A 144,179-nucleotide genomic window follows, 5' to 3' on the forward strand; every position below is an offset into this window, starting at 1 on the left:
AATCTGTGCTTTTTAAGACAGACAAAAAAAGAAAAAATGGCGTTTAACTATCTTGTTTGTTAACGACCTAATCTGTAACTCATAAAACTCCTACCAGAAAGAATACTTATGAAGTCACATCTTAAAGAATGAAACAAGATATATTTAATAAGAGCTACTTTGTAGTCAATATCTGAGAGCCATTACTGAAAAAACATCATCACTGTGACACTAATACATTCTGTCTTAAAAAAATCCAGTTTTAGAAACATGTAGCTGTTCACTGCAAGACACAACAGGAATGTGTTAAGCGCACAAGTACAAGAGTTTTACTCTGCCCTTCCTCTTAAAAGATTACAACGAATTGTATATCTGACTGAACCAAAGATTATTTATTGGATATGGATACTTGGAGACAGCATTGCACGGATATCAGAATCACAGATTAGGTCAGGATGATAATCTTCACAGCTCTATGAAGACAACTATTGACTTTGAAATATATCCAGCTATACAGTTTCTTATCAGTAGATATGAGGACTTTGAATTCAATAAGTGCATGTAAATGATCACTTGGGCACTGAATTGAACTTCAAAACCACATTTTGTATGAACTGCTTAAAATATGTGCTCAAACAATTTAAAACATTATCTATTTTGTAGAATCACAGAATCATTTAGGTTGGAAAAGACCCTTAAGATCATCAAGTCCAACTGTTAACCTAACACTGCCAAGTCCACCACTAAACCATGCCCCTAAGCACCACATCTACACATCTTAAATACTTCTAAGGACTGCGACTCAACCACTTTCCTGGGCAGCCTATTCCAAGGCTTGACAACCCTTTTGGTGAAGAATTTTCCTAATATCCAATCTAAACCTCCCCTGGCACAACTTGTCCTCTTGTCCTGTCACTTGTTACTTGGGAGAGGAGACCAACACCCACCTCGCTACAACCTTCTTTCAGGTAGTTGTAGAGCGCGATGAGTTCTCCCCTCAGCCTCCTCTTCTCCAGACTAAACAACCCCAGTTCCCTCAGCTGCTCCTCATAAGACTTATTCTCTAGACCCTTCACCAACTTCGTTGTCCTCCTCTGGACATGCTCCAGCACCTCAACGTCCTTCTTGTAGTGAGGGGCGCAAAACTGAACACAGGATTCAAGGTGCGGCCTCACCAGTGCCGAATATAGGGTGACGATCACTTCCCTAGTCCTGCTGTCCACGCTACCTAGTGCAATCTACTGTTTAATATTCTTAAAACTATGTCCTATGTGCATTTCTATTTAAAGGACACATGCTGAAGAACTGCCCCACAGGCTGCATGTGCCAGTCCTAGAGGAGTGAGCCTCAGAAGGTGGACAGATTTTTCTATAACACAAGTGTCCTGGTTTCAGCTGGGATGGAGTTGATTTTCTTCCTATTAACTGGTATAGTGCTGTGTTTTGGATGTAGTGTGAGAATAATGTTGATGACACGCTGATGTTTTGGTTGTTGCTAGGTATTGTTTACGCTAGTCAAGGACTTTTCATCTTCCCATGCCCTGGAGAAACAGTTGATTCCCATTTTCTAATACTAAAGAACTCTTTGTGCAAGAAGTCTCTTACACAGCTTTAACATTACTGAAAGTTTAAGCTCTCAAGACTTGCATGATGTTTTCAAGTTATATCCCTTCAAGATATAACTGCATGATGCACTTACTCCTTCCTCCTTCCTAGAGGAAAGAGGCTAGGAAAAAAAATCATTAAAAGAACTGCCAAATTGAGCATTAAGTGAATCAACAAAGCAGGAGAAACTGTATAGAACTACATCTCTCTCAGCTTTCCTAGACTCCTCCCCATGTAAAGCAATTTGCCACACACAAATAGAAGCTGGACAGTGAGTGGAAAGAGAGGAGCACAGCTTCTAAAAATACCCAGTGGTCAATTATTGAAACCATCTTCTCCCACTACCAAGCTACTGTTAGGCAGAAATATATATGTACATATGTATACAGAGCCCACTGTTTTAGTTGCACAGCTGAATTTCAGACCACATTATGTCTGATCGTCGGAAAGTTCTTGCGCTCTGGTACCACTTTCCTGTTTGTTCACATCAATTTAGTGAGCAGTGCTCCTTGAACCTATTCTTACTTCCACTTCCCTGTTATTTGCACTCAAGTTGGAAATGGAGTCATCTAGACAGTCTTTATTTAGGGTAAAACCAGAAATAAAAGCAATGCCAAAAACTCCTAAAAATAATTTCAAAATATAGGCACAAAACCAATATTGACTTAGGAAATACTGTACTAACACCAGCTAATAGTCATGTTACAAGCCTTTTTCAATATATACTTCCTCTCACAGTGTCTGTATTTCAGTGGTGAACTGCACTAGCTGGAAATGCTTAGGTAGAGAGCATTAGATAAGAGAAAAAACAAAGGCTATCAGTTTGTTTCAGGGGGCGGGGGGAAAAAAAATCAGAGAATTAAACACCATCCTTTTCAGACATGTGAATTACAGATATTGCAAACATGAAATAAGAAACAAGACAGCAAGAGCTTAAGTTAGGAGGTAGATTGATTTGAGAATTAATACAATGAAATAAGCAAGCAGAGAAATAGTAGCAGTGTGGGAAGTCCAATAGTCACCTGTGTCTTTTTCATACTAGTAGTCAGCTAAATCTTGCCAGCACAGCCTTCTCTCCCCTTAGTACTGCCTCTTTGCCTCTGCACCATAAGCTCCACACTGAAAACGGGAATAGAAAGATGACAGGAAAGCAGAGACTTTCTCCAAACTCTTCACACTCAGGAAATAGACAGCTGCAGCTGTAAAACAGTTGAACGAGTTCCCTAGCCTCCAAAACCAGAATGGGATTTTTGAAGATTTCAAGGCATCCCTAGAATTTGTCAGAAAAGCACATTACAAGAAGACAGCAAGGCATCAACTGTATTAAGCTTCCCTACCTTAAAAATCATTACTACATGTAGTGGGTCCCTGTACTCAAAAAATACTCATAGGACAAAACCAAAACATACAAAACAAGCTACCTCATCCTAAGGCTAAGAAAAAAAAAAAACATATTCTCAAGGAACAAATAGCAGTCCAGCAACACAAAACATTTCATGAAAAAAAAAACCATAAAAAAAAAAAATCTTAAAAAAACTCATAAAACCATCTGTTAATTACCTTCCTGAGTAGCTGTATCTCTTCAGCAGCTTGGGGCACTAGAAGAGCATATCTGATCTGTTCTTCCCAATGTAAAGAAAGGAGCAGTAGCTGGGTCCAGGTTTTTTTAGTTACCTTGTAAAGATCTTAATTTAATTCACCTGCTGAATATCTGATTCTCCCTGTAGTTGCACTGTAGTCTCCATCTGGAGTGTGAATTAGAGCAGAGTGGTGGGGGCTGTGGTTTGGAAAAAATAATCTGAAGACACTTTCCCCTGGCGCAAAGTGGTTTTTCTTGCAATATTTTATTATCAGAAGTATTTCTCAAAACTCTTCTTTTATAGGAGACAAATAAGTTTTTGCTTTAGGATTTTTATTAATTTTGAACATATTTTGTAGAAACATCTTAGATTTTGTCTATACTTTGACATGATTTTTATTGAAGCTTAAAAAAGTAGTATCCATCATTAATAGATTGTGCTTGTGTATGTGCCTGTATGAACATCATATCAGCATTAAAAATAGAAGAATAATGTACATAAACTCACATATTTTTGTACTACACATTTCTGCGTTAATAAATATGTATTACTACTGAGAAAAAGAATTAAATTCAGTCAGGTGTATCAAGTTGTCTAATACTTCTAGGTTGAAAACTAGACACGAATCTATACCATTGAAGCTGACATGAGAAGAATAAGCCAATGGAGAATATATTCTCTGAGAGCTGCCATCACTAGCATTTTTTTTTAAATCATCAAAGCATGGATATGGGTACAATGAGCTGTATACAACTTTGCTGAGTTTTCACAGGCTGGCCTTTTGTAGGATCAAAGTAGGTGTAAAGTACTACCATGTGAGAACAGAAGCTTTTCATACCCACTTTTCAATACATTTTCATGGAGACTTTTCTTTTTCATAGAAACTTACAGGTTTCCAGCAACATGTACAGCAAGGTGTCAGGGAGCTGCAAGAGCTGGCTGACCCTGGAGGGAAGGCGAGCCAGGGGCCAAGGGCACACCCACTGCAAGCCATGCCCTCTCTGATGGGGGGTAGTCCACATCCAAACAGGGTGGGCACAGTCACATGCTAGTAACATCCACCAACAGCACCAGACATGGCAAGGAGTGATCCAGGTCCAGGAGGGAGATCCATCAAGAGGCAGCAGGAGATGGGCCAAAGAGGGGACTGAAGGAAAGGCACAACACAGGTCCAGCCAGGAGCAGCAAGAGACATGACTGGAGACTGGCACACCTACAATGTAGCTCAGGCTGGGACTGAAGGCTCAGTCTTGAGCTTAAATGGGGCTCCTGGCCCCACGTGCAGGCTTGTTCTGCATCAAGGATGTACTGGTTCTTTTGGGATCTCAGTAAGAAAGGCTGGGGGGGGGAAAAAAGTGGAAAAAACAGAAAAAGTGATAGCAATCTTACATCCCTCCTGCTGCTGAGTGTGGCTGGAGGCCCCAGATGAGGCTTTGTCAGGGTCATTAATCCCATTAGTGCACTTAGGACCCTGACATGAGTGTACAAGATCACACCATTCAGGGCATTCGTTGAAAGGCTTGAAATTTTACTCCTTGCCTACTCAGAATTCCCTGTCATTTGAAATACATCAAATAAATTAAAATCAGTTAATGAATCTTTAAGTACTAGGAACACTATGGTTTGAAGGCTGTTACACAGCTGAACTGCCCTTGCTGCAATTTGGAATATCCATTGAAAGAAACAGACTCCATCTTTCTTGCATGCTGACCCCCTTTTCAGTCTGCTGTCAACCTTATCAAACTGTAGCAGCATCTGTGTATCTACTCACGCTTGGGCTGATGTTTTCAATAGGCCAGAAAAGCAACTAATGACTCAAGCAATGAAAGAGTGTGTCTCCCAGTTCTGCACATTAGGCATGTTTGTCCTGACATGACTGCAGGTAGAGCAGGGGCAGACAAGAGAGCCTTGGCTGCTTTGATCTGCCACCTGGAAACTCAATATAGAGTTATATGGACACTAAAGCTGGCATCAAACTGAATAGAATAGCTACACCACACCAAAAAATCTAGCCCTAGAGCTTTATACGTAGACTTAAGTCATCATCAGTTGATGATCACTACAGAACATTTCAGAATGTGATGAAATTATTGATAAATTGTTTTAGCTTAAAAGCCATTGAATCCAGCAGATTTCATGAGCTCTGAAGAACATAAATGAAGGACCAAGACACCTAAAATAAAATCTAACAAGATGGTGCAAAACCTATGAACAAGGATATTTATTAAATTTTCTTTTATTTGGTTCCAAATGAATACTGCATATGTCCAGATAATTGGAAAAGTTATTTTTTTAGGAAAGTGTTAGGACCATTCTATAAAGTCCTGAACTGACCTTAGGCAGAATATTGCATTTTATTCTCATCATTTGAGATGATGAGAATAACCAATCAAACAGAAAACTGTATGAGAATTTAAACCTGCCAAGAATAAATCAGGGTTTGAAATTAGAAAAAAGTCTCTAATCGTCAAAGCAGTGAGATACTACCCCTCTAGGAGCAGCAGCAGAAAAAGGGTTAGATATTTTTACAATGTAACTCAGATTTGTCAAACTCTGGATGACTTTACATGGTGCAATTATCCAAAATAGCTGTGGACTAAACCTAAGGCCTCAGAAGTTAACTTCCAGACCTATGTTCAGCTTCACAGTAGACACAGAAATACCACTACACTGAAGAAACAAAGGATCTCATTAAGTAGAGGAATTAATGCTATGCAAGCAGGTGTATATCCTGCTCACTTCCCATCACCTTAGGCCAAGGCACAGCACCACAATAGCATGGTTATTGGTGTTGCCAAATTATTTCAAGCTGGCTTGAGTATCTTTATAGATTACTACACTGAGTCAGGTAGAATCATAAGTAATATCAAACACTTCTTTCAGTATATTGCTGCTCATATCGTTTTGACAGCAGACTTCATAGGGCAGAGTCCTCCTCTCTGTCCCAGACAGTGGTTTCCCATTCATAGTCAAGCCTACTGAAAGCACTCTGTGTGAAAATAGTTAAGTGGAAGCTAAGATAAACATAAAGTGAAAATAAGACAAAATAACCATAACCATGATTAATCATTGACATTTGAATGCTGTGTTACTTTTCTTGGTTTTAATGCATTGATCACATTTAGCAATTAATAGTAAAATTACTATATTATAATAATAATAATTAATCATAATAAATTCCACCAGTAAACTATGCCACTGTAAGACTATACTGAAATCAATGCTAAAAGGAAAGTTGCTAAACATAGAACATTTACTTTGTAATGGAAAATTTTCAGTCTTTTACTAATACTGTTGCAATCGTTTGTCTTCAAGACCTGATGCCAATGATGAAAATGATTTATGTGAAGTTGGTTGCTATTACATACATAATTTTGAAGTATCATGCACAACTGACTTTGATGTTTTAAATCCTTCTTCCCTGACAACTACGGATTCAGATCAAGAACAACTGTTGCCTTTTTATAGAAACTAAAATTTTAAAGTCCTGTTGACTTCAGCAAAAAGAAAAGGAAGAAATTAACAAGCATCACTAAACTGTAAGTATTTGTCTCTGACTTAGAACATGAACATATTCAAAATCTTGTCAGCTATGAGGTATTTTGTGGTCTATCCAGATTTAATGAATTATGAGATTAAGGGCTGGGCTTACAAGGGTTGAGGAGCATTATCCTGGTTTTGGCTGGGTTAGAGTTAATTTTCTTCCTAGTAGCTGATATAGTGCTGTGTTTTGGATTTAGGAAGAGAATAATGTTGATAACACACTGACGTTTTAGTTGTTGCTGAGCAGTGTTTACACTAAGTCAAGGACTTTTCAGCTTCTCATACTGCCCTGCCAGCAGGGAAGCTGGAGGTGCACAGGAAGCTGGGTGGGGACACAGCTGGGACAGCTGACCCAAACTAGCCAAAGGGATATTCCATACCATATGACATCATGCTGAACATGGCAGGTGTTGGTCGGGGGGGGTGCAACCGCTGCTCAGGAACTGGCTAGGCATCAGGTAGTGAGTGGTGAGCAATTGCATTGTGCATCACTTGTTTTGTATATATTTTTATCATTATTATTATTTTCCCTTCCTTTTCTGTCCTATTAAATTGTCTTTATCTCAATCCACAAGTTTTACCTTTTTTCCTATTCTCTCCCCCATCCCACTGGGGGACAGTGAGCGAACGGCTGTGTGGTGTTTAGCTGCCTGCCGGATTAAACCACAACAAACATTCAAGCTGGAACTGGATCTTAGCCCAAGTTTGACTTGTTATTCTTTCGAGCTCTTTTCTCTAAACTCATTCTGCAACAAGTCTGAGGGAGATGCATTCACCTTCCCTTGAGGAAGTTCTCACTGGTACTACCAAGTTCCTTTGTGAAAACATGTCAGCACTTTTAATGAAGATACAGTTCACAAATTACCTCAGCAGGATTGCTCACATGAACACATTTTCAAAAATCCTAAGATATTAAGTCACTTGCTGTAAAAGGAATGTACAGTAGGATGTGTTATAGCAATAATTTCTGCTGATAAAGTATCACATTACATACTACATCCATTGTTCCAAATTATTTTTCCTTACATTCTGCCCAAACAGAAATGTCTAATAGGTCAGTTGCTGTAGAGAATAATAAGGGATGAACTCACATTGATTTGTTGTTCAGTTTCAGGGATAATGTTCATTTGCTATATGTCTTGAAAGAGCTTCCAAGTACAGGATTCTTGAGCAGGCTGGTGAAGAGGGAAGGTCAAAGAGATGCATAATTACACCTCAATATAAATGATCCAGTTGTCCAAGCCCTTATAAACAAGTCAACGTATGTTGTCAACCACTCATTCTATATAAAAAGTAATATATATATAAAAAATTTTATGTAATTATCACAAAAAACTCCAACACTTTCCAGCAAATTAGTTAGCTGAAATAGATCAATAGATGTCAAAATGTGTTTAAGAAGAGCTACTCAGGAAAAAGTGGACAAAAATAGTTTGGTTTTCAGTCACAACTCTGAAAACCAGTTTTGCGTAACAGTGTTTATAAAGTAACAACCAGCTACCAAACTAAGCTACCCCAGGTCTTACATTTTAGAATCGCTTTCCGGATCGTTATGAAAGATCCCCTGCAAGTTACTGAAGTCATACAGGAATTCAGAGAGTCATTAACAGTTTATATAGCTCATAATCTTCTTATTAGATTTATGTCCTCTCTCTGTCATTATGCTAGATGTAGCGTGTACAGTCAGTACAAACATTGGAGCTAGCACAGACCACAGCAAGAGAGAGAAAACAGTTATTGGGAAATTTTCCACTTTGGTCTATATCTTTAGGATTCACTCTCTCCCTAAATTCATACCTGTGTTTGTTAGCTTTCAGAACATGTTGCAAAATCTGTATACTCTCCAAGATGAATGAAAAAAAATGATGTAAATTATGGCAGGATGAGAAAATCTGGGCTCCCAGGTTTGATTCCTTCCATTTCACATACACCTGCTGCCACTATGACTTTGCTGCATCTATTTGTGGGCACTGAGAGGTTTTTGGGTTTGGGTTTTTTTAATTTTAATGTGAAATACTCCAGTAGAAACAAAGTAGTCCAACACCAGCAGATTTCAAAAATGTCATATCTAAACCCCTGCCTCTAAGCACAAACATCAATACAGCCTAAAATATAAAACACTGAGGTGTCCTCGTAATAATTCCACTCATTACAAGACCCACACATTTTCAGCCGTATCATTAAAATGGTCTCAACCCATGTTTTACACATGCAAGCAATCATATTTCTAGCATCAAAGTCCATGGGAGTTAATTTATACAGGTACAATTTGCTTCTGAAAGTTAATTTTTTGTATGCAAAAAAAAAAAAGTAACACCCAAAAAGTGGAAGAAACTTAAAGTTTCACACTGGGAAAATGGCAGGCTACTCTGGATATTTAAGCCTTGTTCTGCTATGATTACAAGGAGTAATTAAATAAAAAAAGAGAAGCACTCACTAATTAGGAACTGTCTCTCTTGGGGCTTGAGCCAGCAAAACATTCACAGGGCTGCTGACTCCAGCAGAACAGCTCACTTGCTTTGAGCTAAACAGTGTTTAACGAATTGAAGCCTTGATTAATAAATGGAGCTAACAACAAAGTATGAAATTAGCTTGAAAATCTTTCTGCTTTTGACTGGACTCTGTGCACAATGGCTCATAGACATTTCTGCCCCTTTTTTAGACCACTATTTGTTCTGTTCTTTTTTGTAAAACATAGAGAAAATATTGACATCCCATTGACTCTCATTATCTAACAGAAATTCTGTTTATAAGCACATAAAAAAAAGACAAGATTTTGCTCCAAGGCAGTCAAGACACTATAGTGAATATAAACATATCAGCTACACCTCAGCATTTCTTTTCCTTGATGATTGCTTATGGAGTACAAATTTACACTGTATTTATATCATTGCTTAGTTGTCTTCATATAAAGTGAATACATACGCACACATTTTGTAAACATAATTACTAATATTTAATAATAATTTTATATTTAGGTATTAGACAATTTCAGGGTGGTATTTTTATGTATATACCTGTTATTTACAAGACTGTGGGGTTTTTCATTGAGGTTTCCAATCTCTTCTACCTGTATCAATATATTTTCCAAATTCTGCTGCATATACACTTGATAGGTACATGTGTTATGTTATTACTCTGAAATATACCACTTTTATTAACATCGGATGAACTCTAGCACTGAGAGTAAAGTATAGACCATGTATCTGCATTTTAATTTCTGCTACTACTATAACCCACCCCTCAGAGATTAGCTTCTCGTATAGTTTAGCACAAATCCAAAGAACATGACGGATAGAAGAACATCAGTTGCCACTGGAACTGGGGAACTCCATCTGAATTAAGAGAAGTAAGGCTTAAGATAGAAAGATGAAGAATTATCTGAAGAAAAACACATGCAATCTGTTGGTCACGTCTCAGTTTGTTAAAAGACTGATAATTTAATTAACCATGAATAGGAGTAGATACAATTTCTTTGTATGCATCTAGAAATTAAATGCAACAGCCAACGGTTAAGCAAACCAGATTAAAAAGTCTATTTATTTTAGTTACTCCAAGGCTTGCTTTTGAAGTAATACGTTTTGAAGAATGTTATGTTACAGCCTTGTGGTAAGCATCTATATTTCTTATAGAGAAAACTGGTAAATGCCAGACTCCCCACTTTATTTTCAGAGACAGAAATATGTTGCTAAGCCTTTTGTTGCTTATTGACACATACAGAACAACTACATTTTTGTTTTTAGTGACTTTACTCCCATATTTTAAAGCTGGCCTTTCTATTTTAGGATTGTGTTATAAAAAAAAATCTATTCTATTTGTAGTTTTGCATTTAGTAATAGGTCAAAGCCTCTGGGGTTTCACACTTGAATGAATTACATCCTGGGAAATCCTGTGTACTGAGAAAGCCAGATTAATTAACATAATCAAACATGTCTCAGTAAAAGCAGGATCTAAAACTACAGTGATGTCATATCCCATCACAACACCCTCTTAAAATGCTGGAATGTTCAAACTGGCAATACAAGTGTGGTAAAGACTACATACCATGAGATCTTTATTCCTTACCATTATGATATATGTGGTTTTCAACTCTGTCAGCTGGGAAGCCAATCTAATGTTTGTAAGGTCAATTTATTGCTATTCTAAGAAAGTAAATAACTTTAACTTTGTAGCTGAATATATCATGACAAAACATTGTGGGTTTATAAATTCACATGTTTTAACACTGGAACGATCGTTGATTTGAACTTCTTGAATCTCAAGGCTCATCAAATTTTACCCAGCGGCTTCTGGATCACACCCAGAACATACAGCTGACCCAGATTTAGAGACTGTAAATGGTGATCAGTTCTGCTCCCTTTTTAGTTGTTTCAATCTTTTAATTGCTTCAAAGTAGGATTTTTTTTTTCCATTCTGAATTGATCTTTTATCAGGTTCCAGTCTTATTAATTTACTTCTTCTACTTATATAAAAAATTACCTTCATTTTACAACCTTTTTTCCATCATGCAGGTTTCTAAAGCACCTCTAAGCATTTCTGGCTTTTTACAAGCTAAACTGCTTTAATCTTATGTTAGAAAAGTATTCCAAACTGTAATGTTCTTGTAGTTCTTTTCAGAAACCTTTCAAATTTGTCAGCAGCCTTCTTACAGAATGATTCTTTAAACATATTGAACCATAACATATTCCAGGATTGGGCACACTAAAATGATAATAACAACTTCTCACGACTACCACTATGATTAGTTTGTCTTAATATTCCACCAGGACTCTGTCACACCAAAAAGTACATTCAGTAATCCTTCAATCCATATCTGCACATTGGCTTCTCTGTATGAATACTGTTAAGTAGCTGCATGATCTTGCATTCAGTTGTATACATTGTGTGTTATTAAAGTGAGCTACTCTATAAAACTGACCTATGCTTAGCTCTTGTTGAGTGCAAATACACAAAGTTTTTCAAGTATCCCCATTTTTGGGACAAAAAAAAAAAGTAATCTGCTGTTATGATCCACATTAGGATCATCTCCTTTCAGTAACCTTAAAGCATTTTTGACTCACAGGCTACTCCCAGTGAACATCTCTCAAGCTCATAAATACAAGTGATTTACTTTCAAATATACCTAGATAATGGTTGGACCAGAGAAAGAGTAGCTATACAGCCTGCTGGTTATGAGGAGAATTAGAGATCGACATCAACATATTTTGGTGAAAAAATTTCTTTTCTAGATACTAATGTTTTCCATTTGTAAAGAATATGCTTCAATTAACCTCCAATACTACTGAAAGTAAATTATACAGCTCAGCTTTGTACACATACGGTATACATGTACCAGCTATCATGTTTTGAACGATGAGCAATATTTTATGATGTTGTTATCCAGGTAGATGAGGCATACATAAATGAACAATATTAATATTTGAGACAGATTCATACCATGGTGACACTCTGTGGATTTCATTTTTAAAATGGACGTTCAAACAAGTCTCACCTTTCAATTTACTGTATCTACCAGAAGTATCAAGAGATACCATAAAGATCTTCTAAAGATTGGACATAGCCATGTGTTCAGTTTTGTATAATAACAGGTAAGTCTACTAGTAGTGATATGGAAAGAATAAAAAGATGGTAATTAAAAAAATAGTGCATTAAAACACTTAAAACAATTAGGGAATATTTTATCAAAGCTTGTGATTAAAAACTAAGTATGCTTCTATGCTTCTAATCCCATTTAAGTCAACAGTATGTACTTGTGTGCTTTGTTGAACTGGAACTTTTCATGAATCAAGGCGAGTTGTTCAAATCCACTCAGAAGAGACTATTTTAATATTCAACACTATCCATATGAAAATTTTCAAAAGCTTGAAAACAACATTCGTATTTAGCAGAACAAAATCATGCAACAGCAGAGTTGCTACTTAAAGCATAAGGAAGTGTATGTTTTTCCCACAGGGATTTTGAGAAGTTTGAACTCTGCATATCTAAAGTATAGCCTATATTTATAATTAATAGAACTGTTCCTATTGGAGAACTGGAGAGTTCATGCTGGTAGTTTTAACTAATAGCATCATAAAAAAATGCACTTGCCTCAGTGCAAATAAATGAAATGTTAGACCAATTAACTGTTGAAGTACATAATGCACAAAGATAAACAGCTCCTGGAGAAGCAGCCTCACTAAATACTTATTTTAAGAGGAAAGATAAGAATTAACTGATTGGAATATATAAAGGAAGTACTCTACACTGATTCTGTAGAGCACCTGCATTGACAGACTGTCCTTGAGCAAATAGAGGGATTCTTTAGTTTGTTTGTTATTATATTTTCAGTTAAGGGTTTAAACAGGCTCTTTTCATGATCGTTGTTGCCACCCAGGGCAATGGGGAGAACAAGAGCAAAAGGATAAACTTTTTGCAAAGTGGACCTAGAAACTTAGAGTACTGAATACAAAGAGTCCTTGAATTTATGTAACCACTACTACTGAAAAAAAAAGTTCAGTGAAGAGAGGAAATAAGTTAGCGATATTCTAGTACATTCTTCAGCCATACACTGCATAGGTGTCAAAAAAGAAATCTAAACTGGATCTAAAATGTGTGGTAGGCGTTATTATTCAGTGATACCTGCTGAAACAACTTTGAAGAAGAGCTAAAAAAAGAGTAAGGATACGGCGAAAATGGAAAGCAGAAGTTAAGAACTGAGGTCAAAGCCACATGTGGGATATTTTTGAAACAAAAAAGACAATATACCTAGAAGTGGAACATGTGATTGCTTTCAAAGATTTGTAGTGAAATACCCTATTTCTAACACACACCCTATCCTTGGATATAAAGAATGCATAAAATCCCTGTTTCTTATTTCTTTTCTGCATGTCCTCTACTCAATGATCTTTTAATCTCTTTTTTTTTTATTCTGTGTAAAAAGTTGTTCTATATTTCACTCACTCTCTGTCTTTCCATCTCCCTTTTTCTGTAATGGGTTTATTATACTTCCCTCAAATTTCAGTTTCTTTTACTCTGCTTCATGTGCCTAATCTTGCTGAACCTTTGCCTTTTTCCACATCTGCTTCCTTCTTCAGCACTTGAGCTTTCTATAGCTTTTTAATAGTCTGAATAAAACTCTGGCCTGAGATAATCATGTGGGCTGTGCAACTTGCGGAGCTGCACAAGTAGTGGGGCTGCTGTCTAACACAAATTAGTGGCTGTAAGAAAAAGTAAGCCAGCAGATTATACTGGGGGATATGCCCAGCCAGATACATTGGTTCTCCCAGACATGATGTAGGTTTTCAAAGGCCATTGCCTTTTAGGCTCACAGAGAGTATCCCTACTCTACAATCTCAGTCATATTTTCCTCTTCTGTCCCTCTCCAGGTATAGTCCTTCCTCACATAACTTTCATTTTACTTCATGCACAAGCCATACAGATTCCCACAAGAATTCTGAAACAGTATTTCTCAATGTCAACCCATAAATCCTCACCCTTTTCTAATGCAAGCAGCTCCTGGCTTGCATGAAATGTTGTTTGGTTTCTCTAACAGTAACTGTAATCATCTCACTGTCCTACTGTCACCTGTACTTGCAAACTCATTCTCTGTTCCTCCCTCTTCTCATGAATAACTTCCCTGTTTCCCTCTTACAACGTTTTTTCCCTTGTTCCTTCCCATAATCCCTTCCACTCGCTTCCCCAGACAAACTTTCAAACTCTTTGGATTTCGTTATTAGTCCGCCTTATGGCACTAGATCTCTCTTTTCTAAAAAGTGGAATAGAACAGGATACATATTTCCTGTGTCCACCAGAAGAGGCTGAAATACAGAGGTGGGTTTTTTTTCCCCCATTCGCTAAGAAAAAGCATGCCACCAGCCCTACAGGCAACGCAGAATAACTCCCACCCTCTTTCCCCAATCCTTTCCGAGACCCAAGGTTCAGTGACTTCACCCCAGCTCTTGAACGACAGCTGCCCTGTGCAGGCGTCACCCCCGCTACCCCTCTTCCCGCAGGAGGGAAGGCACTCAGGCAGGGGCTATTCCGAGCTCAAACATCCACCACGGGCCCCAGCTAAGCCCTCCCCCGCGCCTCCGGCGGGGCCATCTCCCCTTCCAGGGGCAGCCCCTCCAGGGCGCCCCCTCACCGCCGCCGTCCCCGCTCCCGCCCCGCCGGCCTCCGCGGCGGCAGCGCGCTCCGGGGGGGCCGTCGGGGCCGGCCCCCGCCCTGCCTCCCCGCCCGCCCCGCCGCCGCCGGGGCCGCGGCGCCTCCCGCGCCCAGGATGCGGCCGGCGGCGGGGTGCCGGCTGCTGGCAGAAGCCGGGGGCAGGCGGGCGGGGACGTGGGCTCCCGCCGCCGCCGCGGCTCGGCGCCGCCGCTGCGGCTGGGATTAGGCTCCCGCTGGGCTGCGATGCGGAGCGGCGTGGCGGGGCCCGGCGGGAGGGCGCGGGAGGCCGCCCGGCACTAGGCGGGCGGCGGGCGCGGAGCCGCCGGAGCTCTCCAGGGTTCTGGGGCACCGCCCGCCCGCGGGAAGCCGCGCCGCCGCCCTAGCCCGCCGCGCCGCGCCGCGCCGTGCAGCTCCGCCGATGCCTCGGACACGACCGCTCCAGGGCTCCGCGGCGGCTCCCAACAGCATGGCCCGGATTAGGTACCTCCGCGCGGCTGTCTCGGGATTTTATCTGTGGGAAGCCGCGGTGCTGCTCAGGTGAGTTGTTTTCTTTGGGGAAGCAAAGGTCCCCCCCGCCGATTTTCTCGGGCAGCCGAAATGCCTGGGACTTGCGCGAAGCGTGGCCGCGGCCACTGCCCTGCCTCACCGCTAACGCCCGGCTACCTTCGGCAGCCAGACTGTGGGCACGGAAACTAAATGCGTGGGGTCCATGCTTCGCGAATGACTTTGTAACATTGCAGTGCCTCGAATTTGATTTTGTGTTTTGCAAGCTGAAGGCTGTGCATTTCCTTCACCTGTTCACAGTTAGGGTTTCCCTATTTGATCTGTGAAATTTATCACTGTTTTTAGCAGGAAATGTAACATTAAAGATCTTGAAAACTCTTCAGGTGCAAAGTGTCTATACGTAAAAGTTACAGAAGATAATCTGAGTGGGGAAGATATAGACTTATTTATTACTATCAGTTCTTTCCAGTAAAAGGAAAATCAGGGATTGCATTAGGTCAGAGAAGTCTTATACAGAAACAGAAAAAATGACAGCTGAGTGAACAGAGGATATGGTCTACAGAATTTCCCTCAAGAGGAAAAGCTTTTGCTGTACCACTGGCAGTCTAGGATTTGTATTATGAAAGATAGCAACATATCCATAAATTACAACCTGGGTAGAAGTCTGAGGTTCACATGGCTTTTTCTACTTTCTGCCCAGCACACTTTTTCTAGCTAAAGTAATATTATGATATCAATGCAAGCATTCTTTTAATACATAGCTCTCGAAAGCTAAAATAAACTTGAATAACTTGAATCCTCTGTTTAAAGGTGAGGGGAAAACTTAAACAGAAAAATCAGACATGTAAAGATGCAGACTTCAATGTCATCAGATATTCACTGCTTATGCAGAGTTAACCATGTTTGTTATCAACAAACATTCTAGCTTTGTATCACAATAAACAGATTATGGCATATAACATGACAATGCCAGACTATTTTAAGAATCTCATTATTGCTTGACAAAGATAAAAAAGGAACCTTAAATCTGAAAAGTGGTTCTCCAAAGAGAGTTTGGGGATTATACATGTAAGGGATTTATAACCACAAAGTTAAAACAGTAGCGTGTAGTGCCCACACACAAGTGATGGCACACTTCACAGGTGCTCACAGGTCCATAGCAAATTTTTCCTTTTTGAAGTTAGTTTCATGACCGGTTTTGTAGCAACATATGTAATATAAATAGTTTATAATGTGATTTTGTTGCAATTGTGCCAAAAGAAAGAGATTTTAAGAAACTGGATCATATGGTATGGGATTAATTCACACTGGAAGGAAAGAGTAAATGCATGTATATTACAGTTTAAATTTTCCAGTCGCATTGAGTATTTAATGTTCAGAGTAGATGACCAAACCCATTTGTAGTGTAGGCAATACAAGCAGTACTGTGCTATTATTATTCTATTTCAATGTACTTATAGAACTTACTTTTCCTCTGTGTATTATTTAAATGTCATACTACTGTTGAATGATTCATCCTTTATTTTAATGATATAAAAACACATACTATATTCCAGGGGGGAAAAAAGTGAAAAAGTCAGTTTTGGAAAGCATATGTGTATTTTGCATCACATAATACTGGGCTAACATTTAATTGTTTCAAAATGTATAGAGGCATCTTATTTTACATAAATTCAAATTATTCTGTTCAACGTCCAAATAACTGTTGTATTGCAATAGCCTTCTGCTCTTAAATTATCATTTTATCACAATGAACATGGTTACTGTGCACAAGGACTATTTAGTCTGAGAAAGACTTCAGAAAGCTGCTCAGAATCTATGTATATCTTTGATATATATCTCAATATAGAGACTGCTGGTGACTTTAGGTCTAGCAATAATACTTGAGTAACCTGAGTCAGTTCGAGACACACAGAAGTCCTCTCCATGCTTTAAAATGGAAAAAGTGTGAAAAAAAAAATACTAAAACCTGTAAAATTCCCAAACTTCCTAGAGATATTAATTCTAGTTCTCTTCCAGCTTAAGCCTTGTGAAATGATTTACATTAGAGCAAAGGGAACAGGGAACAGTAGGATGCTGCTTGCACTTTCTGTAAGACACACAGACTCCAGCCTTAGCAGCTATATAGCACCCTCAGTGAGAAGATGGATGTGCTATGAATTTCTAGGAACAACCAAACCTTACATGTTTCACTTGCTCAAACATTATGGAAAAAATCACGTATCTTCTCTTACATCACACAACATTAAAACTTTTCTGCTCTTCGTTAACAAGCACTCAAGGCTGTGTGAGAAGACTGAAGGACCCCAGCAGAAAGAACCTTCAATTCTTGTCCAACAGCCCTGAGGCTGTTTAAAGTGATTGTTTAAATTATATGCCTGTGAAGATAGACATTTAGTTTTATTTTCAGTACAGGTCAAACGAAAACAAAAAGGATTTTTTTCAGTATAAAGTTACAGGCTTGTGACTTTAACGAGCAAAGTCTCTGGATTGGCATGCTTCACAAGAGGAAACTGCACCTGATTTTTTTTTTTTAAGTAATAATTTTTTACCCCACATCTAAAGGCTCTTCAAATTGAAATGACTGAAACAAGATGTATATTGGTCATAGTAGGATCTAATTATTAATTTGATTTCTGAAAGACATTGTAGAGAGAACAAAACTTTGTCAATGGTCTTTCATAATATTGTGCATGGTTGTACTACTATGTCTTAGATTAATAACATACTTATTGGTAATATATTAATAGATTTTACACATGAAAAACAAGGGTTTAAACACATAGCACTCTATTATGTTTTCAGTGATATGTTTGAGGACTGAGAGAAAAGCTATAATCAGACCCAAAATAAAAAATTATTATTTATTAATGACTACCAGGACAAGCCCCAGTGTGATATTAAGAAGAGGGTAGAGATGTAAGAATGAGGGTAAAAGCTAGGGAAAATAATTTCATGAAGCCTAAAAAAACTGTAATTCACTACCAAAAAAGGAAAAAAACATTTCTAAGCTATGGTTTGAAGTTATAATAATCTCTAAGACTGAGCATTCCTCTGTTTTCATTAAAGTAATACCGTTAACAAAAATTCCTCTGGATTTGCCTGGATTCCAAAAGGTCACGCTGAAAGCAAGATCATATTTGTAGAGTCAATACGAAGATCATATTTGTGAGTCAAACAGTTTTATGACATTTCTCAAACTTGCAAGGGCACCAGCACAGCTCTATTAGAACTACACTGTCAGGGACTTGCCAGGGACTCTGCTTTCTCCTTAAAGAGTATAGTCTGGGTGTTTTATATGTAGACCTGTGTATGGGGAAAGCACAGGATGAAAAGTAGGCGGCACTGTGGAAATGCAAAATAGATTCTCCCTATATGATATTTCTTTAGGTATCCCTATTAGCATAGATCAAGAATCGTGCTACAATTAGGTTATTACCTCTTTCCTTATTCTTTTCACTGCCCCATTGGCCTTATATTGGAGGAAACAGTATCACAGAGACAGCTAAATGTACTTAGAGACCAGATTGTTGTGGAAGAAATCTCCATGCAATGTAACTCTGGGGTATGTCTGAGCTCACAGTTAACTGATTTTGAAATTATTCTTGCATTGCATTGCAAATTGATTTCAGATGAATAGCTTTAAGAAGCAGAAGTCAATATCCTTTAAGCCAGCATTAGTTCCTCTAAATAATGGAGAAAAAAAAACAACAGCCAAAAAATATTAAATCTGACATATCATCACAAACATCTTTGAAAATAAAGATTTTCAGAGGTACTGATGAAACTAAAGTAGCTTATTAATATGTTAAGAATTATACCTACAAAACTATTCAAGAAATAAAAGTGGCTGCTAAAATCAGGATGTGAATAAAATAGTGTGTGAAAGAAAATGTAGTAACTCAAGATGAGAGCACTGAGGTACAGTACCTTTCCCCAGCAGCCCAAACTCAATTTGAAAAGACAGTTTCTGTGAGATAAATCGGTCGACAGACTCCAGATCCTAGTGAAAAGGACTTGATATTTCTCAGGGAGCAGCAAGGGAAGGGAAGGTGAGCTGGGAGTCCAGACTCACAGCAAAGCAGGCAGGAGAAGGGTCCTAACAACAAAGTTTGCAGTCCCACAGAACCTGTGCAGGAACAGAGCAGATCCAGTCCAAACAACAGTTCAGATTGCCAGGCAAAGTTGGTAGTGATGAGGCAGGTCCAAGGTCAAGGCAAAAGTCAGGTCAGCAGATCAGGCTCAGAATCAGAATTAGGAAGGTACAAGGCTGGGTGAAGGTGTACTTGCACAGAAGCTCACATGCACACCAAGAGCATCTCCCCAGCACTCCTGAAGGAGGGGAAGGAAAAAAAAAAAAAACAAAAAAAAAGAGAAGCAAACAAAGAACAAAGGAAAAAACAGCTCCTGAGAGAAGAGGTCTGAACGCCTGCTGAGGCTTCTGCAGCTTTTTATCAAACAACTCTGCTTCAAAGCTGGGCTGCTGCATTATCAAAGCTGGCACTGAGTCCGGGTAGCCAAACCCCTGGGATAAAGGAAATGTGCTCAGGGTCCTTGTAAAATGTCGGGTGGAGAGCATCGGGGTTCCCTTGCACAATGTACCCATAGGCAGGCATTGTACCTTCCAAAACTCAGACAAAAAGGAAGTGGGTTTTTTTTTGTAACCAAGAATACGTAATTCAAATTCTCTCATATTTCAATTATACCAGTGAAAACACTGAAATCTCTTTGAACCAAATATGAATTTTGTCATGGGTATGAATTTGATCAGAACTTTTACTATCCATTCTTTATTTCTATAAAAAATGATTATTTTTCTAAGTGACTACCATGTTTATAATTTTGAGAAAGAATTATGTGTAGATTTTTGAGTTTATAACGTTATAAATGGTAAGAAAATTAAATAACAAAGAAATTTCAATTAAAAACATGAATCTTTCAATTCTTACTGTGCTAGTGACATTTGCTTGTTTTTCAACCTCTCCTAATTCATTTCTAGCCAATTGATGCTAACAACAACTGAAAGCGAGTAATATTGTGAGATAAGTGCTGTGCTCCTGTATGATGAAAAATGTAATAGCTCCTCTATCAGACTAGCCTTGTCCAGACATCCTAGGAATCATGACAATTAGAGAAAATGAAAATTTTTATAAGATTAGAGCTTCTTATTTTAACAGATTTAGAATACAAGCTTCAAATGACCTTACTGAGTATTATGTAATAATACCTATAGGGAATGATTCCCGCAAATCAGCTTTTCTCAAGTAATGAACAATGAAGAGCCCTTCTGTGTGGTGCTGCATCTTCTCCTTTTTATTGCTTTTCCTACTGATCTTCCTGATGTTTATTGGAAGAATCAGTAAAAGGAGATAGGAACTAGAAAGGAATAGTTTTTCTTTCACTAATAGGTAGGTATTGTGAACAGACCGAGTAAAAGGTACCGTTTTGAGGATGAGTATCAACTACCAGCAGAAAGGGAACATCTCAGAGAGCAGGAAAAGACACAGCTAGAAACTATGTGTAACAAGAATGCAGGACGAAAGCAAGAGAATGAGAAAAGCATCAGGACAAAGTCAAGAGAAAAGGCGAGAATCTTTGAGACTATACTTTTTTCTAGCACAGACTATAATCCATTATTTTTTATGGCTTCTGAAGCAATATGATCCTTCCTGACTGATATCTTTAGATGTTATGTCAATACAAATGCGAAGTAGTGTGAGTAAAAAGAAAGAATGAAGGAAAAAAAGTACAAAAATAGACAGCATGTGGTTATAAAAGTATAAAAGAATGCATTTTCTTATTACTCTTCCAGTCAGCTGTCTAATGAATTGCTCCAATGTTATTCAACAGCAAACAGGGTAATAATACTTGATGTACATTGCAGTGGACTTTCTACACAACGAACACTTCCTATATAATTTTTCTATACGACATACCATCCTGTTATTCCTCTAGCCCTACCACAGATGTACAAAATTAGCGGGGACGGGGGGAGAGTCAGGGTATTTCCGGGTAGGAACTTCCCTAAGGAAGCTCAGTCCTCTTCAATATTGTTATTACTAAAGTTTCTGTTTGGTGACATGAAATATTAGTGAAATGCAGTTTCCAAGGGAAACAGTGTGAGACCACAGAATATGTAGAAAAGTTCAAGACTCTGGCCTGAGATAATCATGTAGTCATCAATGGGGCTGTTGAAAGACTGCGGCTGCACAAATAGTGGGGCTGCTGCCTAATACAAATCAATGGTTATAGGAAAAAGCAAGCCAGCAGATTATCCTGAGACTGTTTCAGTGAAATAATAAAGTGAGTAGAAAGCAGACACAGGAGTACTAAATTATCTCAAACTGTGAGGTTGAGTTAATTGCTATTAACCTGTATGTGATTCTTACAGCTAAAACTAATTTACGAAGGGTATCATAAGCAAAATCAGCTATGACATTTTAAAAAAGCAAACTAGTTTTTTTCCTCTTCCTGATTAAAATTCAGGCTGCAGTTATAGCTACATAACCTACTATCTTAAGATTTTACCCTTTGTTGCATTCCATCTTTGATATAAAATATATATAAAAATAGGTTTGATACTAAAAAAAAATATTGGAATATGCTACCCATCTCACCATTGCCCAAAGTTTTACCTACTATGCACAGTTTGCATAAGACTCCACTATATCTAGAACTTATCTCCAGTTTCTTATAAAATAAATTTTTCTCCCTTTCAGAATTTTGAAAGGGTAAAATATTAGCCTAATGTAACCCTAAATAACATCTCTGAGGATTCACAGGTACCAGAATATATCATTTCCAAGATGACTTTCTATAATATTGTCTGTTTACAAAACTATATAATTCTTACCAACAATTAACTTTAATTAATTTTAATTTCACAACTAACCACTCAGCAGAAATGCCTAGTAAATACAGCACGGTTCTTCAGAAGGTTGGGGTTTTTTAAAAATTATTATTGCTTTACACCTTAGTGGGTGACTGCAGAGTTTAGGGACTTTTTTGTGAAAAGTTGGTTTATAATGGTCTGGGATACAGTAGGGCTTGATTATTAAAAAGGTCCTAAGATTTTGTCCTGCTAAGGGTTTTAATTTCATAAAGTTTTCAAAACTGCACTGTCATCTGTTAGATTCAGTAATGCAGAGGAGCGTCGATGCTCTGGGCACATGTAAGCTAAGACATATTCATCTGCAGGGACCAACTAAACTTCCAGTTTTGTGAGCAACATATCTGCTGGCTAGGGGTGCTCTACTAGCTAAATAAAATAAGTGTCACAAAGTGGTAATTTGCTGGCAAAAGTATGATAAAACTTTTCATTTTTTGAAGGGAAAAATAAAAATTTTGAAATTAGTCATGACTAAAGCACTGACTTCACACAGCTAAATTATGTCTAACTACAGTACTCTAAGGTAAATGTTAATTCTGTGTCTAAGTACCTATATAATGCCTCCATGAAGGGATGCACATCTAAGCGATGTTTTCCCTGATGCCATCGAGTCAGATCCATTACCTCTGATTCAGCAGTATTAGAACTAAAATGAAAGCGGGCAGATTTCAGCATCACATCTGGACTACATCCCATAAAACACTTCTTTTTAAATACATAGTGGGATATTTCATTGCTTTATTCTATCAGAAAAAAATGCTTTATGCAAATTTTCTTTTTTTTTTTTTGCAAAAAAAAGGAAGCAGATTTATGAGTTTTCAAGACTTACCAGTTTGCTTTACTTGCACACTGAAGACTGGATACTCAATTGTTTTGAACATGATATGGCAATTTTTTACTATACAAAGTGACTATGAAATGCACCCACTTGAGACAGTAATCCATGATTACAAAAAGTACAATACAGTAGAGAACTGGAATTAAAAATGCTACTTGCAAGCAGTTTCTCCATATATACATTAAAATTTTACCTCCAAAACTTATCCCAAAATCCTAACACTGTGCAAATGAATTCTAAGAACATATCTATGTCTTTAATTCTTTCTGTTGCTCCTGTACACAGACCTTTGGATGTAAGAGTACTCAAATTTTCACCTGTAATCAAAATGTGAGCACAAATGCACTTGTTCAGATTCCCTAAGTAATGGTTAATAGAATGGCTTTTTTCATCCTTTTTAACAGTGATGACTCCTTCAGGAGATGAAGTGTCTTGCACATAATAAAGACCAGAACGCATTCGGTCATGGTCTTTCCTTCCCAGCATATTGCCGTTTGTTTGTACGAAGCTTTTAAGACTCAGATGATAATTAAGGGGGTGCTGGATACATGGCATAAGCAAGACTACTATAGCAAAGACAAAGCATATCTGAAGAGAAGTTTAAACACCACTTTCTGTGTGTGTGAAAGAGCAGGCATGTACGTGTAGTGGACCAGGATAATTTTGGTGGAAACATGAAAAGCTAGCAGCACTGGTTTTTAACCTTCACATTATTTTCTGTGACTTATTCGGTAAGGAATATACTTCAGCACATGCATTAGGAATACTGGGTTCTGTCATTATGTGGCATGAATCCTACCACTCTCGTTGTCACCCTGAAGCTCAACCCTGTTGTTCCTTAAAGAAAGTCTTATACTGAATTATTATAGTGTTGATTCTGGATAGAATTAATAAAAAGGAAAAAAATTACTTAATCCATGTATCTCATGTAAATTAACACAGCTGGTTGAACATCACCATTCCTGTCCCACAGAAAATTCCAAAGCTCTGAAAAGATTTTATTGCTTTTTTCAATGCATAAAAGGAATTTCAAGTTGCAGAAAGCAGGAAAAAAATCTCTGTCAATTCTGTGGGGGAGATGTTCAGAGAAGTTTTTGAAAATTAGAACCCGAGACCCCACCTTCAGTTCCCATTGACATTAGAAAACTGATTGTGGCTGACAGAACAGAAAGGACACTGGACAATATTCCACTCAAGCCTGCCAGTATTTCATTAAAACAACATTGAAACACATATGTTTCTGTAAAACTCTATTTCAAGAAATCAGTATTTTTCCAACTGGAAATATTTTGTCTTAATTGAAAATTCTTAATCAATAGTAATAACACAGTATCTACACTATAATTAACTGACTAATCAAAATAAACAATTTCACGATAAGTGTTTTGGGAAAGAACTTTATATAGCACTGAATTCTATTTACTGATAAGTTTTTACTTGTCTGGGCTGTAGTCCTGCTTGCTGAAATACTTTATTTTAAGGTGAGTGACTCTTCAGGCTATATTCAGCTTTTCGCTAACTGAACTTATATCTTATCAAACTTATTTTGGAGAAAAAGTCTCGTCTTCTAAACAGCCATCCAACATGCCCACTGAAGGTACAGGACAACATGGTTGTACTGATACAAGCAGAGCTTCCCTAAGGCAAATGGAATAGTGTTTAATTGAATTGTGCTTCAGTCTTCACAAACACTGTTGTTTTAATTCAAAATCAAATTTTTATCTTGTTTTTATAAACCGCAACCATTTTATTCTATTATAAGATTTTCTGTGAAGACTTTTACGAAGAGTAAAATAATTGTTTGAGAAGAAACATATCAAAGAACCCCAGTTTTCAGATTCAGTTATGGTTTTCAACTCATAAAAGTGGATTTTTAGAGCAAAACAAGGCAAAGGAGGAACAGAAGACTTATGACATTCTAAATGGTCATTAATTATGATTACAATAAATACCGTTTTTTCTACAGATGCACACTTTAATGGACACTGTTCCTGTTTATATTGAGTGAGAGTACAGCAATCTAGTGGATGCAAAGTAAGCTGATGGGGCAATGCCACAACAATAGTAAAATATCTAGGCAGTGAATTAGAACTAGAAAACACAGTAACATGCAGCTCTACAATTTAAAAGACATTTTGGGATGCATTCAAAATACAGGATCAACAAAGCAACTATAATCTGTAGAATTCTGTTTTCAGTATTCACAGGTTTCTCCTAGATTTGGGAAGAGTTTGCCTTGGGAAACAATATTTTGCAGTTTTTAGCCAGGCAAAAGTCTCATTTTAATTAATTCTCCTTTCAATCTAGTGTTGCCTCATTGACATCAGTTGAATTACTATTCATTATGGTGGTGAAAGACACCAGTCGGTTCCTGCACAAGTTCAATTTGTTAGAGGAATCATTCATTAACCACAAAAATAAATGTAATTGTTCAGCTCTGATATACTTTTATAGAAGGATATCTGGTGTTATAAAAGATAATATTCTGAAATTATTTTACTTGGTCATTTTGCAATCTATCCATTACTCCAATAACTTTTCTCCATTTTTCAGTTAATACGCAAATTAGTCTTTATAGTGAGATAGTAATGCAAGTTCAGAATACTATAAATTAGTGATATACAGTTTCTATTTTTAAAAATATTCTGTTTATTTTAGCCAAGTATTATCTGTCTAAAAAAAACCCCAAAAACAGTTAATTGAATTTTGGGAAGGTCTGAGTATCTTTAATTCAAACTTAAAGTTGTAAAAAACTTAACCCATGCAGTAGGTCTTTGGAAGAGTGAGAGATTTGTCAGAATTTGAATACTTGAAACATTCTCTGCTGCTTGTATAGCTGATTGAGTCAGCTTTTTCCCCAAAAATGTAGACTGAATAAATTAAGAGATAGCAAGAAACTAAGACCTGAGTTTAGAATATTTATAAAAATAAGGTATACAACAGGTACAAAAGACTACTAAGGAAGTATGTGCTTCTGGGAAAACAATGAACAAATACTCAGATTAGTCATAATTCATAAAATGTCTTAAGAAAATTCACATGCTGCATAGCTGAAATTGACAACAATAAACTTGTCTTAAACAAGAAAGAATAATTAGAGGGACAACATGTAGTTTACTGAACCCATATCTTAATTAAGCTAGAAAGCCATGCCCATAGGATTATGAAGAATGCTGACAAGTTAGTTTTCTTTCTTTACCCTAAGAGAGATATTTTTTTCCCCAAGGGGGGGTAGTAAAGCATTGTGCTTATATATATGTACCGAGTCACAAACAAAAACAAGTATATACAAATTTAGCCTCATCTAGAATATAAAACCCTTTGACCTGTAGAATGGTGATCAGGTCATAGTGACTTAAACAGAAGACTTAAAACCCCATTATTCTCTGTTTTTCTCTCTTTATTAGGAAAAGCTGAAAAACTCCACAGCAATCCAAAGTTGTTTTAAACTATAGTATATAAAGTAAATAAGCTGTAAACATTATACCATTCTACTTCCATGACAAACAGGACTGAAAGAAAAATGCAGGGCTGGAGGAATTCTCAACCGTATTAATAAAAGGGAAAAAAATACGACACCATGAAGGTATCAGGAATATCATAACAAAGTGCTTGTAACCATTGCCTAACCTACAAAGAGCACTAAAATGCAATGTTAATTCAGTCACTGAAACAGAAAAATGAAATTATTCCAAATCGGAAAGAAAAGACATTTTCAATAGTTGCATTGAAATGCAATCCCATATATTTCATAGAATCATAGAATCATTAAGGTTGGAAAAGACCTCTAAGGACATTGAGTCCAACCATCAACCCAACACTACCATGCCCACTACACCATGTCCCTAAGCGCCTCATCTACACGTCTTTTAAATACTTCCAGGGATGGGGACTCAACCACTTCCCTGGGCAGCCTGTTCCAAGGCCTGACCACTCTTACAGTAAAGAAATTTCTCCTAATGTCCAGTATAAGCCTCCCTTAGCGCAACTTGAGGCCATTTCCTCTCGTCCTATCACTAGTTACTTGGGAGAAGGGACCAACACCCACCTCGCTACAACCTCCTTTCAGGTAGTTGTAGAGCGCGATGAGGTCTCCCCTCAACCTCCTCTTCTCCAGACTAAACAGTCCCAGTTCCCTCAGCCGCTCCTCATAAGACTTGTTCTCCAGGCCCTTCACCAGCTTCGTTGCCCTTCTCTGGACACGTTCCAGCACCTCAATGTCCTTCTTGTAGTGAGGGGCCCAAAACGGAACACAGGATTCGAGGTGCGTCCTCACCACTGCCGAGTACGGGGGCACGATCACCTCCCTAGTCCTGCTGGCCACACTATTTCTGATACAGGCCAGGATGCCATTGGTCTTCTTGGCCACCTGGGCACACTGCCGACTCATGTTCAGCCGGCTGTCAATCAGCTCCCCCAGGTCCTTTTCCTCTGGGCAGCTTTCCAGCCATTCTTCCCCAAGCCTGTAGCGTTGCCTGAGGTTGTTGTGGCCGAAGTGCAGGACCGACACTTGGCCTTGTTGAACCTCATACAGTTGGCCTCGGCCCATCGATCCAGCCTGTCCAGGTCCCTCTGCAGTGCCTTCCTAAGATCAACACTCCCACCCAACTTGGTGTCATCTGCAAACTTACTGAGGGAGCACTTGATCCCCTCATCCAGACCATTGATAAAGATATTGAACAGGACCGGCCCCAGTACTGAGCCCTGGGGAACACTGCTCGTGACCGGCCGCCAACTGGATTTATTCACCACAACTCTCTGGGCTCGGCCGTCCAGCCAGTTTTTTACCCAGCGAACAGTGCACCTGTCTAAGCCGTGAGCTGCCAGCTTCTCTAGGAGAATACCGTGGGAGGCAGTGTCAAAGGCTTAAATGAAGTCCAGGTAGACCATATCCACAGCCTTTCCCTCATCCACTAGGCGGGTCAGCTGGTCATAGAAGGAGATCAGGTTGGTCAAGTAGGACCTGCCTTCCATGAACCCGTGCTGTCTGGGCCTGATGCCCTGGTTGTCCCGGACATGGCTCGTGAGCGCCCTCAAAACGAACCGCTCCATAATCTTCCCCGGCACCGAGGTCAGGCTGACCGGCCTGTAGTTCCCCGGATCCTCCTTCCGGCCCTTCTTGTAGATGGGCGTCACATTGGCAAGCCTCCAGTCGTCCGGGACCTCCCCAGTTAACCAGGACTGCTGGTAAATGATGGAGAGTGGCTTGGCAAGCTGCTCCGCCAGCTCCCTCAGTATCCTCGGCTGGATCCCATCTGGCCCCATAGACTTGTAAACATCCAGGTGGCATAGCAGGTCATTAATTTCTTCCTCTTGGATTATGGGGGGGGTTATCCTGCTCGCTGTCCCTGTCTTCCAGCTCAGGGGGCTGAGTACCCTGAGGATAACCACTCTGACTACTAAAGACTGAGGCAAAGAAGGCGTTAAGTACCTCAGCCTTATCCTCATCCTTGGTGGCAACATTCCCCCCCGCATCCAATAGAGGATGGAGATTCTCCTTGGCTCTCCTTTTGTCATTAATATACTTGTAAAAGCATTTTTTGTTGTCTCTCATGATAGTGGCCAGGCTGAGTTCTAGCTGGGCTTTTGCCTTTCTAATTTCCTCTCTGCACGACCTAACGAGATCCCTGTACTCTTCCTGAGTTGCCTGCCCCATCTTCCAAAGGTGATAAACTCTCCTTTTTTTCCTGAGTTCCATCCAGAGCTCCCTGTTCAGCCAGGCCAGTCGTCTTCCCCGCCCGTTCTTCTTAGGGCACGTGGGGACAGCCTGCTCCTGCGCCTTAAAGACTTCCTTCTTGAAGAACATCCAGCCTTCCCAGACCCCTTTGCCCTTCCGGACTGTCTCCCAAGGGACCCTCTCAACCAGTGTCCTGAACAGGCCAATGTCCGCCCTCCGGAAGTCCATGGTAGTGGTTTTGCTAGCCCCCCTCCTTACCAAGTATTGAGAATTCTACCATGTCATGGTCGCTAAGCCCAAGCCGGCATCCAACCACCACATCTCCCACCAGTCCTTCTCTGTTTGTGAACAGCAGGTCAAGCAAGGCACCTCCCCTGGTAGGCTCACTTACCAGCTGCGTCAGGAAGTTATCCTCCACACACTCCAGGAACCTCCTCGACTGTTTCCTCTCTGCCGTGTGGTATTTCCAGCAGACGTCTGGAAGGTTGAGGTCCCCCACAAGAACAAGGGCTAGCGACTGTGAGACTTCTGCGAGCCTCTGGTAGAATATTTCGTCTGCCTCCTCATCCTGGTTAGGTGGTCTATAACAGACACCCAGCAGGATATCTGCCTTGTTGGCCTTCCCCCTCATCCTTACCCACAAGCACTCAATCTTATCATCACTACCATTGAGCTCTAGACAGTCAAAGTACTCCCTAAAATACAGGGCTACCCCACCGCCTCTCCTTCCTCACCTGTCCCTTCTGAAGAGCTTATAGCCATCCATTGCAGCACTCCAATCGTGAGACTCATCCCACCCTGTTTCCGTGATGGCAACTAAGTCATAGCTACCCCGCTGCACAATGGCTTCCAGCTCCTCCTGTTTGCCGCCCATGCTGCGTGCATTGGTGTAGATGCACTTGAGCTGGGCTGCCGATTTCTCCCCTGACATTGGCGTGCCACCCATAGGTTTTATCCCCTTCCCCCTTTGAACCTAGTTTAAAGCCCTCTCGATGAGCCCCTCCAACTCATACGCGAGAATCCTTTTCCCCCTGTGAAACAGCTGAACTCTGTCCATTCACCAGCAGGGCCGGTGCCGTGTAAAACTCCCCGTGGTCTTCGCCGATGGCACCAGCCCCTAAGCCACGTGTTGATCCGATGAGTTTTCCTGTTCCCTTCAGTGTTCCTCCCTGCCACCGAAGGGATCAAGGAAAACACTACCTGTGCTCCCGATCCTTCTACCAGTCGCCCCAGTGCCCTAAAGTCCCTTTTGATCACTTCGGGACTTCTCTCTGCAACCTCCTCACTGCCAGCCTGTATAACCAGTAGCGGGCAGTAACCGGAGGCCTGTACCAGACTGGGGAGCTTCCTACTAATGTCCTTAACCTGGGCCCCAGGGAGGCAGCAGACTTCCCTGTGGGATGGGTCTGGCTGGCAAATTGGGCCCTCCATCCCCCTCAGAAGGGAATCACCTGTGACAATTGCCCTCCTTTTTTTCTTAGCAGAGGCAGTCGTAATTTGTGGGGCTGACTGCCTCGCCTCGCCTCGGGCAACCCCCTGGATGGGCCTTCATCTGCATCCTCGTTTGTCTGGCCCTCAAGTTCCAGAGCCCCATATCTGTTGTGTAGGGGCAGCTGGGAAGGTTGAGGTGAGGGAGGCCAGGTGGGGGTTTGCCTGGCGCCCCGTGCAGGGACCTGTGTCCATTCCCCCCCGTCTCCTGGGTCCCCTCCTTCTGCCTGGTGGCAAGAGGGCAGGGGATCCTCTGCTTCTTGTGGAGCCTCCATGTGCTGTCCTTGCCTCAGGGATGGTAGGGTAGTTTCCATTTCTAACCACTAAAATAATACAGAACGGATAATTAGTGATCTTAAAATGGAAATCTATTGTTTGTTGCACATAAAAATTGTTACTTTGGCTAAAAATATGTCCTGATGTATCTCTACTTATCTCTGCAGCATTATATCGAAAAATTAATCTGACCATTTGAACTTATTCAAAAGAAGAGGATAAAAGGGCAACCAGAAAAATCTAAAACAGTGAAAAATCAGTAGAAAATCTAACTTGTCACAGAAAATATTTTAAATTCTCCTGAGGATTTTTCTTAGAAAATACCTCTGTAAAATCTTGGTGATACAATGCTTCTGCTCCTGTTAGTTGAAGTGACAGTCTTTTCTCTGGCAAACGTGAGTTAAGAGTTCTGTGCTTCTCTCTGATCTGATAAAATTATTATTATCTAAAACATTTCAGGACATGGAAATCTGCATTTTCATTGCATTGGGAACTGACAACTTAATGACCTACAACAAATAAAAGAAATTTCATCTTTAATTAGCAAGCAACACATTATTGTCAATTTAAACAGAAATAATAGGAAAAGCATTTGGAATCTCAGTCTTTTTTGAGACATTGCAAACTTAATTCTTTCTCCTTCATTTACTATCTTTGTGTTTAGTACATGTCACCCTCTTCCACTACTCTTTCACCATTGGAAACTCACTTTTCTTTTTTTTGTTTTTTTTTGGTCCTTCAGAATGAAGTTAATTTATTCACCAATAAATCTCAAGTAGAATTATTTTTGTGCTGAAATACAGAGGATTTGGAAGGAAATTATCTCCTTGCATTAACCTTGATCTGTAGAAGAAGGTATCGTTACCTAATTCAGGCATCTAAACTAGGAGTTCATTTACCCTGGGTTCACAATGTAGATAATGTAAAGAGACTGAGTCTTCAAAAAGATAATTCAGAGAAGGAGTTTGAGTCTTGTTTTGCTCCTCAGAAGAAACTCTTTCTGTGTGAGCTAGAATGGGACAGCAGTGACAGCTGATTCTGTATGTCACTTTCAGGACTGGATCCATGCAGCTGTGACCCCCTGACACAGATCCTGGCTTTCCAGAATGGCCCTGTCTTTTCATGAATCAATATTGATGATGAATGGCCTCCAATAAGAGAAGTCTATTTGTCTTATATTTTCTGTGAAGGATTTTAATTTCCAGTAACGTGAAGAGATTGCTTTAAAATTTTATTTCAATTTTTAAAAATATTTGCTTTAAACATATTTATCCCCCCTTCTGAGCTCCCATTCCACAATATTTGCCTCATCTACCTTGATCTCCTTCTATGACAAGTTGACCCACTTAGTGGATGAGGGAAAGGCTGTGGATGTTGTCTACCTCGACTTTGGTAAAGCCTTTGACACCAGTTTCCCACAGCATTCTCCTAGAGAAACTGGCTGCTCATGGCTTGGATGGGCGTACGCTTCACTGGGTAAAAAACTGGCTGGACGGCTGGGTCCGAAGAGTTGTGGTGAATGGAGTTAAATCCAGTTGGTGACCAGTCACAAGCGGTGTTCCCCAGGGCTCAGTATTGGGGCCAGTTCTATTTAATATCTTTATCAATGATCTGGATGAGAGGATCAAGTGCACCCTCAATAAGTTTGCAGACAACACCAAGTTGGGCAGGAGTGTTGATCTGCTCGAGGGTAGGAAGGCTCTAGAGATCGATGGCCTGAGGCCAACTGTATGAGGTTCAACAAGGCCAAGTGCCGGGTCCTGCACTTGGGTCACAACAACCCCATGCAATTCTATAGGCTTGGGGAAGAATGGCTGGAAAGCTGCCCAGAGGAAAAGGACCTGAGGGTGCTGAACATGAGCCAGCTGAACGTGAGCTGGCTGAACATGAACCAGCAGTGTGCCCAGGTGGCCAAAAAGGCCAAGAGCATCCTGGCTTGTATCAGAAATAGTGTGGCCAGCAGGACTAGGGAAGTGATCGTGCCCCTGTACTCAGCACTGGTGAGACCGCACCTTGAATACTGTGTTCAGTTTTGGGTCCTTCACTATAAGAAGGACATTGAGGTGCTGGAGCGTGTCCAAAGGAGGACAACGAAGTTGGTGAAGGGTCTAGAGAATAAGTCTTATAAGGAGCAGCTGAGGGAACTGGGGTTGTTTAGTCTGGAGAAGAGGAGGCTGAGGGGAGACCTTATCGCTCTCTACAACTACCTGAAAGAAGGTTGTAGCGAGGTGGGTGTTGGTCTCTTCTCCCAAGTAACAAGCGATAGGACGAGAGGACAAGTTGCACCAGGGGAGGTTTAGATTGGATATTTCTTCACCAAAAGGGTTGTCAGGCCTTGGAACAGGCTGCCCAGGGAAGTGGTTAAGTCAGAGTCCTAGAAGTATTTAAGATGTGTAGATGTGGTGCTTAGGGTTTAGTGGTGGACTTGGCAGTGTTAGGTTAATGGTTGGACTTGATGATCTTAAAGGTCCTTTCCAAAATAAATGATTCCATGATTCTACGATTCTATCTGCAAGGCTTTCAAAAGTTTTTTTTTTTAATTGAAATAAAACACAGAGAATTGCATTTCTCTTCTGATGCAGCTATCTCAGATAGTGTCCTGGTTTTGACCGGGATAGAGTTAAATTTTTTCCTAGTGCTGTGTTTTGGATTATCAACAGAAGAATGTTGATAACACACTCCTGTTTTTAGTTATTGCTAGGTACCCTATAGCCAAGGACTTCTCAGCTTCCCATGCTCTGCCAGGTGCACAAGAAGCTGGAAGGAAGCATAGCCAGGACACCTAACCCAACTGGCCAATGGGGTATTCCATACCATATGATGTCATGCTCAGTATATAAATAGGGGGCGTGATCCAGGAAGTAGCAGTCATTTTTTGGGTATTGGTCGTTGGGTGGTGAGCAATTCCATTGTGCATCACTCATTTTGTATATTCTACCATCATCATCATCATCATCATCATCATCATCATCATTATTATTATTATTATTATTCCCTTCCTTTTTATGTTCTATTAAACTGTCTTTATTTCAATCCACAAATTTTACTTTTCTTTTTCCAATTCTCTCCCCCATCCCACTGTGGGGGGAGGGGACTGAGTGAGCGGTTGTATTAAACCACAACAGGTAGCCAGTTTAAACACAGCACACCTCAGAAGAATGTCTGTGTCATGCTACTTGACTGAACAAACGTATTTTAATGACAAACTGCAAAAATTTGGAAAAAGCTTAGTTTTATCCACAAAATTGTGTATTGTTTATCCACAAAATTGTGTATTGTGTATTGTTTATGCATTACCTTGATGTATTTTTTGGTCTAAAATTGAAAGCAGTTTTTATCTTTCTGAAAGAGTAATATTTATTATTTTTGTACAAACAAGGAAAACACTTTAATTTAGATGGGCTTGAGTTCTTCAGTGGTCATTCTTGTTAACATTTATTGTTTTTTTATTTTAAACTGTCACATTCAGGAACATTCTTCTGTCAAAAAGGTATTTTTGTCAGATTTATGTTCACCCTTGGAATAATGTGTGCAAATTCTATATACTGATCTGGTTAGTCTTTTACCTAATTTAATTAATAGAGACACTCCCTTTACAAAAAAAAAATCCTATGCTTCTGACCTCTTCAAACATAATGTTCACTTTTCCCATTAATCCTACCAAATACATTTTATGGAGAGATCTATATTGCACAGAAGAGGGTTTAAAAACTGTCTTCATATCACAAAATCTTACTGCCACAATTTTCAAAATGCAATTATCAAGGCATTGTCAGATGATCAGACACCACCAATTTGAGGATCATTTCATTTTAGCAGACCTTGTTAATTACATGGTTATACTGAATAATTTTTGGTTTTGAATTGATGAATTCTGCCACAATTACTTACAGTTACAGAATCAGGGGAAGTAGTCATGAGATTAATTCACCTAACCATTATCGCTTAACCAGTGAATAAGTACCAGTTCAGATTAATTTACTGAAATGCTTTTATGTATTGTTGTTTGTGAGATGCGACTGAATGCATATTGACTGGCTGCTATTTTTGCTTTCCTTATGAGTGTGTAATTAATTTCCTTAAGCTTCTCTGCAAAGCTTTTTAATGTAAAGTACATTAAAAACATTCAAACATCAGCTGGAGAGAATGCATCACAAACACAAGATCCAATTGCTCCAGGGGTTTGGCCACACTTGCTGTCTGAGAGAATAAGCTAAGCTAAAAAAATGAAATGAAAGAGCTATTGGACCATCATAATGCATGTAAAGCATCACGTAACAGCTTTGTAGTATGCATTGTAAGATGAAATACCTCTCTGAAAGACTAACATGGATTGTGTTTGAGATGAAAGAAATAATTTATGATCAGATGAGAAAAATCAGCAAGCCAAATATGACAGTAACTTGGTGTTAATATAAGATTTTCAAGATAAAATACATAGCTAGTTTAACTATGGAAGGAAAAAAATTAACATACCACCTAATTCAAATAATTTGTATCAATGTATTCAAAAGTAAGTAAGTGAGACTCTGGAGACTACTCTCAGAACAAGTTGGATAAATTAGGGGACTGCTCTAGCTTGAACTTGGAAACTTCTCTCTGGGAAGTTTCCAGTGGAAGGTATCATTACAGCACATCATACTCTTTCTTAATCTCTGTCATCCACCTGTAGCAGCAACAAACCAGAAAGAGTCAGTAAATGGTGTAAGATGTAAATTCTTCCTTCACCTCTTACCTATACTATTCTCATTAAGCCCTTCTGGAGGGCTACAATCTTTCTTACACAAAAGTTGACAGTACTTCTTTTCCTCAATATTTTCGAATAAGTAGATATACTTTTAAGGCTGAAACAACACACAGAAAGTGATTTTTAAGAACCCACCTTGAAGATGAAAAGTTTAAAAGAGAGAAGAGAAATCAGTGAAAAAAAATACTTTCTGTAGCATACAAATGATACAAAAGTCTTAAAGGCAGTACAATTGAAATTACTTTTGAAAATATACTCTTTAAAGTAAAGCATATATAAAGCACTTTCATTTGTAAAGTTCCTTTCCTTTATTTGTGCTTTGGTAAAAATGTGCAGAATCATAGAATCATTAAGGTTGGAAAAGACCTCTAAGATCATCGTGTCCAACCGTCAACCCAACACCACCATGCCCACTACACCATGTCCCTAAACACCTCATCTACACATCTTTTAAATACTTCCAGGGTCAGTGACTCAACCACTTCCCTGGGCAGCCTGTTCCAAGGCCTGACCACTCTTACAGTAAAGAAATTTCTCCTAATGTCCAGTATAAACCTCCCTTGGCGCAACTTGAGGCCATTTCCTCTCGTCCTATCGCTAGTTACTTGGGAGAAGAGACCAACACCCACCTCGCTACAACCTCCTTTCAGGTAGTTGTAGAGCACAATGAGGTCTCCCCTCAACCTCCTCTTCTCCAGACTAAACAGTCCCAGTTCCCTCAGCCGCTCCTCATAAGACTTGTTCTCCAGGCCCTTCACCAGCTTCGTTGCCCTTCTCTGGACACGTTCCAGCACCTCAATGTCCTTCTTGTAGTGAGGGGCCCAAAACGGAACACAGGATTCGAGGTGCGTCCTCACCACTGCCGAGTACGGGGGCACGATCACCTCCCTAGTCCTGCTGGCCACACTATTTCTGATACAGGCCAGGATGCCATTGGCCTTCTTGGCCACCTGGGCACACTGCCGGCTCATGTTCAGCCGGCTGTTGACCAGCACCCCCAGGTCCTTTTCCTCCGGGCAGCTTTCCAGCCATTCTTCCCCAAGCCTGTAGCGTTGCCTGGGAAGTTTCAGGCAGATAGAAAAGAGACAAGTTATGAGTAGGAATACCGTGGTTTTTCAAAAACTATGGGAAAGCAATCTGATTTTTGTAGCTTTAAATGTTTTAGAGAAAGAAACATTTGTCGAGATTGTGAAATTCCCTTTGAAGAGTTTTTCTCAATCATTTTCTTTTGGAGGAAGGAACAAGAGTGAGGTTTTCTCTGACAAACATGCCTACTTTAAATAGACATTTCAGGAGCACGGATTCATGACCTATGCTTTCTCTTGCTAGTTAAATTGCCAGCTGCTAGATGAGATCTCCCATTTAAATTCTGTAGAAGTTGGTGCTCTGGCTGCATAACTATGTTAACTATATATTTTTTTCAGAGTTCTGTAGTAGTAATTATTTTAAACACATAAAAGAATCAATAATAATGCAATCATAGCCTCAGCAGAGGGGTTAGAAAAGAACTGAGTTCCTGCAACCACAGTCATACATGTCACAGCATCCTAATATCTAGCTCCATCTTGAAACACAGAAGGCTTTTCTATCTCTACTCAAAGTGCTAAACTATTCCTGAACGGAAGTGCTTCAGTGGTTGAAAGCCTTTTAATTTATGATCTAAATTTATCCCTGGCTTCTTCATACCCATTTGCTTTCATGACAATGTTATCATTCAACTTAATATTCTCTATCCCAGCCAAAACCAGGACAGAAAGGAACTGAGCAAAATGGGCCAACATTACCACATGTAACCTGCAACCCAGATTACAGGTTACAGTACAGGCAACTGCAAGCCTGCAACCTAGCCCTAGCACAGAAGGACCCTGAGAAGACACCATTTTCCACTTTAAACTATTCCTTAAGCTCTTCAAGTCCATAAAGTATCTTTTGGCAATCTGAAGATTTCTGCATGAGATTTGTAATGTCTACTCTGAATTTAGCCTGCCTTTCTATATGTCATAGGTCATCCTTTTCACCAAGCTAGCCATATATGAAATACAATACCTTATATTTTGCCAAATTGTTTCTTCCAGAAAGCTGTACCTTCTTGGCTTGATCTTCTGTTAAGTTATCATTATTATTAAACTCTGTGCCTAAACTCCCATTTGAATTTGTCTGTCTCATTGATTTTTCTCCTGCCTTCCTTTAGATAAATGTCCAGAGTTTTCTGCCCCTTTGAGGTATTTATACACTTCAATCATGTTATTTTTCAATCTTCTTTCTGATAAACTAAGCAGTTTGAGTTCTTAAAATCTTTTACTTTAAGAAAATTTCCCTAACTCTCAGATCATGGTTTAGTGGCTTTGTTCAGTACCTTTCCTAATGTTTTAATGTCCTTTTAAAACTTGGACATGGAATTGATGCAATGTCCCAGAACAGGTCTCATTAATATCACATAAAATAATAAGTAACCTTCATGCTTCTACTTTTTCAATCTTTCCACGCCACTGGATAACACAGTAGTGCAATGAGAAATTTACCACAACAGTGCTGAGTTGTTCAGTCATGAATTCTGAATCCTCCTTCAGACTCAACTGCTTTCTCCAACCCTGCCCACATTCCCAATTCATATATCTCTTAATATCCTTCTTCTGTCTGTTTTAAACTCTTCTGCTTAAATGGACTGAACTTAAGAAATGGGTTATTTTCTCGCCTTCATCAATATTTATACCTTTGTCAATTTTTTTTGCAATTCTTGGTTTTAAACCATCAATGATTTTGTATTTTCTTTCCAGATCATAGATGGCAGTGCTGAACACCATTCTTACTACAACTCTCTACAGCAGCGTTTTGTCTAGAGTTTAGGATGTGGGTCCTGATGTAGAGAAGCTGCATTTCAGCTGTGCTGGGCTGCTTCTTACTCTCTGACATTTATATCCCACTGTAAATGTCTTTAGCTTGACCTAACAGTTTCTGACTCAAACATGACTTTTGGTAGGTCATGCACTGTCACAGACCTGTGATTCAGGATGTTTTCCTACTCAGTCCATGAAATTCCAACTTGACAGTCTTCAAGGCATGATGCAAAGTTCATCTCTCCTCAGATTTTAGGTGGACACTGATTTAACAGACCAGAATAGACCAAAGACAGGAGTAATTATAGTCCTCGTGATTCTTTTCTGTTCATGCCTGGTTTTGTATAACAGCTTATTTGGAACAAAAATTTTTACCCTAACTTTTGATGTTGTAAATTCAGCCAGTCACAAATGATTTTTTGAATACATCGTTTCACAACATTTTCCATTTTTTTCTTGATTTTTGTCCACTACTTTAGTTAACTAATTTCTTTTTAATTGTTTGGCAAGGCTTAATTTACATTGTAAAGATGTTCAGGGCACATTCAGGAAAGTGAAATAAAGTATTGCTTTAAGTCTGAAATTGGAAAATAGTTTAAATCTTTGTAACTGTTAGTAATATTTACCAATAGCCCACAAGAACAACACAGAATCACTACCACAGCTAGCATTCTTGTTGGTAACTTTTCCTGTTAAAATATGAATAGACCAGAGGACTGGAAGGTTATAATTTATCTCCAATAAAAGTCTTCCCAGCAATGGGAAGCCTTCACTGCCTTTACCTGTGAACAAAAATGTACAGCTTCCCTTCTCAGTAATTTAAAGTTGCATAATAACTTTTTGCTAATCACAAGTCTATTGTAGCTTACTTTTGAACGCACCACAGGATAAAAGTTTTGCTGATATTAAATTCTTATAATTCTGCCTGTAAGAAAATGCATGCACAAATTCTTTAAAAAAATACAACAAGTCAGAGTAAATTCCCTCTAGACTTGCACAAAGCCATTCCTGGAATTATGAAATAGTTGTGTATCAAGGAGGAAGCTATGTGCATTAACAGTAAAAGGAGCTAAATTCATACTTCATGAAAGGAGTGTAACTTTCTCTAACCACTTAGCCAGAGGCTTATTTTTCAGAGGCAATGTACAATAAAACTGAAGTCTCCTTACCACGCAGAATTTTTATGTTAATTTGTAAACAGAAACCCCATACTTTGCCAGGTAAGCCTTCCTAAAATCCACTGCCTTACTCAGGTTTTACTATATTACCAAGCCTTGGTCCTTTTTAACTAGAAGAGTATTCCATAAGTCAGCTCGGAGAGATGAAAGTATTATTTGTCCAACAATATTTTTGAAATACATGTTTTTGATTAAAGGTAATTTGAAAGGGCAGAATTCTGCAGTGCTCAACCAGCTTTTACTCAGTAACACACCAAGCTGAGAAAAAGGGAAGACACTCCTTGAAGAAATATTTAGTTACAAATTACAGCTGATTTCTAAAATGAAACTTGCTTATACATAATGTATTAATTATACTGAATATATTGTTTTCAGAAGCAGGCACTAAAATTATTCAAGATATTCTGAGACTCTTAACTGACAAATGAAAACGAATGTTAATAATGGTATCATACAAAAAGGTAAATGCCACTTTGAGAAAATCCATAGTCACAGAAATTACTATTTTTCCTTTTCACCGTTAGTTACCTTAATTTCAAAGTACTCTATTCCATGGCAGCCTTTAAAAGCAACAACTACAAGTGCCACAAAAAAAGATTTAGAAAAAGTTCAGAGAAGAGAAAAAAGGACAAACAAACAAATTCTCTCTTCGGAGAATGATCAATATTGAAGCTAGCAGTGGGCCTTTCTATATTTCCATTCTGGAGAATTTATTTATATCCAGAATAAATATATAGGATATATATATTGTGTAGTGTAAGAACTCTCTTTACCCTATAGAATAGAAATGTAACTTTCTTATACAAAAGTATAAGAAAGAAATCTAAGTGGTTTTTTTATATATATATGACTGTCTAGAGCTCAATGGTAGTAATGATGAGGTCGAGTGCTTGTGGGTAAGGATGAGGGGGAAGGCCAACAAGGCAGATATCCTCCTGGGAGTCTGTTATAGACCACCTAGCCAGGACGAAGAGGCAGATGAAATATTCTACCAGAGACTCGCAGAAGTCTCACAGTTGCTAGCCCTTGTTTTCGTGAGGGACCTCAACCTTCCAGACGTCTGCTGGAAATACAACACAGCAGAGAGGAAACAGTCGAGGAGGTTCCTGGAGTGTGTGGAAGAGAACTTCCTGACGCAGCTGGTAAGTGAGCCTACCAGGGGAGGTGCCTTGCTTGACCTGCTGTTCACAAACAGAGAAGGACTGATGGGAGATGTGGTGGTTGGAGGCCAGCTTGGGTTTAGTGACCATGAAATGATAGAATTCTCAATACTTGGTGAAGTAAGGAGGGGGGCTAGCAAAACCGCTACCATGGACTTCCGGAGAGCGGACTTTGGCCTGCTCAGGACACTGGTCGAGAAGGTCCCTTGGGAGACAGTCCGGAAGGGCAAAGGGGTCCGGGAAGGCTGGATGTTCTTCAAGAAGGAAGTCTTAAAGGTGCAGGAGCGGGCTGTCCCCATGTGCCGTAAGAATAACGGGCGGGGAAGACGACCGGCCTGGCTGAACGGGGAGCTCTGGATGGAACTCAGGAAAAAAAGGAGAGTTTATCACCTTTGGAAGACGGGGCAGGCAACTCAAGAAGAGGGATCTCTTAGGTCGTGCAGAGAGGAAATTAGAAAGGCAAAAGCCCAGCTAGAACTCAGCCTGGCCACTATCATGAGAGACAACAAAAAATGCTTTTACAAGTATATTAATGACAAAAGGAGAGCCAAGGAGAATCTCCATCCTCTATTGGATGCGGGGGGAATGTTGCCACCAAGGATGAGGATAAGGCTGAGGTACTTAACGCCTTCTTTGCCTCAGTCTTTAATAGTCAGACCAGTTATCCTCAGGCTACCTCAGCCCCCTGAGCTGGAAGACAGGGACGACGAGCAGGATAAACCCCCCATAATCCAAGAGGAAGAAGTTAATGACCTGTTATGCCACCTGGATGTTTACAAGTCTATGGGGCCAGATGGGATCCAGCCGAGGATACTGAGGGAGCTGGCGGAGGAGCTTGCCAAGCCACTCTCCATCATTTACCAGCAGTCCTGGTTAACTGGGGAGGTCCCGGACGACTGGAGGCTTGCCAATGTGACGCCCATCTACAAGAAGGGCCGGAAAGAGGATCCGGGGAACTACAGGCCGGTCAGCCTGACCTCGGTGCCGGGGAAGATTATGGAGCGGTTCGTTTTGAGGGCGCTCACGAGCCATGTCCGGGAGAACCAGGGCATCAGGCCCAGACAGCACGGGTTCATGGAAGGCAGGTCCTGCTTGACCAAACTGATCTCCTTCTATAACCCCGCCTAATGGATGAGGGAACGGCTGTGGATGAGGTCTACCTGGACTTCAGTAAAGCCTTTGACACTGTCTCCCATGGCATTCTCCTGGAGAAGCTGGCGGCTCACGGCTTAGACAGGTGCCCTGTTCGCTGGGTAAAAAACTGGCTGGACGGCTGAGCCCAGAGAGTTGTGGTGAACGGAGTTAAATCCAGTTGGCGGCCGGTCACGAGCGGTGTTCCCCAGGGCTCAGTATTGGGGCCGGTCTTGTTCAATATCTTTATCAATGGTCTGGATGAGGGGATCAAGTGCTCCCTCAGTAAGTTTGCAGATGACACCAAGTTGGGTGGGAGTGTTGATCTGCTTGAGGGTAGGAAGGCTCTGCAGAGGGACCTGGACAGGCTGGATCGATGGGCTGAGGCCAACTGTATGAGGTTCAACAAGGCCAAGTGTCGGTCCTGCACTTCGGCCACAACAACACCAGGCAACGCTACAGGCTTGGGGAAGAATGGCTGGAAAGCTGCCCGGAGGAAAAGGACCTGAGGGAGCTGATTGACAGCCGGCTGAACATGAGCCGGCAGTGTGCCCAGGTGGCCAAGAAGGCCAATGGCATCCTGGCCTGTATCAGAAATAGTGTGGCCAGCAGGACTAGGGAGGTGATCGTGCCCCCGTACTCGGCAGTGGTGAGGACGCACCTCGAATCCTGTGTTCCGTTTTGGGCCCCTCACTACAAGAAGGACATTGAGGTGCTGGAACGTGTCCAGAGAAGGGCAACGAAGCTGGTGAAGGGCCTGGAGAACAAGTCTTATGAGGAGCGGCTGAGGGAACTGGGACTGTTTAGTCTGGAGAAGAGGAGGTTGAGGCGAGACCTCATCGCGCTCTACAACTACCTGAAAGGAGGTTGTAGCGAGGTGGGTGTTGGTCTCTTCTCCCAAGTAACTAGCGATAGGACGAGAGGAAATGGCCTCAAGTTGCGCCAAGGGAGGTTTATACTGGACATTAGGAGAAATTTCTTTACTGTAAGAGTGGTCAGGCCTTGGAACAGGCTGCCCAGGGAAGTGGTTGAGTCACTGACCCTGGAAGTATTTAAAAGACGTGTAGATGAGGCGCTTAGGGACATGGTGTAGTGGGCATGGTGGTGTTGGGTTGACGATTGGACTCGATGATCTTAGAGGTCTTTTCCAACCTTAATGATTCTATGATTCTATGATTCTATGATTCTATGTATGGATGTATATACACAGTATCTTGATTCTCCTGCCATGCAAATAGATAAAATCCAGCAAAGAGTAAAGGGACACTCATATTTTATTTGTATGATGTTTTCAGAAATATAAATAACTATGAGTTGCAATAATGTGATGAATTAGATATATTCAGAATGACTGATAATGAAAATTATGTCAGAGGCCAATAGGAGAATTTCAAATTGAACTAGAAATAGAACATGTTAATTACTTACTTTCTCAGAAAGGGAAATACATTCTCCAGCTATGGGAAGAAATAAAAAACAAGGTTAGCTACTGAAGGAGATTAAAGAAACATTTTTACTGAAAGATAATACTGAAAGAGATACCAAAGTATTCAGAACAATTTAGAAATATCCAATAATTTAGAAATTTATGAACAATCTAGAAATATGCAAATCAATTTACACATAGAATAGAATAAGCACTAGGTAAGCAAATAAGCAGAAGGATTAATTTTTAACTCTCTGATTTCAGTTAATATTACACTTAAAAGACTGAATTGCCAGTTTAAATTAAAATATGAGTAAACCACAGCATTCTAGAGCTTTCTATGTTCATATTTTATGTGTGTCCAAATTTGTAACACTCAAGACTTAATATGAAATAATTTTTGATTTAAGATATTAAATCCAAATTTCAAATTTGAAGACAGATTCTTTAGTAGACCTTCTAAATGGAAGTTGCCATAAAACTGTAACTTTTCATGTTCTGAGTAACATAGTTTTGGGAGGAAAGAAATGACGTTCCCAGTCTGCACTTAACTTGGCATCTGCATACACACATACCTGTATGGAATTTTTCCATTTTGGAACTCCATCCATTGTTAACAAGTAAAGTTCAGCATAGATTTTTTATGAGTTAGAAAATTCCTAACGATTTTACATTATGCCCTGTGTTTACTTCTAAACAAAGGCATATTTAAGCACTTCTAAAAGAGGCATTAATAGGAGACAATGAAGCGGGTAAGTAAAAGAGATTCACATCCTTCTGCAATAGATTTTTAACTAGAAGTCAGCACAAACAGGAAAAGCTCTTTATCTTTTTTGAGACTCCATAAGCCACAAATGGTTTTAGCTGCACTGTGTATCACAATGTTACTCACAATTTTATTTATATATATATTTACCAACTGTGTTGTTTTTTCAATGTGTTGGCCAGCACTTGAGTAAGAGTTCCACAAGAATAAAGACCTTTTCTTTGGATCCACATGGCTGATCGCAGTGCTGATACTTTTCTCTCTTGGCATGTGCAGAGCATGCTTTAGAATGTCAGTGGGAGTTCTGCATACATATGGAGAGGAGGCTATAGGAGATGACATTTGCCATGTGGCCCTGAGATGAAAATTTTGCCCTAAGATAGCTCCTTCAGTAAGTTGTGGGATTTTTCCACCACAACAGTCACTTTTGTTTTAACAACAAACAAACCTCTAAGACAATGTTAAAGAATACCATTGAGACTGTTTGATATGTTGTATTATGTTTAAATATCAACATAAAACATTGGCTGAACAAAAATTGGTGGTAGTAGTACTATTCTATGAAAGATCCTTACTATTTTTTTCCCTGATCAAGGCTTCTGTTACACCACACCCAGATAAACAGACCAATCTTAGATTAGACTCCAAATTATGACATTCCACACGCACAGCTATTTATGTAGATGACATTATTTAACTGTGATAATGGATGGATTACTGTTGACTGGCAGTGTTATTAATCTCCAGCAGTCCTGAGGAAGAAGTAACAGCAACCTATAATGATGCAGTTTAGGAAAATAAAATTTGCATATAAAATGACAGATATAAAAAGAACTTACAGTTTCCATTTCTTTGCTACAACTATTTTTGAAGCATAAACTAGCTTGAAAGGCAATGTTAGCTTTGCTATTTTCCTGTTCATACAGGAATGAACTAAGTGACTGACTGTATGAAATTAAAGTTTCTCTAACAAAATCTCTAACAAAATGTTTTGTTCTGGTTTTTTGTTTGTTTGTTTTTTCTTGCTGTTAGCTTGGTAGCCACAAAGGAAACAGACAGTGCAAGATCTCGTAGCATGCCAATGTCGCCATCTGATTTCCTGGATAAGCTAATGGGTAGGATGTCAGGCTACGATGCAAGGATCAGGCCAAATTTCAAAGGTAATTTCAAATCTAAACTTTCAGGTTTTCAGTATTTCAGTATTTCTTCTCACACAAATGCAGTTGTGGAACAAATATGAAAATGAAGAAGTACACTCACTGAAAAAAAAAAGTGCCTTCTTTTGCCTTTCTTTGCTATGACAGTTCATTTCAGTAGCAATATGCTCTATTCCTGTCACTTTCACAGCTGCCCAAGACCTTTTGAAAATTTAGCTTATCACTAGATTTGAATTGTCTAATAGGGGTTGTTTTTTTTTTTTCTTTTCTGACATGCTTGTTAATGGATTCAAATTCCCACCTTGTACTACCATAGCCCGAAGCACTCCAGAAAGCAAGTTCTGTAAAAGACAAGCCAAACCCTCCTACCTGCCTGATCCTAACTAAAAGGAAGAATGTGTTAATGACATGACCATCAGAGTCAAACTCAAGAGAGCTTACCGAATCTATTACCAAATTCTCCTGTGACATTAGCTTCCTCACTCCTTTGCCCCAGTTCTGCTTTGAAATGGCAAAAGGGACCATCTTTCCTTTCCCTGTTCTCAGTTCCCCGCTGAAACTGCAGGTTCTCAATACCTGGAATTGTCTCTTGGTGCGTGCCTTTTATGCACTTATCACAAAGGACATTCAAACAAGGCAAAGGAGATTCAAAGAAGATTGGAAGTCCAAAATTTGCAAATGTAATGATTACATCTTCTGAGGGTCTTAGCGCAAACCATATCATCCAGACTCAGGCACGCTAAAGTAGAGTATTTATATTTACTGAAGGATTCTACAAACTATATTATTATACAAATATACAAACTATTATACAAATACCACCACTTCTAACTTTTGCTGTCTGGGAAGTTTAGGTAAATTTGACTCTTCTTTTTTTAGAATGCAAAGAGTTCAAATAATATAGTGGAATTACATTTAGATCTATTTCTGAATCTTTAAATGAAGTTATCAGTCTTTAAATTCTCCAGAATGTAAATATTTTTTGAAAGAATGAATCTATTGTGATTAAAAATTATATTATTCTTACTTTGCCTTAGCTACCTCCTCCTATGCCTATCTTCTTGGTCCAAGAGATTCTCTTAGTTCTAACATTTCACTATAAGGTGGGGTTTACTCCATGTTTACTACAAAACTTCTCCTTCAGGCAGACAGGCCTTCCTCCTCTAAGTCATCTGTCACTGCCTTTCCATTTTAATTCTTATTCAGCACTAAATTTTATGCTTTTTTGACATCTCCAAGTCCCAGAAACTTAAGTGGTTATGACTCTAAAGTCATTGCTATTTGCTGTTTCTGCCAGAATTTGCCCAGACTGATTCATAAGGACCAAGTAAGTAGTTTGTCAAATTACTTCCTCACCAGTAAGCCATAAACAGTTGGTACTGTATATATAAACTTATTACCCAGGATTTACTGCAACTGGAAAGTCTTTTCTTTTAATAAGTTCGCAGTGCTGATATTTCTCAGAAAATGATAAACATGCACTGGAAATTCAAACACATTGCTAAAAGATTTACGACAGTGATCAATATTCTTGATGACCATACAGAATAAGTCCCTTGGATTTTTCTTGCCAGAACTACTCTGAAGAATGTTCCAGTGCCTGGCTTCCTGGAGGGCTAATGTATCAAACAATATTTGTGAAGTAATGCAAAACACTGTATTTCTAAGATTACTTTCTTATATGAATGGTAGCTCTTAAATTATTTTCGCTCCTTATTAAAGTTTTCTTGACTTGTTGCCAGAGTATACTCTTTAGCATGCAAACTGCAGGTTCAACCTAAGGTAAAGCTGTGCTGGGCAAAAGAAGACCTCAGGCAAAGTCTAAGCACTGCAGTTTTTCTTTTTTCTTCTTTGAGTCTCCTGAAGTCCTACAAACAAGTGTTTAAAAATTAGTAGCTTACAGCTTAGCAGTTGATTTGGGGATTGGATTTTGGAGCTTGTCATGGACACCATGCAATCACAATCTTCTGATGGGGCTACACTGAAGAATACGCAGATGGTTTAAAGATTAGCGAATTCAATACAGTACTTGAAAGTATAATTCAAAAGACTTAGAGCCTTGTTTAGTAACCACTGAAATTTAAAGAGACAAGACCTAACTTGACATCGTTCTTTTTCAGAAAGTGCACATTCTAAATCTTCTAGACAGCTATGCAGTTTGAACAAATCTGCCCAGAATGATTCAGATCTATCGCTATGAATAAGTATCTCCTTAAGTGGCTTTGCCACTTTCTGGTTAGTTTTATTAGTCCTAGAACAAGTGCTGGGGCTTAATGCCTTTTTGAGTTTTTAATCTGGCAACAGTTTTAAAGAAACAGAAAGAGTACTAATAAGAGAACTCAGACAATCATTTTAAATCATTTTTCTTCCAATAAAATTCCTATGCAGACAAGATTTTTAACTACCATCTTTTAATTAATCTTGGTCAATAACACATAATTATATATTTTGTCTGAGTGCTCTGCTTTTGGATAAGGAATTCTGCATATGTGTTCTTGTTCAACAGAAATAATAGAGCAGACTGTTGGTATTTATTTAGTTATGGAATAAAGCAGGAAATTTAGAACGCTTGTAAAATCTTTGTTCCAATTGCAAAATATTTTTATTTCAAACACATCAAACCTATAACAAGGTGCTTCTCTTGCTCAGCTGTTCCACATCCCAGACTATATCTGTCCTTCACTGTCTTTCAAATTTGGACACAATTCAGTAATCCATATGTAAAAAGTATTATGGCCTCAAGATGCTCAGAATTAACTTGATACAGAAGAGGTGTTATATTTTTAAATCTATACAGTCCAGAGTGTACGCTTTTAAAAAAATCTATTAAGGTGGAAATTTGGGGATTTACATAGGGAAGTGTAAAGTGTTCCTTGCCCTGGTATTATCAAACAGTATTCAGCAATCATTAGTTTAGGAACTTCTTAAGCCAGGACTTAACTAAAAAACTAATTTAGATAAATATGTTCTTCTGATCACTTCTGGAAGCTGTTTATACTTTTGGCTTTTCCAGTATTTTATGGCAATAAAATCTTCATGTTTTGGAATAGTGAAAAGTATCATTTTTTGTTTGCTTTGAATTTGGTGATTATTTTACTGGTTTTATTGCCGTGTGACACATTGAGAAATTGAGGAAAAGGTTTACTTCCTTTTGATATTTACAGATTTGTATACTTATATATCTCTCCCTATAATATCCCTTTTCCAGTGTGAAGAGTTCTGTTCTACTTAAGCTGTTTTTGTGTGGCAGCATTTCATAGAATTTGTGATCCTTGGTTGCCTTCTTGACATCTCTCTTCTCCCTAATATATCCTTTTGAGGCGGACAGAGGAGAAATTTTGAAGCATTCAGGACAGAAGTTCATGATCTACTTGTATGGTAGTCCATTTTTTTTGTGTATTCCTTTGCATTCTCCTTTATTAATTACAGAGCATGCTTCCAGAGAACCATCCATAATTAATCTAGCCTCTTTTTCCTACATGGAAATCATTAATTTGGAGCCCATCAGTAGGAACGCATGGTAAGGATTATTTGGCATTTGACTGATGCTGAATTTCATCAAACATTTTATTGCTTGATAGCTCAGTATTTTGTGATTTTTCTGCTCCTCCTTGCAGTCAGCTTTATATACAACCACCCCAAATAATCTTATACCAGAAGCAAAATTTTATTGCTGTATATTCTTTTCTAGGTCATTAATATTGAACTACAAAGATTCAGTGCAGATCCATGGGGGAACTCACCAGCAATCACCTCACACTTTGAAAAATGGTTATTTATTCCTAACATTAAATAACTTTAAAACAAAAGACCTATAAAAGGACTGTCTCTCACTTCATCAAGACTAATACCTTTAAAAAGCCTTTGACAAAAGATCATGTTGAAAAGTTTTTGAAACTCCAAATAAATTATTTTAATTAATTTAATTATATATTACAATTAAAATTAATATTTATTTAAGTTAATTAGATTGCCGTTGTCCACATGCTCATCAGCTTTTTCAGAGAGCTTCAGTAGATCTGAGAGATGTTATTTCAGAAAAAATAATATTAATCCATATCTCTTAATCATAACAGTTTGTTCCTGTTCACTTAGTCTGAAATGTCTACTACAGTCCTCATACAAATCTTCCGTCAGAATGGCTCCAGTATTTGACACAGCTAGCAATTGGAGACAAATGTTGTTACAGAGACTTCATTTAGTTTTTCTGCTCTGACCCTCTTCACTTTCATGGATACTTTCATACCTTAATCATCTTCTCTTGCCTTCACCTTCCAGATCTTGGCAGGATTCTATTTTTAATGCCTTGCAGATAGTTATCATTGTTAGCTTTTCTGTCTCAGTAAGTTTCAGCTCTATTTCCCCCCCCCCCATCTTTAATTTATGTTCAACAGCTTCATTTATGCTTCTGTTTAACCATATTTTGGGAAGTACATTTTTACTTTCAGCGCAGTATCTTTAATCTCTAAACCATTTGCAAGCTGCTTTTAGCTTCTCCTTTTATGCTCGTTTTAACTAGCTGTTAACTGTATTTTTGTAATGCTGCTTTTGAAATTAAGCATCAACGTCGTAGTGATTTAGGGCTCTTTCTTTATAAAAGCAACTATGTTTGTTGATACAGCAAACTTACACTCTAAAGCATAGTACTATTTTAAACAGGATAGTATCATACCAGATTGAAATTATGACAAGTACTACAACATGAAAGTGTTTGAAAGGAAAGCTGCCCTACAAACAAATTATCTAACACAGCCAGGAAGTACAATTTTCTCCCTGACAGTTTTTAGTGACTCTGCCTTTGTTCGTCTCCTCTGCTTTCCTTTTTTTTCCTTTGATCCTTTTCAGGAGTTGTCAATGTCAAGCTTTTACTGGATTTTAAGAAGTGTTGGATATGCTCCACGGCTCTAAATAATTAACCAAGTATCAAAGTGAAAATAGTGTCAAAGTGACTGCAGAGTGATACCTCCCTACCCGAGAATTCTGCTCCGTAGGTGTAGTGTTGTGTATTACAATGACTGAAGTACATGTAGTGATGTTTTGTTGCAATTGCCATACAGTACTTCAAAATAATTATTGCCTTGAGGAAAGGAAGCTGGATGTTCCAAGTTGTGTCCTGTTGGCAGAATTTTTAATGGATGTTTTGATTTTTCAAGTATTTAATATCAAGTTCATTGTCATACTATATTTTGCTAGTTGCAAACCACCAGCAGTGGCAGAGCAGCTTCTTACTTCAGTGACACTAAAAAAGAAATATTACGTAAGGGTTTGTAAGACTAGTCCTCAAATTCCAGATATAGATCTTTCATTATTAGTGACTGCTTACACCTGCAAAAAGAAATCAGGTTCTCCAATGCTGAACTGGATTATTAATATAAGAATATCAAGGTGCAGGAGGATGACAGAAAAACATTGTGATGGAAAAACCTTGTTTCTGCTGTACACAGACTGAAATTGATAAGAAATAATGGAGACATTAGCATGCTCTACCACAATGCCATTTTTACAGAGACTTTCAGAGAAATAATTTTAAAACTTTTCCATGAAGGGACAATTCATTGTTCAGTTACCATAATGGCTGCTCTGCCACTACTGGTGTCTCACAAATGCAAGATAAGACAGAACAACAGTTGACTGAAGACCCATGGTAACAGAAAATTCAGTTTAAATGGATTCTTAACTATTTTGTGGATTTAGGAGAAATGAAAATAGAATCTAAGTCATCCTTTCTTATCCACATTTGTTCCTGTAAGCAGTAGAGGTAAGAGCAGCAATAATGTATTTCTGTTACCACTGATGACAGATAACATTAAAGGTAGCAGCTGCCTTGAGTGAAAAAGGTCACTTTTTCCCCTAATTGTTGTAAGAAGTGACATACATTGTTGTAAGAAGTGACATACATACAGTGACACACATATATTTTTTACTGGATATTTCAAAAAGGATGTTGATTTTTTTTCATAGAATCATCTGTGCAAGTTCATAATGAACTTTCTCTCTTTTTTTTTATTGCTAGAACTGGCCAGTCAAGTAGTGTACCTTTGAGAAAAATCAAAAGGAAAATTATTAGAAACCATTCAATTTAATTTTGCATTAAATGAGTTATGAATGTAACATTATTTCCTCCTAAGTCAATAAACATTGTTTCATAATGTTTTATATTTTACAGTCACTCAATAAGCAATGATTCTGGAACAGACACTGGTGGTTTTTTTCTTTTGCAGGCCCTCCAGTTAATGTCACATGCAACATATTTATAAACAGCTTTGGATCCATTGCAGAGACAACCATGGTAAGATATTTTACCTCAAAAAATGTTTAAAGTTCAGGTTAAATATGTTCAATGAGCTCAAAAGCTAGCTAGAGCTTTTATTCACCTGGAACTAAATGAAGAAGGAAATTCACTTCTGAGAACAGAAAGTGAGAACATTTAATTTGGCAATTGATTTTCTCTAACAGAAAATCCATTGTTATACCATCAAATACACAAGTAAAAATAAAGCCAAGGGTTGGGTTTTTTTTTATTTCTCCATAAGTTTTATTTGACAGTTGTAATGAACTCATTGTTTTCAATTAGATAGGTATTAATTTTTATAGTGTTCCACCTTTCTAACCTCAAAAATGTCAAATCTTAAGTTGCTTTTTAATAATATTTTATAATTTCAGTATATACAGGCATATAGGGATTTATACTTTATTTAGAAAGTCCTTCTTTCATAGAGCTATTGCACAGAGATAATAGAATAACTAAAACGGTGATCTGGTATATAAAATTTCATTATGAATTCTAACAGTGGGGTAAATATATGTGGATTGCACACTTTTTGTATATACACTTACAATTTATCTATTAAAAAAAGGCAGAAGATAGAGTACAAAAAGACTGGAAATTTTAAGGAAATAAGGGGAAAGAGAGGTCAAAGTCTAAAGATAGTAAAACTAGATACTGAACTGTGAACTGACAAAAATAACGGATAATTTTTAGCAGGTGAAACACATATGCTAATAACTTAAAGCACAGTTTTACTCATTAAAATTTGGTGAGAGAGGAGATATAGGCATTCTTTCTCCATATAAATGCCTCACATATTTTGAAGAAAGGCAAATAAACACCTTTGAAAACAGTTACATAGTAATTTGGGGACAGAGAGGGTTAAAATATAGAGAAATGAAGGAAGGACTGTGGGAGTTTGTAAGATCCAAATACAGCAAATATTCTGAAATCCCAACAATTTCAGGGGTCAGGATACGTACTTGGAATGATAGAACAGAGATTGAAAATAACTGGTATAGCCAAAAAAAAAAAAAAAAAAAAAAAAAAAGAAGAAGAAGATAAAGGAATAATACTAAGCAAAAGCCATCCTTCTGAACTACCAGTAAGAGCAAAAATGAGACCTTTGAATGTGGCCAAGGACCTGTAGTTAGGAGATCAATAGCATAAATTCATAAAGTCAAATATTTATGCCCGCTATCTCCAAAGTGATATTCACAGCTGCCTGATCTTTACCCATCTTGGAACATAGTGGTAGATGTTACTGAGAGATACTGTTACTGAGATGATTTTTTTCAGGTAGAAAAGTAATTTAACTTGTATTTGGGTGCCTTGCCAGATTGCAAATCCCAAAGAGATTGACATGGCATCCAAGGAGATTTATTCAGGTTCGATCAGAGGATTAAGCAATGCCCACATGATTAGAATAGTGCTCCACAGCTACTTTTTAACAGCTCTATGGGTGAATCTGGTGCAAAGCAGGAGACAGACCACAGAGTCAGTAAAGTGAAAAGATTCAGAAATTAGATCACTATAAAAAAGATATTTAGAAAATTGAAGTTGCTACCACTTAAAAAAATTGTCCTGAATTTGGGAAGAGAATGCCTGAGTTCACATCTCAAGGGTATTTTCTCTCAAAAAAAAAAGAGAATTATAAACCTTTCCTTTCAGTACAACTCAGTAAGTTAGAACAATATTTCTATCTTACATTAAATTATATTCTGTTCTGTGTTGCCTTGAAAGCCAGTTAAAACAGTTGAGATAGACTCCAATCTGATCTGTAACAAACAGTTCCAGGTAGTATGTTACAGAAAATACCAAACCTGGTCAGAACCACAGGGTTTTTCATTCTATCGATCATATGCATTCAAAAACTGGACAATTAAGCACAACCTTGACCTTAGGACAAATGCTGCCTTCATGATGCTGGTATTCTGTTTATAATGTATTCACTGATACAGTTCAAAACAGGCGTTTGCTTATGGTCAGCAGCTGTTGACCTCTCAGAGACTCAAATCTTCCTTTGCAGAAGAACAAATGCTTTTGTGTAGATAGGACTTTCATTTAAATATATTATTAGCTTTACTTGTCTCCATGAACATCTGAAAAACATGAAAATCTTTCTATCTTAAAATTACAATTAAAAACATCTTGCATTATTGTACAAACTGAATTTCTGCATTGTTGAACAAAAGTCAATTCGCTACAGTTCAGTGTTTTATCAATTATCACTATTTTACCAATTATCACTAATTTACCAATTTTATTTAATGTAGTCCTTAAAATTCAGATACCTATGTCTTAATATTTATTCTAAATCTTTACACATAGAGGGACTTATTAGAACAAATTATTAGACTCAAAGAGGACTTTTATATTCTTGATAAATACTTTTTTCTAAACTGTAAAAAAAAAGAGCTTAAATAAGCAACAAGTGCAAAATAAAGCCTGGCCACTAAGAGGTACCTTGAAGTCTCGCTGGTATTTAAAACTACCAGCTGAATAATGGGATATGCATATAATCTATTAGCTTTAAAGAGGTCCGAATACATCGACCCACGTCCTTCACTGTCGTTGTAACTGTTCTTGGCACAGTCAGTCTCTCTCTTTTTCTCCCTCTCTGGTTCTGTAGTTCTCTCGCTGATAACCAAAATCTTTGAGCCCCCTCTGCTGCCTCGGTTATGTATAACACAGTAAACAGTTACAGAAGAACAATGGGTTAAAAAAAAACAAGACCAGCTGCAAAATAGCCCGGTGCCAACTTTACATTACCGGACTTTATAGTTCTCAATAAGGAAGAGGAGTTTGTCAGTGTGCGATGGGAACTTACGGTGCGCAGCAGGAATCAGCTTTCAGGCAAGTGGATTCTCTTAAACTCATCCAGGCCTGTTTGCTGTTGTAGAGTGGGGTCTAACAGGTCAGGAGAGACAGCCAAACCAAAAAAAAAGCTTCATTTGACTTACAGCTTGTCAACTCTTTAAATTGGTTCGTTCTTTCTTTCTTTTTTCTTGTTTTTCACATTGCTTTCAACTTCTTTGGAGTATGGGTTACCGTTGTTTCATATTCCCTTTCTTTGTCTCAAAAGACAGATCAGATGGTTCATAGTGGGCAAAAGACATGCCCCTCTTGCTAGGAAGCTGCGATTCTAGTTGAACCTAGGTAACTTTAAGTGATCATATGAGGAACTTAATTTATGTAATGTATGCTCTGAGGAGGCAGGAAAAAAGTAAATCACATAATTAAAAACTCCCTTAAACAAACTTTCATCATCGACACTACTTAGGGTCCAGCCTTGCTAATCTTTCTATGTTATTGAGCCGAATGGCAGTACCACATCTGTATATGTCTCGATGATATTCACAAAGGGAGGATTTCACACTCAGTTCTCTAGCCAAGTAAAACTCTTCCTGCTTTGCTCACATAAGGAAAACCTAGGTCCAGTCTTTAATTTTTTACATATTGTTACTATTCTTTTTTTCACATAAGGATTTAGAAATCTTATGGAGATTAAAAAAATGTGGAAGCCCAGAATAAAATTACTATTTCATGATATGAAATTAACATAACATAATTAACACAAATAAACATCTGAAGTTTTTTATTTAAGATAAATGACGATATACCTAAGCACACTAAAATTTAAAAATCTGAGAAATCAATCGGATTGCTTGGTCATGTAAAGTTAAATGTATACTGGCAATATGGGAATCATATCCTACAGCAAACCAATCCATTTTCTTATTGGTGCACTGGAACTTAAATTTCAGGTTTTATCACAACATCCTCAAAAGTTCCTTACAGAGTTTCTCTTTGTAGCTCAAGCTGTGCTCAGCTTGTATTTGCACTGTATCTCCTAATGCTAAGAGATTTCCTGATTGTTAAGAGCAGTGTCATATATATTGTTGGCAGTTACCAACAAAAAAAAAGAAGAGATTGTTCAGTCTTATAGGGTGAGAATAACATCAATGCCAACATTTTCAGTTACAAATGTTCACGGACAAAATACTGAATACATGAAGCAAAGGCTACAGAACAGTTAGGCTATGGGGCAGATACCAAAAAGCCTCCTTTTATTCTAGTAAATATGACTGACCAACTTCCTCAAGGTTTTCTGAGTTTTAAAGGTCAGGAACAACACTTTGATCTTAATGCATATTTACAGCAATATTTACTAAGTATATATGAATATGCTTAGCATAATGCATGTGCTAAAAGTGCATTGAAACAGACACTCACTGAGAGACCTAATGGCAAATGACAACAGCACAGACAATTAACACAGAAAACATATGTCTGTTATTTGTTCCTGCCACATTTTTGCTGATGGGTATTTCTTGACTCAGTCTGAAAAGAACTGTGTTATCCTGAATGTTGTTAGGAAGCAGCTGATAAATCTTTCTGCGCTCCCAGCACTAATGAGATTATCTTACATTTACAAATCAAATGTGCTTTTAACCTACATTGACCCATTTTTAAGCCATCATAATTACTCTCCTTTCATGAGTCACAGCTCTTTAATTTCATTAGCTTCATCTTTCTTCAAGTGAGCATTTCTGTTTATGTTCTATTCTACCTATTCTAGGTTGTCTTAAATAAAGTACTTGAAAGGAATGTTCACTTGTATACGTTGCAAAGTTTAATGCTGAAGAGTATCACCAAATATTTTTCCTAAATGAATCATTTAGTTGATTGTCTCAAATACAAGGAAATATATGCCTTCCTTTGGTGAAAATATGCTAAAAAATTCTGTGTAATGGATATAGCAATGTGTTAATACAGAAGTGATGGACAGAAATATCTACATTGCACAATTTTTCTCTCAGATGAGTAAACATGCTCTTTACAGTTTCAAAATTACAAAAAAACATTCAACATTTTCCCCTATTTGACAATTAACTCCCTTCTGTCAAGGCACAGAGAAGTCAACAGATTGTTCTTGTGTGAGTTTGGAAGGCGGATTATTTAACATCCTTTATTTTATAATAAACTTGCGTCTGCCACCCTGAGCTTGGGTTACGGAGTCAGGAGTAGACAGAGGTTTTTCAAATTCTAGTGGGTCTGCAGCTGTCCAGTTTGTTACATGACCAGATTAATCCACAGAAATCCCCCTGCTGAACCTACATTCTAAGCAGACAGCATCACATCACCCTCCCCAGATACAGCATCTATCTTCCATATTGTACAGAAATGCTGTAGGATGTAACCAAAGCATGTTTGAAAAAGCACGTTGCGATGCATATGGTATTTGAATTAGCAAACAAATAGCATCATTTGTTTTCAAATTGAAAAAAAAAAGACCTATATCAGTCAGTTTTACAAGCAGCAATGGAAAACATTGTTTTGTGCAGTTCTGCTCTGAAACTTTTAGTCTAGGATAACTTTTTAGAATGGAATCTTGGAATTCAGATACACTGTGGTGGAAGATATCAGGTAAGACACTAGCTGGTATTACAACAGCGCAACAGCATGACGAAACAGAGAGGGACAAGGAAATGTTAGACAGAGGTAGCACAGCCAACTCCCGTCTGTCTCACCAAGTTACAAGGTATGGCGTGGTACCAACTGCTTGCAACAGCTGATCAAGGGTGCATGCTGCATATCACTAATAGATGTTGAGGAGAAGAGGTGTTTCCAGGTGCCTGTTAAGAATGAGACTAATTGGAGCTGTGCATAAAAACAAGTATCTAGTTTGCTGATAAACTGTAAGAGGACAGGTTGGGTGATGTTACGCACAGAAGAGGTTAGTACAGATGATATTGCACATAATGGTTATCAGGTACCAATTGCTGAATTTCCAAATCTGGGGAAACCTGGTTCCCTACTAACACTGAAAATCACCCTTACACAACAAGTCCGAAATGAGGATAAATGATCTCACTGTATTTATCTCCTGGCCTCTGGGAAGCTTATGAGGATGATTGTACTATTCTATGCCTTTTTCTAACCTTCTCTTGCTGTGTTATAAGATGAGACTATTCCTGTATTCTTTCCTGGCATCTATACTGGAGTTTTTTCTCAGGAAATTACTCCAGCCTTTTGGGCTCCTTTTATGACTCTGAAAAAGTAAAAGAAATGCCATTTTTTCCTTTTTGATTCCTTTGATGATTTATAAACAATTCAGAAAAAAAAAAATGGACAGTGTTTGGATTGGAACATTCCAGAATTAAATTCCAGGAATTTGGGCAGCAAATGAGCTTTGCAATGAAGAAAATAGTTTTGACTATTATGTTTGGTTTAGGTTTGGACTAGCAAAAATGGCTGATTAAATTGATTTTTAAAAATTGCCAGAAGCTTTGCCTTTGCTGGAGTTGATGGCCTTTGCAGAAGCTGGTGGCAGGCTTCCTTCTCTGGCCCCTCAAGCCAGTGGTTTTTAAACTGTTTTCAGAAGCAACTCTCCAGTGAGTTATTAGAGAGCAGTAGTGTTCATTCCTTGGTTAATAGAGTGTGATTATGTTATTTGAAAAAGAAGTTTGGTTACAGGGATGGTTTCCACATATTTCATATGTTTGAAAGCCAGTATATTCAACATGGATATACAGAAAAACAGAAATATAAACTATTAATAGAGACAGTCAGTAAAAAATGAACAGATAATCTTGTCTTATTAAACATTAGGTTAATCTTTCTTGTTTGTCACTGTAAAACAGCAACAAACCAACTCAAGATCAAGTCTCAGGTTTATTTTAGATAGCATCCTGAGACCAAATTCTGCTGAAAGTTCTAGAGATATAGTGCGATCTTACCTAATAACAGAGTGCATTTGTCTGAGAAAATACTGGAAAAACAGCAAGGTCTTGTTTTCAGGTCTCAAAACCTGCCATTTCTAGATATCCTTTCAATGATTTACGAAGAATTGAAACTTCCTTTGTGAAAGGAAATGATTTCATGCAGTCAATATCTCTAGATTGACTGTGAAGTTACAGTCTAGAATAAGTGACACTGTAATGATGAAAAGCTGCTTGAAACTGTTTCAGACATTTTTGATAGCTTTAGAATAAAGTGCTGTCATAGAGGATCCAACTCCGTTGTTAGTGTTCATTTGCATTATTAATGGAAATTTAAAAGTGATGCCAGAACTGAAAAGGACTATATTCCGTACATGAACAAGTCATAGGTCTAAAAATATAACAAGTATCTACAGTAAAGCAAAGATGCAAACTGACAGTTTTCACTGACAGCAGCCATGTAATGGGCACAAACAGAACAAAGGTGTGGTCCTTTTGCAAAAACAGATGCCTTTAAAGCAGAATCTAGAAACATAATATACCAGAAGGTTTCCACAATGAAATACTAAAATTCCTATTTCAGTTGTTCCGATTTGTAAACTGGATTCATTTTTGTAGTTGTGACTCATAATTTATTCCAAGATTTTTTGGAAGAAGATTAATTGGAATAGGTTTTATATTTATCCCAGTAAGGCTTGGTGGCTGAGTCACAGCCAAGTTCTGTAATGTCTTCTGGAACTTGGAGATGAAATTCAATGGGATCTTTATGCAATATGGAGAATAAATATCTAAGTCAGAAATAAAGACTGCTGGTTTCATTTAACTTTCCCTACTGATATAAACAGATCATCTGGATCTTAATACCCATCTATAAGGGTAACTTATGACTAATTTCAGATCTGTGTGGTGCTGTCAAGGTTTCCAGACATAACTTTTATTACTTATTGCCAATAGACAAGAGGTAATCTCTCAAGTTTACCAACATGCAAGAACAGTGTTTCTAGACTATGGCACATGCAGAAGACGTCCACTCTGTGCTTACGTAGAAAAGCTGCAATGGAGACTGACAACAGGTTTTCTCATTTCAAAGCAGACTGCTCTTTGCTGATCTTATTTTTGTGGTGCCTGAAGATGCAGTTCCATACCTACAAATTAAATTAATTGAAGAGAGCTGCATACAGATTTTTAAAAAGAAAACACTAATAGTCTCACTTCCTAAATTTTAACAGGTTTTGTCATTCAGTTTAACAAAATACTAAGACATAATGCTTAAACACTTTAGTAGTCTTTGCCAATACATAAATCCACAAACAAATGTTTTCATTAATGAACAACAGCAATAAAAAATGGTAAATGTTGAATAAAATCTCAAGATTCTTCATGAAAAACAACTAGTAGTTTATAGTCCCAGCTGTCACACAAAACATGGAAAATACTCCACTACCTCAGGCCTAGTGCTGAAAGCTGAGTGGCTGTATCCACTCATTTGATCTGGGCATCCACAAAATCTCTCTTCATCTACCACCAGATGTGTACAGTGCTTTGACTTCGTAGTCCTGGGAGAAATGTCAAATCAGGTATACAACTATCTACACCAACTTCAAGTCCCAGTTCTGTAAACATTTTAGAACACGTCAGTCAGCGATTGTTTCACAGGTCGAGGGAACAGGCAGCAGTGGTAGATTTTACAAAACACTTTGTACAATACAGAAACCTGAACAGCTCAATTTAAAGACACCAAATTTTCCATTCCTCATAGCCACATATTGCAATTATTAGGAACAGAAGACTGGAAGGGACCTTTTACATCATCAGTGTAAACCCTTGCTAGTGCAGACAATTTTGCTTTATAATCCTATTCATCACCTGTTCTAACGTTGCCTGAAACCGAAATGGTTTCTTTACGTGCCAGCCCTTACGAAAAGTTTTTCCATAATCTTTACCTTCTCATTCCAAGGAAGACTTAGTCTTTAGCCAATTTTTTACGTCCTGTGTTTACCTACACCCACCTGATCTTGTTTTAGAAAAGCTGGAGGAAAGTTCACACCTCTTATTACCTCTTACCTATGCTTGCTTCCATTGATTCTTCTTTCTCTGACTGCTCTTTTTCACTTAGAGGAACAGCCGTGACTTATACAACACTGCACTATGAAAGTTTATGGCATTACTCCCATCCCCTCCAGTATTTTCTTACGTACTTTTGCATTTTTATATTAGTCTTTTCGGTCTGTTTGAATAGCAGCTACCAGGTTAGCTGTTGCTAAAAGTCTATATCCTGCTATAGCAATTACAGCATTACCTAGAAAAAGCTCTGAAGATAACTAATTTGCAAGCTGTTGTAGAAAATCTGAGGATCTGTGAAAATAAGATTGTGGCATCACTACACATTTCTGTTCACATTGTATGAGGTATGCTATTTATAAAGTTTCATATTTTGTTGCGATCATACAAGATGATTAATTCCATTGAGGTTATGATTATATAACACTCATGGTATTTATTTAATTTAAAAGGACACAGATACCAATGTAAAGACCAATTGCAAAAAAAAATCAAAAGACTAGGCCAAAAGAAATAATTTTTCAAATATCTTTAGTGTAGCTGCCTCATGACGTGTATTTAAGCAATGGAAATTAATCTCATCATGATATATGGGGATTTTGTCCTTAATTCCCATTAACGTTAATAGGAGTTAAGTCCATAAACCCCCCATCTATCACTGTAAGAATATAGCCTCTCTCCCTCATTTTTGCATGAATCTGCAATTTACTGACACTTCATTTACAGAAACAAATGCTACAGTCAACTTTAGAAGAACTGTTAAATGAACCTGAATTAAGAAAATAAAAGTTTTTCAGATTGTCACTTTTGTTCTTAATTTCTGTTCTTGAGTCTAGTAAATATGTGCTGGAAAAGCTCTCCACTACTACAAACACTTTACATGAAGCATTAACCTTGAAATTCTTTCCTTGAATAAGTTTGAGTTATTTTGGCATCATTTAAAAATTCAGTTCTACTCTCATGTCTTCATTGTATTCTGAATACTTGGTACTTCATGCACTCTGGGTGTGCATTTTTAATTACAATAGCCAAAGTAATCACTCAGCATGAAAGAGCTGTGCGCTCAGATTTTTTATACATCATACCCACACTGCAAAGACGTATCATAAATCATATCCAAAAAAAGTTGAATCTATTTTATAATAGTTTAAAATTAAACAGTAAAATTATACAATTTATTAAAAGGGTTTGTAAGAATCTTTTCTACATACCCTTTTTCCTTTTCGAAAGAGAATACAGAGCACAATGTCAAATATGGTCATTAACAGCTGGTAGAACAAGAGGCATTACGAGACTGTGATTCAGGCTTTAATGTTCTTTAAAAGCCAAAACGACCACAGGAAAGTGTGTGCTGACATGCATTTTTTACTGACTTGCCCTTCCCTATGTCATTACTGGCATTACAGCGATGGTACTAGATCTCTCCCCCCCACACACCCCACCCTAAATCCTTCTAGGTTCCCATGCCAATTTACACAATACTAAAACTCAGCATCTATCAGACAGTTTGGTTTCTTCAACAGCACAAAATAACCTTTATGACTTCAGAATCTGTCTCACTTACCACATAGTCCTCAGCAGGCCCAGTCATCTCCAACAGCACAGAAATTGGGTTCTGTACCTTCTCTCAATCCCAAAGCACTTTCCTTTGTCCCTTCAGCTAGTGAACCGTCTTACCCAGGAAGCGCTACCCTGCCATCTAGATTCACCAGACAGGTGTCTCTAGACAGGGATCTAGAGATTGTCACCTTCCTCCCTCTCTCCAAATTGCAAGTAATCCCTGCTCCAGCTTGCAGAGGCTTTTACTTTCTCAACAACTTCATCCAGGGCTTTTGACATAGGGAGACCAATAAAAATCAGCTCCCTCTAGCTGCAGCCTTCTCCACAGTTCAGAAAGGTCCCAACTTGCAAGCCTCTACAAAACATTATCGAATCCTAGGAGCAAATTTAATCCCATATCCTTCTTTCCTAGAAAAAAACAGCCAGCTACCTCCTTAAGGCATTTCTTGTTGGAGACTCTGAGCCAGTGTGAACAGATGTTGATCAAACACTTTATCACAATCATGAAGATATTGAAGGTGAATTAAAAACAAATATATTGAATACATGTAACTGAGAAAAAGTATGTATTCACTGTTTCTTCTTTACCTGTTTTTAATGATAAAACAATAACCTTCAAAAGCACTTCTGGGGACTCTGAATTTATTCCCTTGCTTTAAAAAATAAGCAGTCTTTACATTGCCTGATCTTTCAGTCAGTAGATTTCTTTTTCAGTTAATAGATTTCCAAAGTGTAAATGTATTGGAACATATGAAATTTATTGGCATAACAGGATTAGTTAAAGAAGATTTCTAGTCTGCTTTCCATCTACAAACGTTGTGTGCTACAGTATGTGGGATCTATCACAATCTTCTTTTTAGTTGCTTTATCTTCTTTTATAGATTTAAATTGAATGAGGGTTTAGCTTCTTGACTGCTAGTAGGATTGAAGGGATAGAAAACTGAAAATTTGATGGTTTTAGTCGTCTATTAGTTCCCTGTTTTGCAATATATTTTTCCTTATTTTTGTGAACATTAGGAAACTGGCTACTCTACAGTTTCAGAAAACTGAATATATTAAATACATAATTTGCATGTCTTAATATAATGTATCTTGTATATAATATATAATACATATATATAACAACACTTTTCAAATTATATGTTTATACTTTACACTGGTTAAGTCTTTCATTCATTTTGGATAATTTTACTGTAATTTTTAAATATTTATACTAGACCTTGCAGTGTAACAAGACTGTTTCCCAGATTAGCAAAATGTAGGGAAAATGTTTCAGATTTGTGCCTGTCACTACTGTTCTGGTATGACTGTAGTATTACAAACCACAGTTTTTAAGATCAAAGTAAGGTTAGGATTGGCTTTTCAGTCAGTAACTTCTACTTCCACCCCCTTCATCATGGACCTAGTGAAAGCACATGAACTTGACATTTCTTCTTTCTCCCTTGCTACTCATCTAGACCCACATGCACTGGTACACAAAGTTAAATTCTTCATGAAAGAAGCAGGTTAGCAAATGGATGCTGAATGGAGTTTGTGCCTGTGCAAGTTTTAATTAGTTGCCTAAGTGCATTTAACATTTTTAGAGATGGCCTTAATAATCCCTAAGAGTCCCTGGGTTGTCTAGGCTGGTAGACATATCATAGGATTGCAAGAGACATGCATCTTTTCAAACCAGCAGCCGAAAGGCAGAATATCTTAGGGCTTTTCAAATGCCACTAGATATCTTTGTGTAGACAAACAAATTGTTCTCTTTCTCCTCAGTACTGGTACAGTTCAAATCCACATTAACTTTTATGTGTTGCCACAGCATCGGTGTAGAACCTCTAAAAAACCATGATTTTCGTGACAGACTTCTTGATGTGCTTTATGCCTATCAATAGATTTAAAGACAACTCATGTCTAATCAAGTTTGTTTAAAGTTAGGGATACATCCCTTCCCACAGCCCATTTTAGCAGGTGTTTAAGCTGCTGGAGTTTAGCAGGCCCTGCCTCTGGACTTGAACGAGTTCAACTTTATCTTTTATTTTACCCTATTTACCCTATTCTAGACAATTTCATATTTACCTACCAACAGAAGAAAGGCTGCAGGGAAAGTTAGTATGGAATTCCCAAATTCCTATTTGAACTAATTAGGTTATATTTCCCTGAGGAGATGAAACAGAAGATGATTTCAAATACATATTTTCAATAAAGATTTCGACTATTAGCCCATTCAGTCATTCATTGAATCTAGTAATATTCTAAGTGCTAACATATAAAGTGTATTAATAACAACATGGAATATATAGCACCAAAAATTTATCTGAACAAATGAATAATCTCAGAAAAACTCAACTTTTTCACTTAGCAAGAAATACCTTCTGCTGTTAGAGCAAAAGCATCTTCAGGGACACGTCATTTATCTGCAGAAAAAAACCCAGAATCTTTTGTCAACTGAGAACATGGAGAGATCAATGAAGACAGAGCCTTAGTGCATGATGTTTGTTCATGTAATTGTCATGTCCATTTTCATCTAATCTCTTATACTACCGCTTGAAAGTGCAAACGTTCTAAAAGCCCCTGAACTAAAGCTGAAAAAAGCAATTACATTGAACAAGTTGCAAAATGTGATTTTAGTGTAATGCATTAGGAGTTGGGAACACACAACTTCCATTAGGAATGGAAGTATTATATTCAATCTACAATTAATAAATAGTCTAGAACACGCAGTAAGAGCTGTGGCAAATGTTATTATACAGTATGTCAGTACTGTGTTTAATTAATTTTGTTAAGAATAAACATCCTAGATATTAGCTAGCTTTGACTTTTTATATGACAGTTATTTGTGAGCACAGAAACTAAAATCCAGTCATTGCTACTGATAATAAACCAGAAAAAAAGCCCAACACTAAAATTAACTAAACCTGTCTGTTTCGTAATTTTCCATCCTAAAATCTATGGAAAATAAGTTGATTTTGAAACACACTTGAATTCAAGAGATTTTGAATGTTTTGTAATGAAGACAAGGGAGTCAGAAGCTGAAAATCAAGGAGTCCTCACAGAAAATACTGACTATATTCTTCTTTTATCTATGGGTTGAATGGCAAAGACTGATAGCTCTGTACTAATAAGCATCCTGTAAGTGACCCCATAATTTCAGTAAGGAAAAGAATGAACTGGAGTAGTGACAGAACAGTTCTCATCCTCCAAACTATTAACAGTGATGGTGAATGAGATATTTTACTCAACCCAGAAGAAAAGAAAGCAAGTGACATTCGTCTGTCTCAGGCAGAACGTTAACAGAGGCCATATCACTTCAGAATCCAAGGTTATGAAAGCAGGTGACACAGCTAGGAAGAGCACTTGGTGCACAAGTAGTGTATATACTTATTTGCTGAACGCTGAATTTTGACTCTGTAAGGGAATCTGAGATGTCTGATATCACAGGTAGCAATTATGAAGTCCTACTTTCAGCTAGTTCTTTGCCAAGTAAGCTCTAGTCCTATTGACTTCAATATGAGTACTGCTGGGCAGATACTGGAGTCAAAATCTGCAAAGGAATTAAGAAAAATTTAAATAAAACTTTAACAAAACTACTCACAGGACACCCGCTTGGATAGTTAGTAGTTCAGCAGTGTAAGAAGAACAAACAAAAACCCTAAACAAACAAACAAAAACCCCAGAAAGATTAAAAATATTAATGAACACCTTAAAATCTGCTTTTATACATTCATGGACAAAGAAAGAGCGAGCTCTTCATCCAAAATCCATCAACAATCTTTTGTGAATAGCTCAAATAATTTCCTAAAGCTTCCTGAGACCAGAGGCAAGTTAGCCCTCACCCAAATCCCCAAACCATCTGTCCTGTCCTACTTAATGGAGGGGGTAAGAGCACCCACCATTTTCAAACTAGTCTAGGATTAGAGCCTTTATCCAGGAACCAAACAGGCCTTACTGCTCATCCTCAGCCTGCAAGGGCTCAAATGTAGAGATCCCAATCACCAACGAAGTGTTTTGCCAACTAACCTGAGGCAGGACTAGACAGGTAAGTTTTCTGTCTTTGTGCACGGAACTGCATATTTGCCCTTATACAGCAAAATTGCAAGAGTCACAGGATTAGAAAGAAAAATTACAAGAGGAAGACTTTCTCCTAAGTCCCATCAATGAAGACATTCCTTTCTGAGGGAGGAATCCTGTGGTTCTGGAAAATTCACGAAGTTTCAGCTTACTGACGGAGTGGTGCAGTACTGCAGTTGTTCCCAGCATCAATATGGGTTCTGTAATTCCAGAGTGAGAACAAGAAGGTCACCCTTAGTTTTACCCACTGCCAAAATCAGTTCTGGAAAGAGAGCTTCCACATATGGAATTATCCAGGGACAGATCATCAGGAAGGATCCAGCGAGTCAGACAAACCCTATCATAATAAACAGCGTATCTACATTGGTTCTTGTAATGAATGCCCTACAGCTATCCAGTACAGAAAAGCATGTTCTTAGGGATGTTTGGCATTAGTCAAATTTTGTCACTCTGACACAGATTTGATGTGTCAATTAAAGTTAAGTACTCAGTGATCAATTTAAATGACGGTTAATTTCTCTTTAGCTGCTATGGTAAATCTCTGACAGATTAATGAGTTACAGTTAATGATGGAGCATGGAGTCTGTTGCGTTTTTTTTTCACTCATTAATTGAACTGCCATACAGCATAGATATATGCACTATCCTTGCTGCAGTTCAGACCTGTAATAATGCAAAGATGCAATAAAAAATAAAGAGTCCCCTTATTTGCAATAATAAATCATGCCAGTGAGATCACCAAAGTTTATTAGCATGTTAAGCAAGAGGGTGAACCATTTCAGTCCAGCCAAATTTATTGATAATTAAGGTTGTTCTTGTCCTTAGATTTAAAATGTTTTCTCTCTCTAATATTTACCCTTTGATATATTTACGGATGGCAATCAAGTCATCAATCAAGTCATAATACAAGTCCTTTGTATTACCGGTTTAAAGAAATCAAACTTTTCCTGTCTACTCTCACAGAACTGGCTATCCTGTCCAGTCCTATATCATCCTTTTCTGCACCTTCTTCTATATATTCTTTTTCTGAACATGCATGACTACAGATGAGGCCTCCCCATAAAGCATGAGGAAATACAGGGGAATCATTCAGATTTCACAAACTATATTTACATTTCTCAAATGCCAGTGTGACAAGAAGGGTCTTCTCCTACTTTGATTTTGCAATGACGTTGGTAACCTGCATGGAAAATGATTTACCAATTTGAAGGGCTTACTTAAATTTAAATATTTGAGTTTCTGTACAAGGGAAATTTCATCAAAGGCATATTGAAATAATTCAGTGAATAGCTTTTCGTCCAGTCTGAAATTTTCAGATATGCAAAGGAAAACTAAGGAAACCCCATCACTTTACCCAAAGTAATTAGGTTACCTAAAGTGCAGCTATAGTGCTTAGGGCCAGTGAACAAATTTAAAATGGAAAGATGTTATTACCACAAAGTACTAATATGCCACAGGGCATCCTGTCTAATTATACTAACCAAGGCGTCAATAAAAAGCATGCCAAGTTGCATGTTTTTCAGAGACTGAGATAGCAACTTTAGAAAATCTCACCAGTAAAAATTAAAACTATTAATGTGTTCTGTAACATAGCAGCTTTTTGTGTACAGCAATGAGAACAAGAAAGAAAACTTGAGAGAGAAGACAACTATGACAATCTGTATCCATCAAGTCCCCACATTTTACTATTTTTGTATCAGTATAACAAAACCCAAAATTGTCCTTCACTTCTTGTGAAAATTCCTAAAGTAAAAAAAAATAATTAATTCTAGCTATGATAAATCAGGAAAAAATACGTTGCAAGGGGAAAACTCATTGTAGAAACTGCAAGATAAAAATGTTAGTATTTTGTTTTTATTGCTGTCCCATAGCAGTAACAAATTTAGTACTATACTGGACTGTGCAGAACTCATCTGGTTCAGAAAATAACCATTTTCTGCTTAGTTTTCCATTTAACCTTCCAGTTGTGGAGTTAGTCTTAAGTCTAACTTTTATTTTCCACAGTATTACATAAAAATTGAAATAATAAAAGGTAAAATTGCTAAGGGCTTTTAATTAGCCTGTTGCAAGCAACCTATTTAACAAATTATGTCAAGATTAAGAAGTCAAAGTATTTTGAAGATAAAATGCATAAGGCAAACGTAATATTTTGTAGAATAAAGGCCAAAGATGTTTTTCATTTATCCAAGAAACAAAATGGAAAATGAAATAACATATGCTCTACAGCATTCCTTTTTAGATTGGTGTACCAAGGATGGTATGCGGAAATATGAAACTACTAATACTATTCCACTAGCACCCGAACACCTGATAACTCAGCACCTGATAACCTTTTTTTTTTTTTGCGGGGGGGACGTGGATAGAGCTAGAGGAATGATAACACACACATAACTTTATGACCAAATACTCTCATTCCCTATGGGATGATAAACAAATTTAATAAAACAAATAGCTATAGTTACAAAATTATACTTAATTTGAAGTGGGTCTTCAAGATATTCATTACTTTTTTAGGCCACGATTCCCTTGGGTCTTATTCTTCCTGATACATATTTCTCTCTTGTAACATCTACTGAAATCATTTAAATTATTCCCTGTTCCCCCATGCCTCTAGTAGTTCCCTCTAGTTCTGTCTTCCTTTTACTCCAGGTTGCCCTGCTAATTTTCATTCCTCACTTTGGCCTTCACGTGAGCAGGTCTACCCAGTATGTCTGTGATAACTTCTTAGGTACAGAGGATCATAGTCAGCTTTCATTACAACAAAGTAAATTCCAGTCCATGCCAATGTCTGCAATAAGCTTTTCCAGCATTATGTCCAATGGAGTTGAAAGCAACAGCTGTAGAAACCTGGAAAAACAGAAATCTAACCATTGGGGGACTATTAGTCTGTGCATGCATATAATCTACAAATACGGGGCCTGGTTCTTGGTTGATTTTCAAGCACTTGCAATACACGTAGTTACTAAAATTAGTAAAAATGCATTCAAACAAGTCTTTTCATTTTTCCTATAATTTGGTGGAAACTTAATGAACAAATCTTTATATTTTAGACTTTAGTAAATGCATCTGCTTTCTATGCTATTTTTTATGACTTCACCAGAAACTCTAGTATTTTTCAATACAGACCTTTAATGGACATGAAGAAAAAATGGCCATAGTTATCAGTATAAAACAAAACTCTTCACAAGAACAATATTTCTCATAGTGCCTTTAAATTTACTATCAGCAGTGTTCTTGGAAAGGCCATAAGATTTCCATGTTAAAATTCTACAGTGAGGTTGAACAAATAAAACAAGAATCATTTGACTACGTTATGCAAAAGACAAATCTAGATTTCACTTAGATGGATATATTAGTCAAAATCATAGTAGTATTTGGAACTGCAATAGGTAGAGCTCTGGAAAACTATTCATTTATGCATGAAAATTTGATTATTTGGTTCAAATGACAGCATTCAAAAATTATGAGAGCAGGTGATAAGCACTGTTCAAATGAAAGGCATATTTTGGAAATTTGCTTTTATATCTCTCTCTCTCAGATCTAGAAGGATTCCACATACAACGCCTATTAAAAAAATGCATTAAAGGAACCAGTGAGAATCAGGCAATTAATACCTTGAGGATTTGTGCAAAAGTTTCCATACGGCGTTCTAGCTATATTCTTTATGCTACGGGAACATAGCTCTATCTGTATCAGTATAATGAAGAAGAAATCAACATATGCTGCAAGTTTTTTAGATTTCACTGTGTGCTCGAAATTGCTATTTAAAATGGCAGTACTGGAGTCCATAATGGCCTCAGCCTCAGCATGGACAGCAAAAAGCAATTACCTGATCTCCCAAGTTTGATTTTATTGAGCCCTATGAAGCAGATGAACAGTATCCTGACCCTCTAAGAAAGTTCACCCTGTGGCTAAGGGTTTTGAAGGACAGTGGAGCAAGGGCAGACCCATAAAGCAGTCTCATTCTGTAGAATCAGGGCACAGCGGCTGTTCAGATGATGGCAGCCTTGAGGTTATAGGAGTGGCTGTGGAAGTCACCACAACTTAAATGATGATTTCTCTCTCCCCTCAAGGAACCTCCCCAGCACAGTTATTTGAGTTAGGAGTCACCCCTCCAGGCAAGTAGCACAAGAGAATAGCAATCCTCTTGTAGGAAAACAAATCAATTCTGGCAGTTTAATTCTGGTCTCTGTGTTTGCATCAAACAACCCTATTTCTTTAAAGCAGTTAAGCCTTATGCTCACAACGTGTAATTATAAACTGAGATGATGAATACTTGTCCTTCATACAATAGCAGTCAAATATATATCTTTCCTTTTGATAGATTAGGATATTTTAGTGAATAATGAGAGCCAATTTAAGTCAGACTTTTCAGGGAAGAGAACAATGAAAAATAGCTTCAATTGCTTCAATGAAAAATTTAACTAGGACTTTTTTTAACTTAAAAGCTGGAAACAATTTAAACCAATAAACTTTAGGCAAACTGACATACAGAATAGCTTAATATAACCTAGAACAGACTCCTCCGTTTGTCTTCCTCCATTTTCCATTTTCATTTCAACTTTCTGCTATGCATTTTTCACCTGTTCTGTCTTATACATATGAGAAGTCCTTTACTCTATAAGTAATCCCATTCATAAACTCATCATATTCTGCAGAGAAAAGTAAAATAAATAGACATACTTCAGGTTATACAAATAAAAAGGTAAACCTTGGGTTTGGCTGAAGTGCAGGTGAAGTCCAGAGCTGTAGTACTTACACCCAGTGGCCTAGGTTTAGAGCTAATGTTTCCTTCAGTGCAACAAGTCCACATGTTGGGACAGGCAGTAAGAGCCATCCCAATTCCTGCTTCTTCCAGGCCTTTTGATTTTATACAGGAGTTTGGAAGGGGAACTGGTACTACATGGTATTTGGGATATCATGCAAAGAAATAAGGGTATTTCAGGGGGTATTGTGTCCTCTTGCTGCATGAAAATCACCAAAAGCTCAGTTCTATGAACACTGAGGCACAAGCTTGTCTAAGGGTTTTGGCTTACTTTAGGAAAGAAAAAAAAAAAAGAGGCTTGTTTCTACATCTGTAAAGTACAAATCCCTGGCTCTGATTTCATCAGCCATGGTGCTAATTATGAAAAATACCAACAGCTTCTCTTAAGAAATTTATATAGCTCTTGAGGCTGTCACTAGCCATGATGAAAAAGAAGGGAAATATCTTTCAGTCCTTTTCTGAAAGGGAGTTAAAAAATTAATTTTTTTTTTAAAAAAGCAATTAATTAACGAATCCTATGCTTTTTCCACCTGGCATTTAATGTTATATGCTTCTATTTGGTCAGAGAGCCTTTTTCATGTCTGCTGAAAACAATATTTGCATTAATTTCATTCTCCAGGTGTAGTTTTCCACTTACTGCTTTTGTCTTGGAAATTTATGAGGTTATATTAATATAAAATCCTCTACTGGGACTTTCTCTATATGATATGCAGTATTTTCTGATTATCAAGCAACAAATGCTTGGTAAGCATGTTTTTAGCATATTTGGCTACCCTTATTCAAGCTGAGTAATTAAATTCACCAAAATAGCAGGATGCTGAAGATATAAAAAACTATTTTTCATGAGTAAATGTTGCATATTGAGGTTCCTGTTGTCCTTTATTATGTCTGTTGGCATGGTTCTCACAACTGTATGGCTACACGTTCCAAGTTTCATAAGACCAAATATTGATATGACATTGGAATTTCTACAGTACCCACAATTTCTACCCCAGTGGGGTTTTAACTAGTTATTCTAACCACTAATAACTATACCCATAGTTATTGGCCAAATTCTATTGCTCAGCCTTGAACACTTCATCTCCCGTTCTGACTAAAAAAGTTTTCTTTTTAAAATTAATTTTCGTTGTCTTTTTTAACAATAAACAAGTCGTTATTTATTTCTATTACATTTAGAAGTCACATAAGCTCTGACAACCAGCTCCCATTTCCCCTCCACACCTAATATGTCTTTGTTTCTATTTTGTTTTTATCTTCTTTCATTAATGCAGTAGTGCAAATAATGAGGAAAGTCATATTATGACCAATAAAAGTATAGTCCCTATTTCCTTATGTTCAGTGTCTCAATTCTCTCAGTTCTTGATATAATTTAATGAGACGCTAAGATGCACTTTATTTAAAAACAAATATTTTCACCTTTCAGAGTGGTAAAGTTTTAAGAAGTGTGCAGCCATAAATACAACATTGTCTCTCACAGAGAGTACATACAACTCCAAAATTACAGTTTGAAACACTCCACTTGTCTTTCCTATAAAAACAACTTTTATTAAGACAAGTCTATCTGTAGGAATTAAGGTGATTCCACTTGTACCTAAGCTAATGTATCGTAGTTACATGATCTCCACCATATTTGAATAGAGAAGGAACATATATGTCTTTCTCATGCAGCTCTATGGCAAGGTACTGCTCACACAATTTTCAATAGGGAACTGAGGCACAGAAAGTCTAAGTGCTGTGTCTAAAATAGATAAGAATTAGAGAGAGAGAAAAGAAATTAATTGAGGTTTCCTTCCAGTGGGATAAATTCTCATTGCCTAAGAGAGGGAAGTGGGAATGCCTCTGCCAGGAGTTGAGCAGAAAAAGGTAACTCCATAAAATTCTTTTTATGTTTCTCTCATTTTGATTTTAAGACAAAGCTACTGTAGGGGTAGAGTTGTATGGAGTTATATGAACTGTGCACAGAAGTTGGATTTCCTTAGCTTGGGATTTTTTCAATTGTGCTGAAATGCATCTTTATTCTTATCCATTGTGTCCCCACTAATACAAATAGGTATCATGCTGGCATTCAGCTAAGTAATTCTTTTGTCATCCACAGATGGACAGGGGATTACATGGCTAAGAAATGAAATAAAAGCTAAATCCCTATGCTTGATAAAGCTTTGCTTGTTTTCTCTTTCATTCAGGATTACCGAGTAAACATCTTTCTCCGTCAGAACTGGAATGATCCACGCCTCGCATACAGTGAATATCCAGATGACTCTTTAGACTTAGATCCATCCATGCTGGATTCGATTTGGAAACCTGATTTGTTCTTTGCTAATGAAAAAGGTGCCAACTTTCATGAAGTTACAACAGATAATAAGTTGTTGCGAATTTTCAAAAATGGAAATGTACTTTATTCCATCAGGTGAGTTTCTAATCAAATGATTTTTTTCAGATAGAAGCTGAAAAGTGTGCGTAAGAGTTGCTAATGGATATCTTCAGGTGTTAGTCATGCAGAACTATCACTAAAGTAAATGTGAGTTTTGAATACAGAACTTTATCATCATTACTGTTTATTGTTAATACTAAGATAGAAAATGATCTCTCATTAGGAATATGCATAGTAAAAATAATAGAAAAGTATCTTTCCCATTTTAAAGTACAGATACTGAGCCTAGAGGAGCTAGGACACTTGCACAGAGCAAATAATCCTGGAGTATTGTAATCTGAGCTGGCCTAAATATGAGTTTCACACGCTGTAACCTCCAATGTCATGACAATCCAATGTTATTTCTTTTTCACCTTTTTGGATATTGCAGTTGCACTTCAACATGGAAACGTGACCTGTTTGAGGAAACATGAGATTTAAAGAATAGTTCACTTACTGCTGGAGATGGAGAGAAAAGTGGAAAGTAAACTTTTGAAAAGGTTTAAGAAGCTGTAAGCAGCAATCACATATAAGTATTGACAAAATCTAGTTATTCTACTTCTTTTCCCTTCTCTGCTCCCCACTTTCCTTTTATTAATACACACAGTGTAGGCATTTTACCACTATCTTCAAAATCCCCATCTAATGAGACACATTGGATATAAGTGTACTAATGCCCCATTAGACATGATATAGCTTTGGTATTAATACAGTGACCTACTTGTGCAAAATGTTATACTTTTCAAAATAAATATACTTCTTGTCCACTTGTCCAGTGTTTTGCTTTTCATGCTTTTACGATACTGCATTAATGGGTAATTGGACTTTTTGAAGAGACTTCAGGAATCTGTAGTTTGTATGCTAAAAGAAAAAGAAAACCTTTGTGATTTGCGTGGATGTCTCAGTGGCAATGGCGTCTCCTTCCTCCCTCCTTCCAGTGCAAGTGGGCAGCGTCTTGTCAAGCTTACACAGGGAGAAAGGGTTGGGTTAAAATTCCTACGAGCATTTCATACCCAAGAGGAGATTAGTCTGCCAGTCTGGGAACATAATCATTCTTCAGTGTCACAACAGGTATTCTGTCACTAGAAATGGATGGAAAGCAAGTAAAAAGGATTCCTTCTCCGGATCCAAGTAGAATGTAGATCTAAATCAATTCTCTCCAGACTGTCTGAATCACCCTGAGAGGCACTGGCAGTTGTTCCACTCTAATCAAATAACTCCTCCTCCTTGCCCTACTCCCTCCAGATATGTACAAGACAAGGTATAGACACCACCACTCAGCAGAAGCAAGTCTGGATTGCAACTTCAATAGAATTCAGACCAAGTTCATGTAGCATGAAGTGGGGGGGGAGGGGGGGAACCAAACGTGAGAAATATTATAATATTAAACTATAAAAGCAAACATTGACTGTGATGAAAGCAGGTGCCAGATAGCTCCTGTGTTTCTTATGCAGTCAGAAAGTTTATGTTGCCATGATTTAATTAAGAACTATAACAATTTCTGAAACAGATTTCAAATCATACAATTGGCATCTAGTTGAGTTGTTATGCGAATTTGTGTCAGTTAAGCTTTTTTGAGGGGACACAGGTTTTTTTTTTGAGGGGACACATGCTAATTGCTAACATGCTGATATTAAAAGAAAAAAAATCTGAAGATTTCTAAATTTGCTTTTTCTTTTTTTCCCTAATGTCTCCTCCTCCCCTAATTGCATTAGAACAATTCAGACGAGAAAACAATGAGAAGGTTCCAGTTCCTGGTCCAATTAATACTTGATATAAAATACTAAAATATTTACTGAAGCACAAAGTAAAGTCCAGGTGCCTCTTCTCTGACTTGCCATGTTACTAGCCTACTAGTCAGATTTTGCATTTGGAACTATTTTTAATAGCATGGCAATAGGGCCAGGATCTGAGTTCCCTCCTCAGACTCTCCCCCTGCAGCGCTGTCACTGGCAGGCTAAACAGAAGTTGCAGCAACAAAGCATGAAGAAGCTTTGGAGAGGGAAACAATAGGGTAAAAGAAATATGTAGCCATGCTTGCCACCTACTGCTGACTTCCTTTTAACCCCAATGCCAAAAACAGGGGAATGGGGTTAGGAGAGGGGGATTAGAGCACTGCTGTTCTAGAAAAGCCTTATGTGTAAGGAATTGAACTCAAGCCCCTCAGGTTTTTAGAGAAACTCTATCAACTGAACTGATAAATGAATATGGGGCAAAATTTTCACTCAAGATATTTTCTAGCAAGAAGAAAGGTGCAGTCATGACCCTGAATGAATAGATACCTAAACATGGCCAATGATGAAAAACATGTGCCTTTACCTCTTAGATTCTTCTTTCTCATTCCTCTGAGAAGTATCACTCTAAAGATAAGTTATTGTATTGATATAAAATATAAAAATACCTCTTTTGCGTATAGGTTGCAAAGTATTTCACAGGAAGTATCAGGGCTAATGTGAAACACAGCTGCAGTTCAAAATTACAGGCGTATTTCAGTCTACCATCAGTATCATAAAATGTTATCTTAAACCTTTGTGTTGACAATTTAAGCACCTTATTTTAGGACAATAACACATAAATTACTTTGCCACCATGATTTGCAGCTGACATCTGTTATGAAATTCTTGCAAATCTGGGTAAATTTTATGTCAAGGATTTGAAATACTGTAACAGTACAATAATTCTGCTGTAGTACAAAAAAGCATGCTGTTGTTGCATTCCTTTAGACTTCCCAAAAAGTTAGGCAATCCTTCTGAAAAACGTGTTTTTCTGAAAGTCTTTAATAATTTTTTTCCACATTGTGATACTAGGTTGAGCAAGTGAAATGGGTTCAGCTAATATACATACATTTTGAAAGCTTTCTAATGAATAAAAAAATTTCTTCTTTTTCTAATAACTTCCAGTGTTTTCATGCATTCTTCCTGTGAAGTTCTATGGCATTTTTGTGGTATATTTTTAATATTGTTTTTTGTGTTCTTTCAGATTGACTTTAATACTGTCCTGTCCGATGGATCTCAAAAATTTTCCAATGGATGTGCAAACATGTATAATGCAGCTGGAAAGCTGTAAGTTTGAGTAATGTATTATCCTATAAATACTTTTGTAGGGATTACAACAGCTGTGTAGGAGGTGGAAAGATCCCTTGTAGTGGTACAAGAACAAGTTTTCAAAAAAGAATCCTCTATTTTACCAAAAGAATCTGTGAAACATACATGATTTTCAAAGGAAGAGATTCTTTCATCCTTACTTGTACTGAAAATCAACAATTTTGTGTAAACCTAAAGTTACTACTAAACTTAAGTACCCGGTGCCAGTTTATCTTTATGCAAAATTTATGCATATGGGGATTCACCTTAAGTGTTCCCTGTGTTCACACATACAGGGGGACAGTAATGCGGGAGAGCATAAAGGAAACATGAGAATAACTTAAGGGAGTGATTTATGTGATTTGTGTGAATATCCCGAAATCGATAATAACTCGGTGTCCTTAAAAGCTGGAAACAAGACGATATATACTGAGTACCTGCTCTTCAGATTCCTGCCCTAGCTCTTCAGCATGCCTACATGTTATAGCTACATATCTGTAGTTTTTACCTAATCATCCTAGAAGGGATTAGGGAAAAGGTTTACTACAAGGGAGAACTGTGGAAGATTGCACAGCATATATATGTATACGTGTATATGCCCATCTACCTACATAGGGTATGTCACTTACACAGCCCTCACCACATCAACTGGGGCAGTGCCTTGGATCAGCAGAACACCCCGCAGAAAATCTCGGGAAGGGCTGTACAGCCCTTGCATTATGAGGAGGAAGAAGTCCATACAAGGTATCATCTAGCTAGGGGTAAAATGTGAGCATGATCTTACCATCAGCCATAACACTGGAAAAAATTCTAGCATCTTCCAAAGACTCTGGACTTAAAAGAATTTGTGGTAGCACAGGTAGCTTGACATTGAAAACATCCAGCAAAACACAGAAAGAAAAAAAGACCTGATAGCTTTCTAGCACAGAGAAGGTCTGACAGTTTGACCAAACCTGGTGTTACACCAGAATTTCAATGGAAAAAGTGAAATTACAGCTCCACGTGTTTTAGATAATCCCTTCATAAAGCCCTATTTGCATTACATGCAAATATCCTGAGGAGAGCAGAGGAGAAGGTAAAACCAGCTTACACAAGACAGGCTTTGCAGAATTATCTTTCAGTTAACACCAATATTTTTTATGTGAAATAAAATTAGCATTTGTTAACTCAACCCATCATATGTTGTACTTATCAACTCCCTTGATATCTCACTTATATCTCATATAAAAGAGGATGGAAAGCATACAGCAGCTATGCCATTTCAAGGCACACACACACACACACACACACACAGACAAAAAGACAAAACCAAAGGTTCTGTCTGATGCTATGATCTGAGGTAACACAAGATGTGTGAGGAGGAAGGCACCGATATGCATTAAATTCTCATTTTCCTTGTTACATGAAGTATTTGGGAACTGCCTTTTCCCCTTAAAATGAGAGGACTTTGGAAGAGATTCTGACCAGAAAAATCCTCCTAATGATGTGAAGAAGAAAATAAAATAAAGTAAAGCATTCTTTGAAAGATTCCAGCAATCTGAAGTTTGTGAAAATTAATGACAGGGGAAAAACAGATAAATAATAAGTACCCATGTTAATGTCAGACCTAGATTTACAGTTGTAGGATCAATAAGTAAAATAATTCAGAAAATAGTTTTCTGCATATAGAATTAATATACTGGATTATTTGAAATCTATTGTAGATCAGAAACACAACATACATAATTTGATTAAAGTATTTCCTTGTTTGTTTTTTTTTTTTTTACTGGAACAAAGTAGCATCTAAGAGAAGGGGGAGGTAATAATCTATCAGTCTGTATGTCAGAACTGTTTGTTGTATGGACAAAAAATTGCAGGGTGATTATGAAAGCCAGATCTATCTTTCATTACAATGGACAGATGGTAATATTATAAAGCAGGCTTTCAATATGAGGGCAATGGCTGAATCTGACAGCAGAAATTTTCTTGATTAAAATTGAAAGATAGTTATTTGCTGCAAATGTCAAGGAATTTAGGGCAATATTATATATTCAGCATTTAAGGAAAACTCCACAGTCAACCCAAGCGGATAATCCTACCAATAACCTATGTCACCTTTATAATTAATGTGACTAAACAAAAGGTTAATTTGAGGCAGTTGTATCAAAGTACATACAGATGGCAGGTATATTCACTATATACAATTATGCCTCAAACAGAAAGCATCATAGTGTTTGACTGAACAAGCAAAAGGTATAATTTTAAAAAACAATTGTGTTTAAAAAGTTATGAAATTGTTGCTTTAACAACTTCATAAAACTCAGCTGTATTTTTTGTCTCTTTCAGTCCTAGTGAGGACAGGTCATACAACAACTGAGCATTCTTGAACAAGCAGGCATCGGTTTTGCTTTATAGAAACCTTACAGAAGCTCACAATTCCCACAAACTGCACCATAGGGAACCAATACTCATTAGTTGTACAGCACTGTAGATGTTCTACTGTATTTTCCAGCAGAGCATTTTTCACTGAAGTCTTGTTTTTAATCATTTAGTTCAGTGGGAGTAAATTCCCTGCTGCACATTCACATAGTAGAGAGAGGCAATGTTCACAAAAGAAAAGCTGAACAAAATACAAATGAGTGCTTCAAAATCTTCTAGTTACAGAGAAAGATCAAATTTGATTTCATAAGGAAGTTACAAGAAATAAAGCTTTCCCCATATCACCTTGTCTAATTCTATTTTGCCTGTAACTCCAGACAATGAAAAATAGAGACTATGGGCAAATAGTTGGCCTGAGGCAGAAAATTTTGCAGCCTGTGGGAGCTCTAGCTATACCTACATGTCTGATAGTTAGGTTTGCAAGAACAAGACAGCAGTTCCCTGAAACTGAGAGAAATTACTTTGGGACAGATCCAAAGAGGATAGGCACAGTGACATAACTTCCAAGCTCCTTCCAGAGCAGGAATTCACCTGCCCAGAACCAGTGTCCCTATACAGGAAGTACAGAAAGGGAAATAGACACCTTGGAGGAGTTACAAAAAATATCTACATGCTGGACAGGAGAATAACTAGGTAAAAAAAATGTCTTAAATGAGTCTGAACTCTGACCAATTTCCAAAACGTAGAAAAAGGTGAGCAGAAACATTCACATTCCAGAGCCTTTGGCAAAGAACAGGCATCCATTTCTCTCTAAAATTATAGAAGAGAAAAGGAGGATGGGTGCATTTAGCATTTTCCCAGGCTTTATATCAAATCTCCTGAGGTAAGAAGGGAGATAACCCTGAGAGCCTGAATCCATCAAAAATCTCTAATTTCTAGGCCACAGTGTTGTACTCTCCTGTGGCTGGCTGGCTTACATCTTTTGGTGCACAGTGAGACAACTTAAACAGGGGGATCGAAGCACTAACCCTGGCGGTTAGTGCACAGTCCAGGGAAGTGGGAGACGTGGGGTTTCAAAACTGAGAACACAGTCCTCTCATGTCCTGAGTAAATGATCTGATCATCAGGCTGTGTTATAAACACCAAAGTGGTCGGAGGAATAAAACAGCAGCCGCCATGCTTCCAGATGTTTCTTTTTAAAGTGATCATCATTGCTGTTTTTTCCACTGAGTGCCAAGCTGGGTAGGACATTGTTCAATTATGAATTTACAAGGCCCATTTATCTCACGGTTTCTTTAAATTGTATCTGATCTTGCAAGCCTTGCTCCTGCATGTGCCACTAAGCAAATTAGACTGTTTCTAACAAATCACCCATCTTTTTCTTACTCATCTTACCACCAAAGAAAGGCCTAAAGTTACTTATAAAGGATAAATCATAGGGTTTACCTCTACCATAAAATTGTAATTTTGCTTAGTACTAAATAACTTTCCTTCAATATTGACACTGTTGCTCCAGCACAGAAAGCTCTAAGAGGAAAATTCATGTATAGCTTTTCTTCTCAAATGATATTTTTATTTTTAGTAATCTCATGTAATGTTTTTCCAAGGTCAGTCTAAGCACCTGGATTTGCCCCTGATTAAAGTACTTCACTTATATCATGAAGTGTCTGAAAAATATTTAAGTGGAAATAACTTCTATTTTCAAAGGATTTATTTTACCAAAGGATTTCTCAGCATTGAGCTGCTTTTGTATCTTAGAAAGGAAGCAAATGAAAATGCACGTATGAAATAATGCCTTCTACACTTCTATGCTTTACACCAGAGCAGCCTATAGGCATGTGAGATAATTTTAGTTTTATTCTGTTTGAACAAGATACAAAGAAATGTCAGCTAGATATATATTTATTTCTGTGACCTGTCTCCCAGGAAAGAAATGTTTGTCTTTCATGTGCTAGAGCTTGTTGTCTCTCTCTTTTTTAAGTTTCGCTTTATCTGACAGCATTCCTTTATTCATATATTACAATTATTACTTTATGTGACATTCAATATTCCTGAATTTTCAAAGAATAGTGAAAAGACTAATTCAGTTACAAGAGAAGAAATATACTATGAAAAGCAACATATGTAAGAGACAAAGCACCTGCTCACCTCATAATTTCATTTTTATGCTTATTGTCTCTCTTATTAAGTTAATAGCCTTTTTTTTTCCTTTTTGATTTATCAAGGCTTTTTGGTCTTTCTAAGCAATCATCCTCCTGTCTTTTGGATTTTAAGAGAAAATTCACTTCATACTACATGACGTTGTTACTTGAATAATACAATTTCTTTCCTCCTGGTCTCTAAATTGGAGATTGTGAAAATGGAAATATCTGTGAGCAGGCTACAGCAGTACAGGCTACTGCATTACAGAAGATGATGTGTATATTGTTCCTTTCCCACAACAGCACAAAGACACCATAATAAAGATAATAGAACTGGAGTGTATTTCTTATCTGCCAGGGAAGCTCAGGTGTCTGCCCGAGTGACAGTAATTATGGACACACTAGGTCAATGCCTGCCTGTGCCTGAACGTGTGGAAACCATACCTTTTCTCTCCTTTCCATTTCAGTAGCACAAAAGTTGTCAACAACTCATCCTATGGTTCCTACTCTGCAGATGAGTGACTCAGCCCACTGTGCGTATCTGAAATGAGACCTGGCACACGGCTACAAAGAGCTAGATATTTGTAGTCTTCAGCTCCTGACCAACGCTACGTGGTTGTAGCAGTAGTTAACTGTACAATTGCTGCTAAACCCACAGAAACTAATATAAAAGTGACAACTGATAATCTATAGGCGTCAGCAAGGAATATTAGGTTTGAGAGATGTGGTAGAGGGCTGGGCCTGAAATGTTATTATTCTCTGAAATTCAGGCTAAGAAGGATAAACCTGTAAGTCCCAAGGGAGGGATGCCATCAAAACGAATTAGAGGGCAGTGCAAGGGGCAGACCCTTTGCAAAGCGGCTCAGAAGTACATAGAATAAAATCCTGCTTTCTTGGAGTTCCAGAATAAATTTAGCCTTGAAATGCATCACAGCTGATTTCTGAAGCTAATATTTTTAGTGCGTAATGTATATTAGAAGAATTTATTCTAACCTCAAGCTAAAACCAGATTTGTTAGCTCTGTCAGATCTTCCCCCTGCTATGTTGCTTGGAATTTAGGGCACAATTCAAACCTCTGACATGTTCTTAGGAACAGTAATGTGCAGGCAGCCTGTCCTGGAGGCACACTGTTGGGATGCCTAACAGAAGAGTAGTGAAATAACTCTAGTCAACATGACTGTAGTCCTTGCCTCAGCTGGATACCTAAAGGACTGCTTGGTTTGCTGAATAAATCCAATGTTACTCTTGGACCCGTACTTTACTAAATATTAAAGAAATGAGAATGGAATTTAGATAAATCACTGGGATTAAAAGAACTGTAAAATAAATTCTGTAGTTGAACCAAACTCTCTTGTACATAAATGCTAGATATTCAGCTCAGTTGTTTCCTGCCATTCACATGTTTGTTTATTGAACAAGAGAAAAAAAGTTAGGTTTCAATATGCCTGTAGGTATTGTAAAATGACACAGGAAAGCATGGTCTTCCTGGAATAAAACAGAATGAGTAGAAAATTTACAAGATATATTGGTATTCAGCTGGATCACAAGTTTGCTCAAAAAATTTATTCTTCATGGCTTGGAATAGTACTCTAAGGGTGGTTAAAAGGAAAGAACTTAGCAAATAAGACTGTGTCAGCAGAAGTATAAAAGGGGTATCTTGGAATTGCCGAGACAATTGTGCTTTAAAGGTGTGGAGTCTCTGAAGGTACAGGGGAATTGCTTGCCCTGAATAACAAACCTTGTTCTTCTGTAATGGTGTAGTCCTTGGACAGCCTGAAGAAGAGATGTTAATACTTTCAAGCCACTTCAATAATTCTTCAGGACAAACTTGTTGGATGTCCACTGTCTTGCCTATGACATTATGGGCTGTTAATGCCTACAGCTGATATTGAATTAGCTAAAATAAAATCTTCATACTCTTAGCATGTATGTATACAACTGATATTAATATCTTGATTCCAATAAGTTCTATAGAATTATGTGCACTGATGTGGGTTGAATGGAACCCTATTTGTTTAAGGTGGGCTTTGTTCCTATACTTTCAAAATTGGATGAATTAAAAAGTTATATTTATTATTAAGATTAATAACAGTGTTAAAAAAACCCCACAGATACAATCTACTTTTTTATTTCGGGGACCTCTTATGTAGGTGTTGATAACAAGTTGTCTACACCATTTTTTAAAAGATAAGATTTTCTGGGAAAGATGACTGAAACCAATGGAAAAGTTTGGTTTTCTTTTTTTCCAGACGCTATAGCTGCCCTTCCTACTTAGAAATATTTCAGCAGGATCACATTTTTTTTTTCTGCAATCTTTCCTGAAACTTGTAATTGAACATGCTGAAAATTTTCACTCTAGCTAGACAATCTTCAGTGCTGTCTAAAGGCTAGAGTTAGTATGTCTGTCTTGTCCACCTTCTGCCAGAGTTTTGTATAGATTAGATTGATTAAATAGATTATCACTACAGTTTCATTTTATTTGATGTCCAGATATTCAAAAGCCTGCATCAACTATTCCAGACACAAGTCCTGACAACTACTCCTTATCCCTCCATAAGTGTGACCACACAGAATTTTACTTTCATTTTTTCATACTTATCACCAGCTCTGTGACAGACCATTTTCTAAAGAAAAACTTCTGCAGGCCAAATCCAACTTTCCCAATTGTTTCAGGCCCTCTACACTGCCAGTTAATTCTAAATTCTACTTAGTTTGCCAGTTCTTGATATTCATCTCAGGCGGAGGTCTCAGTCTGCTAGTACATGTTTCACTAACTTATTACTGAAATTACTTCAGGCTCCTAAAAATGAGTTGTTTTTTTAAAAAGAGCTGTTTGCTGAGAGGCTACCGTGCCATGCATACTCACAGTTCTTGAGTTTTCCCGAGAAATACTCCCTCTGGCAACCTTCTTCTCCTGGGATGATAGCCTTGTCATATAATTACAAACAATTTATTATCAGCTTTTGCATTACAGATGTGCAAGACCTCCGACTTTGGGTTTATATGGACAGCATGAATATAAGCTAACCAGTCCTATAACTTCTGAACACTGCTGTTCAATGTAACAATGTGTTTTTTCTGTCCTTTCTTTCCAGTTCTATGATGACACCGCTTAGATTTTGTGTGATTAGTAATATCTTTATAGAATTAGGAGCAAACACCTGGACAGTAGCCAGACAACAAATACATTGCAAACTGCACTCTACTTCAGACACAGTATCTGGTTTGCGTCCCAAAACACACAAAATTTGGAATCTCTACTTCCTTCCTCAACCTTCGTGCATTTACACCCTGCAACCCTAGCACACTGTTTCATTGACAGAATTCCTTACTAATCCACCTGATTTAGTTTAGGCTGGCCTACTCCTGCAGACCACTGTACTAGATGATAGCCTCCATTGTTTTCAGCTATTTTTCTAGTATAAAAGGGTCATTTTTTCCACTATCAATGAAAAAGTGAGCTGCACCCTTGTATACTAACCAGGCCAGTGACTGACTGTCCTTTTTTCAACACTAAATGTAGCCACTAGGACTTTCCTCCATAACACTGTATTTCCCAATCACCAGTAATAAAAATATCTGGTAGCAATTTATACTAGTCACCAAAAGAACCTCACAGTCAAAAAAGAAAAATTCCTTTTTAGTGAGAGACTGAATATCATGTTGGGCTGCAACAAATGCAAATAAGAGATATTTATGTTCTGTTCACAAAGCATAAGCAAGAGAGATAATATAGTAAAACTGAACAGTAAGAATTTACAAAGAATAGGAATAACCATTATGTAGCAAAATTTTACTGTGAAAGACACATGTGCTCAGAAATAGATTCATAGTTTTTTCTTCCAGACACATAGACTGGGACCCCCTTCAGGCACGCACACCACCTTTCCTATGGAAAGCAGAAAAAGCAAGGCACAGAGAGAAAACATCTTACACTCAAGTCTTATCCCAAGAAGAAGTCAGGATTCAAGAGCTAAGCACTTATGTCTACTACAAAATTAAGCTCCATGCACCTATAAGCAGAGTTAATAAACATTTAAATTTCTGTGTAGTTGATAAAAGCACTCTTCTGATTTGGCTTTGGGTCATCCCTTTCTATACTCTTAGAGGAATAGAAGACCACTGAAATTATTTCCCTAGACAAAATACAGTGCTCTCCTGATAGAAATGTTAGAGGCATAGGAAATGTGATTAAGTATTGTCTTTGTTATTTTTGCAAATCCAAAAAAATATAAATAAACTGCAAAACTCATCATTGCATTACATTTGGCATGGACTTCTGTGGCATAGCAAATGTAAGGAGGAGAATCTAGAAACGGGTATCGCCGGGGAGATAGGGCTTCTATAGGTGTGACTCTGAACTTTAAAAACTGCAAGGGACACAATTCCTCATTCTGTGACATTGCTGTGAGTTGGTTGCTCTATTTCTTCAAATTCAGGTTCCTAGATTGTGCCAACTCTCCTGCCAGCTAGTTTCTGTGGATTCAATATTTATGGACCTAACAGCACAATAAAGACACCATTATCTTCCTAATCCCTTAGAATCCGTAAAGAGAAAAACATCTTGTTCTTTATAACTACTACATATTTCAGTGCAGTTCTTACAAGATGGAGAACATATTTAACAATATAACACATATAGTGCCAGTTTGTACTGGTAACTGCACATCTGTTCAGAATAAGGTCTTCACATTTCAGGCCCACAGTTTGCTAAGAAGGTGATCTGATCATATAACCATTCTTTACTGCTCCATTTGCACAGTGATAACGATGTAATGGAACACAGCTTGTCAGATACTTTATCACACAGGCCGTTTGGAAAATACACATGGCGTATCTCTAATATTTGATAGTGACCAATATCAGCAACAGGCATTTAGACTTTTACTTAAAGTTATGTTACTGAATGATTTTCTCTAAATTGCTTCAAAGGTAATGCACATTTATTAATCAAATAACACAAGTAGACAAGTAGGAACCAAAGGCTCAGATGGACTTCAGGTTTAGTATTTTTTGAATTTAGTTTAAGATGTTTTGCCTTAATTTTAATTATCATGCCTTCTGATTATTTCATAAAAAATTCATGCACTGGATTGAACCTGTAATATATTTATCAATCATTGGCAGAATAATCCATGCCTAAGATATTCTGTTTGAACTGTTTCTGCATATGTTTACCCAACAAATTATCCCTTTCTGCTAGTGGTGCCATTATTCAAGAATATCAAAGCAAAATTTGAGAGACCACACAAAGATAACTGTCTGTCCTGGTTTTGGCTGGGGTGGAGTTGATTTTCTTCCTATTAACTGGTATAGTGCTGTGTTTTGGATGTAGTGTGAGAATAATGTTGATGACACACTGATGTTTTGGTTGTTGCTAGGTATTGTTTACGCTCGTCAAGGACTTTTCATCTTCCCATGCCCTGCCAGATTGCAGGGGGCTGGGAGGGAGTGTGGCCAGGGCGGCTGGCCCAGCTGGCCAATAGGCTATTCCATACCATATGACGTCATGCTCAGCATATAAGGCTGGGTGAAGAAGGAGGGGGGGGGCGTTCGGAGTGATGGCGTGTGTCTTCCCAAGTAACCGTTACGCGTGATGGAGCCCTGTTTTCCTGGCGATGGCTGAACACCTGCCTGCCGATGGGAAGTGGTGAATGAATTCCTTGTTTTGCTTTGCTTGCGTGCGCGGCTTTTGCTTTCCCTATTAAACTGTCTTTATCTCAACCCACGAGTTTTTCTCACTTTTACCCTTCTGATTCTCTCCCCCATCCCACCCAGCAGGGGGGGTGAGTGAGCGGCTGCGTGGTATTTGGCTGCTGCCAGGTTAAACCACGACACTGTTGTATTGAATTTTACTATTTGGGTACTACTGCATTCAGATCAATTATTTTTAACTGCAGTTGTGTCTCAGGAACACAGCTTTAATTATGAGCTTCATCAGTTAGATTGACTGGTGCTGCCTAAACCTAGAAGAAGAAGAGCACCAATCCTCACTTCTCTCATTTGCCTTTTCTCAGCTAATCACTTGCTAATCGTATACAGACAACGAAATAATTTACTTGTTTTCATCTTTATTCCTGTAAAACTAATTTCAGCAGTGAATGGCCGAGTGTATTTTTTTCATCTAGATGAGTAAGGTAAATGCATTTTAGTAGAGACCTGTTTTGCTGCATCTAATCAGATTTCCATTTTGCAAATGTAGGCCTTAGTACTGCAAATACACACACATGAATGACGTATATAGTCCCACTGAACTCAGGCAGTGGCATCAGTATTTTAAAGTTATAAACATAATTCTGATGCTGTGAACTTTTATGATTGGCAATTCTAGAATCCTAAATCTAAAAAATAACAGTCTGCCCTTCAGGATTCAAAATTTTCATTACCAAAGCTTCCTACGCTTCTGCTATTTGCCATGCACTTAGCCTCCCCGCCCCTGGTTGATGGCACTAGGCAATGGTGCCTTACCCATATCAAGATCATAAGACTCTACTTTGTTGTTGAAACTGAATCTTAAGGTAATTTCATAATCTGCTATGATGTCTTCTCATGCTGCTGGGAGCCCAGCCACTTCAATAAGGGACACTAATTACATTAATCAGCAGAGCTCCCAAAATTAGGGTGCTGGAGGAAAAATTTTTAGGCTCATTGCATGTATAATACCATACACTTAAAATCTAATAGTATATATACTACAGTATATATACTGTATGTAAAACTGACAGTTTTAAATGGCCATTTCTATCAAAATGCCTTTTTCCCCTTATGCACACAATACCACGAGCATTCTGCATGTTAAGCACTGTGCTATTCAGCAGGCCTTCTTCATAAAATTAATTAAAAAACAAAAATATTTTGCTTTTTTTGAGATATTAAGGAAGCTTAGTTAGCTCTGTTAGTATTGCTGTTCCTCCTGAAAAATTTTTGTCACTTCCCCAATTACATCTTATTACAAGATTTTAGATTTCCCTAATTCAATGGGCACATTTGATTGGGCCATCTATTTCACATTTAATAAAGGGCCATAAATTTAACAGAAACTAAGTTGATTTAAATTAACATCCCTAGTGGATATATGATCTATATTATACTATTTTAAATTTCTTTGGTATAACATAAACTCACATATCCATTAAACTCCTCTATATTTTAAGACACGTTTACTTTATAAATATGATCTTGACTTACAAAACTGAAGTTGCAGTATTGAATGTTAAAGCTATATTTGAGTATTTAAAATGTAAACATGATAAAAATTAATTACTATATCAGCATTTTGCATACACTGCTATTATTTTTAATAGATTGCACTATAGAAGAATTAGTGGGCAGGGTAGATAGTAAAAATTAAAAGCACACATTAGAGATGAATGAATCTGATTTAGTGAAATACATTTTGACACAGCAGTTGTTTCTTGTCAGTTCAATGAGTTTTACTCAGGGGATATCACTTCTGGCCATAATCTACATGCTTCAAATTATAGTCTTCTTTACACACAACTGTTTTTTGTCTGAATTCATGCAAAGTTTGATAAGAGTTATCCTTCTGATTTTTCACAGTTTATGGCATTTAACAGTGAATTTTAAGACTGTGTTTATAGAATAGTGTGCATTCAAGAAGACAGAAAAATAAGTGTTTCCTTGCACAGTTAATATATATTTGTAATGACGTGAGTAATGTCTGATCTTAATTAAATACTTATTTAAAAGCATATGGTCCCATTTTTAGAATGTTTATCCAGACCCAAAAAAATGTCAAACTAATCTAACAGTCAGCCTGAGTGCCTGTGAATACCTTGTATAAAGGTACTCCCCAAAAGAAACATAAAGAATCTAGAAGCAAGGAGAGGTGTTGAAAACAGTCTTAAATTTATAAACCGATTCTTAGCTTATAGGTGCATTCAACATAAACAGATCAGAAAGGATGAAGTGTGTCTCAGATTTGAGGTGAACATATCAGGGCATTATGACTGAATAGCGTTTATAGATGTATTCAAAGAGTAATGAAGGTACTGAATATAACAGGGGAAATATTTATGCCCACACACCAAAGCAGTTATTTCTTTCACTGGAACTCAAAATTTCAGTATTTGTGGGCAGATAGTTACTCTTAGAAAGTTCTGAATAATATACTTTGAACAATAATTTGTTACTGAAAGGTTAAATGATATTTCCAGTTATCAGTAGTTTATTCTCAACAGCTCATTAACATTGGACTAAAGCAGAAAGGAAATATTGCAAAGAAGCAAAAGATGAATGAAAGCTATATAATTTAGAATGAAAAATTACTCCATTTTCCTTCTGGTTCAAGCTATTATATGTGGCTCAAGTGTACCCTTGTCATTCAAGCTATTGCAACGATAAAAGCCATTTAGTCTTAGATTTCAATCTTAAAATCTCACTTTGTCCAAATCTATTAGATTCTGAGAAAGTCTTAATGAAACCTGAATGAGAATAGGAAGCCTTTTTTTTTTTTCAGTTGTCATAACCAGATAAAATTTATTCAGAAAAAATTTGGAATATATATCCAGGGATATACTGGAAAGTGAATATATCACATATTCAGAGGAAGTAGGGCTATTTTCCCCAATGATATCCCATGCAAATATTCAGATGAGAGAGGGAAATAGAAGGAAAAAAATACTTGTCCTTTACAAAGTCTAGGCCTTAATTAGTACTTCTACTACGGCTTTTGCTGTTTTATTTAATCTTATACACACATGCATGAGATACAGATAAGTGCAGGAATCTGAATATTAAAAGTGAATGCCTTTTAATATCGTAATATGTCACAGCCAGTTAATATGAGAAGATTACAGTCAATTGCTTTCCCTTGTTTTGTACCAGTTTCAAAGTATTTTTTCAATTAAATTAATACCTCACTCCTGCAGAAATTTTCATCCATTGTTCTCTTTGAAGAATTTGTACCTAACAATTCAAATTGACATAAATCCATAAACATAGCTTTGAGAATCCACCATTTCACCTCAAGTAAAAGGAGAAAGATCTGAGAGTGAAGGGCCTATTTTATCCTTCATGGACTGGGGAGGGTAAGGTTTTCCCAAGCACCCAAAAGATGTTTAGCTGATTTTGATGCTTTTGTTAATTCCATTAATACCTGACTATTAAGATTTCACAAAGGATGCATAAGACTGGCTTTTTTTTTTCTAGTTCAGTATGGCTTAGAACAGCAGATAACACTTTTTGGTTAACAGGTACAAGAAGACCCCCAGTATTTTCTCCTTTTTATGACATTTACTTAAGTCATGGCTATTTGGTTTGTCCCTGCGTTTCAAATTTTGCAGCTGACTTCTTAGAGTTTATTTGCACCCTTTCTTTTTTTTTTTAGTCGGATACACGATGAATGATCTCATTTTTGAATGGCAAGAAAAGGGAGCAGTTCAAGTAGCAGAAGGTCTCACTCTGCCACAGTTTCTGTTGAAAGAAGAAAAGGATTTATGTTACTGCACCAAGCATTACAATACAGGTAGGAAAGCATATTAGTGATTAAAATTGGAACGACATTTAACATTTATTGTTATTTTGGAGAGCTGTTGTTTTTTTTTTTTTACATAGTGTTACTGAACTCACCAGAAGATTAAAAAGTACAGATGAATTGTGCAGGATAATGCAGTCTTAAATAACTGACACAACAAAATAAAACTACCTGAAGGCTGATCAATCTTGTATTTCAGTAAGCTTAAGAAAATACATAGTTGAAATAGTTCAGAAGCAATTCAGTCAGGAGTTTTACTTTTACAATGGGTGCCATGACCACATGTACACTGTGGGATATGAAGCACTGCTGAAATCCAAAGGTCCATATGTGGTGCACTAAGCATGCGCTGGCTCAGTCGGGAAAAAGGGACACAAGGTTGCCAAGCCAGCTATCCCTGCCCTAGTTCATACAGTAAGGGGGCAATGCAAACAAACTGAAAGGATCCTTAGTGTACAATGGCCAGGTGTCCAAACTAGACGTGGCCTTTCTGGGTTGAAGCTTTTGTAGAACTGCCATCATCTTTGTAGAACTCATCATCATCTCTGGGATTATTTGAAAAAGGGAGGGTTTAACATTAATGATATAGTTATTTTATTTTTAATTGTAAAAAATTATCTCAATAACTGGACAATCACTAGCATAATAATCCTCAAGAAAACATGTAGCAAAGGCTAAGAATGCATAGCTTCCATCTTCTCATGGGAAAATAAAGCTAGAACTCTTTCATTCTAATCCATATCTCTCTTAATTTCTGTTCTCCAGTATGATTCTGGATTAAATATATCTTGAAATTTAAGTTTAGAATGATTTATTTGGATTCTGTTGAAATGGCAGAGGGGAGAAAATTCAATAGGTGGCGTTCATAAGCAATGTCCTGTTGCAAGCAAAATTAAGGAAGAGTGCTTTTCAACACCGAGTTTTATCACAGCTGCCATGGTACCCTAAGGAAGAGAAAGGTTCTCTAATAATTTCCATTTAGAGTGGGGAGATATTGATAGAAACATTTTGAAGTGTTCCTTAAAATAAATTGGAAATACAAACCATGCAGTTTTACTGTACAAATACTAGTATCTGCCTAATCCTTAAAAACCTTCCAAAAATAGAGATACGTATCCCATAGCAGGGTAATTTCTTCACTCAAACATCCCTTTGTTAATGATAATAATGAAATTCATATTATTCCTTTTTTCTTTTTGCCATAATCCTTATAACAAAAAAGAAAATTTTATTTTCATTATTTTTCTCTGTCTCCTTTGAGATATATAGGCAACCTCTTCTTCCTTTTTAGGATTCCTCTGCTTTTGTGCCATTTTAACATGTGCCTGTAACTGTACAGTGATATTAAAAAATCAGAATTTGTGGTAGAAAGTATTCTCCTCATTTTTCCAAAGTTCTTTTGGACAATATGATGCATTAAAAATCTCTAACTGAGGAATTAAAACATTACTATGGTACTTAACGTGATATGGAACGGAAACCTGTTTTAAAATGTCAGAATTTCCGGTGATTTCCAAACATCTCATCCAAAGCTGAATTGTACTTTTACTCGTTTGTCTGAGAAATTTCATTACAATCATCATGGTTTAAACCTTTTGATTTTGACTGAAACTTCATTTTTTCAATATTTTTGAGCCCCTACCTTTTTCTTTGTAACCTGTGTTTCAAGCCTATTTAAGTTGGTATTCATTTTCTTCCAAGCAGAAATAGGAAAACATGCTAGGCCTAGGCATAACACACTAGGTTGCATGGGGTCAACTTACATCTACTGTCTTTTTCACTGTGGCCCTAAACTGAGCTGAGAAGGGGGAGCAACAGATGTTATTAACTGCATGTGAGGTCTCATGACTCTCAAAATGTGCCTGTGAGATGAGTGTGCTTATCCCTGCACACTTGTCACATTTGCAACCGCTGTCACATTTAGGTGGGAGAAAGGGTTTACTGTTAACTCTAGAGGACAGTGTGGCCAATCATCAGTCCGTTATATTTCTGTATTGTTTTGGCCAAACTGCATTTCTGTGGCCAAACAGGTGCTCTAAAATGTGAGTGCAGCCCACAACCCTGAAAAGATGACTGAAGTTCGTGCCTCTACTTAAAAAAATAATTGTACCATTTAATTTGTCCATAAAAAGTTGAGACGTTTATTAACACAGAAAACTTGGAAGCCTGGATGCAGGCACCCACCGTACACTCCAGGATGGAGACTTTAAAAGACCTCAGCAAACAAGAAGACAATTGCATAGCTGTGGGACCTGCCTATGACTGGCAGGGAAAAAAAATGTAATGCTGAGTGGCACTGGCTGCAGGCAGAAGGATATTTCCTCACCAGAGGAAGCAGCAAAGTGGCCTGCTCTGAGTTACAGCACCAAAATTACAGGTACAAATCTGGAAAAGCTTCGGCAGGACAAACCAGAAAGAAAAGTTTTACTGATGCAGAACTACATTTATTGTGAAATTCTCCTTTTCAGGATAACAGTATTTTCTCCTGAGTATTTTTTTTTTTATTCAGGTCTTCAGTATGAAGTTAATTTAATTAAATTAGAGGGGCTTGGTTTGGTTTGGAGGAGGGTGGGAGTGCTTTCATTTCTTTGTTACAACCAGAGTTATTAACTACCGTGTATAGGCTAAAAACCCCTAAACATTATATTAAAAGACAACAACAACTAAGAGTTTCTTTTCCTCTATTAGGTCATATAATAGAATCATAGAATGGTTTGGGTTGGAAGGGATCTTAAAGATCATCTAGTTCCAACCCACCTGCCATGGGCAGGGACACCTTCCCGTAGACCAAGGTGCTCAAAGACTCATCCAACCTGACCTTGAACACTTCCAGGGGTGAGGCATCCACAACTTCTCTGGCCAACCTGTTCCAGTGCCTCACCACCCTCACAGTAAAGAATTTCTTCCTAATATCTAATTGAAATCCACCCTTTTCCAGTTTAAAACTGTTACTCCTCATCCTATCACTACACTCCTTGATAAAGAGTCCCTCCCCATCTTTCCTGTAGGACCCCTTTAAGTACTGGAAGGCCACTATAAGGTCTCCCCAGAACCTTCTCTTCTCCAGGCTGAACAACCCCGACTCTCTCAGCCTGTCCTCATACAGGAGGTACAGGAGGTGTTCCAGCCCCCTGATCATCTTTGTGGCCCTCCTCTGGACTCACTAGAGTAGGTGCATGTCTTTCTTATGCTGGGGACCCCAGAGCTGAACACAGTACTCCAGGTGGGGTCTCATGAGAGCGGAGTAGAGGGGCAGAATCACCTCCCTTGGCTTGCTGGCCACACTTCTTTTGATGCAGCCCAGGATGCGATTGACCTTCTGGGCTGCTAGTGCACATTGCCAGCTCATACTCAGTTTTTCATCCACCGATACCCCAAAGTCCTTCTCCGCAGGACTGCTCTCAATCCACTCATCGCCAAGCCTGTATCCATGTTTGGGATTGCCCTGACCCAGGTGCAGGATCTTACACTTGGCCTTGTTGAACTTCATGAGGTTCGCATGGCCCACCTCTCTAGCCTCTCAAGGTCTCTCTGAATTGGCATCCCTTCCCTCTAGAGTATCAACCATACCACACACAGCTTGGTGTCATCCACAAATTTGCTGAGGATGTGCTCAATCCCATTGTCCATGCCCCCGACAAAGTTGTTAAATAATACTGGTCCCAATACTGACCCCTGAGGGACCCCACTCACCATTGGAATATGTGACCAGTAATGTGCTTTCTTAAGGCTCCTGCAATGAGATACTGTAGACAGATACCCCTTTAGGATACTCCACAAGAAACAAAAAAAATCATTTTTCAAAACTAGAAATAAAGCCTATTTCTCTGGCCTACGACAGATTAGATTAAAAGATTCTTAAAAGAACGCTAAGAAGCTGCAGCTGGTACAATAAGTGTCCAAAGAAGAGTTTTCAATTTAAGTTTAGTTGACAGAAAGTTTTTCTGAGACATCCCGTAAAACAGAAGAAAAACCCCAAAAGTCTCCCTGTGAAACAAATTAACATGAAGCTTCAGGACAGTATGTGGAAACTCATCAGCGCATGTGTCATCAGTGTTTCATGCGCAATTGAAAATGGATCACTGTAACCACAGGTTGAAAAACAAACTGCTTCTAAATATAGGGATATGACAGTTTCAGCAACAGTACAGCATAATGGCTCATCAAGTCTTGTGTTCTGAAGTGACACAACAACATTTCTGGCTATTTTCATATTTTTGTGTCCACTGGCATATCCGCAGTGACAAATTTAGGAAGCGAAGTAGAATCATAACAACCAGGAAAATCACATGTGAGCAATTACTTCGTCCTCATTCACTTCCTATGTCACATGCATTGCTCCCCTGGGCTTTTATGCAACACCCAATTCTAATTTCAATAACAGGTAATTTCAATCACGGCTGCAAAAAGCCCAATATACGATAGCATGAATTTATACACAATAGCATTGGCTAACAGGCACAAACCAGAATCTTGGCTTTACTCCTGCACCATGGATAATGCGCTACATCTGCACTTGAATGATGCTGCTCAGAACTGTCATGTCTATTGATGGATGTTGGCTCAAAGTATTGAATGTAATGGTCCTGGAAAGAGTGGAGCTATGGTTGCTACACTCACCACCAGAACTGGTGGGTTCTGTATGTGACCATTTCTGATAACTCTGTATCCTTAAATCTGCGATCTCGATGAACAGCCTGCTTCCTTAAGTCCACATTCCCCACTCGACCTCCTAACACATCCATCCCAAACACAATCATTTCTCATGATCCCTTTGGTTCTCCCTTAAGGTCAAACAAGTTGCTTAACAATCTGTAGATTGTGCCCCTTCTAGGTCCTATCTTCAACTGACTTAATGCCTTATATTGGCCCATTTTGCTGCCAACATGATAGTGATTACAGAAGACATAGCTTTGATGCCTTACTCCAACCAGAACTCAAACTCCTACTTGTTTTGACAAATACCTAAACCATTCTTTTTGAGACTATAGCAGTGATTTTTAAGCCATGGCTTTTTAACCCCTCAGAGTTTTTTCATAGACCATTTCTCAGAAAAGGAAGTTCGTACTTTCTATCCAGGATGTATTCTATGGGCGTGAAATGTTTTAAGCTGCTTATTCCTTCACTGAAAAAGGAGATATTATAAACATTTTGAAAAACAAACAGTATGACAGGCTGAGGACATGACCATCCCTAGGCACAGAAAACAGCACTGCCTTGTGACTAGTCTTTCACATCACAAGAATTCTGTTCAACTTGATATCTGTTCTGGTGACTTCTGTTCAACTCCATATTTGCCACGCTCCCAGGTCTTTCCTGCAGAACTGCTACCTGCCCAGAACATCCCCAGTCTGCACCAGTGCTTGGGGTTACCCCATCCTCATTGCAGAACTGTGCATTTGTCTTTGTTGACTGTTGCGGTGGGTCTGTTCCTCCAGCCTATGGAGGTCCCTCTGAATGGCAGCTTGGTCCTCCATTCTGAGAGAGATGGGAAGTGCAAATTCATCAAGCTGAAAAAAAAATTAGTTGCTCTTTTCCACATTTATTTTCAACTTTCTTTCACTGCAGTCATTATCAATCTTACACAAATATTAAGTTTACCACCTGCCCCAGTACTTGTTTCCAAAGTCCCTTCCTTCCTGACCAAGAACTTGTGTAATCATTGGCAGGTGACAGCACCAGACCGATATCCCCCAATATGCCACTGATATTCGCAGACTGTGACTTGAAAAAAAAAAAGCTGAATGGTAGTACATTCCTACAGTCGTTTTGTGAATCTTGGCTTTAGATACATAGGCACCAGCCATATATATGAGAACCCGTCTAGTTCTACATGCCAGACACTCAAAAATCATCATTTCTAGTCAGGCTGCATGATCATAGATACAGCCTGAATGTTTTACCATGAGGAAAAGGCACATACCTTTATAAGCATTTTTTATCTGCAAAATATACTCAAATTGCAATTTATATTTCAGTGCAAATGGCAAAAAGTGTCTAGAGACTGCACTTACCATGTGATTTTTAATTACTCTGTCTCCTTCTTGGAGAGGTATGAAAATAATTTCAGCTAACTTTACTTATATGTAATCAATTTTATAGACACAGTCTCTTGAAATAACCAGCTTTGCACACACATGTAATTTATGGAGTGTCTTGTTTATTTAAGAAATTTTATAGTGGGAAGGCAAAAGGACAGAAAGTATTTAACTGTATTTCAGTAATAAGCAAAGCAGAATGCCTCTCGAATGGCAGTGTAACATTCTGGGAGGAATAAAAAGGAAGTCTTTTTACTGAAAAAGGTAAACTCAGCTAGACTACTTGCCTAGTGGTGATTCTGATAATGACTCAAACAGAAGAGAAAGTAAAAGGAGCAGAACTGCCTCATGGAAAAGTCAGTTTATATGTTTCATTTTCCTTCTTCATGCTTTCTGTGAAAATCATCTGCCATCATGATTGCAGTGTGATACATAACACACTGTACTTTGTAGCCAAGAGAATTTAATTGTGGCCTTATTTTAGCAGATGCAGAGCAAAAAGAAAGCACATAACAAAAGGCAGAAGGAAAGTGCTGGTGGTCTATGTCATCCCTCTTATAGCAATATAGTTTATTTCATTCTGAGACTATGTCTTGCTTTTAGCCAAACAGTTATTTCAGTTAGAACATAAAATTGTACTCAGAAAATTTCTTTCAATGTTAATAACTTCAAAAATAGAAAGCTTTCCATTTGGGCTTTGAGGTTGTTTTTTTTTTTCCATTAATCCAGTTTGTCTGAGGACCCTTGGAGCCAATACCCTCACTCTCACTAAAGACAATAGCAACCTTTGCCAGGATGATTCTGTTCTGTATACTAGATAACCTAAAACGTTAAGGCTCACATATGCAGGGCACTTAACAAAAGCCTTGATTAATTACATGATGAATGATTTGGTTTCAGGACAATACTGATCAAAACTTCATCTGTCTGGGGCTCTAACACATACATAAAGGACTAGCTTTCTACTACCTAGCACACCGAAATGTCCCAGCTCAAGATGAGATGAGTGCCAGAACCAGCCTTAAGAAAGGGCTGGAAAAATACAGCAAAGGCAAAGGCTATGATAGCCTGCAGTTAGATCATATTAGGTTGCAGCTGAATAGCAATCTAAAAGCCTCTCACAAATTATTGTCAGTGTGAGTTTTCCTGCAATAGACATTTGTTTTGAGTAAATATTGGTCCTTTTTTCCACCATACAAAGGTACAGAGAGTAGACAAGAATATTCAAAGCATTGCAATGGCAACTATTTAGTGAGAAACTGGGAATCCAAGGTACTAATCATTAGAAAATAGTGAAAGTCATAAAGTGGGGTAGCCACATTGCATCAATCCATACAAACTCTGATTATTCAATTAAACAGCATCTTGAGAATTGCAGTTACTCAGCTACCGTTTCTTCTGATCCTCCCTCTAGGACTACCATCACAGTACCTTAGAAACATAATTTAGTTTGTACTGGTTTTCCTTTGAAGCTAGAAGTAGAGCCCTAGCTAGATCTCGCAGGGTGTGGGGGTTTTTTTGCTCAAGCTTTTTTTTTTTTTAAATAAACATTATCTAGACATTCTACTTTATCCATATAAAGTGCTTTCAGGTTCCCTGTCTATAAAACCACTCTGCAGAGCAACTTAGGTGCAAAGACTAAAGTACCAAAACCGTACATCCAGAATCTCACACTAGCATTGCGTTACTATGATTTTATCTAGCTAATCTAGATAAAACCCAATTTTACCTGTATATCTCAATAAAACCAGCTTTTTATCTATCTACTTTAATTAATCTCTTCAGAGACACTTATGAGATAGCAAACACTAATTAGGCAATTGGTGTGACTATATTCACCACAGTAATCTGTACTGCATTTTCTGCCCCTTTCTCCTGTCTCCCTGTTTCTTGAGTCCACTTGTTGTTTTGTCTTAGAAGAAGTCTTTAACTTTTGCTTCTAGAAGAGAGGACTGTCTTTACTTTTCTCTCTGTAGACAAAAGTGCGCCAGTTGGCTTTTGCAATATGTTACCTTTTCCACATAAAATGAGGAACTGTGATTTTTACAAGTCTAAAAATGGTAAACACTGCAGAGGTTCAGAATAACACCTAGAAATAAATACTCTGTCTAACACAATTTTCAAGCTCAGATTGATCTTGAATGCTTAGGATGTTTATAGGGAGTAGAGGACTTGAGCTGCTTAAGAAAGGGATTTCCAGAAGACAGACAAATGGGAGAAGCTCTATATTGTATTAAGGGATCTAAATCTAAGTCAGCCATTTAGGTTGAGCATATCCTATCCACTGAAGAAGTCTCACTCTTCCTTTCTCCTTTCCTGCTGTCTCTCAGTACTTAATCTCATGTTAAACCTATGTCTCTAGCTGTTTTTCAAGGGGGAAAATGCAATGCTAGAAGGGAGGACCATCATCACAGTTCAATTGCCCCAGGAATCTGTTAGCAAATCTCCATAGCTAGCAATATCCTGGCCCTTGGGTTAGCTGTTTGTTGGTCATCAGTCACTGGTAAAAACAGAATTGTGCAGTCTACATCCATATTGACAGATGTGTTGGAGTCAGAATATAAAATATCCGCTTCCCGGATCTAAGACTCATACTCTGCAGGGCTCCATAAAGATTTATTCAGATTTGCTCAACTTAGTTTAGTTCAATTTTGCTAAACTTTGAACCATTTTCTATTCAGCAAGTATAAAATCCTGCAGTAAATAGTTTAATGTAATTTCATTAAGATATACATTCTTTAGGCCACAGTCTTCTCTACATCCATAAAATATTTCACAGTAGACCAGATATTAGTGTTATCAATGGTTTTTCTTATAAGGAAAGCCAGACTATAACTTAGTAGTATCTAAAGTAGTATCAAGAACCAGCACCTTCAGCAGATATCTCTCCATTCTGCATGGACTCACAGTTGAATCTCTGCTTACCTGAGGCAAGGTACCGTCCCTGAGGCAAGGGCAGCACACGGAGGCTCCGCAAGAAACGGAGGAATCCCTGCCCTCTTGTCACCAGGCAGAAGGAGGAGACCCAGGAGACGGGGGGGAAGGGACACAGGTCCCTGCTCAGGGCGCCAGGCGAACCCCCGCCCGGCCTCCCTCACCTCAACCTTCCCAGCTGCCCCTGCACAACAGATATGGGGCTCTGGAACTTGAGGGCCAGACAAACGAGGATGCAGATGAAGGCCCATCCAGGGGGTTGCCCGAGGCGAGGCAGTCAGCCCCACGCATTACGACTGCCTCTGCTAAGAAAAAAAGGAGGGTAATTGTCACAGGTGATTCCCTTCTGAGGGAGACGGAGGGTCCAATTTGCCAGCCAGACCCATCCCACAGGGAAGTCTGCTGCCTCCCTGGGGCCCAGGTTAAGGACATTACTAGGAAGCTCCCTGGTCTCGTGCAGGCCTCCGATTACTGCCCACTACTGGTTGTACAGGCTGGCAGTGAGGAGGTTGCAGAGAGAAGTCCCGAAGCCATCGAAAGGGACTTCAGGGTGCTGGGGCGACTGGCGGAAGGATCGGGAGCACAGGTGGTGTTTTCCTCGATCCCTTTAGTGGCAGGGCGGAACACCGAAAGGAACAGGAAAACTCATCGGATCAACACGTGGCTCAGGGGCTGGTGCCATCGGCAGAATTTTGGCTTCTTTGACCACAGGGAGGTTTACACGGCACCGGGCCTGCTGGCGACAGATGGAGTTCAGCTGTCTCACAGGGGGAAAAGGATTCTCGCGTATGAGTTGGCCGGGCTCATCGAGAGGGCTTTAAACTAGGTTCAAAGGGGGAAGGGGATAAAACCAGGTTCACTAGAGAAGAGCCTGGGGACTGCACGTCAGTGTCGGGGGAGAAATCGGCAGCCCAGCTCAAGTGCATCTATACCAATACACGCAGCATGGGCGGCAAACAGGAGGAGCTGGAAGCCATTGTGCAGCGGGGTAGCTATGACTTAGTCGCCATCACGGAAACGTGGTGGGATGAGTCTCATGACTGGAGTGCTGCAATGGATGGCTATAAGCTCTTCAGAAGGGACAGGCGAGGAAGGAGAGGCGGTGGGGTAGCCCTGTATGTTAGGGAGTGCTTCGACTGTCTAGAGCTCAATGGTAGTGATGACGAGGTCGAGTGCTTGTGGGTAAGGATGAGGGGGAAGGCCAACAAGGCAGATATCCTGCTGGGAGTCTGTTATAGACCACCTAGCCAGGACGAGGAGGCAGACGAAATATTCTACAAGAGGCTGGCAGAAATCTCCCAGTCGCTAGCCCTTGTTCTCATGGGGGACTTCAACTTTCCGGACATCTGCTGGAAATACCACACGGCAGAGAGGAAACAGTCGAGGAGGTTCCTGGAGTGTGTGGAAGATAACTTCCTGACGCAGCTGGTAAGCGAGCTCACCAGGGGAGATGCCTCGCTTGACCTGCTATTCACAAACAGAGAAGGACTGATGGAGATGTGGTGGTCGGAGGCCGGCTTGGGCTTAGTGACCATGACATGGTAGAATTCTCAATACTTGGTGAAGTAAGGAGGGGGGCTAGCAAAACCGCTACCATGGACTTCTGGAGAGCGGACTTTGGCCTGCTCAGGACACTGGTCGAGAAGGTCCCTTGGGAGACAGTCTTGAAGGGCAAAGAGGTCCAGGAAGGCTGGACGTTCTTCAAGAAGGAAGTCTTAAAGGCGCAGGAGCAGGCTGTCCCCATGTGCCGCAAGAAGAACGGGCGGGGAAGGCGACCGGCCTGGCTGAACGGGGAGCTCTGGCTGGGACTCAGAAAAAAAAGGAGAGTTTATCACTTGTGGAAGACGGGGCAGGCAACTCAAGAAGAGTACAGGGATCTCGTTAGGTCGTGCAGAAAGGAAATTAGAAAGGCAAAAGCCCGGCTAGAACTCAACCTGGCCACTGTCGTGGCCATATAAGTATGTTTTATGTACTTATATGTACGTATATGTACTTATAACATGTAAGTATGTTAATGACAAAAGGAGAGCCAAGGAGAATCTCCATCCTCTATTGGATGCAGGGGGGAACGTTGCCACCAAGGATGAGGAAAAGGCTGAGGTACTCAACGCCTTCTTTGCCTCAGTCTTTAGTAGTCAGAGTGGTTATCCTCAGGGTACTCAGCCCCCTGAGCTGGAAGACAAGGACGACGAGCAGGATAAACCCCCCATAATTCAAGAGGATGAAGTTAATGACCTGCTATGCCACCTGGACGCTCACAAGTTTATGGGGCCGGATGGGATCCACCCGAGGGTACTGAGGGAGCTGGTGGAGCAGCTTGCTGAGCTGCTCTCCATCATTTACCAGCAGTCCTGGTTAACTGGGGAAGTCCCGGACGACTGGAGGCTCGCCAATGTGACGCCGATCTATAAGAAGGGCCGGAAGGAGGATCCGGGGAACTACAGGCCAGTCAGCCTGACCTCGGTGCCGGGGAAGATCATGGAGCGGTTGGTTTTGAGGGTCCTCACGAGCCATGTCCGGGACAACCAGGGCACCAGGCCCAGCCAGCACGGGTTCATGGAAGGCAGGTCCTGCTTGACCAACCTGATCTCCTTCTATGACCAGGTGACCCGCCTAGTGGATGAGTGGATGAAAGGCTGTGGATGTGGTCTGCCTGGACTTCAGTAAAGCCTTTGACACTGTCTCCCACAGCATTCTCCTAGAGAAGCTGGCGACTCACGGCTGAGACAGGTACACTCTTCGCTGGGTAAAAAACTGGCTGGACGGCCGAGCCCAGAGAGTTGTGGTCAACGGAGTTAAATCCAGTTGGCGGCCAGTCACGAGCGGTGTTCCCCAGGGCTCAGTACTGGGGCCGGTCTTGTTCAATATCTTTATCAATGATCTGGACGAGGGGATCAAGTGCTCCCTCAGTAAGTTTGCAAATGACACCAAGTTGGGCGGGAGTGTTGATCTGCTGGAGGGTAGGAAGGCTCTGCAGAGGGACCTGGACAGGCTGGATCGATGGGCCGAGGCCAACTGTATGAGGTTCAACAAGGCCAAGTGCCGGGTCCTGCACTTCGGCCACAACAAACCCAGGCAACGCTACAGGCTCGGGGAGGAGTGGCTGGAAAGCTGCCCGGAGGAAAAGGACCTGGGGGTGCTGATTGACAGCCGGCTGAACATGAGCCGGCAACGTGCTCAGGTGGCCAAGAAGGCCAATGGCATCCTGGCCTGTATTAGGAATAGTGTGGCCAGCAGGAGCAGGGAGGTGATCGTGCCCCTGTACTTGGCACTGGTGAGGCCACACCTCGAATCCTGTGTTCCGTTTTGGGCCCCTCACTACAAGAAGGACATTGAGGTGCTGGAGCGTGTCCAGAGGAGGGCAAAGAAGCTGGTGAAGGGCCTGGAGCACAAGTCTTGTGAGGAGCGGCTGAGGGAACTGGGGTTGTTTAGCCCGGAGAAGAGGAGGCTGAGGGGGGACCTCATCGCGCTCTACAACTACCTGACAGGAGGTTGTAGTGAGGTGGGTGTTGGTCTCTTCTGCCAAGTAACTAGCGATAGGACAAGAGGAAATGGCCTCAAGTTGCGCCAAGGGAGGTTTAGATTGGATATTAGGAGAAATTTCTTTACTGAAAGAGTGATCAGGCCTTGGAACAGGCTGCCCAGGGAAGTGGTGGAGCCACCATCCCTGGAAGTATTTAAAAGACGTGTAGATGAGGCCCTAAGGGACATGGTTTAGTGGACATGGTGTGTTGGGTTGACGGTTGGACACGATGATCTTAGAGGTCTTTTCCAACCTTAATGATTCTATGATTCTATGATTCTATGATATTTAGTTCCTTTTTGTTGTTGTTTATACTTATTCATTTTATATTTTGTTATTAATTTTTAATTTCATAGTGATTTAATAATTATTATTCTCTTATCTTTATTAATTATTTTTCAGGCACACTATTTCCTTGGCTTAGTTTCCTAAGGTGATTTTCCATTATGAAAACTTTCTGTGTAGCTTCAGAAACAGCTACTCAGCCTTCCTGTGAATTGCAAACGTGACCATGACATTGTAAGGGTACAGTAAGAAGAGCTTCCCCCAAGGGATGTCTTAAGGGTTGCTAAAAGGGGGCAAATACATTTAAGTTCTACGAACTACTGCCTCTGGAGCAGTTTGAGGCAGATGAAACTGAAAAGAAGGACTCCTTGCAGACTGAAAGCTACTACTTATGCTTGATTTCCCTTGTACATCCCACAGTGCTGGCAGTGCCTTTTAATCACATAGGCATACTGCTGCCTGTGTAACCCACTGCTTAAACAACACCTGCCATGGTCCAAGGAGGCTGTGCAGTGTGAAGGAGTGCTAATGTAGAAAATTGCTCTTCTCTGGTTACCCATAGTTGGCCACAGCAGCAACAACCAAAAAAAGAATATGTGACCTAGACACTGACTCCCAAGAAAAGCCACTTATACTTTCCGGGGGAAAGAAAAATCATACAGACTGACTGGAATATATATTTTTCCACTAGAATATTGCTTTCAGTGTGGACATGGCATTGAAATCATGCCAGATCTGACATTGTTACCAAAGAACATGTGTAAGTGAGAAAAATACACCATCACATGCATATATACCAGTATGTTCACTTCATGTGCATAGGTACAGCATTCAGGAAGGCAACACTTTTAGTGCCTTTATCACACTTGAATCCCTGGTTAGGCTAGACTTACAAACATAAAGAAGATTACCTCTGTTTCAGGAAAAAATGCTTATCCTTTAGGAAGCCCTCAATAGCTGTTCTTTCTTTTGCATTAAAAAAATCTGTCCATTGTATGGATTGTGTGCACATCTATATTTAGCTATGGTCTGAAACTAACATCATGCCTTAATTTGTTACTCAGCCTCAGCAAAACGACAACACCACAAAGGTTTCATATAGTCCTCCTAGCCACGCTCCGTGATGTTTACAGTGCATATCAGAATGAATGAGAGCTTATCCCTTATGTACTGCGAATGAATTTTTAGAGCAATGCTCTTAGCTGCTTGTCTATCTCCTTCCCCACTGAGATGACTTCATGGATATGTCTCTTCTGATCCATTCAAGCATCCAGTCAAATAGATTAAATCACAGCTAACCTGGCTTTGAATTTGGAATGGAATACAGGAAGAGAAAAGAGGCCAACAGCTGGATGCTGGCTTCAGCTGGGAAACAACAGCACAACCTCTGCTGGTTGCCTCCTAGCTGAAGCTCACATCTGCTAGTGCAAATGGTTTTTTTTCCATTCTGCTTCATTAGTCAAGTTTATGCAGGTGGTTCTGATCTGAGCCAGGAAGGGCAAAAACTAACATCAACCCTTCCACACTTAGACCAGCAACTGCTGCAACTGCAGTGTCGAGACTGACTTCCAGCTGCCGCCTTTCTCCTCTGCTGTCTTCCACTGGTGAGAAAGCCAATAGTCAGCAGTGCAGTAACAGAGACAAGTGTCTACCTGGGTAGCCACCAGTCTCCCGGGGGAGTTGCCCCGTATTAAGCTAATTTTTCAGTGCTACACTGGAACAGAGCAGATGAGGAACACAATGGTCTTGACTGGGAAGCAGTGGACATATGACTGGCATGTCCATAAACTCCCTGGGCCTAAGACAAAAACCGGAGTCTAATTCACACATTCTGTGGAGTTAAGCAAAGATATTTTTCCACTTTGAGACACACTTCACTTTCTTTTTTTCATTTTTTTGTTTTGGTTTTGTTTTTTTTTACCTTGGCCTATGATGTTTACAAAAATATGAAACCAACCAAAGAAATCATTCAGTGTAATTCCTCTGACACAGCACTCAGTCCTAGTTCTGGCCTCTTCAGTCTCCTTTCTCTCCTTTTCTGTGGTTACAATATATTCCATTTGCACTCCTTTCATTCAGAATCTCTTTCATTTTGTTAGGGTTCTGTTGTCCACAGCTATTCCTCTCAGACAAACCTGGCAAACTTTCAACTACATAAAAATAAACCACATCAGAGCTAATATATTATTTATTGCACCTTGTTTAGGACCACAGTATTTTTGTGCTGAGATCTCTGTAATAATTCAAGCCCACGTGAGTACTCAGGAAAGAGACTCTTATCCCACCTTTCTCTTGAGAAAAAAAACATTGCACAAGCAATAGCCAATGTTTATTGACACTCCAGTTATGCATATATTACCCATTCTGATGCTCCTTAGTTTTTCTTCTAATTTGTTTTGAAAGAAGAATATAGGACCCTATAAGAAGAAAATGTTGCATGTTGAACTGTAATTCTTGCTGATACAATGCCAAATAAAATGGCTTTGCAAAAGACCTAGATTTGGTTGATGTATTTCTGTCACTCCTTACCACCATGATTTACTGTGATGTATGAGAGAGAGAGACTGCTGCTGTCCAAGACTGCTGAATTAACAGAACAAATGTCAGAAAAAAAAGAAATCTTCAGGGTAAGGACCATCTTGAAGTAAGAATATGATTCCGACAAAGACCAGTCAGAGCAGAACTTCTAGTTATGTGGGGTGTGCTGAACTGCTAAGTAAGTAAAAGAATGTATCATGTAGATATCCTTTTGAAGATACTGGAAGAGAAACGTGGGGGAAAATCCTGGCCTTCTCTGAAGTAAACACCAAAATTCCCATTCACTTTGTTAAACCAGGACTTAATTCCCTGATTGAAGCAGAAATCAGTTTTGAAGCTGGGGCAGCAGATGGTTAAGCCAGGATTTGGAACACAGATAGGATTCAGAAAACACTGGCAATTAGGAATGGAACTGAGCTGGCAGATATAAAACTCCTGAGATATATCATGTCATTTTAAAATTGAACATCATAACTACTGTCTTTCTAAATATGTGGGGTTTTTGTTCCTCAGTAGAATAAAAATGTCATACAATCACATTTACTATGACATCATAGAAAGAACTAATGGCCTGTTAATAGGACTATTATGAAAATAATGAAGTTCAGAAGATATTTCCAAGCACTTAATACACCTAGAATAAAAACATTACAGTTTGACTTTATCTGAAACTCATTTCTGTGTGCCTAACACTATTGTCACAGCATAATACACAATATATTAAATTAGTATAGGATAAGATCATAAATAAGTCTATTACATAAATTTTGGTAATATGAAAAATATTAAAGCACTATTAATGTGCAACAATTTGCTATAAAATGGCATTTTGGAAAATAAAAATAGATTAGCAAAAGATCTATCAAAAACTACTGGAAAACATAACCAAAGAACTTCATACCACTTAAGAAATAAATAACTACGTAGCTTTCCATGTTAAATTTAGAATTAGGAAATGCTTTCATTCAAATAAGGAAGAAATCTGTGTATTTCTTGCTGTGAGAAACAGTTTCATGTATACATTATTTATAGTAACAGCATTGCCTTCAGCACCATTCATATGTGACTAATATGAGCACTGAGCAGAATTAGAAAACCTAATGAGACCAGGTCAAGATCTGTGAAATAATCTACAGTTTAGAGGGTAAAAAGAGAAAAAAATGGTATGAGCAAACAATAGATTTTTTTGTTCTGGTTTTGTTAAATTGGTGGAAGTTGCTTGGTGGTCAGTATCTGGAAAAATTAGGCCATTTAATCAGCTTCCTAAAGTCCTCAGTTTCTGTTTGAATCTCGGTCATTGTACTTTTGAGTTGGAACAGTTTAAAGGGAGATAAAAGGAGAGATTTAGCGAAATCTCCTATTGATCACCCACACTGATCTTACTATATTTTTCCCAAATTCATTGGATTAAAAAAAAAATAAATTTAAGCTTAAAGTTGAACCAAAATATAAAGGAGACTTTATACAATGGGAGATCAAACCTTTTCTTTGCATACTGCAGTATTTCCAAACACTAAGTGGGATAACAAGTGTGATTACACAGAGGAACTTTCCTATATCATAATGATTTGTGTTTCAGTCATCTCTTTGTTTTTATAAGGAAAGAAGAGTTCCAGAGTTTATCAAATTCTTAAATTTTCAGTTTTTCTGTCTGCTGTCTTTCCAGTAGATAGTCCTGTTATAATGGGGGACCTTACATACTAAAAATCACTAAAGAGAAATCAAAATATTCATCTTTCATGAGATAATAAATATATTTGACAGAGTGTAAGTTCTTTAGAGGGTGTACTAGATGTTGACATTAAAGAATATTCTATTTTTATTGAATATTTCTTCTTTGTTATAAAAAGGAAAGTTTACATGTATTGAAGTCCGATTTCACCTTGAGAGGCAGATGGGTTACTATCTCATCCAGATGTACATACCGAGCCTCTTGATCGTCATTCTCTCCTGGGTGTCATTTTGGATCAATATGGATGCAGCTCCAGCCAGAGTGGCTTTAGGCATAACAACTGTATTGACCATGACAACACAAAGCTCAGGTTCACGAGCATCTCTTCCAAAGGTAGGCAGAATTTCCTTTGTTTGTACCACATTAGTCATAACGCTATGTGGCAAATAAATACCTTCAGTCAACCTTATAATATGTGTTTTAATTGTTGGCATTTAAGCATCTTCTAAAGGATATAAATAACTTTGAAATATTTAGGAGGGTTTTGAGCCACCAATCAAATATATTTCACTTCTCTCCTGTCTCAACTATTTAGCCAACCACATACCTACTAAATTCCGTAAACATCAGCAAGTGATGAAAGCAATGTTATTCAGTACTACATAAATGCTGCTTGTTAGCAGTTGACTAGCTCATCCTTTTCCAGATGCCAGTATCTGATCACATGCTAGCAAATATGACTGAATTTCTAAAGGTCAAAGATTCCAACCTGTTTTCAATGATATTGCTTTCCCAAAACCTGCCTACATTATGAATTAACTCACTAGTTACAAACATACTTACATTAAAATGTAGAAAAATGTGAAGCTAAATGGCTCCAAACAATTGCATAAGGAATGGTTCACTACACAATGTGTGTAGCTTAAAGTATATTTCTATGATTAACTATTTAAGTTTTCTGACTTGTCATTGCTTTAACGATTTTCTTTTTCATTTTAAGGGTTATTCCTTGACCATCTTCATGTGCCATTGCAGTTAATAGAAATAAAACGTATACAAGAAAAATACACAAAGTCCACTTCCATATTAGTTTTAACACGGTATTTTTAGGCTGGCTAATTAAATTTTTTTCTAAGTAAAATAGATACCCTTAACAGGGGTGAGTGTGCTTTACACCTCAAGTATATGGATCCAAATGCATCAACAGATAAGAAAATGGAATGCTATAAAAACTCAGAAAAGCAAGAATGTAGGAGGTTACCAAAGAGAGCTACAGATGTTTTTGTCACATTTCTGAGGCCTGAAGCTAGCTATGTTGGCTTACATGACAAAGCTCTTGTAAATCTGCACACAGAGAGGGAACAGGCCCTACTTTCCTAGTTCAGATTATTCCCTGCAGCTGAGCTTGGCAATAAAGGATTGCAATGAGTTCATCTACTCTGTAATTGATTTTCAGTACTTCCACTGTGTCAAAATTATTACAGGACTGATTTGAACCTATATCTTTGATTTACCATGCCTATGCTATCGGAGAATGAACATATCAGAGTTCTCCATCTATCTCCCTTCTTCTACCTAATTTCTATTCAAGGAACTTTAAATCAGATCCATTATAATACAGGAATTCCCACTGGTCCCACTATAAGCTATCTTCTGGTTCCTTAGTATCATTCCCAGATCTTTAGCAGGACAAATGGAGAAAGAGCATGTGCTTCTTGTGGATTATTTGGTTTGTGGTAAAATACATAGTACACTATGAGGAACCGTTAATGATGTAAACAGTAAACACATTTTGTGAAAGACTACATTTTTTAAAAAAAAAATTAACCCTTATAGATTGAATTGTTGTCCCTCTTATTATCTAGCTTTCATGTTAAGTTTTGTTTGATAAAAGTAGTGTTGGGATGTGGAGATGTTAATGCACTTCCTCCTGACATGAAATACTAAACTTCACATCTGTAGTTTTAACGTATTCAGTCTTCTGCTCTATTCTCTCTGTAGGTGTCATATGTCAAAGCGATTGACATCTGGATGGCTGTGTGTCTGCTTTTTGTATTTTCTGCACTTTTGGAGTATGCAGCTGTAAACTTTGTGTCAAGGCAGCATAAAGAACTTCTGCGATTCCGCCGCAAGAGGAAGAAGAACAAGGTAAAGGTAACAGTATTCACAACTTTGAAAGAGAGTCTGAGATTTGTTTATGCCAGGATATAGATTTAATTTGGTAAACATACTGCAGCATAAACTGGCAATATAAATAAAATGGCAGCACAGAATGAAATTCACTATAGGCAGAGGGTCACTACAAGGACTATGCACTGCATAAATCCAACTTGGATTCTCGAAAGAGGGATTAAGAGGGATTTAAATGAGGCATGGGCCATGTGGGAGCCATCTGCACAAGCATGAATTTCACTCTGTTTGTTAGAAGAGTCAGATTATACTTCAGTGGATGAACGTTGCTGGTACATGCAGCAGTTTGTACTACATTGAGATTCAACAAAGAATGTTTCTTAATTTCATTTTAGTATTCAGTTCAAAGCCTTAACAGCTATGTTTCATGTGAATATTTTTTAATATAAAAAATACTTATTCAATCAATATTATTGGTGGAAGAACAAACATTTTACTTTAAAAGGCTGAGAAGTTTTGTGGTTTTTCCTTCTGTGATGTTAATTTAGGGCAAATTATTCATACAACTAGTAAGAAACTTTAATACCGTAATGGATATTAATATTTATTTTATAGCTGAAGCTATCTAGACTACCAGCAAAATAAGTCACTACCAATGTGCAAAGTCAAACAGCTAAGGCTACAGGTTTGAATTCTGAAGTCCGCAGCAATAAGCTGCAATAAATTGCAATAAATCTAGCAATAAGCAAAATTTCTTACAACAATATGTAACTCCTGCTTCTGATTTTTCAAAGAGTAAATATTTCTCCAACCTACTCATTAAATAAGTACCCACCACTGATGTCATGCAGAGCCTTTCCACTGGCTTTCAGTCACTATCTAGAATACTACTGTGGATGAAAGTCTGACCGTAGAGAGATGACTCAGTTCAGCCGTCTTTCATTCTTGAAGACTTACCTCAATTTACTGCTTACATCACAAGGAGAAGACATTTTACACGTTGTGTCCCATTTACTTAGAAGATTTTGAAAACCTGTAATGCTGTAAAGCCTACGTAAGCAGTCTCTGCTAGCAAGACTCCATGTTAAAATGCAGGCTGGAGAGTCAAATGAAAATGACGTTTTCCTACATTTGCCTGTTCCCATGTGTTGAGTCCTAGACTTTTTCAGGTGCAGAGAAAAACTCATGTACTGTAGCCTAGAAGATGATTCAGACTGCATGTACCTGCTTTCAACATTTGTCCCCGCTGACAGTAGCAGAAAAAATGCTTTCTGAGACACACAGGAGGAAAGCAGCATTTTTGTGATAGGGTGTTTGTTTTTGAAATATGGCAGCTCTCTGAAAGCTGCTTAAAGGTTTGGAATGGGGGGAATGGGATGGGCAGAGACGGATTACCGGACAGAGGGCAGGTGAGCCACAACAAATGTGTCATGTATCAAATACAAACAGCTGTGGTGAGTGATATATTATGTGACTATACTTGCAGTCCTTTCTTTTTCTCACTGTGTATTATAGTGTCTTCTGCATCTCAGGCAAATTCACCATATTCAACTTTAGTGATGTCTTTTCACTTCCTTAGATACAGCTCAAGTATTATAACCACAGGGTTAGAAACTGGCAGGTAATATTACCTTCCTTCCTCAGAATCAAACCAAATGTCTTTCCAGCCCCCTCTTAGCAAGACTTCAAGCTCACCAAAGACACTTCTTCAGCAATCACAATCAATCAAATTTCAGTTTAGAGGTATGTGAAGAAGGATTCACAATATACAAAGCACTTCTAAGAGAAGACCACTTAACAAAAGAGTATGCACATTAATAGTCTCATTGACTTAAGTGTTTTACTGGACCAGTGCTTGACATTATGGTATTTTTGAATTGACACTTAAAAGTCCTTATTCTAATTTTATACTTCATTAGAAAATCTTCTAGCTTCAGGTAGGTTGTTTGCTAGGTTCTCATAAAATTAGAGGGTTAGAATTAGAGACTGCAGGGTCTATATTAAAGTATCAAGTACTCCCTTTAGATTCTGAAGGATGAAGACATGCATTTCAATGCTTTTCTTCGTAACATATCCAGGTGAGGGTACTAACCATATTTGGGAGTATATGACTTTCCCTTCCTCCCTGTATCTGTATGTTTCATCATGAGACATTTCTCAGCCTAAATTTACCAGAAAAGGCTTTGTTCCCATACAGGTTATGATTTTGACAAATAGACATTTTTCTGAAAAGATTAATTTAACTGAACATTTCTTGACTGACTCCAATTCTATGTAGAGCTAGAGCTCCTTGTCACAGTTAACCTTTGAGAATACACATTCTCAAGCTCTAGAAACAGCTCAGCTAATTGCTTCTCTTTTTCTCAATGTTTTATTAAACAATTCCTTGCCCAAGAAGTATACTAGAACTTGAAACGTTACAAGCATGGAGATTTTATCTCTTCAAAAAATTTGGATCGCATCCTAAACCCTCTGGTATACAGGTAATAAATGATGCCTCATGGATTAAAGAAAGCAGTTAATAACTAGCCTTCCTTCCCACAAATATTATTTATTCACCACAATTTCTAATATGAAATGCAGGCCCTAGGATCATAAGTTAAATTAACTCGTGTTTCCTTCCTCTTTTGTCTTTTTCCAAGTCAGTTACTATAGCTGATGATTATAAAGTTTTGTATGCGTTTGTTATCCCTTTGGACGAGGTCAAACAGCCACTGGCTCTCAGGAATTAGATTGCATTGACTTTTAAAACTACCATGTGTAAAGAAAGATTCATTTGACCACAAAGTCAAAAGACAGGAGAAGAAGTTACGTTAAAAGGCTGCATTTAAAATAAACTTCAGGGGCTTCCTTGAACATTAAATCCTCTTTCTTTTTAAAGTGAAAACTGCTATTCTATTCAGTATTTATGTCCAAATGGACTAGAGAAATGGAGTAGTTAGGATAACTTATTAGACTTTTTCATGCCATATGCTTATAATCTTGGGACATTTTACTAAGATTAGGTTTTTCTACCAGGTGAATTCCAACTGATGAATACAGAACTTTTTGGCATTGGCATTTTATCTGCAAAGGTATAGCAAAATTCCTGGTGACTTGACTGTGTTGCAAAAGTCCAAAAATAGATGGTTTTGGAAATGTTTCATTTCAGGTATATGTTGACAGAAGAGAACATACATAAATAATATTTAATTGCAGTAGGGCAGCTGAAGAATTTCCAAAGTTTATTTTCTTTGTAATTAAAAAGACATGCTTGTTGCAAGAAATATTTACTTTTACCAAGTAACCCTAGCAACAGTCAGATGATTGAATTTCAGTGCTGGAATGCCCTTGGGAGGTCAGTGAATCCATTTTCCTGACCTAAGTCAGGATCAGTTATACCTAATTCGTCCCAGTCATAAAAATTCCACAAGCTCCCCCACAACCTATTGCAATGGTTCAGAAAGTTTTTTATTCATGCCTTGTTTGGCCTCTCATAGCTTGTCTAGAAGAGGCACAGAGAACAGACTACTTCATTCCTTTATATAGCCATTTGCACATTTCCATTCAGTCTTCTTTTCTTTAAATATTTCCAGTTGGTAGTGTCTTTTTTTTGCTCATTCTTCTTCCCTGGAAATTCTCCTAATAAGTCCATATAATTCCTCAAAACTGTGTTTGCAACATAAAGCCTAGGCGGTAACTGTTGAGAGCAGCCAAAGGATCACATCATGCAACTTATGCACTTGTTTATCCAAACCAGTTTGCCATTTGCCTTTTTAACAACAGCATGGTAATGACCCATATCAAGATTGTGACCTTCCATAACTCCTAAGTCTTTTTCCAGAACTGCTGCAGAGCCATTCACTTTCCATCTTAAGTTTGTGAAGTTGATTATTCCTGGCTAAAGGTAGTACCTTGTAGTTACACCTACCGACTCTCCTCCCGTATTTTTCAGACTCTTTGTCCAAATCATTGAATTCAATTTTAACTCTAAACATATCCTCAAACAAATTTGCAGTTTTTCGCAGGTTGGAGTCTTTTGTAAATTTGATCAAAACTATGGGTTATTCCTTCTCAATGCTGATCAAAAACACAGGAGAACTGAAATCTCTCTCTTAAAAACCATATGCTCGAACTCAGATAAAACCTCTGCAATAAATGAGTGTAGCAAACAAAATAAAAGCTGATGAGATTTATGGAAATTTATACAGTTATACAAAATGTAATTATGTACAGAGCTGTATCAAGACATTTTGGCATTCAAAGCTCATCTATCCTTGCCATATCCCTTATGCTTTTTCCACCTACAGTCACGGCCTCTTTCTTACACCATCTAGCACATTTGCAGCCTCCCTTCCCAGAAAACAGTAACAGAAACATCAAAGGCAATTCTTAGGTAAAACTGCACCCTCTGGCTACCATTTTTATGGTTGTAAGTATGGACCTCACTTGATGATTCCAAATAACTGAAAGGCAAATTTCTTTTCAAAGGCCATATCCAATTTGTATAGAATTAACAAAAAATTTGAAGTGTCTGGGATTGTGTTATACATACATTTATAAATAAAAACTGTTATTGCAACATAATATGCAACCTACTCGTTGTTGTTTGCCAATAGGCATCACAATAGGTATAGGAGATTTTTCAAAAAGGGTCATATTTCTTTATGATTACACAAATGGCATAATGAATCCTTAGAACAGGGGAATTTTGGTTCCCAATTTGCAACTTCATTTGGTAGTCAGTATATGATCCATAGTGCTTTGTCTCTGTCAGACAAATAAATCTGGCCAATGAACACAACTATTTCACAAATATTATATTACTAATGTGATGGAAACTTTTCTTCAGAATGAATGAATATTAATTATCCATTTACAGTTACACTCCTTTCAGTCTTGAAAGACAAAAAGAAAAAAATGGCTGAATTAAAAGTCATACAGGGCTACTGAAACATACCCATGATCAGTGCTTTTTCTTAGTTGCATTTACACTGTATGGGGAAAAACATTGACTGTGTACATATACTGAATAACACTTTGATTTTAGATTAGTTTCTAAAATATTTAGTTTTCAGGAATAGTCAATCTTTTAATTCTATTTTCAAAAATCTAAAGATCACCGTATCTTTAGTGAGGAAAATAGACATGCAAACCAGATTGTCTTTAATGGTAATCACACCTCTTTTCTTTTGTTTTCTTTTTGGTCAACCCATCCGTTTTGATGAAAGTATTTTGAGGGAGTTCTTGATGGAAATGAAATCAGTGAATCATTGCAGCATAGCAATGGCTTGAGATGTACAGGACCTATAGACGGGACTTTGCCTCAAATCTACAGTACAAATTTAAGGGTAAACTATGAAGAAGATGTCCCATTTGTCATACTGTGATATCCAATCATTAACAGAGGCCCTGTCCTTTTGTCTGAAATAGTCTTCCCATGTGAACTCCATATACCTTCATTGCTACCTGTATGTGATGACGTGAAATGTTGATAAAAGTACCTGTCTTGTTAATTTCATAATCCATTTTGATCTGTTTAAATCTGGATTAAAACATATTATTCAAATTTTACTTTCTGCAACTTCAAAGGAACAGTGACATCAGTTCAAGGAGAAATCAGCTGCTACCAGATCAGCATTTAAAACCAAGCTGTTTGTAGTGCAAAACAATTCAATAACACTTTTCTTCTCAAAAATTAACAGTAAAAATATAGTGTTCAAATAACCAAAGCCAAGGCTTCAAATAAGTCTTCAAGCTGTACCACAACCTACAGTCAAAAGGCTATAGAGATATTTTCAGCCCTTACGCATATTACTCCTCAAGAGAAATGTATTATTAAATATATGGACAGAAAACAGTGTAGTCACAGGGCCACAGAAACTGACAGCTTTCTAATACTTCATAGCTAAGTATTTTATAGAACAACGCTGATACAAAAATAAACTAATTGAAATTATTTCCTTCAGGCGTCCAAAGAATTCTAAATTTCTAAATAAAAATTGTTATTTAATTTATTTCCATTCTTTCATTACAGTAATTTTAATAGAGATGATAAAATATTTATATGTAGCTGTATGCAGAATATTGTTAATTCCAAAGCCATTGTGCGAAAAGCACATTCATATCGAACATTTATTAAGGTTAATTCATAATAAGATTTTAAAAGGTTTATCAAAAATCAATAAGAAATCATTCATTTTCTTTTCTTTAGTGATGATGCACTGAGAAAATACACAAAAGACCAAAACGAAAAGCTTCCTTATTACATTTAAAAAAAAAAATTCAGCCAAAATGCAGGACTCTTTCAGGAAGATTCACTGTCCAGATTCTTAACTGGGACATACAGGGTGCTTTCATTAGATGATTTCAACAACTGTGGACTCGGACATGTGCATTATGAGAAATATTTCTAGTTAAAAAGAGGGACTGTAGCCAAGTCAATTGATAAAAACAAATGGGGTGTCACTGGCATTTTATAAAAATGCCTTCAAAAAAGCACTCAAAAGTTAATATCAATAATAACAGTAACTGCATCTTTCCTGCTGTGCACAAGCACCCTCAGATGTGAATCTGAGGCTAAATTAATGATTTTTCTGCATTATGAACCTGCCGGAAAACTTGCAGAACCACATTTTGGATATTCCCGCTGGTACCCTAGGAAAAAAACATATGGTGGTACCTGGTATGTTACAATGCTCCAGAAGGTGTCCTTTCCTGCATATCCATTAGCCCTAGTCCTTTGGTCTGACTTGGCAGGCTCCAACCATCCTGCCTGCCCTCATGGAGACACCATCCAACAGACACTGGCAGAAATGCTAGATTCCTAGAAGGACCTTCACATCACTTCCTCAACAACAGAGAGCATTTCTAAGTAACCTGCTTGCAGACTAAATTCAGGATGTCTGCAAGCAAAACAAAGAAGCAGAGACCTGGCCTTTAAAACCATTCTAGGGGATCACTTAATTCAGGTAAGCATAGAACGGAGACAGTAAACACTTAGTATATAATGCCTCATCTTGGAAACATACCCAACTGAAAGCTGCCACTCAGAAGCATTATTTTATTATCTTTTTGAGCCTGTGCAATCATAAGTATTATTTTCTGGAGAAGCGTGAAAAGATTTAAACCCTGAATTGTACATATGAAGGTGTTTAAATGGCAAGTTTAGTGTAAATTTTCACAGTCTATGTATTTGTAATACAACACTACAACTCTTCTGGAATACAACTACTATAAAGATATTATTTCCCATTCTTTTCTGACAGGAGAGGAACACTATTGTAGTAATTAGATCTTTGTTTTATCACGTCATCAAATAATGATCCTACCATTTTGTATTTCTGTTATTCATTTCCATATTGAAGTCAGCCAGTGATTTTTCCTCCTCCTTTTCTTTCATGTTAATTTTTCTTTATTTTTTGTTTTTATAGGAAAATTCTAATACAGATTTGAAGTATAGTAGTTTCAATGAACTATATTAGTTTATAAGTTTATTCATTTACATATACGAAAAAGTGTTGCAGTTGGGTAATAACTATAGCAGTCGGGTGATAACTACAGCTCTGCTGGATGCTCGTGCTGATTGCCAACTAGTTCACTTCAAACTTAGTAATCGATCTGCATTCTTTCGTAGATAACTTATTCAACTAATATTGATAATAAATATCATTGGAATTTTTTTAAACAAAGTAATTAACAATAGTTCTTCTAGCAAGTACTACTTAATCAAAACTTTAAATATGTTTAGAATTAATTCTCCATTCCAAAACATTTTCAGATTTTCCAAATGTCACAAGCATTTCAAAATGAAAAATTTGGAAGTTTGGATTTAAACTGTGTTCATTGAGAAATTACAATTGTATAAAATAAGAGGTTTAAATAAAACAAAAATGCTTCAGAATTACTGAACTGAAACACTAATTATTTGACTTGCTTTGGTAAATAATTTTTTTTATACTTTTATTTTAATTTAAGCTAGGAAGAGCTTCAAAATATCAAAAATTCTCTTACAAAAGGAAAATTGACTGCTGCTTAATTATTTTTTTAATACTTATGGAAATTACTTTCCAAAATATTTACTTAAAAATAAAATATACATAATACTTCGTCATACTTCACAAAAGTCTAGCATCCTAAAGCAATTAGGATAAATTAGACATGAAAAATAAGAAATCCTGAATTTAAAATCAGTATTAAAAAAATTGTGAATGCCATCAAAATCACGTGACCATCCTTGAGTAACATACATAGTGAAGGAATACACTGGAATATATTTCAGAACCAAATTTGGCCCTGGCTTCACAGTCTGTATCATTCATTTGCCTGCATTTGTACCTCCTTTATTACTTGAGAAAACCTTTAACCAGGGAAAGAGAAGTACAAAATATGTCTCCAGACAGAAGCCACATTCTTGAAATGCATGCTATGAAGATGTATATCTTCAGACCATTACTTTTGTTTCTTTGCCACGTAATTAAAAAACACCTTCTCTTACAGCCCCCTGAATTCAGAATGTCTTTGCCAGTTATCCCCTGAATTGACAGAAGAATGAGTCAGAAGAAAAATCTAGCCTTTAGCTTTCATTCACTTTATTTTAAACTAAGACACTTTACATTCTATTCTCTTTATCTGATGTATTCACAGGGAACAGCAGAAATAAGGCATACAGATAAGATTAACTAAACATGCAATGACCAAATAGGCAGAATTCTCTCTAATATAATTAACGTGAACATTACTAGCACTTGTGGGATGAGTATCTCTAGAGGCCAGGATCCCGTTTTGTTAAGCAATGTGCAAAGTAAATGGCTGTTGTCTAAAAGACCAGTGTGAAGTTTGCCCAGGTGAAAACCGTGGATATTTGCTGTAAATGAAGAAAATCAAACCAAATCAGAAGTTGTGTGCCTGATTACCACTACTTTACGAAGCTTTCTCTTTTCTCTAAATAGATTACAGAATCTATAAACAAATAGGAAAATTCTGTGCTTGCTAAAGCTGCTGCAATATTTTTGACAGACACTGATAGGGCTGAAATTTCAACTAGTTAAGATAAACTGTGGATTCAAGAAGTCACTCAGGTAACAGTGCAATACTTGTTATTTAGCAGCTGGTAAGATTTCTGTACATAAAAAAAAACTTGTTTTTTTTCCTTTTTTTTTTTTCAACAGGATGATGATGTAAGGGGAAGTCAGTTTAGTTTTACAGCATATGGAATGGGCCCATGTCTGCAAGCAAAAGATGGAGTGACACAAAAGGGGCCAAATAATCCTGTTCAAGCTGCACCAAAAAGCCCTGATGAGATGAGAAAAGTATTCATTGACCGGGCCAAGAAGATAGACACAATATCCAGAGCTTGTTTCCCGTTAGCCTTTCTGATTTTCAATATTTTTTATTGGGTAATTTACAAAATTATCAGGCATGAGGACATTCACCAATAACAAGATTAAGGCTTGCGGTACATACAGATGTGACTGCCATGTTCAACAGGAGGCTTTCTGTTAGAAATGCGCGTAGGAGGAGTGATTGGGAGAGTTAAAAGCATTGAGGGGGGGGGAAAAAAGATCCTGTATGGCCTGCAATGCCCAGTGACAGTGGAATGGAAGAATGACACCCAGAGAAGATACATCTGCTATTGCAAACTTTCCGTGTCAAACTAAATATTAACTTCTTCATTGCAAATCACTCTCTACTGAAGCTTTACTGCCAAGTATTTATACATACTGTTACATAGTGGTATAATTGTACAGTACTCTTTGATGTTCCTTAAATTTTTTTAATTCTGGTGTATTTTTAATTAAAAAAAATTGATCCAGAATACCCTAGGTCAATCCCACAGTATTACAGAATAGATTAGTATTTGTAACCTTTATTTCAATTTTACAAGGTAATGACAAATTACTAATTTGAGATTACAGTTTTAAGGACTTTTTCTTGTCTTAAGGACAGTACCTGTGGTTTTGCAATGAGCACAACTGACACATTTAAGTTATATAATTTATTCAATGTACTTCATATTACCGTTCCCCTGGAAGGTATATGTTGAAATAATCTCAGACAACACAACGTATCTGCAGCCTAATAGTCTGCATATCACATGGGAAATATATTAAAATTTGTAAAGTATTGATTCCTGCAAAGGATTTTTTTTTCTTTTAATTACCCACACTTTGACAATTGAAATTTATATTTTTTAATCCTTTTTATATTTTTGAAGGGTTTTTTTTCTTGATATAACTCATACAGCTTTTGAGATAGATGAACTACATCAAATTTTGCAATGCTTTATTTTCATTCAATGCAAAGAGACCTTGGACCAAAACTAAAAACGAATAGCCAACTGCTTTGCCGAAACATTTGGAGGACAAGTACAGCTGTGTTTATGCACATTTATCTCCTACATGTTGCATAAATACAGAAAATTAAATTTATGAATATATCAAGTTTTCTGTCGCATTCTTTGAAGTATATTGATATGACTTATATACTAGTTAAGAAACACTTCACAACTTTGGAAAAACATGCAGCTCTTCTAAAACGTGAAAAAGGATCTGGATGGTCCTTTACATTTATTGTACTTCACATTAGTAAATAGGAGAATAACTATTAAAACAGAGAGATTTTCCCTGTTCAGGATTAAATAAGTCATATTAGTTGCTTCTTTGAATTATAACACAATAACCACATTTATGGCATAACTTGTAGGCAAGAGTGTTTACTTTTGCCAATCTTGTCTACTGAAAAACAAAAACATGCTAAGATATAGAAATCTGACATTTAGAATTACTAGATGCTTTAAGTCCAGTAGCAGAGGCTGTTTCTCATTGCAAAGTATTTTTATTTTGGACATGTTTTAAATTTTTGGTTTGCTGTTGCTCAGAATGTGTATACAAAAGCAAAGTACAGCTGGTGCACTGCCAAAGAAGGCATGGTGCATATGAAGTAACAGAAGCAATGTAACTGCACTAAGGATTATAACATAGCAACCATGGGTTTGGTTGGGTTAGTTGTTGTTTCCCTCCAAGGATTAGTTTGAGAGATTCTAAAATAGTAGCTCTCAGATTTTGTTCAGCTGTGTCAGAAAGAAGCTGTATAATCCTCCTTTATTATAAAACAGTATTATTTTTTTATAGTTTTGCTTCATTTATCATCTGAAAAGAATTCAATTCACTTTAAACAATTATTGTTTGCTGAGGTTGTGTCTTGTTTTTGTTGACTTCTTTAAGTGCATGTTCCAAAAAATCCTGTTCACTTATGAAGGTGCTCATCTGTGTGAGGGGGTATCATGAACTAATGGCTGACATTTCAGTTGGGTTATATTCAACTCTCTCAAAGTTATTGTTAGCTGTATCGCATGAAAAGGGATGTTAACTTGCTTCTACTATCAGTGAAGTCAACAGTATTTTGTTTAAGGACTGTTTGAATTACTGGATCCATAATCAAGAGGCAATCATAAAAAATTACATTATCTGTCAGGCTCATCTCTCTTCTTTCCTTCTAAAATAGCTGACTTACATTCAATAAAGAAACCTTAATTGAAGAGGGAAGTGCATTAAAAATGCTGGCCAGATCAGAATAACCGCTCGTTATTCTAGTTTATAACACTTGAGTAGCTGGTTCACATTGCCTCTTTCCCAATAATTCAATAGTCTGTTGCTCTCACACAGACTACTTTGTTTTGAAAACATTAACAAATTTGAGTGATGCAGAGCTAAACAAATTTAGCCCTAATTACTTTCTTCACTCTTTAAGGCAGAAAAGGTCTATGCTCTCAAATAGAGAAATCGGACAAGAAATCTTGAAAGTGATAAAAGAGAGATTGGATTGCAGCACTGGCAAAATGTAACAGGGAGTCAGAAGGAATGCAAATTGTTAAGCAAGAAGGACAAGATCCTTCATTAGTATACGAACCTATTACCTCAGTGAAGGAGAAGAACCCTTGTGCCACATTTCTCTTAACTAGAGTATGCTAATGTAAGGAAAAATTACAGCACATAGCATATAAAAAATAAAAAGCATAAATCTACATTATAATTCTTTTCTGACCTCCCTAATGGATTGTTACCTATATGTTCTATGTAAAATAAATGAGATCTGTAGGTTTAATGACTGGCTCTAGTGCCTAGTGTTGCCTCTCAGGATGAATCTCTTCAGCCATGCGCTATGGTGAGAGAGAAGAAGAGGGTGTCAGACCTGGCCAATGGAAAGTATATGCCTTCCTCTATGTAGTTATATTTCTCTTTCATAGGCTGTTACATTGGGAAGTTGAGCATACCCTACTTCTCCACTGAAAATTTACATATAATGCTCAGTCTTCTAACAGGGCACATTGAAAATAAAGAGAACTAAATATGTTTAAAACATCATTATGAAAACTCTACAGTGTTGCTGGAACATTTTTTTTTTTTATTTAGCACTCCATTAATAACAAAAGTGTTTTAAACAGAGGGGAAAAGCAAAAAATTGTTCCATGATGATGTTTTCAAATGCACAGAACTTTTGGCATGTCATTCTGCTACCCTCAGGTAAGTAAAGATTTTCTATTTTGATGTAATGGAACCAAGATCTCTCCTGAACTGATGTTTTTTTGTTTTTTTACTGGAACCACAATATTTGCCCAAGTAACAGAAGCCTCTGCAGTCCACTAAATAATGTGTTTTTCAAAAGAAAGCAGAACTTAAAATTTAAATTTCATTTAGATTATTCCTAAATGACTTAGTGTAAAGTCACATGGTAAAGAAAGAGAGAAATGTCATTTGAGATTATAAGAAACTTCAAGGCACAAATGCCTGCTATTCACCACTGACTAGGGGAAAAGTCCAAAAATGCCAGCAGGCATGCCAGCCCTCTGTGCAAAGCTAGAATCAACAGTTGCTGTCATCAGCTAAGATTAGTGTGGAAGGTGATTCTTTTCTAACTGTATAATGAAGTAGCAGGGAATAACATTAAGAAGATGCAAGAATTGAAAGGTACTCCGCAGTATCAGACTGCAGTATTTATGCTACAGTCCTGTGAAAGAGGCAGTGAGGTAATGGAGAGGCAGAAAATAATCATCAAGGAAATAATGCTTGAGGCAGATGTTACCTAGCAAGGCTGCTCCTACATCTAAAAAAGATCCCATTCATTAGGCTGAAGTAGATAGCTACCTCACCTCACTGTCACTGAACCTGGGCTCTGCAGAGTACAGGTCCTTAGCAAAGCCACACAGGAAGGCTTCTTGTAAGCACACGTGACAGGCTAACACAGCTTTGCCCCAATTCATTATACACCATAGGTGCAGACACTGTGCTGCTCAGGTCATGTTTTTGTGGTCTCTGTAGACGAGTCCTACACTTCAAAAATAAAATACTGGCACTGGAAGATCATTGCAATACAATGAAAACAGAGAGAGAAACTGCAGGATCTGGAGGAATACCAAGAGCTGACAGTCACCGTAAAGGGGAAAGAAGGAAACATGAGGCATCCTTACTGCTTTTCCCCATCCCCCAGTATCCTCTCCATAGGTACACTTGTTCAGGTGGAAGCCTCAGCTGCAGGGGGAAACAATTTATGTCAACTGCTGCAAAGTATACATTCTCTCGGGACAGTAGCTTCTACCTGTGCAGGCAGAGAATTGACTTCCACACCACCTGCTTTCTTAATGGAAAGAGAAGCGGAGCAGGTAGGTACAGGATGAAAAGCATGGGCTGTACATAGCATAAGAGGGACCACAGGGAGAGAGAAAGCCCAAAGCAGTGCCTGGAACCTCTTATAAGACTGTCTTTTCTTCCTGCGCTAAAGAGAGAGATGTGGCCAAATCCATGTCACCCCTCGTAAGGCCAAAAACTTCAGGACCTTGAGAGAGGATAAGAAAGGTCCCTTAGAGGTGCAACAGATATACTCAACTACCACAGTACCAAACTCCTGCTTAAATTCTGAGTAACAAAATGCATTTTATTTTTAAAACTATATTCAAATATCAACAAAATAGGCTTGCATGATTAGAGGGCTGGCTTTTTCCGCTGATAAATTAGGCTTGAAGGAGAAAAGGAAGAAGAGATATTAGTGTTTTACTATTTAGAATTTAGCTATTTTAACAACAAAATAAAGCACATTCTACTTTCAAGGAGTTTTGATAGCAAGCACTATTATTTAAGCAGGTTAGTGAAATTCAGGAAGAACATGGGATTTAATTATTTTTTCACCTCAATCATATATTGATTTTCTTTGGATTCTCTTCATTAGAGTTTTTTCCAAAACCTTTTTATAGGCTGCTTTATAAAGAATCCTTTGTGATGTGTGAGAGATTATTCTGTTTACTCACTAGACAGACTTATATTTAGGTGATTTATATGTGTGCTTTACATTTAAGGAGTATGGTATTGCTTCCACTTTGTACTATAACCCCTTACAGAACTGCAGGTTGATAATGTAGATAAAAATAGAATATAATAAACTGTACAAAACCTTATATTTTTAACAGTAGGGCAAGATTAAAAGTCTTCCTTAACCTTAAAAAAAAGTATTATTTTTAGCAATAATTTTATATTAGATGGAAATGAATTTATTTATACAGTTTCCAGCCCAAGCTGAGATGGTTAGTTGCAAAAGATAGATATACTTTTTGTGCAACTTCTGCTCTTATTTGAGCTATCATAGGAATTAATCTAATCCAACAGAGCAGAATTTGGCCTTATACTGTGAAACTGCTGAATGAGCTATTAATTCTTACAGTACCCCTGTGAGGTAGTAAAATAACTTTATCCATATCTTAGTGTACAATTATATGGTTATTTAGATGAGAACAATATCAGATCATCACAGCTTTTTTCCTTTTTGAGACAACTAAGAAGAAAAATATAAATCACAAGTTAAGCTACTTGTTAATAATAAAATGGGTATTCTATTTTGGAGTGGTTATGGAAAAGGTGCCTTCAGGCGACACACATCACCTACAGTAGTTACTGAAATGCTGTCAGTTTGGAAGACTTGTGGAAGCAGGTTAGATTGCTAGAAGCAGTGGGTTAAATGCCAGAAAAATGTTGGCTCATCCCGTGTTCTTGACATTGTTGAATAATACTGCACTTCTTCACTTTCATCTTTGTGAAATATGCAAGAAACATTTCTTATGTTTGTATTTTAATGTATGACAGTGATGTTAACAGATGAAATGGACTAAAGTAGCTACTGATGTTCCATGAATGTGTAATTGTGAACTGCATAAAAAGAAATTGTGCCATAAGCTTTTGACCTAAAGATTTAACATAATATACAGTATTCTGTGTGTTAGTGATCCCAGCTTTTTAAAGGCTACAACAAGAAAAAAGAAAAAAAATTAATATAATAGTGTATTAATAAATTGTCTGTGAGTTTTCAAAATATTCTCCTGTGAATTCTGTCTGATGGCAATTTCATCTCAAAGTACTTCCTTTTTGGTAAAACACTATAAATGTGTTGTGCATGGATTTGATTAAATTACTTTTTATTGTATTACAGTATCATATTGCACTTAAACTGACATTCTCTGCAGACAAAAGTGTTAAAATATGTGAAATTTATGGTGTCACCCATGTCACTGTAGATATTTTGTTCAAAAACAATAAACTTAACTTTTTTCAGAAATCATGCAATTATTTTTATGATATTTTAGGCAATGGGTTTAAAGTCACAGGAGGGACTATCAACACCATTGGAAAAAAGGATGAAACCCTCAGCAGTAGTTAAGGTGCATCACCATTAAATATTTCAGGAGTGAAAACTTGGGAGAGAAGGAATAGAGTGCTTTCAATTGTTTTATTATTCAGATTAAGCTTCAAAATACTTTAACTGCATTAATGAAATATACAAAGGGGTGTTTTCAAGGAGCATGATGGAGGATGGCAGGCACTAAATTAGGAGTTTGATCTTCTAAGACTTTCTTTACAATGAGTGGACAGAAAAAGGTCTCTCCAGAGGACACACAGAGGATGGGCTCCAGTTCTGAAAAAAGCCCATTCTGAAAACTCAGGGAAAGTTATCTTGATAAACGCCTATTGAAACAAGTACAGCCACTCCAAAATGGTCCTGCTGATCTTATTATCAAAAAGGCAAAGAATTTTGCTTGCAGCAAAATAGTCTTATGGAAACTTTATAGATCCGTGGGCCCTCATAAGTACTCCTTGATAGAAAAATTATTTTAAGAAAACTGAAGTGAAGTTAGCAAATAAGATGTCTTTTGAGCACAGTCTGAGCTCTGCTAATCTGATTACAGCAGTGTTACTATGCTTATAAAGAGCATACGGAATGGTGATCTCAGTTACAGGCACATGTCAATGTGATGCCATTTAGGCTAGCAACCTCAACACAGATGCTTTGTGCTCCCTGCCCCCATATGACAAAAAGCAACATCAGTTCACTCCTTTCAACTTGTTTTTCAAGTCGATGGAATACAAATACAAGAACTTTGCCATACTCTCAAATGAAGTATTTCCATTATCTGCTGTTAATAATTCAGTTCAGCAACGTATGGCTTGGAGCTTTATGGAAATTTGTCAAAAGAACAGCCAAATGTAACAAGAGCACCGGTAGCGTCTGAGCAGAAATCCTGAGTGTGCCCTCCTAGAGCCCACAGAACTGCATGATCAGACCCCCTGCTATTTATAACAGCTGTTGCTCCAGCAGGTCTATACCATCTTGTCTTCCCAAGACCAAAGTATAACTGGTACCTCTGGCCTTGCTCAGATCTGTTCACAAGCAACAGTGTTATGAAACGACTGCAGTAGCAAATGTTTTCATGCTGAGGTACACAGTTGAGCATGAAAACTGCAAATATACTGTACTAGGTGTGCAACAAGCAATTGAACAAGAAAGTAACAGCCAAGTAATGTGACCTGAGAGTCATAGAAAAATGAAGTAACAGATCTTAAAGAGATCAATACATGACTGTATTCCATAAACTGCGCAGTCCTTTCAACACAGAATTCTGGAAAAACAGATATCAGATATCCTCTTTTTCATGTTTGCATATATAGCTACCTAATTATATTAAAAATTAAATAAAGATTTGATTCCATGTGGTCCATGCAATTGATTTTATTTCTAGTATCTTACCCTCTATACACTAGCAGGATCTGAGAACATTTTTTTCTGAATAAGACACAAGCATGTGAATTTAAATACCTGGATGACAATCCACCAAAGTCACAAAACTAGAATTACAGGGAAAATTTTTTTTTTGAAATAAACGAAACTTTTTCAAAATTTGAATAATATACTTCTGAACCTTTAATAAACAAACATGTATTTTATATACAATAATTTGTTATTGACAAATATTAGATATTTCAAAATTTACTCCACAGACTCACAAAATCACAGAATGATTGAGGTTGGAAGGGACCTCTGAAGGTCATCTTGTCCGAACACCTGTTCAAGCAGAGCCACGTACAGCCGGCTGCCCGGGACCGTGTTCTTTTAAATATCTCCAAGGATGGAGACTCCACAGCCTCTGTGGGCAACCTGTGCCAGCGCTTAGTCACCCTCAGAGTAAAAAAGTGTTTCCTGATATTCAGAGGAACCTCCTGTGTTTTGGTTTGTGCCCATTGCCTCTTGTCCTGTCACTGGTCACCACTGAAAAGAGCCTGGCTCCATCTTCTTTACACCCTCCATCCAATTTTTTACACAAATTGATGAGAACCCCCCAGAACTGGACACAGTACTCCAGGTGTGGCCTTACCAGTGCTGAGTAGAGGGGCAGGATCACCTCACTCGACCTGCTGGCAACATTCTTAATGCAGCCAAGGATACCATTACTCTTCTTTGCCACAAGGGCACACTGCCGGCTCACGTCCAACCTGGTGCCCGCAGGACCCTCAGGTCCTTTTCTGCACACCTGCTTTCCAGGTGGCATTCTCCAGCATGTACTGGTGCATTATTTCTCTCCAGGTGCAGGACTTTGCACTTTCCCTCACAATACTGAAAAAATTTTTCTTGTAATGTTAGCCTCTATTTAAGTAATCTGCATTCAAAACCTCTACTGAGGTAATGAGCTCGGCCTGCAACCCACATATGTCATGTTTTCATTTTTCTCTTAACAAGCCAAATAACACACCTGACCTGCCTTGAAAACCAGCGGGCTACTTTGGATATGTTTAGTTATTCTCATTAGGCATGTTCAGGAGGTACAGAAGACATTCAAACAGTTGTTTTTAAAAGCACATGATACTGCAGCTTGTTTGCCATTGCATGAAGTAGGAATAAACCTCATGTAGGTATACTAGATCAGAATAAGCCCACACACTATTAGAATTTGGCTGAACTTATTTAAAGAGGATATTGGAAATTCTTACAAATTTCAATTAAACTTGATTGCATTATATGCAAAACAGGTTTCCCTCCCCATCCGTTTCTTGTTTCATTGTAGCAATAGCACCGTCATTTCTCAGGAAAGTACAAATGACACCACGAGATGGCTCCCTCTCGTACGAATTGAGGGCTGTCATGGATGTTTGCATTTTGTTCAAGGAGATAAACTAGCAAAATGCGTTCTTCCTGTAGAAAATCCACGCGCTGACATTCATTATTAAGAAGGAAATTTATAAAGCATAAGCACTATTCCTGCTACAAATTACACATCATTTTGAAAGTGATGCAAACGTTTTGAGGTGATGCTGTCTTAGAAATAAAAATAGCTGAGATATTATTTTATTAAGAACAAAACCGAAGGGTTTATGTCTAAATACACACATGAAAATGTGAAGGTTTGTGTACCTGAATATTTCATTAAATAAAAATGCCATTTTAAAACAGAAACCAATCATTTACTTTTTTTAAGTATCTGTTGATTGTCATATACTGCTACAGATATGATTTTGTCCAACACAAAATGAATGGGTAGCCAATTTTTAAAGCAGTCTTTAAAAAATTAAAGAGGAAATCAATAATTTACACTCTGCTCCCAAATCTGCTAAAGTTAGAAGGTCTTTGGAGTAGATTCCTCATGTTAAGGATCCTTCAGAGCACAGTTACAGGTACAGGTACAAACACATCAGTTATCAGCTATGCACAACAGCTATTCCACTGATGAACAACTGTATGCTGTTATGCTGTAATAAATGCAAAGAAGGAAGCATATATAGCTTTCACTGAGGAATATATAACTTCATATTATCTCATATCTAAGATGAAGTGAGCTCATACACTTCAGCAATGTAAACAATGTAAATCTGTAACTCAGTCTGCCTTGTGATAGCTTCTTGTGTCACCACCCTCTCGCTTTCCTAGCAGACTTCACCCCTTTAAACATTCACTGAACAAATATAAAAGCAGTAAAAGCACCCTGAACTGTGATCTGAAATGATACTAAGGATATTATTATAGATAGATACTACAGAATAGTTGCAGACTAGAATAGATAGTACAGTGAACCACTAACATCCATTTACTGTTTGTCCTTAATTTCTCAAGAGAGTACAACATATATCCTCTTTTATGATTTAGATGCTAGTTAAATGGGACCATGATGAAGAATATTAATTTTGAATCTAATACTAGATAATAAATTGTCTGCCAAAAGTTAAAGAATGATATATTTAAGGTTCATAGCAGTATTTACAACTTAAAAATCAATGAGTATTGTGTTTGTTGTACTCTTTTTTCCCCAGGCTTTGCAGGCACTCCTGAATGATGACTCAACTGAATCATTTTGACATAACAACCAACTGCTTTATATTTAACTGCATTGCCAATAAAAGAAGCTCAGTAAAAATAAAACAAGAAGAACATATCTCAGTTCAACAGGAAACCTTTCAATTTTACACAAATATGCTCAGAGGTAATACAGAAACAATTTCATACCAACATGCAGTTTTGAGAAAATAAATTTAAAATTTGAGAAAATAAATTCAAAAGTGTCCTATCTCCTTTTCAGTGGCCTCAGACTTACTTAAGGTTTCTAAGTACCAGAAAAACCCCTTGAATTTTGTTATTGCAAATACATAAGACCAAGTAAGTTTGTGAAGAATTTTGAAGCACTACCAAAGCAGCTTCTAGGTGAGGGAACAGGGAAAAGGTAACAGATCTTTTCCTCTCTCTCCCTTTCTCTGTCTTTTCTTCCCAATAGCTTTGTATCTCACAGCAAATCTGATCTATCTGGGAGACTAGGACATTCTTGTAAGACTTTGCTCAGTAGTTGCAGTGCAAGATAGCATTGGTTCAAGTCCCACCTGGGCTACTGGTTGGGGCAGAAGCAGTTCAGTGTTCAGATAAAGTCCTGATGGTATAAGAAGGCCCCTTTCTGAGAGATCCTTGCATACTGACCTGAGTTGATTTCACCCCTGCACTAATTCTTTTATTCCTTAATGACACCTTCAGAATGCTCCTTACATTTGAGAGGTGGTATATTCCAACACCGCCATCTGACATAGAGCTAAGTGTATTGAACTGGTTTGTTATCCCTGCTCCCCTTCTAAATATTTCTCCCCTTTGATTAGCATCAAAGTTTCACACAGCTGCTCCACTTGTAGAACAGTTACATTGTCTTTCAGACTATCAAACTTCTAATACTTCATTTTTACCTACAATACTCATGCTTGTGCTCCCACTCTGGCTCCCCCTGTAAGGGAAAGTATGGACCCAGCTTAACGTGAAAATCTGTCTTCTTCCCTGGGACCCCAGGCAATCACTTGGGATAAGAGTTACAAGAAAATTCAGGTACTTAGATCCCTTCCTTACCTCTTTTCTTCCTTTACTACTTAACCCTGGAAAAAGTTCAAGCTCATTTTTCAATATTAGCATGTCCAAGTTGCCTAAATTCTTCTATAAGCACCTTTTTTCACTACACATTTTCAAAGTATCAAACCTATGTCTAAATCCTATCAGAATGTAGAAAATTTATTTATTTCTTCCCTGGTTTCACCTGAGGGGTACAGTTCCCTTGGGATGCCCAAAGGGACTGCTGGACAATCTCTGTAAACACACAGAAAATCCTATACACTGTCCTTTCCTGTCCAAGCTCATAATCTCTCCTGAACCTGTACTATCTCTCATCCAACCATATCACATTCTCTAATATTTATGAGATGGCTACAGGGTAATTCCAAGGCACAGCCAGTGTTTGCTGATCTGTGAATTTTACAAGGTTACTTAACCTTTTTAAAATTAAAGCAGAATATTTTACTTGTAGCAACCAGAGCAACATATCCTGCATCCTTTTGGCATGTGCAAAACCATCCAAAACAAAAATATTTTTTCCAGTATGGTAGAAAGTGTTAGTGTTTTCCATTTTTTGTTCCATGTCTAATAGTTTTCTAATTCAGGGTCAAATTTAAGCCCTAGTAAGCACACAAGTCCAACTTGCTGTGTGTTTGTTTGTTTTTCCCTGCCAGGCTCTACATATATCAGTCACAATTTACATATGCATCACAATTTTGCTCCAGATAGAGCACACCTATTTATGGTCACAAAAATTGAGTGTACAAATTCACCAGTTATGTTTACATATTCATCTTGAACAAAAGAGGATAAAAAGTTATTCTGTCGTTGATTTTTAAGCAAGGCTGTCTTACCAGAACATGATCTAATTTTCATGAAAGCAAGTGGTAAAATACCTATTTGTCCAAAGGAAAATGATTCTGAGAAGTTGTCCTCCAAAGCTTTATTTGCAGCTTTTTTACCTCTGTTGGTGCCTTACAGGTGCCTACCCAGATGTTCCAGAGCAAACAGAGTTTTAGCAGGAATAAAGACCAACTGTGGGAAGTGTACTGTAAGACACCAGTCTTAGTGAAGTGCCGAAAATGGTTTGTTTATCTTTATATTCCCAAGAGAGCATTCATGTGGTACTTTGGGTGCCATTAAAATGCAGAAGGATACATTTCCAACAGAATTGTCCGCCCACATTTCTACAGAAGTATATGTAAAATATGTCAAAAATCCATGGTTTTGCCATTTCACTTTTCAAAAAACACCAAACAGAATTTTTTTTTTTTTTAATTAAGCACTGCCAGGGAACATGCTGCTAGTCTTCCTGCTAGCCCCTGTTAAAAAGTACAGAAAAGTAGCATAACAAAGTAGACTGACCTTTTACCCAATATTTAACACACCAGAGGAAGAAAGACTAACATGTAACTACTGTGTGAAGCCTGTCACAGGTTTTTGAGATTAAAATCTTTAACAAGATAACAGGTATTTTATTTGTCTTATTCTTACTCTCAGAATATCAGTAATGTCTTTGAACCCTGCCAGTTTCATGGTATCTAACAGAGCTACCTGATCACTCAGAGCTACCTTCCTGGGAGAAAAACCTCCTAATGTCACCTCAGAGTGGCAAAATCATGGAAGATATTAAAACCTTCCAAACATACATCCCTGTTCACCTTAACCTATATGTCTCCCATGAAAAAGATATAATCAGTTTTCCAAATTGTCTAGTCAATAGTTTAAGATCAGTGAGTGACAGAGTTCATTCTGATGTTGCAATTTTCTGAACTTAATATGCTTCATACAGTTTTAGTGGCTGGAGTTTCTGTGAATCTGGTTTGAACAAGAATTTGCTGTCAAGCCTGCTTGGGTAGTTCCCAATAGCCCTGTTCTATGGGTCTGAAGTCAATGGAAAAATGTCTATGGAAATTGGATCAGGCTGGCCTACCTGCTTATAAAAGGCAGTGGTTATAGATCTCTCATTGCAGCTGGAACTTTAAAATTACTTTTCCAAAGGAAATTGAATCATCATCTTTGACATAATCATTCTGAAAAATTTTGGTTTACTTCAGACCTTAAACAAATGTTCTGAACTCAGGGAGTTAAGCAAATTATGAATCTTTTCCAGTGTTTAATTGTTGTGTGCCTGCAAGTTAATCTGCTATTTAAAAAATATTCTATTCATAAAAACAAAGTGCAGCAGAATCCAAACTGATCTTGAATATCTGAACCAAACTTCAACATCTGTAAAATGTGCTTGCCATCTTGCCTCTTTTAATCTGCTGCAACTCAGTCTTGCTCTGCCTGAAGTGGAAATATTTCTACAGACCTCAGCAGTGGCTGGGAGAGGATTTTTAAGATTTATTTGACTCATACACATGTCATTTCAATAGTTTCAATTACACTATAATATTTTAAATAGTAAAATAAAAAGGAAAATATTCTCAGAGGTGGTAAGATAGTAATCATGCAACATCCAGAAACACTAAAAAAAAAAAACCTCCTTTCATTGTACAACTCTTTGACCCTTCTTCTTCTTCTGTCCTCCAATCTCTTTTTTTTTAAATTCTCAGGATAAAAGCCTATGGAAACAGACTATATATTTTTGTTTGTGGTGTTTATATCCAGACAGTAAATAATTAGCATAGAAGTCAGAACAAGGAAAGAAACAGTTAAATCCCCTAGCTGTAGACAACTTATTTGAGTTGAGATCTAGAAAAAGATCACTTCTTTTCTTTTTATTTGTCCTGTTTGAGAGAGGCTCAATAACTATTCCCAATGGTTCGTGTTTTTGTTCCATTTCCACCTGAAAGTTTGAATTGAAATTTTCTTATCAACATTTTAAATCCAGCAGAGGACAGCAGCTCTTGCCTTTTCATAGATCCCTGGAGAGTAATCTTCATTAAAATAAATCTTTATTAAATCAATTGTGGAAGGAAGTGGACTCCTTCAGAATCTGAATGTCTCCTCCAAACCGACATACCAAGGAACAGAGCTGTCTTTAGCACAGCTCTAAGTCCAAACAAATAAACTGCCTCCCTTTCTGTGCTGATAGGAACTTATTTTTGATCAGATCTCTCCAGAGCTCATGGAAAAAGAGGGGAGAAACTTGCAGAAGTGATTAAACAGATTTTACCTGTATTTTACCTGCTGAAGAAACACTCTTGGATGTGGTTGGACTTTTCTGGAAAAAAGATGCAAAACCTTGGAGACCTCCTTTTCAATCACCTCTTTTATAGCCTGTTTCTCCTTCGTATGTATGAGAACTCTAGCCATTTAACTGCATTACTACACTATTGCTAAGATTATCTAGACTGGAAAAAAGAAGAACTTGGTAGATTTATCACTCCATAGATGGATGTGGAAATAAGGTGGACTCTTGCTGTGTTTCTCTTGGGAGATCAGTTGATTCAGAAGGGGAAAAGGGTAGAAAAACAATGTGTAGATGCATTTCCAGTCCTTTTGTCCATACAAATAAACCCATAGAACGTAATTATTCTTGAGCAGTTAATTTGAAACCTAGCCCAACTAGCCAGACTCCATGGCTGCATCTACATAGTTCTGAAGGTAGCAGAATCAAAACAAACACTTGTGTTTACTCAACAGGAATATGTAATTAACTCCGTTCTGAAATCACGTAATGAAAATCACATCTCACTTGTGGACAACAGTCTAAGATGCAAAGATCACTATTATTTACAGACTGATCAAAAAGCTATGAACTGAATCTCTTCATATGGCACCCGTGACAATAGCTCTGTGAATCTTAGCATGTTTTAGAGAAAAAAGTCAGTTAGCTACAAAAGAGGAAGAACCAAATTATTCTTCCTGTTTCTCCAAGATGACTCCCATGAAATAACTGGAATTGTAGAAAAGTAAGAGAGGATAACTTGGGCCAGTTCCAATCACAAAAATAACCTTATTGTTATTAGTTAGACTTAGGGCCACATCCATAGACTAGATACTAAATAAACATATTAAGTGTCTTCAAGTTTTGATCTCCATTGCTTACTTTCCCTCCATGGCCTCATGACTCTTGCATATTAGCTTCATATTAGTGATGGTAGGTACACACTCAATCTTCACAGGACTCATATTGCCCTAAGTATCACAAGATCAATATTTACAACCTCATTTCAAAGGACAAAAGGACAGAGCTATTTTGGGAAGTTGAAAGTAGGAATCTTTCTTTCTCACAGTAATTATCCATTCCCTGACCTCCTTAGTCAGGTTAGGACCCGTCTCTTACAGAACGTTTACAATCCAAGTAGCCTTCAGTACAAGACAGAACTGAGACCTCTTCATTTTTTCCACCCCATGGGGTATTGCTATTTCTACCCCAGCTCAGCTCGCTCTATCAAATGTCCTTTCCCAGAAACCCGAGTCCCTTGCATGCTTTGCTGGCAAGAGGGAATAACTTTATCAAACTGATGTAGGGTTCTTCACACAACTGCTGGAGTGGACTGGCCATGCACAAAATATTACCTGACATCCTGGAGAAAGAACCAGCAGAGGGAAGAAGGGATGAACAAAAAATAGTAGGGCTACAATGAGCCAGGCTGGACTGCACAGGCAATACGATGATAACCCAAATCCTCTGACCACTCTCTCACAATAAAATTTTATAAAGCTTATCCTGCTCTTAACACACCCACACACATATACAGAGGCACTAGCTGTTTTAGTTGCCTGGTGAACTAAAAAATGTGTGTAGAGTTAATATGTTGTGTAAAATAGATCTGTCTGAATAATTGATTTTCCTATAGCTGTGCAAAACAAAATTGGAACAAAAATTCACCCTGATGGTTGTTTATTTTTAATCAAATTAAAATTCAGTTTCACGTGAAATGAACAGTTTTATTGGAAACAAAAGTAAGTAATAAATTTGTAATTACATTGAGTAGAATTCTAAATTATAACATTATTATTTTTAGATTATACATCTAAAATACTCCTTAACTAAATGTTTCAGTTAAGGAAAAAAAGGTCTAATACCATTTATATGATGCAAATTCCTATATTCATTCACTGTGCCTAAAATTTGCATTGTAAGTGAACATAGGATCACAGGGGTAATAAGGGACTTCTGCTTTAAGATAGAACCAAATATGTATGTCTGGACAGACACTCGTTAAACCTGTTTTTAAAGAACTTAAATGATTTCAACTTCACCGTTCCCCAAGGCTTTATTCCAGGACTTCATTATTCTTACTCTTAGAAGTTTTTTCTGAATATCTAGTATAACTCCTCTTTTTTGCAGTTTAAGGCTATTATTTCTTATCCTATCTACAACAAATAAGAAAAACATACTATTCCTTTCCTCTTTGCTAATGGTTTATTTACCACATTCCTCCTCCACACCATATTCCTTTAATTTTGTCTTATTTAAGACAAAAAATTCAAATTCACTTATTCTTTCCAGATCATGGTTTCCAGACTGCAAATCACTGTTGCTGCTCTCTTCTACGTGCTTTTCAGCCAGTCCTCCGCCTATCTTGGAGAGAAAAACACAGAACTGAACAAAGTATTCTAACTGAAGCCTTACTTTTGCTGTGCAGAGCGGAGGGATTACTTCGCATGTTTTGGATATAGAGTTCTGTTTATACGTTTTCATAGCAGCATGCCTCTGTTGATTCACGTTCAGCACATGAGCCATACTAACCCATAGACTCTCTTTTCTGCACGAATACTAGTTAGCCTCTTGTTTTGCTTACTTGAGCAAAACATTTTGCTCACTTGTAGTGTGAAGTGACATGAAAACAATGTAGTTTGAATCTTTTCCAAGGAACAAGAGGCCCCTTTTAAAATTCCTTCCCCAGCTTCACAAGACCTTTCAAAGTGTTTTAAGACTGACTGTGTTGGTAAAGCTGTCCCCATCACTCAATAATAATAAAGTATCCCTGTCACAGCCAAGCTACATGTTATTCATATGCTGTAATAAGAGTGCTTTTAAGGAAGAAAGCATGAAGATTTTGAGTAGAATATTCATTTGATGCCATTTTTTGCTTTCAGAAAATAAAAAACAGATTTTCTATCCTTCCCTTTTCATACATGTACACTCACAGGCACAAATCAATTTATCATGGAGGATGCAGGATTCTGTCACTGTTAGAGGCTGTTAGAATACTTTCAGCATATAGCCAGTGCCTAGAGAAGAGGAGTTTCTGTTGTTGAATGGAAAATTTTTGTGATAAAAGTTGGAGGAACGTTTTAGGTATAATTCCTCAAAGTATCTCAGTTGCATGATAACACTACTCTAGAGGAAAAAAAAAAGATCTGCAACTGCTGATTAAAGCACTGACACATTTAAGTCCTAGTCTTAAAGTAAGGGACTCATGCAAAAAACTTGATTTTAAATGAGACGCAGAGGGTCACAGAGGGTCACCAAAATGCAGGGGCAGAATCCAATGAAACAAATGAATAATTACTCTATTATTTTGAAAACAATTGGATTATTCAAGAATTTCAAATAAATACAATTACAGGTTTGTTTTAAATGATCTTGGTTTATTTTTTACAACCAATAACTTTTGGAGATTATATTAGAAATGCTGTGTAAGCAGATAAATGAAAAAGTTATTAAGGAAAATAATGTCTTCTGTGAAATAATTGTGGAGTTTCTATGTTCTGTTACTGCCAAATCAATTATGTAATTTCTCAGGTATGACAGCTCAAAGTCAAGGTAAAACCAAGCTAACAGACTCGTGGAAACAATACCATTGCAACTGACATGAGACAAAAACTGAAAGTAACATTGTGTTGCTCAAAGCATACTCACCTTTCCCTGAACGTGTTAGAGGCAGTTCCCTGGTAAAAGCTAAGCTGCCATTATGTAAGGGATTTCTCCTAAGAATACAGAGCTTCTTAAGGTTATTTTATGCATTTCTGAGGCCACAGTTAGCAAACTCAGTGAAATTTGCTCTCTTACAGAGGCTAGTCAGTTAACATTCATTTACCAGGTTAAGAGCTATCTTACAAGCACCTGACAAGAAGAGAGAATTTACTGCCACAATAAAAGACTTCAGTGACAATCTATAAAAATGATAACATAAAGGTATTATTTGTGACTGGTAATGATGACAGAGATTCATGTAAAGAAATGAAATGTTAGGCTTTCAGAACGCTAGGAAACTTGCCATCATTGGATAAAGGTAACATTGGCACCATCACATCTCATAAGGGAAAGGACAGCAACTGAGATGTTCTAGTCCATTTTCATGTGAGTATCTAGACACAGCCTCCAGGAGAACCCACTGTAAATGAACCTAATTAACTCAAGTGGCATGACCTACTGCAAACTGGCAATAAAGGTATTATGGATTTTTGGCATAGCTTTCATTCCTCTGGGGGTGTTGATGATCAGAATATAAACCGGACTTGCAGCCTACATTGCTCAGCATCTGTCTTTCCACCCTTTTGTTGATCAAAGTGATTTCTATCCCCCCAAAGCTTTACCTGGGGAGGGTGGAGAATAAGCCAAGCACAGCTTTTTTAAATGTCATATTTAAATGTCTCATCTGCATAGCAGTGGTTTATTCCAAAGACAATTTGGATTTCCCTATTGCAGAACCTTTACATTTCCTCTAAATTAGTTTCAGCCATTAGCTAGCAAGGGAAGAAAATATAATAACTTTCTAGTATTCTTTGACCATAGTCCCAGCAGTTATATTGATGCTATCTTCAACAGGCAGTGTCATTTATGGAAAGACAGCTGGATCTGGTGAGAAGAAAAGCCTTTGCAGAAGGTGGATTGAGGAAATCTGTAGTACTGCTATGGACGGCTGTATTTAAAGTTATTTTTCACTGCTCTTAAAGAAGATGTAGTTGAATTTTTTGAGAGCACACCCACACCCTTCTCCCTCCTTCCTGTTGCTAAGGACAATATGGTCAGAATCAATACTTATTTTTAAAGGACATTTTTCTCTGAACTTGCCAAACTTTTCAGCATGTCAAGAATTATTAAATGGGATTGCCAGTTATTTCAGAGAGCACATTGGGAAAAAAAGAGCTAGATAGTCTTCCAAAATCCTGAAATGTCAGCAAATCCAAATGCTTCCTTTGATGTAATTTCAAACATCTGAAAAACATTATTAACCCAATGCTAAGGATTCCTCTTAAATCATTAAAGACACAAAAAAGATAATAGATCTGATTCTCACTGTCTTTTATCTCATAGAGTTATTAGCTTTATAAAATGTGTACGCCCGAAGATGTTAATTTTAAAATTGAGAGGAAGGGCAGTGAAGTATTTCACCTACCAAAAGCAAGGTCTTTAGTGTAAGTTGGAGGCTGATTTGATATTAGCTGGCTCAGGTTCACTGTGAAATATTTCTTCTGTTAAGCACTTTCTAAAGAAAAGACATTAACTATTCATTGGTGAAGGTGAGCTGTCCTTTTGCTTCCCTCTTCCATATCATTGCATCTCTGATTGCTAAGTGAGAGAAGGAATATGAGGTTGTGTGCCCTCTGGGAAGTACAGCAATTAACAATGAATAATATATTGAGAATTTCAAGATTTCAAGAAAAGTAATTTGATCTTTTCACCTGAATTTATTTTTCTAACAAGATTCTTGTTTTGTATTGTGGTTCATGCTTAATGGTTTACTATATATTGAATTATGTGACAGAAAACTGTCTCAGTAATGCTGTATCTGCGGTGCAGAAAGAGGTATGTTCTGTTGAAAAAGGAATGCAGATAGAATACATTCTAAAGCACGGTAGAAAGCATTCCCTTGCCTTCTACCCGCTCCCCCCCCTCAAGGGGCCTGGCATTGTTTTATTTACTTGTGCCTCACCCAAGAGGTTGCTGTTCTTTTGGCTTTGCCCTTTACATGCTTGCAATGGTGTAAATGACTACAAAAATATAAGGTAGTAGAGAAGAAGGGCTGGTTGTGACCAGGGACAAGTCTGGCAGAAAATCTTTAGCCAAACAACTGTGAGGGTGTTGCTCTGAGGAAACCTTTCTGAGGACAGTAAACAAAATACCTACTTGGAAATTAATTGTAACTTTACAGCGATGTAACCATTTGCTTTGGTTTTTTGTTGTGGTTTTTTTTTTAAGCCATACATAAAAGAAGACAGTGAAAAGAGAAAAAGGCATAACTGGCTGAATTTTCCTTATAAGCGTGAAGCCTCAATAAAATGCATTACACAGAACACGGAAGTTCCCTGGGTGGTTCTAGGCTCCTGTCATGCCAGAGTCATTATCAAATCATAGGTGTATATATTCCTGGTAACAAAAACTCTTTGTAAGAAGTAGGTGCAGTTGATTAAGTTACACTTAACAGCTACTGCCCAGTCAATCCTTTGACTACTTCAGAAGCACAAGGCACAAAGCCAGATCAGCATTACCAGTACCTGTGGTCTATCACAGCAACCTCTGTAACTCTCCATTACTGGCTTAAAATTCTGTTTCACAACTTCTAAATACAGGTTGGAAATATGTAAAACAGTTTCCATAAACTTCTCAATGATCTTGTATACTGGAGAAGGAAGGAACTGATTTTCATTCAATAGTAGAACACAGAAAGTCTTAAACTTCTGCTGTAAACTGGAAGCTGCTCAGTTGGAAATGCCCAAGAAGAAGGACTTAAAGATGACTATGGAATGATAGTAAACTGTCATGTGTTGCAGGTGAGAAAAAGGCAAAAGGAATCCTAGGAAACATGAGCAGATACACTTTTATTAGGAACAGATCCCATTCAACAGTCCTGGAACTGTTCTGAATGCATATGTTCAAAAACCTAAAACAGATCCAGAGGAGGACTACTTGGATTACAAGAGGAATATGAAATTTGTCTTTCACATGAAAAGGCTCAAAAAGCTAATTTTTTTAATCTAGTAATAGAAACAGCAAGGATATATGACTGATCTCTGGAAACTGAGCATATCCTTATAATCCTGATGAGGGATAAACACCAAGGAAAAAAAAAAGAACTACTTAAGCTAAGAAAGAATGTCAGAAAAAAAGAAAATAAAATTAGTCATTAGTATTTTAGGCTTTCTTCTTATAGAAGAAAGAGTTCTAACCTATAGAGCATTCAAGATTTGGAATAGGTTTCCAGTGAAAGCAATAGGAGTAAAAGCCTTCAGAAAGAGAACTCCTTTTATAGAACATAATGTGATTGCCTACAGCAGAATGGGATTTCTCTAAATGACTAAGTAATTTCCTTCTAGTCCATTGTTTCCATCACTGTGTGAATATGTACGTGTACACATGCATACACACACACCTATGTATATGCAGATAAAATTCCCAGTACATAGAAATTACATGTTATTGTATAATGCATTTTATCCATGACAGTGTGTAGTATTTGATCTGACTATATACATGTGAACAGTAAATAGAGATATGTGAAATGTTGGCTAGGAATTAAATGTCATAATCTCTTGTCATTGCAAAGCAAAACATGTACTTTGGGTGTATAGTCCTGAGTCAGTATTTTTATTGACTTTAAGTTGTTATAAAATATTTTTATTTTAGATAAACACAACGGCAAATCAAGAACAAATATATTTTTCCAGGAACTAGTTAGGATTTAGTGTGCCTTAGTATACCCTGAAAAACAGCGTATAATTTAGGGGTGACTCACTAGGGCACCAGCTTTGGAGAATATGTTCAATTCCTGCTCTGTCATGGACTTACAATTAGTCAGAAGAAAGCCAAGTGGGACCCATTTTTACTATTGTTAGTTCAGTCACGGTGTTGATGGAATTACTGAAATCACTGCTAACTCACTTACTACAATGTGCCCAGCACAGTCTTCAAGACAGTGTGATAAAAATTAAGTCAGTCCAGTAACCCACTGACAGTGAAAGAGGTGATCTCATTCCTTCCACTCTCCTCCCTGATGCCCCGATACACAGCCCTGCCCTCTCCCTCATACCAGCTCTGTGGCCACCCCTCAGAAATCTAATTCAGCTCACTAAGCTCACTATTTCTGTTTTACCAATAAAAACAGGGAAGGAACAATCAATTCCAGCTGCTCAAAATCAGGACTATGGGAGACAAGGCTACGTCTTTTAGTGTAAATTGTTCTTCAATTGGTTCAGTCATCTGAAACTGCATTCACAATCTTCAAAAGAGATGAAAAACCACTATTTTTTAAGAGAAATAACATTATTTTCTCAAATCTCTTTGAGGCAATCATTCTGCCAAAATGTTGAGGAGCAGGGAGGAGAGGTAATTTGTCCAGGATTATACCCAAAAATGCACTCATTTACATTTAGCATATTTCTAGTAAACTATTAATCTTTAAATTTTTTCTAGATAGGTAAAAATGTGCATGTATTTGTGAGTGTATTGTATGTATATAAATAAAGAAGAACTCAGTTACCCATTTCATATTTCAAAACCCATGATTAACATTTATAGTCAAAAATACCTGTGACATTGATGAATTTCTATTCTGGATAAGGAGGGGAAGGAGAAAGAGTATACACAAACTGCTTTGTTTAATTGCTGGGATTAGATTTGTCTTGTACTGACAGGAAATTCTCATTAGATAAGTTGGTATGTTGAATAGGGCTTATAAATCTCAGGTTGGTAGGAATCTTAATATTAGTGACAATTAGCCAATCAACATGACAAATAACAAACCATAATACATAGTTTAGTTACACTGAAATAGTCATTTATCTAGTTATGTCTATCTACGTACAGGAACACAGCAAAATATTCATTCCACAGTCATCGTTGACCAACATGAGCCATTACAAATCTCTAAATGAAGCTAAATGCTCTCAGCATTTTCCTACATAAAAGTTGTTCCCAGCTTTGAGATGATTATTAGTGATGTGTTCATTCAGTTTATTCAAACTTTTAAGTAATAGACAGAAAAGAGAACAGAAAGTACTTTTAAGTAATAGACAGAAAAGAGAACAGAAAGTATCTCTGCTTATTGACTCAACATTTTTTAATTGGATGGCTAAAGTAAGAGTCCCACATCATCAAAAAAATGTCAAAATAGAAATAACCTAATGGCTGCTGAACACTTTTAATTCCCATGAACGACAAGAGTCATCTACCTTATTGTGACAGGCATCATGGCTATAATCCTAATTTATTTCCATTTTTTATTTAATTTCATGGTACATCCTCTTTAGCAGCAACAACAATTTTTATTGTCTGTATTATGTAGCAGAGTATATTAAAAATAGACATGGGTATTCTGGAATAATCACATAATAGGAGGCATCTCTTACAGGCCCTGTTATAGACGATGCCTGTGCAATAACTGTTCTTTCAGACTTAATGTTAGGAGTAATGAAAACAGAAAACAATCAAACTGGCTAGAGCTACTGTCTCACAATTACAAACAAGGAAACTGATTTCAAAATTTTGTTTAATGGACTCCATAAACAGGTCTGAACCAATGCATATCATCTTAATCCCAAGAATTGCCCCTTGAATGCAAAATAGCAACCAAGCTAACTACCAAAAGAAGCAACAGTATTTGCTCTGTAGGACTGCAGGGTTTCTTGGATATTTCTAAAGGAACAAAAGAAATTATGGTATTTCTTGAACCAGCTGACAAAGTCCCTACTCAAGGCCTGCCTTAGGCTAGCGATCTGTTAGCTCAGTTTCTCAAGTCCCTAAGAAGCTTTCTTCAAAATGAGCTGAGTTAGTTTAAACAACTGGACTTTAACTGGTTCGTTTTGACTGAAATGATCCCAGGAATTAATATACGAATAGTTCAGCTAGTAGAGCTAACGGGACAGCAGTCTCCAGCAGCACTTCATGATACACATCCAGGATTAGGGTATTCTCTTCTATCCACAGATCTGCTACTGAAAGAAATGAAGCCCTAAATGGCCAATATTTAATGGCGTGTATGAATTAGTCTTTCCTCCAGGACAATTCTAGCCAGACTACTGCTTTTGTGATGAGGAGCCACTGCCTCAAGCCCCGCATGAGAGGCAGGGATAAGACTGGTGGCTTGCTCTATCCAACATAACCAGGTAGTTAAACCTGAGCTGTTCAGTCACTGCTACTGCAAAACAGAATCTGGAAATCATCGCTAAAAAAGCTGAGGTTTTTCTAGATTATATTCTGCATTTTTTAATTGTATCTAATTGGTTTACAGATACAGTGTCTTCTACAACACTGATCACCATGTTATCTAACAGCTCCATTTGTATTTCTACAGTACATCTGTGGGGAAAAAAAGGATCTTTTTTCCTATTTATGAACACAGAAATGATCAATAAACACCAAGAGAAATTATTTTAAAATTTCGAAATGGGAAAAACCCTGAAGGTGATCAACAAAGGACCTTACACTGAGTCAATAGAAGCATCAGGCTCCATCTTTAAGTTTTTAAGTGATGCAATGATAACACAAGAAACACTGGATTCATTTAATGTTTTAGTTTACTGCCTTCATCCATCTTTTTTATGCTCAGTGGTATTGGCAAGAGCAGAGTACTCTCAGCCACTCCCAACAGAAAAACCCGGTAAGACGTAGGCGTTTGGAACAACCTTCCCTTCTCTTCCTAATGACTGAACAGCCACTTGCCATGCATTTCAATAAAACTGTTTTTCAATGCAACAAGGCAAGCTTGTGTTGATTCATTTGCAGTTTTTCCTATCTAACTGATAGAACAAATCCCACCACAACAGACTATGCATATGCAGCTCTGCATGACTTTATTCAAAACCAATTTCACTGGTTTTCTTCTCTAGTTCTCCTTTTTAGTAATGTTATATTGCTTGTACTTATGAGAGTTCCTTGCCAAAGAATGAAATGCTCTCTTTTTCTGGAATGCTAAAATGACTAGTTATCGTCAGACCCATGGGTCTACAGATTAAGCTATGTTTTTGTGCCTCAGCAAATAGATTGCAATCAAATTTTTATGAGTACCATACATTTCCATTTCCTCTAAACTCTCTAGTTCCCAGTTCCGTGGTTATTTTTGTTGAGAGGTTTCCCATTGTGAAGGGAATTACATGAAAAGCACAAGTGCTGGAGGTGTACTGAGGAAATATTGTTGTGCTTTGTTATGAGTCAGACTGGATGGAGTCAAAACACATGACTTGTTCTTAAGAAACACTGGCTGAAAATAATGGAAATCTCAGATATACATCTGCTTTTATAGAGTTTAATAACATCTGGGCTGAAATTCTTCCGTCATCCAATTGAAAGTGATAAATATTCTCTTCCTTCATTGGATCTACTCTAAACTACAAATTTATGATTTTCTTATCTTAGAAAATATATAGAAAACTCTGGAAACAAATTTCTATGTAAAATTTATGATGCCTACAGTCAGAATAGCTTCTTCTTTTGGTTCCCCTTTCACACAGAGTCAGTAAGCTTTTGTGTCTTCATGTGACCTCAGAAATCTTTACCTCACACTACAGTAAACACAAAGTCCAAAAACCAAGTCATAGATACCAGCTTCCCTATCAGTGTAATCAAAGACAGTGACCTTTGTTCTTCTTTCTCTTCTGGTATCTTTATCTGTGTTCTGAGCTTGCTGCTGCTTCCTCAAACTGCAAGACTCATGAATACTGTCCCTTTTTCACATCTGCATGACAGGAGGTGTTTTGGAGTGTTTTATGACAAAAAAAAAGAATCATA

At 37.8% G+C, this 144,179-nt stretch overlaps 1 protein-coding gene across 5 annotated transcripts; it reads left to right on the forward strand.

Moving 5' to 3' along the window:
- Nucleotides 1-15,266: 15,266 nt before the first annotated feature.
- On the forward strand, nucleotides 15,267-118,402 carry GLRA3 (glycine receptor alpha 3). Of its 5 annotated transcripts, XM_075150568.1 has the most exons (11): nucleotides 15,267-15,385; nucleotides 44,798-44,925; nucleotides 51,144-51,211; nucleotides 72,540-72,763; nucleotides 75,746-75,828; nucleotides 89,698-89,835; nucleotides 107,013-107,227; nucleotides 108,836-108,982; nucleotides 114,175-114,294; nucleotides 116,658-116,660; nucleotides 118,114-118,402. In XM_075150568.1, exons 1-11 carry the CDS (start codon nucleotides 15,267-15,269, stop codon nucleotides 118,381-118,383), a joined length of 1,515 nt encoding a protein of 504 aa, XP_075006669.1. In that variant the 3' UTR covers nucleotides 118,384-118,402. The 5 variants fall into 5 exon arrangements, with proteins under 5 accessions (XP_075006669.1, XP_075006670.1, XP_075006671.1 ...); XM_075150569.1 differs by lacking the exon at nucleotides 116,658-116,660; XM_075150570.1 differs by lacking the exons at nucleotides 15,267-15,385; nucleotides 116,658-116,660 and having other exon boundaries at nucleotides 44,841-44,925; nucleotides 108,836-108,988; nucleotides 114,184-114,294.
- Nucleotides 118,403-144,179: the final 25,777 nt, after the last annotated feature.

Source organism: Calonectris borealis, chromosome 4, assembly GCF_964195595.1.
Source record: "Calonectris borealis chromosome 4, bCalBor7.hap1.2, whole genome shotgun sequence".
Lineage (NCBI taxonomy): Eukaryota > Metazoa > Chordata > Aves > Procellariiformes > Procellariidae > Calonectris > Calonectris borealis.

Excerpts from the sequence above, each read along its gene's own strand:
- GLRA3 (XM_075150568.1), top strand. The coding sequence starts at position 15,267 with ATGCCTCGGACACGACCGCTCCAGGGCTCCGCGGCGGCTCCCAACAGC. Across the intron at positions 89,836-107,012 it reads CACCAAGCATTACAATACAG|GAAAGTTTACATGTATTGAA; the intron begins GTAGGAAAGCAT and ends TGTTATAAAAAG. Across the intron at positions 108,983-114,174 it reads GCAAGAGGAAGAAGAACAAG|TATTTTGAGGGAGTTCTTGA; the intron begins GTAAAGGTAACA and ends TTTTGATGAAAG.